At 34.0% G+C, this 144,179-nt stretch overlaps 9 protein-coding genes and 2 pseudogenes across 19 annotated transcripts; 4 read left to right on the forward strand and 7 right to left on the reverse strand.

The window, feature by feature from the left end:
* Positions 1-529: 529 nt before the first annotated feature.
* On the forward strand, positions 530-11,521 carry LOC128167230 (rhodopsin, G0-coupled-like). Its single transcript, XM_052832822.1, has 5 exons — positions 530-685; positions 6,340-6,502; positions 7,104-7,231; positions 9,640-9,977; positions 10,402-11,521. The coding sequence occupies exons 1-5, from the start codon at positions 592-594 to the stop codon at positions 10,807-10,809; spliced, it is 1,131 nt and encodes a 376-aa protein (XP_052688782.1). The 5' UTR covers positions 530-591; the 3' UTR covers positions 10,810-11,521.
* A 2,733-nt stretch (positions 11,522-14,254) lies between these two features.
* LOC128167053 (uncharacterized protein DDB_G0271670-like) lies at positions 14,255-48,504 on the reverse strand. Of its 8 annotated transcripts, none has more exons than XM_052832552.1 (4): positions 47,887-48,504; positions 19,971-20,042; positions 18,966-19,027; positions 14,255-16,372 (listed from the first exon to the last, which is right to left on the reverse strand). In XM_052832552.1, the coding sequence occupies exons 2-4, from the start codon at positions 20,009-20,011 to the stop codon at positions 14,940-14,942; spliced, it is 1,536 nt and encodes a 511-aa protein (XP_052688512.1). In that variant the 5' UTR covers positions 20,012-20,042; positions 47,887-48,504; the 3' UTR covers positions 14,255-14,939. The 8 variants fall into 8 exon arrangements, with proteins under 8 accessions (XP_052688512.1, XP_052688514.1, XP_052688511.1 ...); XM_052832554.1 differs by lacking the exon at positions 47,887-48,504 and adding an exon at positions 29,531-29,688; XM_052832551.1 differs by lacking the exon at positions 47,887-48,504 and adding an exon at positions 22,877-23,027.
* A 4,365-nt stretch (positions 48,505-52,869) lies between these two features.
* Positions 52,870-64,745, reverse strand: LOC128167469 (heat shock 70 kDa protein 12A-like). 2 transcript variants are annotated; one of them, XM_052833203.1, is made up of 5 exons: positions 64,579-64,745; positions 64,130-64,440; positions 63,751-64,017; positions 63,257-63,422; positions 52,870-54,719 (listed from the first exon to the last, which is right to left on the reverse strand). In XM_052833203.1, exons 1-5 carry the CDS (start codon positions 64,607-64,609, stop codon positions 53,647-53,649), a joined length of 1,848 nt encoding a protein of 615 aa, XP_052689163.1. In that variant the 5' UTR covers positions 64,610-64,745; the 3' UTR covers positions 52,870-53,646. The 2 variants fall into 2 exon arrangements, with proteins under 2 accessions (XP_052689163.1, XP_052689162.1); XM_052833202.1 differs by lacking the exon at positions 52,870-54,719 and adding an exon at positions 55,998-58,471.
* Positions 64,746-64,797: 52 nt separating this feature from the next.
* Positions 64,798-69,292, forward strand: LOC128167470 (heat shock 70 kDa protein 12A-like; annotated as a pseudogene).
* A 6,334-nt stretch (positions 69,293-75,626) lies between these two features.
* Positions 75,627-77,156, reverse strand: LOC128168212 (heat shock 70 kDa protein 12B-like; annotated as a pseudogene).
* An 820-nt stretch (positions 77,157-77,976) lies between these two features.
* On the reverse strand, positions 77,977-79,528 carry LOC128164751 (heat shock 70 kDa protein 12A-like). The gene has a single exon (XM_052828744.1). It carries the CDS (start codon positions 79,124-79,126, stop codon positions 78,332-78,334), a length of 795 nt encoding a protein of 264 aa, XP_052684704.1. The 5' UTR covers positions 79,127-79,528; the 3' UTR covers positions 77,977-78,331.
* A 19,241-nt stretch (positions 79,529-98,769) lies between these two features.
* Positions 98,770-101,175, reverse strand: LOC128166035 (heat shock 70 kDa protein 12B-like). The gene is made up of 5 exons (XM_052830947.1): positions 101,145-101,175; positions 100,729-101,039; positions 100,342-100,608; positions 99,052-99,217; positions 98,770-98,807 (listed from the first exon to the last, which is right to left on the reverse strand). Exons 1-5 carry the CDS (start codon positions 101,173-101,175, stop codon positions 98,770-98,772), a joined length of 813 nt encoding a protein of 270 aa, XP_052686907.1.
* Positions 101,176-108,275: 7,100 nt separating this feature from the next.
* On the reverse strand, positions 108,276-110,474 carry LOC128166036 (heat shock 70 kDa protein 12A-like). Its single transcript, XM_052830948.1, has 2 exons — positions 110,429-110,474; positions 108,276-109,634 (listed from the first exon to the last, which is right to left on the reverse strand). The coding sequence occupies exons 1-2, from the start codon at positions 110,472-110,474 to the stop codon at positions 108,562-108,564; spliced, it is 1,119 nt and encodes a 372-aa protein (XP_052686908.1). The 3' UTR covers positions 108,276-108,561.
* Positions 110,475-113,357: 2,883 nt separating this feature from the next.
* Positions 113,358-120,261, reverse strand: LOC128167932 (heat shock 70 kDa protein 12A-like). Its single transcript, XM_052833927.1, has 4 exons — positions 119,971-120,261; positions 119,591-119,857; positions 119,117-119,282; positions 113,358-114,891 (listed from the first exon to the last, which is right to left on the reverse strand). Exons 1-4 carry the CDS (start codon positions 119,989-119,991, stop codon positions 113,813-113,815), a joined length of 1,533 nt encoding a protein of 510 aa, XP_052689887.1. The 5' UTR covers positions 119,992-120,261; the 3' UTR covers positions 113,358-113,812.
* Positions 120,262-121,063: 802 nt separating this feature from the next.
* LOC128167737 (heat shock 70 kDa protein 12A-like) lies at positions 121,064-124,134 on the forward strand. Its single transcript, XM_052833622.1, has 4 exons — positions 121,064-121,384; positions 121,525-121,743; positions 121,837-121,984; positions 122,684-124,134. Exons 1-4 carry the CDS (start codon positions 121,064-121,066, stop codon positions 123,748-123,750), a joined length of 1,755 nt encoding a protein of 584 aa, XP_052689582.1. The 3' UTR covers positions 123,751-124,134.
* A 6,810-nt stretch (positions 124,135-130,944) lies between these two features.
* LOC128167706 (uncharacterized) lies at positions 130,945-134,065 on the forward strand. 3 transcript variants are annotated; one of them, XM_052833578.1, is made up of 3 exons: positions 130,945-131,206; positions 131,663-133,696; positions 133,921-134,065. In XM_052833578.1, the coding sequence occupies exons 2-3, from the start codon at positions 132,368-132,370 to the stop codon at positions 133,981-133,983; spliced, it is 1,392 nt and encodes a 463-aa protein (XP_052689538.1). In that variant the 5' UTR covers positions 130,945-131,206; positions 131,663-132,367; the 3' UTR covers positions 133,984-134,065. The 3 variants fall into 3 exon arrangements, with proteins under 3 accessions (XP_052689538.1, XP_052689539.1, XP_052689541.1); XM_052833579.1 differs by lacking the exon at positions 133,921-134,065 and adding an exon at positions 133,776-133,903; XM_052833581.1 differs by lacking the exon at positions 133,921-134,065 and adding an exon at positions 133,788-133,903.
* The last annotated feature ends 10,114 nt before the right edge of the window (positions 134,066-144,179 follow it).

Raw genomic sequence — 144,179 nt, forward strand, 5'->3', positions numbered from 1 at the left:
TCTTTCAAATTAATTTTCGACATATTTCAAGCATACTCTTTGCCCTGCTATACGTCATTTAACATTAAAGATCAGACGGGTAAAACTGAAAGATAAATAGATGATAGATCGATAGAGGGAAAGAAAGAAAGATAGAAAGAAAGATAGAAAGAAAGAAAGAAAAATAGATAGATAGATAGATAGATAGATAGATAGATAGATAGATAGATAGATAGATAGATAGATAGATAGATAGATAGATAGATAGATAGATATGAATCAATAGATAAACAAATTTCGTGAGCACTACAGGAACTGCTATTACTTTTATAAGTTCGTATAACAATGATTCCCTGTGTCTGCTGTGATTGTAATGTCTCTCCCATCAGCTTAGTTCTCTGATCGTTATAATTCAGCATTACTCGAATAAAGAGGAGATAATATTTATTTCTATGACAACGGTCATAATACGCTGCAGTCCGTGTTGCCTGGCTTATCCTTGACAGGACACATGGACAGTGACGTCATTCAGACCCTGTCAGTCACTGGGTGGTCTGAAACCCAGATTTACAGTGCCACAGCACGAGGTTGCGCGCTCACTCTGTGTGAACCATGGAGACGTTTGGTAACTCTACCGAGATGCTGGCCCAGGAGAAATTGAGCGCCGCCAGTTATATCTCTATCGGGGTCTACATGATTGTTCTGAGTGAGTAGATGTCATTTTTTACATGTTATAAAGTTGCATGCTTCACTTACCGCTGATTTGCCACCTATTCTGTATGACTTAGTGAGACAGGTTGTATAATTACTTAACAACGTTTGATGACAAGCGGACGGGTGTTAGTTTCTATCACGTTTTGAATTATCATTCCAAGATGATTTGTTCGATAGGTTAATTGAATAACTAAATTCCCATTAGTTGGCTTTTTTGTTTTATTATTTTTTATGTATGTTTATCAAATTTCATTTTCAAAGTGCATGATAATCTTGTGTTTCAATTAATTTATCTTTGACGATATTAAAGCATATGCATTCTCTTTATAATTTGTAACACCCTCTTTGAGTATATCGTATGCACTATTGAAGTCCCCCCCCCCCTCACTCTCTCTCTCTCTCTCTCTCTCTCTCTCTCTCTCTCTCTCTCTCTCTCTCTCTCTCTCTCTCTCTCTCTCTCTCCAACAATAACAATAATTTTAAACAGGCTAAGATCTAAGGCAAGACCCTCTCACTTATTTTCTTTCAATCATTTGTATAAATATAATTTGTGGATATTATATAAATCCTGCTTAACTACGTATATCCGAAATATGTCCATGGTATAGTTACTATGCAAATCAAAGCAATTTAATGAATCAAGTACTGATTGCTATGATCAAATCTCCACCCACATTACCTTCTCAATATTTTTTGGGGGGTTTTTTTTTGTTTTGTTTTTTTAGAATTTGTATTTGTATTTTCCCCCAGACTTCTTTCAGAAATCGTTTATTGTAAAATGCGGTTAAATAAAATGTATGTCATCAAATTGATTGCATGCTATACATTCTGTCTCTTGTGGCGTTATGCAAAGACTGTAAACAGATTGAATATTTTAGATTATATTAAACGACTTTTCTTTCAGTAAACTCTAAACATTCTTTATAATCATAAACATTTATGAAGATATGGGTCACATCACTCACCTTAGCAATAAAATCAGCTGTATAGTCATATACAGAACAATGTCGTATAATAAATCCTGTGTATAGAAAATTTCACTGCATATTATTATATTTATCATTGAGCACACTGGCGTCGGAAGCAAATTGAAAGTGGGGGGGGGGGGGGGGGGGGGGGGGCTAGACTAATCCTCAGAAATATTGAGAAACAAGTAATTCCCAAAATCATGGAAATCCTAATCCGTGGGGGGGGGGGGGGGGGGTTATACCTATATTTCCAAAACAAATTACTTACCAAAAATTTTTTTACCCCCAAAATCATGAAATTCCTAATCCGGGGGGGGGGGGGGGGGGGGGGGGGCTAGTATGCTTCTCAATCCAACTTCTCAATCTTTCAAGGTAAATTTAGGGACAATAATCTTTCCTGCGAGAAAAAGTGGGGAGGCTGAACCCTCTATCGTGCTATGTTTCTAATGGTTAAGTATAACTTTGCAAAAAAAGTGGGGGGGGGGGGGGCTAAGCCCCCCTAGCCCCCCCCCCTGTTCCGACGCCTTTGGAGCACCTTTGTAACAGAATAATTTTACAGTCATATCACATACAGAGCATTCAAACTGTGAACCCCTTGTGAGGCCAAAGAATGGTCCAGGGTCTAAACCATTTTAAAGAATCAACAATATGTCAAAATGCTTGCATATAATTTAAACCATATATTATAACATTTGACTTCTTGTGAATAATTTAAATGTTTTCCTTTGCAAAATTGAAATCCCCCCATGTGGCCCAACCCTACTCTTGAAGATTATGATTTTGACAAATTTTAATCTACACTATCTTAACTGACTAGCATTACAGCTTTTCAAGACAAATTGTGTTTTAGAAGATTATTTTAACAAAAAAAATCCTATATAATCCCATGTTAAAATTTGCCCCCCATTGTGGCCCCACCCTACTCCCGGGGATCTTGATTTGAACAAACTTGAATCTTCTCACCTGAGGAATGTTTACAGTTACAGCTCTCCAGCCAATTAGTTTCTGAGAAGATTTTTAAAGATTTTTCTCTATATTTTCCGGTGTGAAAATTCGACCCATTACTGTGGCCCACCCAACCCCCAGGGATCATGATTTGAACAAACTTGAATCTACCTTACCTGGGGATGCTTCCACACGAATAATAGCTATTCTGGCCCATCAGTTTTTGAGAAAAAGATTTTTAAAGATTTATTCTATATCTTCCAACATGTATGTAAAAGTCGAACCCCCCCTTCCACTTTGGCCCAACCCTACCCCCGGAGATCATGATTTAAGCAATCTTGAATCTACCTAACCTAATGATGCTTCCACACAAGTTACAGTATTCCTGACTGAAAAGTTTATGAGAGGAAGATTTTTAAAGATTGCCCCTATACATGTATATTATTATTTGAAATTTGACCACCCCCTGTGGCCCAACTCTACCCCCGGGGGTCATCATTTTACGACTTTAAATCTTCAATACATGAGGATGCTTCCACTTAAACTTTCAGCTTTCCTGGCCAAATGGTTCTTGATAAAAAAAGATTTTTGAAAATTTCTCCCAAAAAATTCAATAATTCCTAATTTTTTTTCCTTAAAAAAGGGCGTGGTCCTTAATTCTTTGAATCCACTTTTCACAAGGGTGGTTTGTGCAAAGTTTGGTTGAAATTGGCTCAGTCGCAATTGCGGACACACGGACGGACAGGCAGGCGGACGACAGACAAAATGTGATCAGAAAAGCTCATTTGAGCCCTTTTACCAAATCAGTTACAAGGAGAGCCATGTTTTGACAAATGTATTGTTTTTTGCGAAAAAAATTAGCGAGGAGGTTTTTTTTGGTTTTCTTATTATGTACGTGTTTTAAAAACAAGACTATGCATTTTGGACATATACAATGCGCATGAATTTCCATGAACGATTTTAAAAAGCGCTGGTATTTGGCTGCACATCGAAGAAACGCTCTCCGACGCTAAAACATTAAAAAGCATGAGAGAGAGAGAGAGAGAGAGAGAGAGAGAGAGAGAGAGAGAGAGAGAGAGAGAGAGAGAGATATTACCAGTCTCTATTACACAAATGCATTTAGCACACCAAAAGAGGCCGGCTTTCAGTATTTTGGTTGTTGTTGTTGTAATTTCCTCAATGGTTTGATGCAATGCGAATTATAGTGCACATGTACAATGTACTAGGCACAAGACAAAAGTACATGCTTTTCAAAATGAGAATCAGAGCTACAAGTAACAAATAAACCTAAGTATGATATACACCTATAGAGAGGAAACTGTAGCCATCAGACGTCTGTGAAGCAGCAATAATGATTTACAGCTTCGCGTACTCGTACGTGTTCAAGTGTACAGAGAGGAGCAACCTCGCTATGTCTCAGTTTATCAAAACGACAATCTTAATGTACATTTTTATTTGTAAAAGCGATAGAGTACACTGGTTATTTGAAACTATATTCTTTGAAATTCTCCAGGTACCATATGTCGTGGTTCTTCTATAATTACGAGAAAATTGCCTTTAAGCGTAGTCCACAGAAATGAGATATGAAGGTTGTGTTTGACATATTGACGGTTTATGCATGTGGTTAATTTGGATTTTCTTCCAGTATTTAAGAAGCCTATCCTTGGTTTTCAGACAAATTATCGTCCTTTTGGTGTCATAAATACTGAATAGAGAGTAGATCTGCCAAGGACGGTCATTTTTTATACTAAAATCGCGTTTTGTGTTTGTGCTTTTCTTTCATTACTATCAGAGTGCACTTAATTAACACACAGAAAACATAAAAATCTGGTGACATGGAATCGTAATCCGAGCAATGACATAAGCATTATTTAAACATCACACGGGAGATCAAAACTATTTCACAATAATAACAGGGCTTCCGAAGGCGTTCATTATAAAAATATATAGGTAAAAACCATCAGTGACCACCGAAACATGTGCTGGTCCCAGAAAGAGTGGCAAATGTTACAAAGCAATGGAAAGGGGGAAATCCTAAATATATTTCGATGTAATTTAGTTTTAAATTGGTTAATGCAATTAATTCCTGATCTAACAATTGGGTATTACCATTTGCATTAGAAAAAATAGATTAACATTATTTGATTTTTTTTCTCTAGACATTATTGTACAGATTGTGATATTACTAATATCTGCAAGCATCCTATCATACAACCAGTGTGGACTCAATCTATTTCACACTGTGTACCGCTTCCTCCTGAGATCAAATTTTTTTTCAAAGGTTTAGCGATACAGTACAAGAACTCACTTCATGTCCGTTGTTCAGGTGAGCTATCCTACCCATGGGCCTCTTGTTTTATTCTGAATTAGTTATCGGATTCAGTCGGTGTTACATGTATGTTCTTCAAGAGTTTCGTAATTAAGGAGGCTCGATGGTCGTGGCCATTTTGAGTCTGTATATTGATCTCCTTTAGAAGAAAAGTTCAATATAAAATATAGGAAAATGCCGAAATTTTACAGGTACTAAATAATAGTTTATTGCTTAACAAATGATATCTTAAAATTTTAGGGAGAAATGATAGTTTATTCATTGACCATCCAGCCTTCTTGAATGACCTACTGAACTGTAGATGACTGTATACAATGATTTTTATCATTACTGCACCATTAAAGTCTGCATGTACTCTGACTGTGTAACTGGATGGCTGGTTGGCAATGGAAGACAAAATTACACAACTATGATTAGTAAATTGAATCTGATTTATTTCTGTGTGCATGCAATCGCCTTTGTCAACACTATGCATAGAGACGTTCTATACTAAGAGCCTTTGTCAACACTATATTTATCACCTGTTTTTACTGTACTTATATTCTCCCTCACTACGTTCATCTCAATATAAAACAATACAGTGCTAAATGAATAAAACCAACAGGTATTACATAGGTACGCTGCTCGCTAGTGTTTATGTTATTTTACAAATATTAACAACCATCTGTCAGCCCAAACTCGACGCTTTCCATATCATCTGCCATTTTACCTTAAATCGCAACTAGCGAGCGAGCTCAGCGTGCCAAGCCACTGCATGGTCCTACTATTTATATAACCTGATCATGTGACCCGAAACCTATTCGAGTACGTATACAAAACCCATCCCGCTTATGATTTTAAATAGACGCGTTCTATACTAAGAGCCTATGTCAACACTATATTTGTCACCTGTGTTCACTCTTCATAGACGCTATCTATAATAAGAGTGCTGGATGGACGTGGCCAATTTTAGACTATCTTTGTAACCTTTGGAAGTTTTTATAAAGACACAAATAAATCGCCTATCCGAATTTCTTTTTAGACCTGCAGCTAGAATGGTACGAAAATTTTTAATTCAAATACATTATTTTGTATAAACTCTTATTTGATTTAGAACCATTTTACCAAGAGCTTGGACTTTGGGTAGATGTGTCAAACAGCAGTGTGACGTAGGCCTGTCTATTTCATTGTCAGCCACTCAGCCATTGCTCTTTGAAATCAACAAGATTTGTCTGGCTTTTGAGCTAAGACTACGCAATCGGTGCATATTTCGCTTGAAACCGCGTCATTTTCAACTTGTTTTGACGCAAGAAATAGATAGCTACGTCCAACCGAAAGTCCAAGGTCTTGTTAAAATGGTTCTATTTCTTTGGGTTATAGTTATACACGGGATACTTAACTTGTTTTGGTTTATTTTTTATATAGCTTTGACGGCGATACTGGGGAACTGTCTGGTTCTATTTGTGTACTGGAAGAGGAGTCTGTACAAGAGACCCGTTAATTGGTTCATTTTGAACATTTCGGTGGCGGATCTATGCGTCGCTCTGTTCGCCCACCCCCTGTCTGCTTCCGCTTCCTTTAATCGAAGGTGGGTCTATCACTCATTAACCAGTTAGGTCATCTTGAAGAGAGGAAGGGAAAGATACCTTACGGTAATTGATTGATGGGTATCGCTCTCAGCACGGATACCTGAATTGGTCACTCTGAAACATTTTCAAGAATGCATGTGCATACAGTGGTTTCTTCAATATTTGTTATACCAATTTTCGTAAATTTCGTTTTTGACGCAATTAAAAAGTAAAACGAAATTAACCTTAAACGTATCCTTGAACATGTGATTTTTCAGAAAATCCACGAAAAAAAGACGCCAACCAATATTACTGAAACCACATTATTCCGTGAACAGTTTGAATGTTACCATTGTTATGTCATGGAGAAGAACTTACAGTTTTTCAATATACTTATTCATCTCTGAAATATTATTTAAATTTAATAATTCAAACAATTAAAATTTATTATAAAATATATTTCAAAGAAATGAAAATTTAACTGTTCGAATTATTAAATTTAAATACATATTTCAGAGATGAATAAGTATATTGAAAAACTGTAAGTTTTTCTCCATGTCATGTAATCATTTTCAACTTTAGATTGAAAATTAATAAAAGACAGTTATATCATCATTTCAGCTGGAATCTAGATGGTGTCGGGTGCCAGATGTACGGGTTTTTCTGTTACATCTTTGCTTGTAACAACATTATGACGTATGCTGCCATTAGCTACTTCCGCTATCAAATCGTATGTGAGAACAATTATGGTAAGTGGTCGTCGTTGATTTAACCATAATATCCGAGATGATTTATCATATCAGCCATTTATCTTATTTCATAAAGCGATTTGAAACGATTCTTACGAAAGACAAGATATTTGAAATTACGTTTGCTGTGGAGTTTCATGAATATGGATTTTATTAAACGATATCTGCTATTCACAAATTGTCTAGATCTTGTTGAACGAAAATTATTATCTAGACAAAAAAGAATATTTTGTAATAAAGACTTTTGTATTAATAAAGACTGAGATCACGACCCCTTATAATATCATTGTGTTAAAACAAGAGAAATGCAATTATCTTATTTCTTAAATGTATACTAGAACACGCGATAAATGCACGAATTGTTTAGCTGTAAAATAAGGGTGTGGGAATTCAGATGACGCTGAGTGGTATTTAATAATCATTTCTACAAAGTATTGCAAAATAAATCATAGTAAAATATATATAAAAAAAAAACATTGGTGTTACTTGCTTGCAGTTTAGGAAATTTTATGTCAACTCATGATATTGATATTAAAGGGGCATGGTCACGATTTTCGTCAAATAATATTTTAATTTCTATTTTTATTATTTACAATGCTTTAGATATGCATTTCTTATGATCTAATAAAATTTGAGAGTCAGTCTTTAAGTTTTAAGCCCGATACAGAGCTCACAAATCTGTGACATGTAAACAAGGCTCGTGCCCTGTTTTTGTTTACATAGGTTCAATTTACCAATTAAAAACCTTTTTCGAGCTGATTTTTCTATCTTCTTATTCATTTTAAGCATACTAGTAGATAAACAGTTCCTGACGTTTAACACATTCATTTTAGGTTTAAATTTGAAATTTTTACTTCAACATTCAAAATGTAAACAAAAGCTTTGTTTTCATGTCAAAGAATTTTAAGCTCTGTAACTCACTTATAACTCAACAAATGACACTCAAATTTTGTTTGCCTATTAAGAATGCCTCACTGAAGCATTGTAATTATTCAAATTGGAAAATAATTTTTGACCAAAATCGTGACCATGCCCCTTTAATGGAGGAAGTGCGTAACCAACATCAATGCGCATGTCCGAGGGAAATAAGGCGATTGTTGTTGTTTGCATTTAAAAGAATCTTAATTAAATATATCGTCATAATGGTGTAAATGGTTAACAGTTTGTAATATCATGAGCGGATCCATAAAACTTTTCGGGTTGGGGGTGGGGGTTGGAAATCCAACGATTATTTGAGTTTGCCGAGTGAGAAGTCATATTTTTTGTAATTTTACATTGTAAATTTTTAAATATTTGAATTGTGCAGGGGGGTTAGACCTCTCTGACCCCTTCCCCTTAGATCCGTGCACGAATATGATCTTTTGTAATAGGTGTAATACGATTGTCCTCCATGGAAATCTTAGTCTCGCCTGTTTTGATAAGTATCACTCGAACTATTAAAAGGATAACTATTATTTTGCTTCAGTCTTCAAGCAGACAATTCGTTTTTTTTTTTGTTTATTGTTTTGTTCGTACTCGTATATATATAGGATCGATTTAAGCTAATAAAGTATATAGTTCACTCTCATGAAAAATGAATTAGAGACATATATTTGATTGAAACATTGTACATGTAGCAAGTACGAAGGTGTTTACCCTCCACCCATTTTTGTTTATTAGTCTAAAATTAGCTGTCGATGTCATGTGATACATTGATATTTAAAAAGAAACAAAAGTTTCTTGGCAGGAAAATAAATAATCAAAGTTTTATATCTTTTTAACGAGATCGTATTTAGCTTTGTAATTTACACCATGTGAGTCACCTTTATAGTAACTAACACATGTGTTCATGCACAGAATGGCGCGTTTAGCTTTGAGCGGAGGTAAAGATAAGTTAATTTGCGCGGATGTTCTTGTTCGAACGCGCACTGGTTTATTCTTGGTCAAATCAGTATGAAAACTGGTAAGATGCTATTTTCAGACCTGTCGATGATTAAATATGTTGTGCATGTAATTTTATGCTCTAAATTTAACATTTATCGGTTGAATTTAAAGTTTAGCGATTACAAAAATCAAAACGGGAATCTGAGGTTTCACTTCCGTCCGTCATATTGGAACAGCCATGATGAAATTCAGCGACTGATATAACCACGATTTCATTTTTGTAAGGCTATCTAATTAGTCCGATCTTAGTTAAGTTGAACTACGGCGATCGGATTGAATGTGATCGAACTCCTCAAACGAAATTAAGAATCTGACGATCTAGTATCACACCTTCATAGCTCATACTATGTAAGGCTAGAAGTAAAAAGAACTTTTAGACAAAAGTAGTTTTCGTATGGTAAAAAGGTGCCAAGAAGATACCTCATTGAAATATGGTTTTTCGAAAACGGTACCCGATCTAATCCAATCTTTTATTGAAATTTCAGTTGCTAGGATACAGCGAGGGCGAATCTTGTCCGTTTTGATCAGTATCTGGATGTTTAGTTTGTTTTGGACCGTCTCCCCTTTGGTCGGATGGAACGGCTATGAGTTGGAGCCCTACAGGCTGACCTGTAGTATCCGGTGGTATGGTCACGTGGACAGTGACAGGGCCTACATATGCCTGGTCCTGCTCTGTGTGTACGTGTTTCCGCTCTCTGTCATGATCTTTTCCTACATTCAGATCGCCAGACATGCCCGCCGCCTGTCCTGCACCTATCCTTCTAGCAATGAAGGTGGGAATAAAGCCAAATTTCTGTATAACTTGGAAAGAGGGGCAACAAAGGCAAGATAGCTCTTATATTCTGATATTAGAACCATTTTAACAAGACCTTGGACTTTCGGTTGGACGTACATGTAGCTATCTATTTCTTGCGTCAAAACAAGTTAAAAGTGACGCGTTTTCAAGCGAAATATACACCGATTGCGTAGTCTTAGCTAAAGAGCCAGACAAATCTCCTCGATTTCAAAGAGCCATGGCTGAGTGGCCAGCAATAAAATAGACAAGCCTACGTCACATTGCTGTTTGACACATCTACCCAAAGTCAAAGCTCTTGTTAAAATGGTTTTATACAAAATACTACCGCTTTAATCTTAACGGATGTCCCAAAAACGAATGCCTTGCTTTGAAGATGTTGCATGGTTGTTAAACTTTAATAAAACTTTTTTGTAAGGTCAATAAAAAATAAACCCTGTTTTTTCATTGGTAGATTTCGTTGCTGATGACACTGTCTTTTGTGTTCACATGGACTCCATACGCCTTCATGTCTACAGTGGCTGCGTCAGGGGTCACCATTAATTCCCCCGTTGTTCTGTTGCCGACACTTTTCGCCAAATCATCCTGTGCTTACAACCCATTCGTGTTTTTCTTCAGTCATAGCGCATTTAAATCCTACCACTTTGGATTTTCCTCTTGTATAAAGACCCCAGAAACACAAGAACATCCTGGAGTGTACGTCAGCAATGTCAGGTTCCGGAATCGGGTGGGACCTTCCGGTGCCACCCACGCCACCAGCAGGGCGGGTATACGTTCCTCCACGGAAGCCATACCAAACGGTGACCATTCCAAAGTAATCCAACTATCTGTTCATCCCGTACAGCAAAGCAATGTCCTATGATATCTGTTGTAATCAGCGTCAGGTGATGGACAACTGCTAAAGCGCCGTCTGTGACACAACGCCATACTGTATTGGATGTTTCTGTATCTTTTGGCGCCCCCTGCTGAGCTTCAAACGTTCAATGTGGCTAAAGGTCGTGAAGTTCCAAATCGAATGTAATTATCTTCATATCGACCCTGAAAGAACGGATTAAAACAGCCTAAAACTGAGAAGATATGTGAATCCCGAAAGTGAGGATAACACCGAAGCTCCAAAATCAGTGAACTGTGACATGTGCTATGTGCCATGTGACAATAACAAATTATTGTTGTAGCAATTTTAACCAAATTAGTATTGAATAAAATATTAACTTGCAGTGCAGAAACGGGTGCTTAAGTGGCGATTTTTGTCCACAGAAAAAAAGTTGTATTTATGTACAGAGGATTCATTTGTTATGGTTTATTAAACGAATCATTATGGGTCTAAATTTGGGTACAGCTATCTAAGGATCTTATAAAAATGATTCTGAAGTGGATTTTTTTTAAACCATTCTGATATATGACAATCCTTAAAGGAAGCCTCTATGATTATATTAGCACATCATTCAGATTCGGTCAGATGTAGTTCATTTCATATAAAGCCTTCAATTATCGCTCTATATTTACATTTTCCAGTGTCTTTGTCTGTAATTATACTACAAATCGATTTTGTAATTAATACTCCAAAACATTTCATCAATGCATAACTAATTTGAAATGTAATCGTACAACAGTTGAAAAATATATAAATTTAAATAATATAGATTCATTCTTTGAGTATATGAGCTGCTCAAATACGGTCGGGTGTGATCACATTTATTGGAGCATATATTTTTAAATCTATTGGATTTGATCACCCCCAGCCGTATTTATCACCTCATATACTCAAAGAATGATTTCTTAAATAGAGAAAAATAGCCGTTTTAATGACAACAACAGTCGTATGACATACACTGTATACATATACACTATTCCACTATTTTTCCCCAACAGATCTCATGAATCTTCAAAATCATCAGATTTTATACATGCTAGTAAGCATTTCTATATTCGTTTTGAAACAATGATTTTAGATCACGAAATATCCAACTAAATCTAAAATATTTTTTTTAATGAGAGCATATATTTTTAATTCTATTTTTTACATAAATATTTATAGATATTGTTTAATTGATAGTATTCATTAAAACGATTTAGCTAGAGTTACTTCCCGTTTGCGGCAAGACGAAGTGAAAAATTAAAGTAAAAATAAGAAAATGAGCAGGAAAATTGAAGTTGTTTTTTTTTTTTGCTTGTCACAAATTTTTTTGGATGAACCTGCCCCCCTTCCTCAGTTTCATAAACGATGCTACGTGCCTGCAACCAATTTCAAGTTGTATCCATGCAGGATTTTTTTCCAGGGGTGGTGGGGTGGTCCAGGGGATAATTGTATTTGCCCGGGTTGGGTTTGGGAGGGGATCCGAGGCCCATTCTTGGTAATTTTAACTTTATTATGGGGATTTAACTAGTTTGAATTCTCCAGTTGAATCCAGACTCACCCACCCCTCTACTTCCGCTCATGCTCAAAATGGGCATCTGATGTAGAATGCACTGTTTTTATGACGAATTTAACTTTATAAGAGTCTATTTTTTAATTGTAACTTTTATTTTTATACTGCAGGCACGTAGCAACACGGGGGGGGGGGGGCTGGTTGTCAAGATATTTCGATGAGTCTGCCACCCCCCTCCACTTTTAAAAACGATGCTTGCTACGTGCCTGTACTGTTACCTGTGTATATTTCAGTCATAAACGTTTGATATTTGACAATGGTTGCTCAAAAAGGAAATTTTACTCTCTTTTGTTTAAACGGCTCTCTATCTATCAATGAAAATTCTATGTCGCTGTTAACAATAAAGACCAGCAATTGATATAATATTTAGTGACTGTTGATTGGATGTAAAAGTGGGTTACGTTCTTAAAAGGCCCAAAAAGTTGCGACTGCCCAAACTACAGGGAATAAGCCCGTTTTGATATTAATTTCAAAGCAACCATTGTGGTTTTTCTGAGATTGACACTTTTTTATGAAGTTCAACCTATACGTTTTTTTCTTTCTTTCAAACTATTACTACTGTAGAACTATTACTACTGTAGAACTATTACTACTGTAGAAGGCTGGTGATGCCACAGAGGAAAAACACTACTGAAAGTCGAGGCACGTTATTGGCGATTACCGCTACATATAATAGTAAACGATGAACACAATACAAATGACTCATGTCTTGTTCCTTCGACTACAGGCAAGAGAAGGGATGACATACGTTAACTATGCATGTTGCAGCTTAACTGTTGCCTTTACATGCAATCTTGCCTCTCTATAGCCTTACTCGCATATTCTTTCTTTTCAGGTTATTTTACCTTACCTTACTTGCAATTGTACTGTTAAGACCAAACCCAATCCATAGCCGCAACTTACTTCCGATTCTCATGTACTATAAATATCATTTACTTTAAACATTAGGGGCCTCCATGTTGCATCATACCAATTCATAAAGGAGCAGGCACGTAAATTGTTTTTTTCAAAGTGGAGGGCCTTTTTTATTGTACAAATATACAACTGGGATAGGAGATATACACAAGATCAGAAACTTAGACCACCTTCTTTCTAAAACAAAGAGTCATTCGGGTAATACACGAGAGCGATGTTTTTTTATTTATTGAATTTTTAGCATTCTAGCCATCATGCGTGTTCCTAGCACCTCTGGGTAAATATGATACACTTATCTTACGTCTTGTCAGTCAAAAGATCAGAATACAATATCTCCACGGGCTGTTGGAAACAGTTCAATACGCTCCGCTGCTTGAGGCCAACAACGGACATTAAATCAATACATGTAGTAACTATTTTATTATCTAATTATATAAATACTTGAGAAGTCATTTAATCTTTGTTGAGGAATTGTTTGGTCACATAAACTTCTATGTATTCAAATTATTTACAAGAACAAGTTGCTGACCTTTAAAAAAGAATCTGTATACATATAACAGTAGCTTTCTTCGGAAAACTAGCTATATAGTGAGTTTTCTTCGGAAGAAAGCTGGCTATCTATGAGGTTTTCCCCGATGGTAGAATATCCCCCGCATATCTTTTGGAATCATTTCATCATACCACCATATTGAGAGAATTCAGAAACGTAGTGATGGGTAAAAAATGTACACGAAAACTGTTTACTTGGGTGAGCGATGTGGCCCTTGGGCCTTTTGTTTCCATATTCTGTTACCTAATAAACATCATAGCATATCAGTAATGGGAATAATTCGCTCCAAACAGAGCAGTCTCTTTTTTTGGAAAATAGAAAAAGTTTCTTGTGTAAAAATCAATCGATAAGGTCAGCTTGCTAACTGATAAGATAAATGTATATATTTATTGTTTTATGTATACAACAAATGATTTTGTATATATAAATCTATATTTTATTGTTTGAAACAAACATAAGCTCGAAACAAACTTGAGCAATTGTTACAAGACTCATTCCATGTAACCCATGAAATGCACGACATATTGGAATGTACAATATCAACCGGAATTCACGTTATAACAAGTAGGACAAACATCTAAAGTAACATAAAGGAGATTCATGAACGAGTATACGGCAAAATACATCAACTGAGTGTCACATAATCTCAAACAACTCTTCGAAAACGAACAGATATTTCAAAACTAATAAATAAGCTTTCATACACACATCAAGCACTCACATGAATCTCTCACGGCATTCATAACAATACGCAAAGATATGCGTGGTAATAGAGTTGTTCATAATGCTGTTATTTCCTTTCTCGATGCTTTGAGCTAACAGTTGCGTTTCTTACACATGGCTGCAATATATTTTAAATTATATTGACGTGGAATTCGTACATAAATAATGCTGGTTATCAAATGTTTGACAATGTAATTCATTCAGATAGACCCACACTACAGATACAGAGAGGAACACATACTTTTCCTCGGTAAATAATTGTATTCACCGAATTTAGAGATATATTATGCAATGAACAATAACCATATACATGTATATAAATATACAATACAGCGGAATTCGATAAAATCTGACTTTGAGCGAGTAATCAAGTATCTACAATCCTATCCAGTGTGGGTAGAAATAGTCCATGTAATCTGCACTGTAGGCGCTGCGCAGACCGGATCCCTCCCTCGCCGGCCATTTGTAATACGTCACAGTCCCGTTACTTAGCCAGCCTGCCCACCAACCGTAGGAACCCACCGACGTAATCACGTGATCACATGACGCCATCACAGCCATATCTACTTCTGGTGAGTTACCCGACACGAATTCAACTTTGTTGCTCTTCGGGATGTTTGCCTTAGACCACGCCAAGTCATTTGTACATACAACAAATAACGGACTAGAATAATTATTAAATAGTGCTACCGCTTTTTCAAAGTATTCCTTAGTTGCAACTTGATAACCAAATCCATGGTTGACCATATCCCCCCGCCGTACGTGAATACCTATTACAGTCACATTCTCACGTGTTGTGTTATACTTTTTTAAGAAGCCATTGATAGTACTATCAGCTTTTGTCTGAATATGGTCTCTAAACTTGAGTTGCCCTCGAATATCACTAGATACGTCGTGAAAATATTTCCACGACTGTAGAAAGTTCCCTACTCGGTACGTAGTGTCTGCTTTGAATTTCAAAACGTTTGGGTCAAATCCGCTTGCCCGGCCCTCTCCTCGGAACTTCGCTGCCGCACACTCGCGTCGGGTTTTGCTAACGATTAGATGGTTGTCTGTTTTCAATTTAAATATTTTATTTATATTATCACCTTCTCCTATCACAAACTTGACGTTTTTAGATGCTGCTATGCCGTATCCCGACGCAAACTGAAATAAATTGTTCCCCAATCTTCCCGTAAAAGTCGGACAGATGTAGGAGGCGGACGGCGACCTTGTTGTTGAAGGTGATGCAATCGACAAGTGTGTAGATGGTGGCGTGGTTGTTACAGCTGTTGTCGCTGATTTCTTTATGGTGGAAGGCAGTTTGGAAGCAAGGGTTGGGGAAGTTGAAGCCCTTTTGGATGTGGACAAAGAGGTCGTTGTCGACTTCAGCGGCGCAGCCGTTGTACCGGCCTTTGAAGAAGATTTCTGGTTAGGATTAGCAGAAGAGGATTTAGGAAGCGATGACACAGGAGGACGGGAAGAGGAAGAAGTCGTTGTCCTCGTGGATGAAGAAGATATTGTTGATTCTTTTTTAGATGAAGTTGATACTGCTTTCGATGATGATGATGATGAGGATGATGAGGATGATGCTGACAAAGATGTCGGTGATGATGCATTCTTTGCGGTAAAGTCTGGAGACACGGGTGGTGGATCTCTAAATGAATTCACTGGAAGGTATTCATCAGACGACGCTTGGTTGCTTTGTAGAATGACATTTATAATACGAATAGGTTTAAAGTGATTCGGTCCCATCCCTTGACTCACCGACAGCAGAGTGAAGAGCGCTGCTACCGTTGCGAAGAAGCTTGCCACAACGCATGCGAAATCTGAAAAGTCAAAGATAATCTGTGTACGGTTTTTTCTAGTTAGATAGGATATTTTTTTTTCGAAATAAAACACATTAATAATGTCCAATATATATCATTTTTTAACCTACTGCTAAATTGTAATATTTTTAAGTCTCGGAATAAATATCATATATACATGTATATATACAAACACATTTTAGTTATTTGCTTTCTTATAATCTATGCAATACCGATATCACAAAGCTGTATAAATACATACAACATATTGTCACATATATATAAACATTTTAACCAAACCTGACGTGTTTTGTTGTATTTACTTTTAGAAGGCAAATCCAGAAACCGTTTCGATCCACTGATCAGGTGAACACTATGTACAACACACTTAGTTAGTGTATGATACGTTCGTTAAGAGAGTATTAAGAATGTTTACCACCTCCCCATTTCAAAAAGAATAACAAATGAAAAAATATGAAATAGTGAAATAGAAATACATGTAAAGGAAATCCGACTGTTTAAAATGCAGTGATATTCCATTTATCTTACTTCAAACTGAAGTTTGTTTTAAACCCCATTACAAAGTTAGCTTTCTGTTATCCATTACCCATACACGATGATGAAAAACAAGCCTCAAGTAAAATAGTAATATTGTTTTAAATATTATCTGGAGAAAAACAAAAAAAAAAACCCCAAAAACATAAACAATCAAATGTGGCTGGTAAAAGCCTCTGGAATCTTTTAAAATCACAAACGACGAATCACTTGTCTGGTGATAGTAACTTAACAATCGCAACTTCTCGGGCCTTTCCGACAGGCTCCGAAAACACATCGAATGAATTACCTGGGCGTCCATGAGAACCCCATTTTCATAAAACTTGATATAAATACAACACATTTTTTAAGATCTGTTGAGATGTAAGCTAGACTTCATTAAAGTAAATGATATACCCTAAAATATAACACAGAAGCGACTTATAAGGCTGTATAGCCGATACTTATTTTAATGGAAGGCGACTCCATTTTGTATGAAATTCTAACATCCGGTAATGTTAATACATTCGAAGTGTTTTTCCGAGCCTGCAGGAATGGCCCGAGAAGTTGCAATTGAGTAATTTAACTGGTAAGTGGAAATGTACATGTTAAAATTCATTAATTGCAGGATGAACAAAATATCTTTAAATAAATAAATTTCATGTTTGTTACAAAGTGGTAACTAATGTGGCCATCTTTAATTTGATGCTTAGCATAAAATATTTAGGCTACGAATGTATCTACATAGTGTCTAGGATAGCTTGCCGTTCAACAGCGTAGCTGCTACGTAGCCCTACGTAGCAGCTACGAACATGAACGCAACCCCGCAGGTTACCTCTTATAGAAATTGGTAACATAAGGCATACCCCAAGTGACAACTCGCTCTCTCTGTGTAATAGGGTTTAAAGGGATGTCGGCTTCCACCGCAAACGGATCCATAAATATTGTTCGATTAAAAGGCGTACTTTTAAAGACTAACAGTGGATTGGGATTAAGAAAATATCTATTTAAAAAATTCTTCAAGCAATTTGTTGTGTAATTCTGGCTTTCTGGTGTAAGTCGATTCTCAACAGGCACTAGACCGTTGTGTGTAAGTATATTGACGCTGATCAATCTAAAGCTCTGCGAGAAAATTCGGGTGTACAGACCGTTATAGTGTACTGTTTTTAACAAAGAACCATACTGATTACAGGTTTAACGTATATACACTTTATAAATAGTGCCTGTTTGGGAGGGTAAAAGTTGAAATTGACACCCCGAGAAAACCATTGTCAACCGACGCGAAGCGGGGTTGACAATGGTTTTCGAGGGGTGTCAATTTCAACTGTTTATAGTTGTTATACTGAATGTCTTAATTTTAAAGAAAACATCACTGCTTTTAGATAGGAATAACATGAATTCTGAATTCTAAGGCGAACCATACGCGCACGATTTTCGCGCATGTAACAATGCGTAATGTTACCCGTTGCTTAGTGCGTTGCTAACGCTGAGGGTAATAGAACAGATTATGAACTGCGTCTAAACCAATCAGATTTCAGTATTTAACATGAAAGTATAACAAAGGGAATTGTACAATATATACGACGTCATATAAAAATGTAAACTGCAGTTTAGTGATGTTACATTAATAATACATTTTATGCTGGTTATGATATGATGAATAACAACAATATGATAATTTGATAGCATATATTTTTAATTTTAATTTTTAATATTATCAAAATATTCATCAAGATTTCTTAACTCTGACAGTTTTTGTTGACAACAATTGAACAACAATAAAGGCAGAAGAGGTTTTTTTCAGTGATATTTTTTAAATACAGCTTTCTTATTTATTCGTAAAATTGACGGAAAAAAAGTCATTCATTTGCAATCGTTTCTAAAAGAGTTATGAAATCTTCCATGTTCAATTTCCAGCTACAATGGGAAGATACGATATTTACTTATAGACTGTACATACATGTATATACATTTGGTAATTATAGTTTTGTCAAACATAGTTGTAGTTCAAAGTTATTATATGTTAAATACTTTAAATGCATGGCAACCAAAAATTATGAAATACCTGTGTTTCACATACATTTAACATTTGTTGGCATTTTTTTGGTTGACCTATCGAAGAGTTCCTCACATACAACAAGCCTGCAATTAACGGCGGATACACTCTTCAGTATAGTCTCTACAGTAGACTTGCGCTAGATAAATTTGGACTATCTAACTTATTTCCCAACACATTTTGTGCAAGTATTTGAGTGTGACCAGTTTCAAAGTATCACAAGACACAAAGTATCACAAGACATACGTATGTTTTGCTATATTCTGTTTACTTTATACATTTTAATTTGCCTTTGAAATTCTTCAAATGAAATTTCATAATTTTAATTTTTTTTCACTTCGAAATACACTGTCTTTAATGCTAAACTATTGCATTTTAAATGCCCTGAAACTTTTCTCAACAAAGATTCAGAGTTCACAATTCTTAAGTTTGTAATTCGTAATTTATAAACAAAGTTCGTGCCATGCTTTTGATTTGTTAACGTATTTAAATTGTATCCTGAATAGTTGGTTAAAGAGTATGTAGGATCGCTTCAAATGCAAGGACAATGCTCCCAAGGGCTGGACTCGTATCCACAAATAAGAACTCTAAATATTTCTTATCATAGTTTTTTAAATATCATTTTGTCCAAAAACACTGAGTTAATTTTAAATTTTTGAAGGGGGGGGGGGTACCATTTAATTGCCATTGATATTGTTTTTTATGTTTGGTTCTAAATAAGGGCGTTTTGTTCAAAAGTATCTGACAACTCCATCTTCGCTAGCCAAGGTCGACGATCCCTGGTGTTTCTTTATTCGGTTAGAGCTACTAAATCTTCCAAGGGTGAATAGAGAAACACCGTGGGTCGTCATCCTTGGCTAGCGAAGATGCTGACAACTCATAAGCTAGATTGTTCGACATTAAAAGATAAAAGATTGTAGTTACTTTTATTGTTTACTTCGAAACAAAGCACGTAACAAAATTGATAAAATGCATACGTATTTAACCTGAGATCTATATAAACATAAATATAAGTGTAAGTTTACTTACATCGTTTTTTGTTCATTGACACGGTTCTTTCTTAGATTCATGTCCCCTCGTCGAAGTTAATGTTGCCACATCCTTAGAAGAAAAAAATGAATAGAAAAATTAAAATATGAGTGTAAGAACATATTTAAAAAAAGTCAAATAAATTCATGTTTAAAAATTCAAAAAACAGTATTACATATATATATAAGGAGGGAAACATACACGGACAGTATGCCTGCCGTTCAATCCATGTACAATGTATTTCAGTCAAGTGCGCTGAAGATGGGGGTTGCTACTCTACCTCATACACAGTGTCGTAAGAATTATATCCTACTATCATCATAATCATGACATGTCCGTTAAAGATGTGCGGTTAATTGGTCGCGAACTGGTAAAACCGGGGGGGGGGGGGGGGTGGGGTCTGTATCGCTGTCTGTAAGACATTCTGTCCCAACCTCGTTTTCCATACTTTTGTTCATTATGGTTTGGTGAATTAATTTAAAATTGACTGTGTTGCTTTTTAACGAGAAACAACTGCTCAAGTTTGAGTTTTATTAAAAGATTGATAACAGACGATGTTGTTATTACTAATCGGATCTTTCACCAAATTTTCTCGAGAAATATTCAGCACATATAACAATTAACATGCAATGTTTTTGGGATGGCGATTGGGGGGGTGTATTGCTTACTAGTATGTAGCTCTTTCAGAATGCTTGTTCCAACAATTTTACATGATCATCAATTGTGCAACGATATATTAGTATACTAGGTACACCTAGCAGTCGGATGAACAATCCTTGCTCAAGGAGAGGGCTCAAATAGACAGATTTCCTGTTGCTCAATCCTTATTATGTAATATTTTTACATAACAAAATATTGTTTAAAAAAATAACCTTGGACAAAAGTCACAAAGCTGTTATTCCTGTGTACTAGTATGCTTTGCACCAAAAGAATGAAATGGTCGTTCCATTTTAAAGCTGATAATGCACTGTCAACCAGCATTAATCCAAATGACTAAATTACTGATGGCGTGTCGGTCATATATTGAGTCACTGCAGAACTGTAGCTATGGGGTCCACAGGTGCTTGAGGACAGGACCCCCCCCCCCCCCCCCCCGATCATTTGGAACGTGATCTACATGTAAGTTTGTGGGCGTCTAAAAACTAGGTCTGTCGACCCGAACCCTCCCGTGCATGTATGGAGGTACATCTTGTCACTCTACAAAAGGACCATGCAGCAGTGATACAAGTTATCAAAAATATATTCGTTTAAATCGATGTGATGGATGATCATTTAGTTTAAGCTGTTATGTCCACCAAAATGTACAGCATTGCATGTTCGGTTCTCTTTGACCGTGATAGAAGTGATCTAGTACTAGACTAATGCCTGTAATAATTATGAGTGACTAACGAAATTGCACAATATGTGTTAAATATGTATCAGTAACTTATTATTTATGCTATGTCGTGTAATCTTTCCCCGTTGTTTTTCTGTTTTTGTCAATTTACCAGTCTATGAAATCAACAGCTTTAATAGCGGTATAGCTTTAAATGATCTGAAATTATTGATACTACACATGTAGCATTGTATCATGCAGAGTGATATTGCTTTGTGGTCGACAGCTGATGAACTTTAATACTACTATATGCTTGATAAACTATACTAACAAATACTTGTCGCTGTAGACAATGAAGAGTTGATAAATACTAATAAATTGAAATGATTTCATTTAAGAAGTAACAGAATGAAGCAAGCTGATTCTATCAAAGGAAAACCATGTTTTACTCGAGTTGGGTACCCCTATAAAAGACTACGGGTCTCGCGTGGGGGGGGGGGGGTGCTCAAGAAACTTGAAGTAATTGACAATTTTCTTCGCGAAATCCACTAAGACACGTGCACGTACGTGGGTATGTCTATTTGTCTAGATTTGCCCCTTTCGCTATTCAGGGGGGTGTCGTATTATAAGTATCTATCGCTGGTGTACAAGCACCTGGTGTTATAGATTTTTCTTATTAAAAAAATTATACCCTCTACCTAATAATACATTAATGTATCAATAATGTATTATTAGGCAAGAGTAATCAATTTTTCATTATGAGAAAAATATATGACGTCAGGTGCCTGTGCGCTAGAGGATAAGCAAGATCCGATACACTATCCGTCATATTGTGAAAAATACATGCACATAGTCATTGCACTTTTAATCACTTTCAAACGTTTGTAACGTCAAAATAAGACTCATATTAACTTTCATATATTTTGCCTCCGTCTCTGTTGGGCTGTTCTGAATACGGTAGCTTTCCATACACTTTACAAACAAAATATAATAAGCATGTGGATTACATAGATATTATTCATGTGAATATCTAGAACTGAATAAAATTATTTTAACCTGAATTTGATATCATGACATTTCTTTAGCCAGTCCCTCTTTATACAAGGATTTTGAAATTGAGACTTAAAAGTGGAAGAAGGGAAATTAGCATCCGCATTCTAACACCTTGTTCGGCCCCCATCCGGACATAAACAGCGTGGACTTGACTGGGGGATATACAGGCTTATCCTTCTGTCTAAATACTTCCCTTTTTGAATCAAACTACCGCTTTTAAACGTTATGTTTGTGCAGGCAACCGTAACGCAGGGTTCAAGTCACGGACTTTACTGACAGCCATGTTGGTTCAGCACCAGGGAGTGAGAGAGAGAGACTCAGAGAGAGAGCAAGCAATTCTCCGGAGTACATTCGTATGCAGTACTTAACAATGGAGCCCTCTCTGTCATTTCTCGCTGCTGAATTTCGTATTCAGACTAACACCTAACACCATTTAAATATTATCCCCGTAGTCTAAACAAATGCAGCCGAACTTACTCAATGTAATATTCTCTCTGTTTTAAACAATGGCTAAATAAGCATGCTTTATGGTACTTACTTCATGGCGACACAAGCCGGACCCAGTAGAGAGAGTTTGACCACAAGCCGAGGGCAACAACACTGATCAACTACGATAAAAAAAAATGTAGTAACCGGCCTGACATGGTATGTCTTCACGTATGAATGATCATTCTGTTTCACCGAAGTTTAAATGGACGGTCGAGTTTGTGGGACATTGCGCAATTTGAATTGGGGTATAAATGTGTGTGCATGCGTAAGAGAGAGAGAGAGAGAGAGAGAGAGAGAGAGAGAGAGAGAGAGAGAGAAAGAGAGAGAAATGTCTGTAAACTTATTGTAAATAGTCGACATAATTGAAGATTGGTGTTAGAATGCTTGATGTGATAGTTTTGTTGTAAATTTACAAGTTATTTGTAGAAAAATGCCTTAACATGATGGCCTTTCGATACTTACTATATTTCAAATATTTGACGTCATGTTCAAGGGGCGACAACTTTAAAAAAAAGGGGAATAATCTAGCTTAAAAAAAAAACAAAACCCAAAAAACAAAAAACTGCCATGTTAAAAGATGAAGCTAATAACACCGTGCCGGATAGTTATGCCCGTCGCCAAGGTGGCATTTTTGTACCCGCTTAAGATGCTGTTTCGTAAAAATCCATAAATATACCAAATAATAGGACATTGCCTATAAAGAGCAAATATCCCATGGGGAAATAACTAAATTCTCTCTCATTCTCTCTCTCTCTCTCTCTCTCTCTCTCTCTCTCTCTCTCTCTCTCTCTCTCTCTCTCTCTCTCTCTCTCTCTCTCTCTCTCTCAGACTTTCAGTAAGGCGTAGCTATCTATTTCTTGTGTAAACAGGTTTAAAATGACGCAGTTTCAAGCAAAATATGCGCCGATTGCGTAGTCTTAGCTCAAAAACCACACAGACAAATCTTGTTGATTTATAAGAGAGATATGGCTGAGTGGCCAGCCATGCGCGGATCTAGAGGGGGGGGGGGGGTCGGGGGGGGGGGTCCCGACCCCCCCTGGAAAATGAAAATTTATTAAATTTACATAGTAAAATTATCGCGAAAATATGCCTCGGACCCCCCCCCCCCCCCCTGGCAAACACAATTATCCTTCCGACCCCCCCTGGAAAAATTTTCTGGATCCGCGCATGCCAGCAATGAAATAAACAGGCCTACGTCACGGTGCTGTTTGACAGAACTACCTTAAGGTCAGACGACATGTTCCTCAATTTTAGATTACTTTTTCCAGGAATTTGTTAAGGGTTTACTACTACTTTGACAAGCTCTCTTGAAAAAAATTAGGGTACCTTACCAGGCATTTCTGCAAAATACTAGAGTATGCAATTTCCTATATAATCTTCTTGAAAATACACTTGAATTGCTAATATAAAAATAAATACATCTAAAACACAGTGAAATTCACTAAATTAGAACTATATCTCCGCCGGGGCGGGGCTTTGAACTCACGACCTCTAGAACCTATACACATCTGGCAGTGAGCGACCACGGTTCTAACCACTCGACCATCTAGACATATGATCAAATCCAAGTAAATTTTGATCATTTTTTAACCAATTATAAAATTAATTTTTTTTATTGGAACTCTTTATTATGAGGAGATACAAAAAAGATTCTCGTGGAACGTGTCATCTGACCTTAAGTCCAAGTTTTTGTTAAAAATTTTCTAATTAGAGAGAGAGAGAGAGAGAGATCTTGTCAGAATGGTTCTACATATAAATCTTACAGGAAATATATTTCCTATAAAAACAGTATTTCCTACAGGAATTAAATTCAGACAAGCAGTTTTCAAACAGGGAATAAAGTGTTCCTATCTGTTCTTTCAAATTTCTATAAGAGTTTTGTTAAAGTCATATCGGTATTTAAAAGATCAATAAGAAGCTATTTTACTCCTTTAGGAAACTCCAATCAAATCAAATCCAATAAACCCCGAAGGGCTTTATGATAGATTTGATCACGCCCCGACCGAAATTATCACCTCATAATATTCAAAGAATGATTCCTTATTACTTATATTTATAATTTTAAACCATCGTACGATTAAATATTTAAATATAAATAAGCAAACCCCTCTGGCGCCTCAATTTGACTTTTTGAGTTATATAGTACAAAATCGATACGTAGTGTTATCACAGGCAAAGACACTGGAAAATGTAAGTATAATTGAATATCTTTCTCTGTTCGAATTCTTTAGAGAACATATTCTTCTAATCTGGGTAGTTTATCTAAAGATATGGGGAGGGAAGCAGCTTGACAGGTTTGATTTGGATCAAGACTGAACATACACTGTTATTGTTGTCATCTTCAAGATATCATTTAATATTTTCTGTAATTTAATATTTTTATAACTGGAAATTTGGTGAGTTCACATAAAAAACTGATAAAAAAATTGATCGTCGTTTCATATGTGAGGCATATGCCTCATTTGCCTCCATTGCGCTACGGCCGTGCACGCACTTCTATATCAACTTCTTTATCATAATTAATACACCAGCATATAATTAAATGTAAACACAGTACATACAAACCCCATGGGACTGTCTTGAAATATAAGCGATATTAGGGTGAGGGAAAAAAAACGCAACAGAGGGCGAGGATTCCCGTCGCCTAATTCTAACTTATGTTTCAAGAAAGCAGCCATGAATTTCATTCAAAGATCAATTTATCATTTTTATAAATAAACAAATTACCGTGGTTTATTTGGATGCAAAACAAAGCAACAAAAAATATTAGATATAGAATAAATTACATTTTTTTCTGTTTTATTTAAAACCATTATTTATGTTTTTACAATCCAGCATATATATATATATATATGAAACCAGGCTTTTTTTTATTGAGGAAAGCTTAGTTATTTCTAAGTTGCATCTCTGATATAATGATATGCATACTACTATACTACTTTCTTATGAATTTTCCATCGTCAGCGTCGTTTCCCCAATTCCCAGTTAATTGCAAATGGCTTCCTAGTTCACGTTCTCGCGAGAACCAGGAACAATTTTTTTGTATTTTATAACTGACGTTGGTAAATAAAATGCTGTTCAGGAATTGCAGTGTATTCGAAGCGGATTTAAACGACACACTTGGCTCATGTTACATGTACTATGCCGGAGCAAACGTCCTTCTATAATCGATATTGAAGGGATTCCGTGAATTTTTCACGAGAGATTCGGTCCCATCTGATTTTACAAAAAGCAGTTAATTGAAGGTAATCTGAGTGCTGTATATATATATATATATATATATATATATATATATATATATATATATATATATATATATATATATATATATGTGTGTGGATTATTTGTATATAATTTATAATTGAAAAAGACGGTTTTGTATATCACACGTACTCAAAAATGAGAGAGAGAGAGAGAGAGAGAGAGAGAGAGAGAGAGAGAGAGAGAGAGAGAGAGAGAGATGGAGATGAACATTTATATGGGGTACCTAAAAGTGGAGAGGTATTAGTTTATAAAATGGGGCGAGGCGCTATTATATATTAAACAACTCTTACAAATAAACTAGGTTATTTCACGACATAAATACACGAGGGAAGGGGGTATATACATGTAATACAGTCAATAAACAAAATTAAAATGGAAAATGACCAATTATAAACTAGAACTGTCCTAATGGGACTAATACCCCCGCTAGGCTAATTTCAAATGGGACAAATAATTGAATTGAATAATTAAGGTTTGGAACACATACAAAAAAAAATTTCTAGAATTGTAAAAAAAAAAGTTAGTTAACAAAGAAAAATTAAAATCAAAATTGTCAGAATTTCACTGTAAATACATATCTATAAGAGTAATACATTTACAAATGTATGTATTTGATGATATATTTTTTTAATTTAATTGATTTAAAGAAAAACCAACAAAATGACAATAACCCCTCCCTTTGCAGTGAATAGAAATACATGTACTGGTAGCCAAGCAATGCTCTTCTGTTGATAAAACTTTCAATATCTTTCTAAGTAGAGTCTTGACAGATGCAATTAGTTGTTTCAAATTTTCCTCACTTTCTCCTATGGCACAATGGAACTCCATATCAGAAAATTGATCCCATAGGACTATGATTTTCTTTGATGATCTTGTTAAATTTAATAAAATCCCAAAACATTACCATAATTACCATACTATGTAAAAATATGTAAAAAAGAAAATTTAATATTACAAACAATTTTAAAATTGCCAAAACACTACAATCATATCAGTAATTTTGAATTTCATTTAAATTAATGCCCAATAGGGTCACTTCATCAATTTACTTGACAAATGAATTTAAACAACCTCTAAAAATAGTTTAACTTCTTCATTAATAATTATATTATTTATTTCCTTATAATGATAGACCTTTTGGTTTACATGAAACAGTTTTAAAATAGCCCCAAAACCATCACCCATTTTACAGATTATCAATTTCCCCTAAACACATGCTCCATCTGAACCATGGCTCAGATAATGGCTCCCTTGGGACAAACGAATTCAGCCACACTTGTCTTTGATGTTCTTATTAGCTCCTAAGAATTTATCATTGACAAACAAAAACTTTGCATTGTCAGTTGATAGAATACTTATAAAAAATATTTTTTTTTTATTAATTAAGACATAAAGACAAAAAACTCCATCTGGATGTATTTATATAAATATATTTTAGAGTGTTTTCTATTAATTAATTAATAAAATCTGTAAGGATTACCTCCCTTACTTTTCAACATTAGTGTACAATATATAGAATAAGGAAAATGAAAACTGTCATAAAATCATTAAATCTTGTCTGATCTAAAAAAAAATTGCAGGTGCACATCTTCAGATGGTGTTCAACATATGTACAAATTTTCAAACTGTTCCATGCAGTAATAAAAAATTCTATAGGGGGGACAAAGTTGCGTCTACAGACAGACGGACAGACGGACGGACAGACAGACGGACAGGGTGAAACCAATATACCCCCCTAAACTTCGTTTGCAGGGGTATAATTAATGAAGTTTCTCCATACTCAAATGAATTCTCGTGTTATTGATTTATCCGGGCATGGAAAATTTAGAAATGTAACAATGGAATAAAACTGAAATAAGAAATAATTGAATTGGTTCATAAGTAATTGATTATCAAGTTTTTTAATACTAAATTTATGGCGTGAGATTTTCTTTCATTTGCTGCGCTCGCCCCGACGGTCGCACCGTAAAACATTTAAAATGTAGTTTTATATATGCGTACAATAGGCTTAGGAACCCCCTCTACTCCCCGCAACTTCCCTGTAACAAATATCCACTCCTCCCCAGAAAAAAAACCTGACAGATGGAATCGAGAGAAAAAAATCATATAACACAGATTATCTACCTTTAGGAGCAAGAACAGTGAAAACACGTTTTAACGTATGTTGTGCCCACAATCGAAATTGTAAACACTGTATTTGAATAGCATCCAATGAATAGATTGAAACCTCCGAGGATTTACAGGGAGTTCGTCAGTTATGTTCAATCTCTCAGCATGGACTAATAAGCGTCAATGACTATCGTATATCAACACCATATACCTTAGATGACATCCCTCGGCAAACCCTCATTCGACGGCAGTAACATATTGTGTGAGGATGATCCGCGGGAATTTTTAAGGCGAGATAATAACATAACAAACAATCAAATTTCAAACATGCCATCTGTTGTTTATACACTCTCTAAATATCCAATTGCCTCGTAGTGTTCAGCTAAATCGTTCAGTATGATCCTGCTGTTTCAAGATATTTCACGATAATTATTTTCACTAAAATTCATACAAATAAAAAAAAAAAAAGGAAACAAAGAAAAAAGGAAAGAAAAAGGGAAAGAAAAGATAACTTACTATCAAATTTATTACATGTACATTAAACTAACATTTAAAAAAAAAATTATACGTAAGCTATTCAATTAACTTAAACAACTCAAAATCATTGTGAGTAAATGGTATTAAATGAATTTAAATGAATCCACTTTGTCGAAACATTTTTGTTATATCACTATTTGTCAAATCCAGCTCTGGCTCTGGCGACCTCATGATAAATATGATACGGGGAAATTAGTAATGCATTTAGAAACTTTTAGAACTGGGGTAGGATGTGGCATCGATACTAATATAATAAAAAAAAACCCACGGATTTGTTTTTTTTTCCTTCTTTTTTTTGTTTTTTTGCTTTATGAAAAAGGGAGTTTATGTATCGGAGTCACCCCTGAATCATCATCATTTACTGTCAAATTGTCATAATGGCCATAATAGATCGATATAGGTACATGTATACTGTGACATTTTGCTACACCTTGACCTGGACGGACATATAAAACACAATGGTTTAAACAGTGCACCTTTCTGGTAACTTCCTCACCATAGACAATTTATGAGATCTCGTGATTTTGTACTGAGAACGAAGTCTTTGTCTTGGCGTAAGGCTACAACACGCGTCCACAGTCATTACAGTTCACCACAGAACGCATCTACACCACTGAATACTCAAAAATAAAAAATAGGCTTACTTAAACTGCATCTTTTACAACTTCTTGTACAATGAGAGACAATCAACCAAGTGAGCTTTCCCTGGAATCCAAAATGTTTACCAAACTACAGACCGAACACAGAAAAAATTGTTGGATTGGCGAAAAAAATCTCTCCTAATCTTTCTTACCTCTGAAATGCTTTAGTCCTTCCACTCCGTTCTGTTTCACGACCAATGATTAAATTCTTGACTATATAAAATCATTTTAACAAGAGTGTGGGCTTTAGGTGGGATGTTACCATCTTTTTAGCTCATCAAAGCAAGTTGTCAAATATTGAGTACATTCACTTTTAATTCGCTAAAAAAGCTCATCAATATTCATAAACATGTACTGTCGAAATCTCGGAATGTTTTTTTTTTCAATGAGTAAAACTGACGATGTTTCAACTTAAATTAAGTCGGACAAGTTTCGTGACATTCAGTGACTGGACAGTTAAACCTGAGTTGACCTGCCTCCATCAAATCTAAGTCCAAATTCTTGTTAAAACAGCTCTAAGAAACGATGAAACTCAAGATAGGAAAGGGCTGTCTATCCGTGTCTTTGTCCCTGTGACTCCCTGGTCGTCCCTGTAACACGTGTTCCATTGATATCCATCACTTAATCACGAGCACGCTGTTTTCAGGTCCGTAAGTAATAAACAAAAAGAACCGCGTGTTTGATCAGACGTTTTGCAAGATTTGGTCGATTATACTCATAAACAAGGAACGATTGTTCTCGCGTTTTTCTATCAGGATCATCATAATCACACCAAGAATTTATTATATGCAAGCTCATTTATCGACAACGATAAAAAGGATGCTGTATATTTTATCTATTGCTCGATCTACAACTATTTGTACAATCAGCTGCTTGCATTGTATGTATGACTTATGAAATCTTACAGTATTTCTATAATATTTTTGATCTTTTTAATGTTCAATTATGAAATTCACGCTTATTTTTTGTAAATATTCTTTACAATCTCAGTGTATGACCATTTTCTTAGATGCTGTACAAATAATAAAGACTTGGGAGGTATTATATGTATGATATTATGTAAGCATCGTAGTCTAAACTTTATATTGGATAAACTACATGTATTTATGTGCGAGATATAAATGTATATGATAGTTATAATTGTAAAGTTAATACCTATAATCAAATAGAATCTAGTATGAATAAAAGAGAATTTTCTACTTTTTAACCTAAAATGGTGTTAGACAAAACAAGATCTACCAATTTGTAATATATTTATACCTTAGTGATTTGCATTACAGAAAATTGCGAACTGTTAAATAAAAATAACGATAAGAGATTTCTTATAATTATGACTTTTCTTTTGCTTTGGAAAACGACTAATAGTTGAATTTTGACCACACATTTCATCGAATGTCACCACTGCATAAACATCGATATTGAAAATTTATTTTATAATGGAACATTTTCTATAGTTTTAGCTTGTTGGTAAATAAACATTAATATACACTCTATCACATTACAGTCTGGGTGCAGGTAAGGCAGATTAAGTGTTAAAAAGTATTGAAAGTCTGATAATCTGTTAAGTTACTAATAATCTCTCTATCTCTTTCTCTCTCTCAGGTTTGAAAAATAAGTTGCAAGGTATATAATTTGTGATAAAATTGATATGACACAAAGCGTTTTGATGCATAATATATAAATAGTGCCTGTATGGGAGGGTAACAATTGAAATTCTTGACACCCGAGAAAACCAGAAAACTGTTATCCTCCCAAACAGGCACAATTTTTTTTATTATAATGAATGTCTTAATTTTTGAGAAATTATTACTGCTTTTATTTAAACAATAAAATGCTATTTTTGGTGATTCATTCGGGATATGAAGGTAGCGACATTTCAGAAAAAATACATAACCCGCGTTAGCGGGTTATGTTTTTTTTTTTCTGTGCAGTGATCGCTACCTTCATAACCCGAACGAATCATCAAAGAAAGCATTTTATTGTTTATATCAACATCTTTCTTTTAGCTAATTGATAAATTGATTATGAAAAGTAAGTAAAATTTACTAAATTACTGTTAATGTATGTAAGTACGTTAGCTAAAAGAAACAGCCAAATCGTCTCCTGTGAGACTTTGAGTCTGACATCGTCATGATTATTTCGTGCAGTCCGTGATTTTTCCTAGGTCGCTATAGGTTTGGACCAATCAATAAACAGGGCGTGTTAATATCTGTCCTGTCATTTTCTTGTCAGTCAGCCGCTGTAGATTTCGACCAATCGATGAACGGGGCGTGTAGATTTCAGTCTGGCTGTTTCTATATAGAGCTATGAATTAACTATAAGTTTCCGTAAGAAATAGAAGGAATAATACTTGTTGGATGTAAATATATAGAAATGAAATGAATTCCACGGCGAACCGTACGCGCATAATTTACGCGCATGTAACAATTCGTTGTGTTACCCGATGCCAAGTGTGTTGCTAACGCTGGGGGTAATAAAACGGATTATCAACTGCGTATAAACCAATCAGATTTCAGTATTTTACATGAAAGTATAATAAATATATTTTAAACTGCCTAGTAATTAACTCAAATTGCTGTCTGAGCGCCTTTAAGGCACCATTTTAATTTGTTTTACTACTTCCGAGTTCACATTTCAAAACCTCACATAATAACATGCATTTCTTTACACAAAAAATTAAAGAATGATTTGGTTCAAAAGGAAAAGTAGAGACAAATTATGATATTCTTTAATTGGAGCTAGTAATAAATGAAAGAAAATCAAAACACATTTTAACAGTCAAATAATCTCTACATAATTAGAGCATGAGGTTAAATGAGACTTTCACACGAATAGCATTCGGATGTGAGACATTTATACTTTACAGATCTATCATCATGTGAAATGTATATTTTACATGTTGCGAACATTTTCTATAGTTTTAGCTTGTCGTAAATAAACATTAGTTTACATTCTATCACATTACAATCAAGCAAAATTTTACAAGAAGTGAGAAAAGTAAATAATGTTAATTTACCAACAAGCTAAAACTATAGAAAATGTACGCAACATGTAAAATATACATTTCATATGTTGATATAATCAATTAATCCCTCAGATATTATAATCATTAATGATTCAGATAATAAAACCATGTCATCAGCATAAATCATTAAAACAGTGATATTTCTTGGAGTACAAGTATAATATCTTCATAATTTGACGTAATGTATGAATTCTCAAAATCATTCAAATAGAAAAAAAAGGTAGAGGAGGCAATGCCTCACCCTGAAAGACTCCTTGCTCTACATTGAAAAATTCACTTAAATTATATTTAAATTTTACACAACTCTTGATATTCTTATACAAAGAAAGTATACCCTGAAACATTTTTTCCAGGGGCCCGATTCACAAAGATTTCCTAAGATGTTTCCTAAGACAGAACTTAAGATATGCCTAAGTTATAACTTAGGAAGTGCCTAAGATTTGTCATAGCTGTTTCACAAAACTTTCTTAGCGTAACGCAGTTGACCAAATCTTATCTTAAGATACATTGTAAGCCACTTTTTAATCATTTCGTTAATTCCTAACTTATATCGATCATGTAAATTTTTTTTTCAATATGACACGGATGTGAACTTTTTAAGTAAACGTAAAAACTCATTTCCTTATTCAACTACACACAAATTAGAAAAAAAAAATTAAAACGTGAAAATAGAGTGTAAATAGTGTAGTGCCTATGTGCATGTACTGAAATTATGTATAATATTTTACCTTCACATGCATACACGAGTAGATAAAAATAACGTAATATACTCGTATATTCTTTGAAAACGGTACTTTTTGAATTTGAGAGATCGCAGTATACGGTATATTCCAAAATGGAGTACAATACTCACATGCAGTGACAAGTAAGATTTAGAATGGAAAGATGTGAAACTTTTAAACTAAGTTTAATGTAATGCGTGTTTTCTTGTAATGGTTGATATAAGATTTTTTTTTTTACAAAAGGAAACATCGCACATAAATGCATCTTGGCTGATAGAGGAAGCGAGGATAAAAGGCAACAATTTCATAATGAAACAGCAATCCTATGGATGATTTGACATCGACATACCTAAACCACTTGCCGGTCACTCCTACCCCTCCCAACAAAAACTGAAATAAAGAATCGCTCACCCCATGGGAAAGGAAACACCTCAAATTTCTTTCGTAAAAGAAAAGCTTATTTGGTGGAGGGATAGGACAAATCATTCTGTAATTCTGTAATTCAGTTTTACTTAGTATTTATTACTGTTTTCAATCAAAATGCTTAAGATATCAGTTATTCTCGGGAATGACTAATTTCATTATCATCAGTGCACTAGCTATAACAATACCCGCTACCCATCTGCGCGTGCGACCAGATAATCTAAAAAAAAATGATAAAATTTAAAGTCCATCCGAAAGATGTTAATTGAAGAAATATATGTATATTTTGATAGTTCTTAAGTTTTCAGTTTAAGAAGTAAAGTAAACAAGTCCTAATGATTTGTGTATTCTTGTATTTTTGTTCAACTTTAATGTGCATGTAATTAATTTCAATACAAAATAAACAGTCGCCATATTGAGTTTGTTCCTAAGACATCGATTTACCTGTCTTAAAGTTAAGGTCAGACGACACGTTCCTCAATTTTAGATAACTTTTTCCAGGAATTTGTTAATGGTTTACTACTACTTTGACAAGCTTTCTTGCAAAAAATCAGGGTACCTTACCAGGCATTTCTGCAAAATACTAGATTATGCAATTTCCTATATAATCTTCTTGAAAATACACTTGAATTGTTGATATAAAAATAAATACATCTACAGCACTGCGAAATTCACTATGTTAGAAAAATATCTCCACCGGGGCGGGGCTTTGAACTCAAGACCTCTAGAACCAATATGCTTCTGGCATTGAGCGGCCACGGTTCTAACCACTCGACCATCTAGACATATAACCAATTACAAGTAAATTTTGATCATCTTTTAATTATTTATAAAATTAATATTTTTTTATTGAAACTCTTTATTACGAGGAGATACAAAAAAGATTCTCGAGGAACGTGTCGTGAATAGTGAAACGGATAAGTATTGAACTTAGGAAACAGCAGGCATGTTCACGAAACTTTCCTAAGATATGACCTAAGTGTGTTCCTAAGATATGACTTAGGAAAAAGGTTAGGAACATTCTAAGATCAACTTAGGACACGTCTTAAGATGTAGCTCGACGGTATCTTAGGAACATCTTAAGTTAGGATATCCTAACCTTCTACAACCATTCTTATTTTTCACATTTATTCATTCAGATCGAATTTGAGAGACTTGTGTAGGGATGCATCATTAAACATTTTGCCAGAAAATTGTACGTCTCGGTAGTTAACTTAATAGGCCTAAAACCAGTAATTTTTATGTATACATTTTTAAAATTTTCATTTACCTAAATATATATCAGTGACCAATAACAGTTCAGTTTGTTTTTGTTTGTTTTTTTAAATGAAACGTCCCCCCTTCCAAAAAAAAAAAATACAATGTTGAAATAAAAAATAACACACGCCCCAAAAAATTCAAATAACTGTTCTTTTCTTTTTTTTTTAAAGAAAATATGTATCAGGACAGAATTGGCTTACAAGCAGATAATTATGTAAACAACACGTGTGTATTGTCATTAAATAATTAACATTGGAGAATCTTGTCATTCAAGTATATGTAATATACATAAACTCGCGATTTTTATAGAATTTGAAACGTTACATAAGGAAACACATGTACCATTACAAACACAGCCAATTTCCCTTTAATCTGCAATATACACGAACATGTTGAATAAGAAATAAGTTGTAATATATTTCGAAAATATATAAATACAGTTCATTCAACATTACAATTTTTTTTAAAGATTGTTTTTTTTTTCCAGAATAAAGTGATAAAAATTAGGAATGATCACGCATGGCTTATATAACCCGATGTAAATTTACTTTTAAGCAAAGGACATTTAAATAATTTTTATAAAAAATTATTAGAATCAAAACAATGAATGTAACGCATTAAGTGTACAGTGCAGATAAAAAAATAAGTGAATAATTTTCATTCGTCAAACAGAGATAGTATTTGCAAAAAATGTCAGCTCCCAGGCAGGCATGTGGTAACGGGGAAGTGGTGAGAGTTCGGGGTCCCCCTCCACGTCATTTTGTTAAAATGAACACACATGATAGAATAAATGACTATGCCCCCCCCCCCCCTCCCGGATTAGGAATTTGATGTTTGTCGAAAATGCTGGAACTGTGGAAAATATTGCTTTATTATACCGGCCTTAAGAAAAGGCTTCACAACATCCCAATATCCCCCAAAACTTGATTTTATAGCTTTAGGATGGTCTTAGGACAAGGTAGGTGTTGTCCTAAAGTTAGGACAAAGTTACGGCGGTTCCTAAATTTAGGAGAGCTTCGAGAAACAGACTTAAGACTAAGACATATCCTAAGATGTACTTAGGACACACCATAGTCCTAAGACAGCTTCGTGAACATGCCTGCAGTTCTTTTCTAACTTGGTCCTAAGTATGCTTTGTGAAACGGGCCCCATGTGATTTTCTACATTTTAAACCATTAATGACATCTACAACCTCTTTTACAGAAATAGGAACATCCAGTTCATCAAATACAGCCTTCATATCACACTCTGTATTTGAAAAATTGATGCATTCATTTCAATGTGACGTAAGCCTGTCTATTTCATTGTCAGCAACTCAGCCATTGCTCTTTGAAATCAACAAGGTGTGTCTGGCTTTTGAGCTAAGACTACGCAATCTGTGCATATTGCTCTTGAAACTGAATCATCTTAAACTTGTTTTGACGCAAGAAATAGATAGCTACGTCCAACCGAAAGTCCAAGTCTTGTTAAAATGGTTCTAAATAGAGCCACGATCAAACCATTCATTGAACTCGAGTAGTTTAAAATCAGTAAAATATTTATACTATTCAAAATCGACTACAGCATAATCTATGATAATAATTCCCAGGTGATTGTAAAAAGTCAATCTTTTCCATTGTACTCAGTCGACTATTCCAATCCCCAATAAGACTAATAGAACCCAAGTCGCTATAAGTTAAAATATTATACTCCAGCTCTTCAAAAATATTTTTATCATATAAATTGTAATAAGTTTTGTTTTCATGTGGTATGTACAGACAACACATAAAAATATCACAATATCAATACAACTTAAATGGGCAAAATTCAAACTTTTTCTCAACAACTGGTTGTAGAGAGGACACCAATGAACCCCCTTCAGATTTTTTTTTCCAGATTTTTAATCTTCAAAATAAGTCTGTAGCTGCCCAGTTCGACAGCTGTTCTGAGTGATTAAAAAAGCATTGTTCTGTTCTTGTATGAATCCTTTTTAAACAAAATGACATGTAGGACTTAATATTTATTGCTTTTATATCTTTTGGCAACATTTTTGGCTAGTTTCGGGCAAAAACCAGCCAGTTCAAGAACTGTTTAAAATTACATTCTTATCCTCAAATGTACAAGATGGCCGCACATCCTCTTTAACGAATGACAAAATAATACCACTTCTTTAACAAAACACTTGAAATTAAAAAGATAGAAATGAAATGCACTACCCCAGCAGGCATGTTCACGAAACTTTCCTAAGATATGACCTAAGTGTGTTCCTAAGATATGACTTAGGAAAAAAGTTAGGAATATCCTAAGATCAACTTAGGACACGTTTTAAGATGTTGCTCGACGGTTACTTAGGAACATCTTAAGTTAGGATATCCTAACCTTCTACAACCATTCTTATTTTTTTTCACAATTATTCATTCAGATCGAATTTGAGAGACTTGTGTAGGGATGAATTATTGAACATTTTGCCAGAGAAAATTGTACGTCTCGGTAGTTAACACAAAAGGCCTAAAACCAGTAATTTTAATGTATGCATTTTAATAATTTTACATTTACCTAAATATATATCAGTTAACAATACCAATTTGGTTTGTTTTTCTTTAAATGACCCCCCCCACCCCCCAAAAAAATAAAATAACATAAAATAAAAAGTATTATAAGCCCCAAAAATTTCAAATAATTATCAGGACAGAATTGACTTACAAGCAGATAATTATGTAAACAACACGTGTGTATTGTCATTTCATGATTAAAATTTGAGAATCTTGTCATTCAAGTAGATGTAATACATAAACACACGATTTTCATAGAATTTGAAACGTTACATGAGGAAACACATGTACACGTACAAACACAACCAATTTCCCTTTAATCTGCAATATATAGAATACACGAACATGTTAAATAAGAAATAAGTTGTAATATATCTCGAAAATATATAAATACAGTTCATTATAGCATTGAATCATGATTTTTTGAAGTATACACTCTCATAACTGCAGCGGTGTGTGCATACAAATTGAGTAACGCGCGTTAGCGCGTTATGAAAATTTGTATGCACACACCGCTGCAGTTATGAGAGTGTATACTTCAAAAAATCATGATTTAATGCTTATATTTACATTTTTTTTAACTTCTTGCCTTGTCTGCAAATGTGATTCATACCTTAAAATTCCTATCTTATCCTAAGGGTAAGTTAATATTAATGGAAGAGCCACAGTAACAGCCACAAGCGTGAACTTTGATTTTCGCTTGTGACGTTGCAGTTTACAGCGTTCAACGTTTGTGACGTCATAATAAAACTCGTCAATTTGACCTTTGACTACTTGTTGCATTTAGAGGCATTTAAACATCACGGAATTTAATGGAAAAACACAGTAGAATGTAAATATTCAACATTACAAATTGTTTAAAGATTTTTTTTTCAGAATAAAGTGATAAAAATTAGGAATGATCACGCATGGTATATGTAACCCGATGTAAATTTACTTTTTATAGCAAAGGACATTTAAATAATTGTTATCAAAAATTATTATAATCAAAACAATGAATGTAACTCATTTAGTGTACAATGTAGATAAAAAAAAAATAAGTGAATAACTTTCATTCGTCAAACAGAGATAGTATTTAACGAAAAAAAAATCTTAATTTGTCAGCTCCAAGGCAGGCATGTAGCAACGGGGAAGTGGTGAGAGTTCGGGTCCCCCTCCACATCATTTTGTTAAAATGAACATACATGATAGAATAATTGACTATGCCCCCCCCCCCTCCCGGATTAGGAATTTGATGTTTGTCGAAAATGCTGGAACTGTGGAAAATATTGCCTTATTCTACCAGTCTTAAGAAAAGGCTTCACAACATCCCAATATCCCTAAAAACGTGATTTTATTGCTGTAGGATGGTCTTAGGACAAGGTAGGTGATGTCTTAAAGTTAGGACAAAGTTATGGCGGTTCCTAAATTTAGGAGAGCTGCGAGAAACAGACTTAAGACTAAGACGTATCCTAAGATGTACTTAGGACGAACCATAGTCCTAAGATAGCTTCGTGAACATGCCTGCTGGCCTTTAATGTTAGCGGACCTCTTCTTACACGGGCCGGTGTCGTATAATTTAAGGTCCGGTCCGTAAAATGGTCCGGCCGGACCTTTAATGTTAACATTTAAGGTCCGCCTTACCCCTATAAGAAATGGTCCTACTCGTAGTCACTTATTGGGATTTATCTCAGAGTTATTATTCTTTTTGCTCATGTGCATTTACATGTATCCAAAATATGTCTTTGTTTATATAAACCATTCGGCCATTAGCGTGTGGTACATCACAGTAAAGCCGTATCTATGGTGTTCCGATGGGGCCACTTCGACCTTCGCACTTTCGCCTTTAGGTCGAGGTGCGAGAGTGCGAAGTTGCAACGGCAAAAGTGCGAAGATGCGACGGCGAAGGAGCGAAAGTGCGAAGATGCGACGGCGAAGGGCGAAGATGCGAAGGCGAAAGTGCGAAGGTGCGAAGGCGAAGGAGCGATACTACTATCGCACTCTCGCCATCGCATCTTAGCACTTTCGCCTTCGCCTTTTTATAACTGTGGAGCTCTCTATCGTTTAAAGACAATTTTAGCTGTATAAAAGAACATCTGAGGCAGACGATGAACTTTTTAGAATTTATTTTCAACAGCCTGCGCAGATCCATAACTTTTTCTATAGGGGTGGGGTGGATAAATAATTATATTTGTCGGGGTGGGGGAGGGTTCCGAGACATATTTTGGAGATTTTATTATATAACTAGTATAATTAATAAAATTAAATTTTCCGGGGGGATGAGATCTGGACCCTCTCTCCCCCTTAACTGCATGTGTGAAGTTATTAGTAATGAATTTTCCGGGGGGGGGGGACCCCCTCTCCACCACTAGATCCATTCATCAGCAAGGAGTGTCGCATAATGAAATTAGAATGTTATTGTGTTTGATCTACGGTAAACAGACAGCTGGTAAGTGACAGGAGTATGGAAGTGCATATGTATACATTGTGGCGGACATTACATTTCATATGGAGTATATACATGTAATGATTAGGCATATATATATATATATAAAGCCAGCACTGGTAAACATATATGTCACATATATACACATTAAAATATTTATAAACATTCATAGTAAGCACAATGGCCTGGCGCATGCGTACCAATGATATCATAGATTAATCGGAAAACCTTGGCGAGTAAGGTGCATCAAATTCTATGTAATCGACCGAGACTTTCTGAATGCTATCAAAAAAGGCGAAGGCGAGAGTGCGAAGGCGAAGGCGAGAGTGCGAAGTTGCGAAGGCGAGGGAGCGATAGTAGTATCGCTCCTTCGACTTCGCACCTTCGCACTTTCGCCTTCGCATCTTCGCGCTTCGCCGTCGCATCTTCGCACTTTCGCTCCTTCGCCGTCGCACTCTCGCACTTTCGCCTTCGCAACTTCGCACTCTCGCATCTTCGACCTAAAGGCGAAAGTGCGAAGGTCGAAGTGGCCCCATCGGAACACCATACGTATCACTAAATTATGTTGTGGAATATTAAATATTGATAGCGGATTAGATTTTGACAAATTGTTTACGAATCTAGGTAAAAAAATAAAAACATGAGTGTTTTTATATTAATTTGGACAAACTGTTTATTCCCTTTGTCTTTAAATCTCTTTCGGTGTATATGGATTAGCGGAGGGTTTCACGACACGTACACACGGGTAAATGAAGCCCTGCAGGCATTCACACCTTACCTAATCAGAATACACCTATAAGGGCGTGAAAAGACAAAATTAATTAGATGATACATGTACAATGTACTTATAATTAAAATGCATCTTTTGACTGACTGAAGGTAAGGTGTTTAATAAAGGATTAAAAGTCTGATAATTTGTTAAGATATAATCTCTCTCTCTCTCTCTCTCTCTCTCTCTCTCTCTCTCTCTCTCTCTCTCTCTCTTAAGGTTTCAAAAAAAGATAGTAGGTATATAATTTGTGAGAAAATTGCTATGATACAAACATTTGGATGCAGAAATATATTTGTAAACTGCCTAGCAATTATCTTCAGATTGCATTTTAATTTGTTTTACTATTTCACATTTCAAAACCTCACAAAACTAGATGCATTTCTTTACATAAAGAATTAAAGAATGATTTAGTTTAAAGGGAAAAGTGGAGAAAAATTATGACATTCTTTAATCGGAGCTAGTGATAAATGAAAAAAAAAATTATCAGTCAAATAATCTCTACATCATTCGAGCTTGACGTTAAATAAGACTTTCGGTGTATACGGATCAGCGGAGAATTTCACGACACCTATACACGGGTAACTGAAGCCCTGTAGGCATTCACACTTTACCTAATCAGAATACACCCCTTAAAGCTCCACTGTAGTGTTCTGCGCAACAAATATTGTCTGTTTCCCTCGTGCTCTGTTTAGTTTTCAATAGATCAGGAACGTATGATAATAAATTAACAATTCGTAGAGTCCATCATTATTTTAAGGTAATTAATAAAAGTACGCACATGTGCATTACCTCATTCATAATTTACTTAGTAGTGTATACGTAACTGTGGTAACTATAAGGGCGTGAAAAGACAAAATTAATTAGATGATACATGTACAATGTACTTATAATTAAAATGCATCTTTTGACTGACTGAAGGTAAGGTGTTTAATAAAGGATTAAAAGTCTGATAATTTGTTAAGATATAATCTCTCTCTCTCTCTTTCTCTCTCTTAATGTTTCAAAAAAAGACAGAGGGTATATAATTTGCGATAAAATTGCTATGATACAAAGCGTTTGGATGAAGAAAGATACGTGTAAACTGCCCAGCAATTATCTTCAGATTGCGGTCTGAGCGCCTTTAATGCACCATTTTAATTTGTTTTACTACTTCACATTTCAAAACCTCACAAAATTAGATGCATTTCGAAAAATTATGACATTCTTTAATCGGAGCTAGTGATAAATGAATTTTTTTTTTATCCGTCAACTTATCTCTACATCATTCGAGCTTGACGTTAAATGAGACTTTTACATGAATAGCATTCGGAGACATTTACACTTTGCAGATCACCAAATACACAACACTGTAGGATTGATAAGAGGGTTGCTCCAAAAGTAGTGTCACAGTTGCAATAAAATCATTAAAACTCGCTGTTATGACAAAATTTCGAACTGTATTATATTTACATATATTCATTTAGATCTGAAAATTTTAGTGCAAAACGATATTTGTTTTCGAAGACAACATATATAGAGCGTTAGGTAAGGACAGTCGCCGCACGCCTGCGACGTTGTTTATGTATTTTTGACGTTTTGTTCTAAAATTCATACTTCTGTGCTTTACAAAGAAATGGTTGGGATGCTACATGTATATCCACACTTTGTTGTAATTGTTTCTATTAAATATCAATACAATGTATTTTATCTGTAACATCCGGTCGTCACCGGTACCAAACAAAATTCTATGTTCTATTATTGTAATTTTCAATAGAATTTTTTTAGATTGTTTTTAAAATATTACACAGTATTGAAATGGCAAATACTTGAAAAGCGCATTTTTTCTGTTGAGATATTTCAGATCTTATTGAGATGTTAATTTTCTGAGTTTGTCCGCGCAAGATCTCATTAAAGTCAAGTGACTGAACAATCAATCATTGCTATAAAATAGACCTTAACATGTTAATGTGCAGAATAGATACAGTGTATCAGTTATTAGTCCATCTCTTCAGAAAAACGGCTTTTAAAAGTTTTTGCTTTTTTAATGAAAAATTCTATCTATTTGACATCCTTTCGAATGAAATATACATTATCCTCATTTGAGAAATTTCAGATATCTATTTGACATGTTTCTTTTCTGATTTTGTACGCGCGATATCTCAAAAACAGTAAGTGATTGAGCAACCAATCTTTGCTTTATGATAGACCTTTTTATGAATATGTGCAGAATACATATCAATAACTTGTCTGTCAGTTCTGGTCGTAACCAGAAGCAAGCAAAATTGTACTTTTTACTTTCATAATTTTCGATAGAATTTTCAAGACTTTTTTTTTTAATTTCAGTGCATTATTGTAATGGTAAATACACGATTATTGCTTTTTTTCTACTGAGGTATCTCAGATATTTTCAGAATCTTTTCTGATTTTATCTGTGCAAGACTCAATAACAGAAAGTGGTTGAGTAACCAAGATTTGCTTTATGATAGACCTAAACATGTAGATGTTCAGCAAAGGTATCAATGATTTATCCGGCATGTCTAGTCGTCACCGGAACCAAACAAAACTGTATTTTTTAAAACATCTCTAATTAATGATAGTATATTCCAGATTTTTCCAAAAATTCAACCCAGGATTAAAATCTCATGGTAAATCATTGTGATGATTATTGCGTTTCTTATGTTGAGATATCTCGGATATATCATTTAGATGTCTCTTTTTTTGGGGTTATTTTCATGTTTTATTTGACATGTCAGAATATCAACAGAGGAACACGTTTTCTTTTTTTATTATAGTTTTCCGCTTTGCAATTGCAAATGCAACGAAGTGTTTAATGACAACTTTTGTAGTTTAGAGTTTAGGGTTTTAAAATTCGTCTATGGAAGACCTATTCGTCGCTTGCAACGAGATCGCATCTAGTTATATTTACTTTTCAGTTAAAGAAGTGGGGCCCATTGCATGTACATGCATTGTATCCCCAAAAATACAGTAAAATTAGTGTTATTTAATTTAAAAAAACAAGTAGTAAAACATATTTGTAATTGTCATCCGACGGTTTTTTTAAATTGTGACAAACCCCTGGAATTAATTTTCAAACGATTGTCCGTCTCCTTGAAATAATCTTAAAATAAGGTAAATTTGTGTGACGGTTTTGATTTTCATCTAATGACCTTCTTATCTTTTTATCATGGAGGGGCTGGCAAAAAATGCATGTTATGATATTTGTGAAAAAAAAAATTACTGATACACGTATATGTGAAGGTAGAAGATTCGGCAAATAGATAATTAAGGGGTCCTCTAGGGGGCACAGGTATAGAATATAATTATGTTCACCTGATTTTATTTTATCTCATTGTTGAAAGTTAAAAGGAATGAACGATTTCCTAAACTAAGATGTTACTCTCCTTGTTAAAAGCATTATATATGTTAAATTAACTTATTGACTTATCAATCAAATAGTATATGCTACATCAAAAAAAAAAATGGAAACCTACTCCAAAATTTCCTAAATGTTTGTATTAGAAGCAAACAAGTTTTTAAGCGCTAAGCGCATGCTTAAGCGCTAAGCGCATGCGCTTATAAGGGATGCACCAAATCTCATGATCTTTTTATAAGCGCCACCTAGTGATTATGCTGACCAACGCTCGAATTCTAAAAATAACAAGATCATGGTATCTTTAAGTTTCTATTTAGATCCCAGGTTTTGCAAAATAACGTAGAGTTGTTGGTTTATTTAATCAAGATCAGAACAAATGGCAAACTGTCACAATATCAGTGAAGTCTGAGGGTGCATTGGCGATTACACAACTAAACATGCCATGAGACATTTTATGCTGCTATTATTAGTTGCATGTTGGGTAACCGCTGTGCGATGTTAACAAAGGATGGCCAGTGGTGCGGATCTCGGAGTGTCAAAGCATGTGATCAGAGATATTCTCTTGCCTTGTTGCTATATCAAAAGTTTACATAGAAAAAATTTGAGACCCTCAAAGGCCGACAAATTTATCAACGTGATATTTTTAAAAATATTTGTTGTGTAACTTTGATCTTTTGATTCATGTCGTGATTTTCTCGTACAATTTGTCGATTTTAAATTCAGTGACATTTAGTAATATTTTACGGTCCCAATTGGTGAAAAGGTACGGTTAGTTTGTTTTCACTCACTGAGCAAGTGTATTCAAAACTTGCCGTAAACTGTATATATCAACAAGGTTAGCATTTAAAAAAGGAAATAAAGTCAGCCAGCGGAATTTTAATTTTAATTTTTTTAATTTTAGATCAAAAGTGAATTTTACAACCTATAAAAATACAAGATATATAATTCCAAAACGATAATATTATGCGGGTGTACATTGAGTTTTCACGCTTTACTTTAATAACTTTAGGGTAGGAAACAGGCGTGCAGCGGTACAATGTATCACTGCACACCAACTTAAGTTATTTATAAATAGACTTTTTAAATTGCAAAAATCGCTCTCTGAATTTTAAACCACATATCCTCTCAAAGTCGAGAAATGTATATATACGGACTCCGGAACCCAGGGACAATCAGTTTCATAACTTCGAATTTCTTAAACGAAGAATGTCTATATATAATTCCTTCTCAGAATTCCAATGTACACAAGCGCAATCGAATTTTCATCCCAACTTAATTAGTCAGTGCGTGGGCTGACTAATCACTTAAATTACAAACTCCTTTCTTCAAAGTGATTGAAATGGTATGGTCAGGATCTCATACATATGATGCATTTTCATGAAACTGTTTTTTCTTTTACTTTCTGTATAATTATGATTTTAAAATATTAACAATTAACAATGATTTGAAAAAAGTAGCACTGAGGCTGGCTTAGCGCTTTCCAGTACTCTGAGTACTTTGATTATAAGAAATATTAGATAAAAATATGAAATTACTTAATTGAAAAACTTAAAATATTTTCAAAATTAGGGATATCGTTTTTATTTTGCTCATATTAATGAAATGTAATCTATCCTTAATCATCATGATAAAATCATCAAAACAAAAACAAAGATAAAATATAAAACAAACGACAAACAAAACAAATGTTTTGCCTTTTTATCAAATCCTAATGTAAGAGATAGAAATGCATTGAATTCCCTTGAGAAGATATTTCTTTTAACAAAAATAATTTATAAGATCTATCTATGTTTTTTTTTTTATCTACACTTGTATATCTTAACTTCTCTCTCAATTTTCTTTGACAATATTAAAATGAAAAATAATGTTAGGGAATATCTGAGTGATTCGAGACAGTTAATGCAATTTACATGTACAAATATTTTAAACAAAAATTGACTAGCTAGTATTTTTTTCTGTCATATGTCAAATTCCGTATGTTATTCTTTTTAAAGGGGCATGGTCACGATTTCGGTCAAAAATTATTTTTCCGATTTTAATGCATACAATACTTCATTAAGGCAATTTTGATAGGCAGCCAAAATTCGAGTGCCATTTGTTAAGTTATCAGCGATTTACTGAGCTTAAAATTCTTTGCTATATGACATATTTTTTGTTTACATTCTTAATGTCGAAGACCTAAATTGAATGTGTTAAATATTAGGAACTTTTTTTGTTAAGATGAATAAAAAAAAGATAGAATTAGCCATACTTATCCCGTAAAGTTGCTTTTTAGTGCTCAAATTAATCAAATATTACACATGAATATTTAGTTATGGAGAGAGACACATCATCATGATGGAAACACTAGTAGAGAGAGAGAGAGAGAGAGAGAGAGAGAGAGAGAGAGAGAGAGAGAGAGAGAGAGAGCATGAGCATAAGCATATCATGTAATGGTTCGGGCTGGGTGGTTGGGTCGATTATGGGTACTAATATGTTAATATGTTAATCAAAGTAACAGAAATTATAAAAATATATGTATACATGGATAATTAAAAAGAAAAATTGATTGGTATCCTTCACTTTGGGACTTAAAATTGAATTAAAATTAAAACTCTCGAAATTAAAAAGATAGAAATGAAATGTATACCCCGGACCTTTTATGTTAGGCGGACCTCTTCTTATACGGGCGGGACCCTTTTATAGCAAAGGCGGACCTTAAATGTTAAAATTAAAGGTCCGACCGGACCCTTTTACGGGGCGGACCTTTAATTATACGACAGAGCAAAGGTGGACCTTAAATGTTAAAATTAAAGGTCCGGCCGGACCCTTTTACGGGGCGAACCTTTAATTATATGACACCGGCAGCTACAGACCTACAGCATACATGGATCCAGAAACATTTTCTGGAATTGGGAAGGATATGGGAGGGATATATATGTTTGCCGGGAAGGAGAAGGGGGGGGGGGCTACATGTATTTTTGGTAATTTTTACTTTAAAAGAAATAGAAATTCCCCCTGCTTCCTCTAGATCCGTGCATGTGCCGCTAATGCACATGTTAGCTCTACCAGGATATAGACGTGACCTACATACTAGCGCCATGTCCTGTACACGTGTATATCGCAGCACCACAATCAGGATACAGACATTCTGTACATTAGGCCAATATTTCCTTACTCTTCCTTACTTGTTTTGTTACTGTCATTTTATAAGCAAAGAACTATATAAATGGCATTTTGTCACTGTAATTCATGAATGCAGACTTTGTCTATTTATACATGTACATGTATATCATACACACAGCGCATACTCCTAAGTATCATGCCTTATAGTTTTTACCATGATCATTTAGAAGGATCTCCCTCCCCCTATGAGTTTATTTTTAACATAATATTTTCCTGCACAATCAGTAGGTCTTCCGTGAAAAAGGAAGACCTTAACAATAGTCAGAGACACAAAACCTATCTCCATGATGTTCACTTGATTATGAACAATCTGAATGTCTCAACGTTAATAGTCTTCCTGGAATTAATTGTGTTTTTTTGGACAGAGAGTGCGCTGCTACTCATAACAAGGAAGAGGAATAAGAGGAATATTTCATCATATCTGAATATGTGACAATGTTTGCATTGAAACAGCACAATAAAGTTATATAGGCTCCATAAATCATCGCCGATCAAGTGAAGGTTATATGAGCAGTGGCTTATAAACACTTCGTAACAACAGCACTATATTATAATTTATGTGTGGTGGTATAAATACATCCGTCCGGTACGTGTCAAACTATAACAACAGTACACATGTGTGGTACACTACACAATGTCTATCGATATCTAATGTCGAAGTGCGCCTAATTAATGTCGAAATACTAGTAATATCATATCAACAGAACCAAGTCTGGCTTCGTTAACCATTCGAGGTAGAAAATCAAACAATCCTTTCTTTATTGCAATTTCGTGATTTATCTTCTTTAAAACGAGGCGACTTAATTTAGAAAGTATAATTATCTACTGCCTACCTGCTAAAATCTCGGAATCCCCTTGCGTTGTGATGTAAGAGCGTGGTGATACGGAACAGGCTTGACTCGGGAGGTCGCTCGTGTGAGGTTGGAAAGAGTTCACGTGAGAATACCCGGTTGTCGGGTCGATCGCTGAGAATGACCATCAACGATATATGTTCTACCAACTGATTGATCCCGTGTAGTTATCGATTTCTCCGTAACAACGCTCAGCACCATTGGCACACCAGACCGAGGAGCAGCGAGGCTGGGTATACAGCGTATATAATCATGTAGGTGTATTCAGAGAGACAGGTAAACACAGGTGTGACCATGTCAGAGACAGGTATCGAGACAGGAGGTATTGTTTATAACAATAGAATCATGACCTGAGCGATGGATTCTTTGAGTCTGGCAAAACTAGTGCACCATGTGTGTTGTAAATAGATCAGTACTTATCCATTAACGCATTGACCTCTTTGATTTTCATTAGGATCATGCGATAAAAGTAACAATGCCGATGGAAAATCTATGTATAGGATTAAAGTTTACAGCACACCAACTACATGTGCACGGATAACGGGGAAGTATAATTATGACGGCTCTCAAAAGGATGTACAAACCGGAAACTGATACAATGTGCGGAGAGAGCTTATCGAACTCTGATTCGCGCATCACTGGTGTCCTCTGATTAGAACGATAGTAGGCCAATACAAACTACTAGTAATAATACAAGAATTGTTCCAAATAAAATCGAGTCATATTTGCCACCCCCCCCCCAATAATAAATTAAAAAGCATTGCATATTATTTATATATATCTCTAGGATATTTTTTTTACTTTCTTTATGTTTATGTTGTACAAAAAATAATTTTTTCTTATTTATTTTTTTGTACGTTCTTTATATTTTTCATGTTTTTTAATCTGAAACGTCTTCTTAATTCAAGTTTCATTATTAAATGGACTTGACAATAAGACGAGATACAAACACCCGAATTTTATTTAACAGACGCGCATTATTGCTGCATATATATCCTGCCCTAGCACATGAAGTGGGGAATGACGGTTAATAAAAGTCCATAAAAGGTTAGATTTGGTCGTTTATACCATGTAACTGTACTAAATTATTACTCCGATACGAACATGTATACATGTACTACGTTATAAACGGATTCTTTCGTGTGAAGGTAATCATGTATACACGACCGTCAACAAACTTAACATGGAAATCAAAAGTTCAGCTAAGACAAAAAAATAAATAAAAAAATAACAATAACGGTTTGTATCTTTACAAAAGGCCAGTCTTACAAAGAAAAAACAACCAAATGAAAAAAAAAGGCTAGCTACATTTGTCTATTTTTGCTGTGTCTACCTTTTTAATGCATATTTCAATCGAGGCCAGTATTAGGAGTAGTATACCTTTAACTTCAATTTTACTGATTATTTCCTTATTTTCAATTTCAATTTTTTACATGGTCCCATAAATTCAAATTTTTGTATGTAAATTTAAGAAAAATGTTTGCTGCGCAAAAAAGTGTGTGTGTGTGTGTGTGTGTGTGGTAAGGGGGGGGGGGTGGGCAGCCCCCCCCCCCGATGCTACGTGCCTGCTGTAACATTTGAATATATCAAGCTCATTTAAAAATATGTATATTTTATTAAGAAAACTGACTTTATCTAAAGAGACCAGACTTTATGATGCTGTTTGCATGAGTGTGGTTTAACAAAAACTGACTGTACAGGTCTCGCCAAAGCCTCGAATTACTAGGTAATTATAGAGATAAAAAAAACCCAACATGCAATCTCACCAATATCGTATAACTAAATAGATGTTATGAATAATATCGAGCAAAGTAGGTTTGATACAAATGCAAGTGACGTCAGGGCCACAACGCTCACCTGAAGAACAATAGCCATAACTGATCAAATTAGCAATTTAGTATCAAATATCATTTATAATTTACAACGGAAGATATTGCTTTTATAGCAGAATATCTTCCAATTTTTATCCACATTTCTTTTAATTTCAGGTCCCTTTCGTTGATTCTGAAGTTGTGAACAGATTTTTCTATATTCCTAACCCTACCCCTTCCCTAATATGCGGCGTAATCCTTCTCCTGGAAATCATGATCAAAACAAACTTTAATCTGCATAATTTCTATTAAGGTGATCGTTTTGTTTTGTTTTGTTTGTTTGTTTTTTTTTTTTGGGGGGGGGGGGATGGGTGGTGGGTGCTGTAATGGAGGAGCTGAAGTACTACGGTATGTCAACCCGAGTATACCCACAAGGATAGAGGTCTGCAGCTACGTTTCTATCACTGATGAACGTCGTTTGTATCCTGAGATATTTTTAATTAAAATACTTTCATGTTGAATACTGAAATCTGATTGGTTTAGATGCAGTTTATAATCCGTTCAATGTCAATTTCAACCGTTACCCTCCAAAACAGGCTCTATGTTTATAATATCATTTTAAATACATTGCCCTATAAAGCGGTTTATGCATTTTGTTACATTCATTCCCGCATGAAGCACAAAAGAAAGCATTTTGTTGTTTAAATACATACCGTTGCGGTTCTAGAACTGAAATCTATAATTTTAAAGCGTTTATTTAGTAACCCTGCTAAAAGTATAACACATGAGGGCAAGCCATCTACGGAACCATTTACATCTCCCAACAGGAGGGACCACAAACAGAAGTTTAGAATTGTTAAGGAGCACTCGTTTTATTGCCAAATTTTAATATGTGTGTATGTTTTTAGAATCAATCCTTCTGTTAAAAAATCACGATTGTCCGTAATTTTTAAACCAATTTAAACGAGGATCTGTATCGAAATCCTTTTAAAAATAAAATAGATATTTTTACAATCAGATAATTGTGATACTCTCTGTATAAAGAACATTACGTCCCTAGCTTTGATGATCCTAAAATGTCTGCTTCCGTTCATTACATACTAGTATAAACTATACTAATACCCATCACGTGAATGACAGCTGAGTAAACAAGTCACTTATGTATATCGATTCTTTATCAAACAATGCAGATCTCTTAACAATGTGGCGTAAGTTGCAAACAGACACTATAGATTGGTGACGGTAATACCAGCAGGAAAAGTCAACAACACTTTTATTTATATGAAGTATTATTTTCCTTCAATAAGTCTAGGAAGAACCTCTACGTCCATAAATCAATGCTCAGATCCCTGTATGTGTATGGATTCATTTATTGTTATTACTTGATGCTTAAAATGATGAAATTTTTGTACGTACATAGCAATTCACGTGTACTTTAAGAATGGCTCTTTCCCATACGTGTTCAACATTATAAACATATTGCATAATTCCTACCAATCCATATTATAATGAATGAAATCTCCACAAGCATTGCGATTGAAGGGCAACACGTCCGGTACAGGGGGCACATAATGACATCGCGTTTGTTTCCGAGGGACACGGGAGGGTAACATGCTCGTTTAAGCGGACACTGAAAGACTTCACCTTTATAACTGATCTATTTCCTTGTTCACAAGATCTGATACTTCAGTGTCTATAAAATTTTTATGAACATTTTTTTGAAATGCAATCGTGTATCATACAAGGCATGGTCATTCTTTAAAATCTGAATTTTCATCAAAACTTTTCCCCACCCCGAATTACTGGTACTTAAATCCCCTTCGACGAGTTTGCGTGGAAGTATAAATCAAAAGTTTCTATTCTACGCCTTTGTTTTTAGAAGACATTTACATTCAGCAATGCATAAACGTTTATTGAATTTAAAAGTTTATAGGATAAATATTACTAATTCTAGACTGACTTATCTCTCTTTTGGCTTGGATTCCGGCACACATAATTACTAATTTTCTTTATATTGCATACAGTGATACATATTAATGTAATAAGTATTTAAAATATACATGTCAGATAAAAAATTGACACTTGTTGCTATGGTAACAAGGTTAAAAATAAGGAAAAAAAGAAAACCATAGTGATTCCGTAGAGCGAAAATACCTGTTTTGAATGCAATTTAGACTCATTCTTTGTTGATAAATGTGGGAAAAATCACACTTTTGTATTGAATTTATTCCAGCATTATTGAGCATCGTAAAAATTTTTATAGTTCAAAACGTCATAGCTACGACCATTCATTTTTGCTAAAATGCAGCTTCAACTGATATTTAATGAAACTTGAGGACATGTTTGGTAATTCTGATCAATTTATTTTGAAGTATCATGTAACATGTATTATTCAAAAGTACCTAAAATATTTAGATTTTTGTGATTAAAGTTCGTTTTACCATAGCAACAGATTTAATTTTATTATCTTTGTTGCCTATATAAACCAATACTATAGTAGGCGTTTACAGTGAAAACTGAATTGTGTTAAATGAAAAAAATGTTATTTTGAAAGTCTTGTTTAGTTACTGGGTAACACTTTCAAACTATTTTTTTGCTCATGAATAATTTTCTGTAATTTGAAAATGCGTAATATTTTAACCTGATTCTTTTCTTCTGTGTAACTGAAACTGCTGTATTTACTTGCTATTTGTCTCCAAAGGAGCTTAAAAGGCCATTTTTTCAATCTTTTGCATCTGTTGCCATACTTATCACGCTTATCTTTGGATAGGGACACGTTTAAACTTCCTTTCTTGCAGCATTTTAACATTTAACATATACCATCAGATGATCGCATTCAATCCAACCTTCCGAAAATCTGTGACCGCACGGTAAAGCTATGCATTGACCAATGAGATCTGACCAGTAATAAGCAGTCAAATAGATAATATTAGATGTTTATTGTCACAAAAGGATTTTTTAAAATCTTTTCTTCAGATACTTGTATTTTTAAAATTATATAGTAAAATTGTGCATATATTTACTGATTAAGACAGTCGCCATGCATTCTCCGAACAGTCAAACATTGGTGTCTTAAACGAAATAACACATATAATTATCTAATTGATATGTACAATTATACTTGTAAAACAGCTCTTCTATGATAATGACAATCACCATGACAATTTCTTTATTCTCTGAACTGCATAAATGACAGCGTTGAGAAGAATCAACTGAACAATAATACATGTACATAAAATTCATACATTTCACGCACTGGAGAGTGATAATACCAAAGTGAAAAAAAAGGAAAAAAGTATGATTGGCAATTACCCCGGTGAGCTAACTCTCCCAATATAACTTTAATAAATTTACACAGATTAATCAACAATTTTTTATTATTAGTATTAAGGAGTTGTTGAAATTTGTAAACTTTGGTTGTGTTAAGAAGTATGAAGGTATGTATAAAACTCTCTTATCTTTAATTGTTATATCTGTCCAGTGAAATAAATAATGAAATTCATCTCTTATCTCAATGCAGTTACATATGGTACATATACGGTTTCCACTAGGTATGTCATACCATCTACCTCGTTCTATTGGCAATTTAGCATTACTTGTTCTAAAAGTAAAACTACGAAACAAGTGTATCCTAGAGAAGCAGTTTTACAAATGTGATTTTAATTACATTGCTATCAAAGGTAAGCGAGTTCCTGGTCAATGTAACTGACGTTAGAACTTCTTTTCTCTCAGGTTAGCCTAATAATTTATTCATGAAAATACATTATTTCATTGATCTAAAAATGTATTTATTAAGATTTTTTTTCTTCTGAAATTAAATTATACAAGAAGTACATGTAATCCGAAATCTTCTGGTAAGCGTCTAAAATTGAGTTGTACTTCTTCAGAAGTAAGACAAAGTTATCTGAAAACTTCTGGTAAAACCCCAGTATTACAGGAAGTCAAACGTTGCAGTGACTTGCTCACCGGTATGCATCGTGGGTGTTACTTTTACTTCTGTTCCTGTGAGCTCCATTTTAATCGTGACATGAACTCTCTCAGGCCATTGGCTATTTTTACATTTTATTTCAATATTTCCAAGCAATAGACACCCCTCTTCATCAACATACATCGGCGACTCCTTTTTAGAAATGTAGACAGATATATCAATAGGAGAATTGCGCATCTTCTGCTTATCCTTATCGACAAAGGAAATTCTGGATCTCATTTCCACAGATTCACCAAGCGAAACCTCTTGCCCGATCGTAAAAAACTTTCGGAAACATCCGGAACATAGCAATTCACCTTCGATAGTCGTCTGTCTTGATTGGTCATGTAAAAATTCATCGAACGGTTCACATATATCTTCGCCATATGTATATCGACATATTCGGGAACAGATGATGTCAGGATCGTGTCCATAGAGGACTGCCCCCTTGGCAACGGCCAAACCTGCTTCCAATGGAATGATAAACTTTTTATCTGGGAAAGCCTTTTTAACGGCAGAATTTACAATCATACTTTCGGCAAATCCGCCAACCATCACAACCCCATCTAAATCAAGGCAAATGTCTGCATCGAAAATATCTTTGATGTGAGAAATTATATCATTCACCGAGCTCTCAAAAAATGATGTGAACAGGGAATGATCGATATTTAGCTTGTCTCCAATTAATGACAATGCAGTCATGTGTTTTGATGTTTTGATAGCATTTTGGAAATTTTCGCCGCTTTTTTCTGAAAAAATTTCCATAAAAGCTGGAGGAATCTTCAGGACAACCCTGTTTTTCGAATCAATGTTGAAAGTTCTCTTCTTCAACTCAAATCCTCGTAAAAATTCCAGGTACTCCGACCTGCCCTCGTTTTTAATTTGTCTCATATTTTCTGATCCGATCAATTCATTTAAGAATTTCATAAAACTTTCATCTACTTTAGTTCCTCCCCAGTTCCCGCCGCAAACCTTGTAAATAGTTTTTATTTCGGCATCTGATGTCGTTTCTTGTACAGCAATATCAACTGTTCCACCTGGGTGTACAAAAACATGGTAATTCATTAAAAGATATGTTTTAAAAAGTTTAAGAGTACCACTTAAAATATAGAATTGAATTTGAATCAAAATCTAAATTTTAGTTCAATAAAAGGTCGTTTCATAAATCGGATATTATTTGTTTACTGATGCTATGAAGCTGAAGAATATATATGAATAAAAGGCTCTTGCATGGGTTTTCCTTTTTAAAAAAAAAATATCAATACTGATAACGAGAAGGCCAAACCCCGAGTTCTTAAATGAGATACATATATACTCAGATATACAGTGAATACATGTTTCACGAAACACTATACATGTATTTATATTGATAAAATATTAAAACTGAAAACTATCTAGTAGGTGAAGAAAACAGATTTTAATCGGCTGGAGTAAATCATTTACCAATATACAGATGAACTGAAATGAAATAAAATTGTTAATTTCTAATATGAGCCAAATTGCAGAAGAATTTGTGATTCAGTTAACTTAAGTATGAAGGAGTTTTGATTGGTCCATAAAAATAAGCCATCACATTAACCTTACTATTATCAAGTAATGGAAAAATTGAATAGTAGCTATATCCATATGCAACACTTCTTCTTCTACATATAAAAAATACATAAAGTCTAAAAAAATACACCCCAATCTTGAATTTAGAGGGCTGGATGGACGAATAATTAAACAAAAATCAATGTGTAGTTATGCCACATTAGAACAAATTTTTACCTTATTGTTTCGAGCTTAAACTACAAATGGTTTGTCATTTTAGGAAGCGGCACATATTTTGTGAAATTCAGAACACGCAACCCTGTCTTCTAAATGAGGCTGGTCTTTGGAACAATTTATAACAACATGAACGAGTTTGAAATTCATTTACTAATAATCAATATGGGGAAGAGTTTCACTTCATGTTAGAATGAGAATCGAAAATATTATTGAACTAAATACTCTCAAGTTCTGTAATTAATTGTTTAATATTACAATAAGAAAAAAAACACAACAAAATGAAATTATGAGATAGTCTGTTCTCCACAAATAATGGTTTAGCCTTGATCATCCGGGCTGTTTGCATGTATGTAAATATGTTTATATATCTTGTACAGTACTTTTTGTACCATTGATATATGTTGAGATAATAAACGAATAAAATTGAATTTTAAAAATTCAAACTTTGATACTAATATTCGAAAAAATCATAAAAATTTTAAAGATATTAAAATTTTCTATAAATGTGACATTGTGAATTTTAGCAGTAAAGTGTAATGAACTTCTTAGTTTAATAAGTGTTAATTATACTGACAAACATGTATCAGATCTATTGTGTTGGTGAGAATAATAACAACGAAACGTTATTCCAAATTTTATTACATGTATTTATTTCAAGTGAAAAGACTTAACATTACTTATGAAATAATATGTCATTAAAAACACACAACTGCAAAGTTTTTGGAAGTAAATAAATCAAAGCAAACACTTCATTATAAAAGGACATATTTGTCATCAAACTTAATGATTTTTTGAAAACAATTGTTCCTTCCAGTAATTAAAACAGGGAAAATAAAAATGCCAATACAACGGTACATGTTTACAACACTCGATGTCTCGAACTTCAATTTCTAAACCAATTTACTTTTTTGAAAAAACATGGCCTCATTTGTTTCTAGACTTTGATATTTCGATCCCCGATCTTTCTTTCAAGATAATTCTTGATTTCTCTGGGAAACATTAATGCATGGGCGCAAGCGCGTCTGAGATTTTTAAAGATTTTTATAGGTGACGCAACCCCTGGCTTCTTTAAAAGGGTATACATATTTGAGAAGCTAAACCTGGTTTTTATTTGCAAATACAATTACACAAAATTGACATTAAAAAAGAAACTGAATCAATTAAAAAGTATATACGATATCTATCTACTCAAAACCCAACTCTGTATTCATGAATAGTTGTAGGATGCAAATTCAAATTATTTTTTCCCAGTTAAATCTATCCGATGTTATAGTATAAGTTTGCATAGACACAATTTCTTTCCCAGTTTGAATATTTCAACAAAGGATTAGGAAAATATATTGACTGATGTTTTGGTGGTATCGAACCCACAACCTAAAAAAACCTAATCATGAACGTAAGATTACATGTACCTTATATCTGAAGCTTAAACTAATGAACCATTTCCGTCAGTGAGTTTTTTTTAATGCTCTATGCGCATTTGGCTATGAAATTACGAACTTGGATCATTTTTCTTAAATGGTCATTTGTTGGGATACAAAATGATATTTTTAATGAATAGTTAATAATACCTCCATGTTTGTGTCGATCGAAATCGGTTTATTTTCCATTAGATCTCATGTAGACTATGACAAAAATATGGAGCACAAACCCACTTTAACAGAAAACGCATTTAAAATCTAAAACGGCACTATTTGGAGACTTTGATACGTATACCCCAGTTTAAATTTATCCTTATATAGGCATTGTACACGCCTTATCCATCCACCTTCCTTCTGCATTTAATCAAACTTAATCGCTCGAACTCTTGATCTCTTGAAATTTTATCAAAGTGCCTTGTCTTGATATCTGAGTTATCGAAACTTTAAAATAACTACCAATGTAAGTTATACTTTTCTGTAAATTCTAATGATATTTTAAGTACATTGTTTGAATTTGAAGAATCATAAAAAGTCAAACTTTGCGGTTGCCTTCTCTTTAGTACTTAAAGTTGCTGTAACTTGAATTTCTGTTCCGGCGATTTCCATTTGTATTTCACATGAGAAAGTTTCAGGCCAAAGTTTTGATTTGTTATTACATTTTACAATTATTTCACCCAACACCCTGCATCCGACATCATCAATATACTTAGGGGTTTTCCGATTTGAGACATAAACTTTAATGGTCAAAGGTTGTTGCCGCTGATAAGCTCTGCCTTCGTCGCGGAAATCATAATCAGAAGTAAAGGATCGTTTTTCTCCAAGAAAAACTTTTTCACCCTTTTCAAAAAACTTCTGAAAAATGTTTTTGCAAAACCGCTTTTTGTTTATCAAGGTTAAATTACTAAATTGGTGTTTATCCTCAATAAATGGGATGCATATGTCATCCCCATATGTATAGCGACATACACGCGAGCAAATGATTTCTGGGTCGTGACCAAAAAGAACGGCGCCTTTAGCAACAGCGAGACCGGCTTCTGTAGGTACGACAAATCGTTTTCCAGGGAAAGCGTCTTTAAGGCTATCAATGACAAGACGACTGTCTGCATAACCACCAACAACTACTATTCCCAGCAAGTCTTGACAGACTGGGTCTTCCAATATACCTCGTAGATGAGATGTTATGTCTTGTAACGAACTTCTAAAAAAAGATCTAAACAAACTCGCATCAAAGTTTATTCTATCTTGCAAGTAGTTTGTAGACTTGGCGTAGGGAGAGTTTGATATTATATCAGTAATGGTGCATCCTGTGTGTTCTTTTAAGATCTCAAACAAAGAAACTGGTATCCTGAATGGAATTTTATTTTGAGAGTTATAATCAATTTGCTTTTTCTTGATTTCTAGGATTCGCATCAACTCCAAGTACTCAGACCTACACTCATCTTTAAACTCAGTGAACACATCTGCTCCAACAAGTTTGATAAGAAATTGAATAAATTCCTCATCAACTTTAGCGCCACCCCACGGTCCCCCGCAAACGTCATGAATTGACTTCATTTTCCCTACACCAGTAGTTTCCTGTACGCTGAAGTCGACGGTTCCTCCTGAAACAATACTCTTCAGTAAACATTTATTCCTTTCCAACTGAAAACGTTTTGGAAATAAATAAGCTAAAACGTTAAATGAAACACAATTTTATATAGTATCTTTGGCAGTGCTCCACTTAAATCTTTCTTCTAGAAATACCAGTCTGTAAGATAAATTACAAACTACACAGGAATGTAAATGTTGTCATTGTGATCAATGAGAAACAATTGGTACATGTAGTTAATTATATGCATGTACTTTTTCTATCGATGCCTTTAATTCAAAAAGTAAATGTGCAAATGTGCCAGGAAAGAGTTCGAATTTGATATACAAAATGCACATTTCTGCATATAAAGAAAAGGTGAAAATAAATGCTTTTAATTTTAAAAAAAGTAAGATAAAAAAAAGTATGCACACAGATGGAATCGACCCAGGGCATAACAAACATCACGTGTAACATAGCTAGCGGTTTAATTCACTGGACTATTCAAAAGTTCCACTCTTCGGTGTAAATATAGACCACTATGATAGAAATCAGTTTCCGAAATTTTCGTATGCTTTTTGCAAAATTTGACCCCATGGCCAAAACGCCCCTAAACAAATTCCATCCAAAATTAATTCTTCAAACAAGCCCATAAAGAATATGAGATTTTTTAGGGGCAGACAAGTTTTAAAGAATATCTTGGCCAAAATTCATGCAGAAATATACCATTTTACTGAGAAAATGCTGCTTTCTCTAAATTTGAAGACTAATATCAAAATTTCAAGAGAAAATTTTATAGGTTCAAATTGTAAATTCGAAACATTTAGAAATATCTACGATAGAAAATAACCGAAAAACACATTTATATTTAAAGTAATTGTTTTTCGGGAAATCCATTTTCACTATGAGTCAATTCAATGGTTGTGTGCTATAGATCCTTAAAGGACATATCGGATATTTCTAAACTATACGACATTTTACATTTTTTGGCTTCCATGTGTATCTAATAATTACTCCTAACAGTTTGTTAACGGTATAAAAGCGGTAATTAGCCATAATATCAATTTGAATTATAGCCCCGATCGTTTAAAGACTCGTCAATTAGATAGCGTGTCACGTGGTTCAGTGACGTCACATGCGACCTTCTTCGAACAGCTGATTGTAAACAAATTGTAGGATTAGCATTATCTTCTTTAGATTTTGACATTCATTCACCATGTAAGTTGTTTTTTGACATGCTGACTAAATTAAAAGAATTTTATTATTCAGTCGTACATGTTTGAGCCACTAGTACGGATAAAAAACGATGATATTGCCGAAAAAGCGACGATGAAGTCGGCAATGACGATCAAATTGATCGACGTGTAAACATTGTAAACACAACTTAGTAAGAATTGTAGCTCAAATAAATCTGTTAAAGGTGTTTATTTATTAAAATCTACAACAGTCTTGATTTTTGGCGTGCCTAACGACTCAGAATGTTCATTATTGTAAAAACTGTGGTGCACAAGAAGTTTGTTTCTTCGGCAGTAACTGATCACAACTTTCTAAGGTTGTTTACTCTATTTTACACTGGCAAATTTATGATTTCTGCAGAGGTGAACTACATGTATGAATTAAGAAATCATGTATACAAAACCGATGCCTACACGAACGTATAGTTTAACAATAAGAAAAAGAAAACAGCTAATGAAGCGAGGCGGTTTGCAAAATGGCGTCCCCTCTCGTTATTTTTCTTCGATGAACTTGCGTTTTGTACACAGGCCCCTGTGCATAAACTTCTATTTTTTTCTTTTTGAGAAATGAATACGATTTATTTATGAAACTATAATAACAAAAATGTACCATATGATTAATAATCTATGAATTGAATGTTAATTTATAAATCCTCTCGTCGACAGATAGACCCCTATTTGTCACAAGATTTCCGCTTACTTTCGTAAGGGAAACTTAAAAAAACAACAGTCCAAATCCCCATTTTCGGTGGCTAAATCACCGACAGGAGGCACAGAACACCATCATGTCCCGTTATCGACAATTTATTAGGTGATAATTAGTTAAATTGTCGTTTAAATCTAATCCAATTACAAAGATGGCTAACAGCACCTTCTCGCTCGAGGTCGGTATGACGTCACACATCATGGCGGGTAGATCAAGAGAGAAACTATGCATATCGCGACATTTGAATTTCATCGCTTTCAAACTCACGAATTAGGCAGAATATTTTATGAAAACGTTAATAAACTTGATTTTTAATGAGTATAGAATGATTTTATTTAAAAAACTCCGAAAATTGAAAAACATGCGATATGTCCTTTAATACCACTATGTTAACCATATCACCCCTAAGACGAATTGCCCGTAAGACAGATTCACTTTCTTTGAAAGCCAACAAAATGTCTATAATTTGAAATTATATTTCTTTAAATATGACTCAGGCTTGGGGCGAATTACATAGTAAAATAATGCATTACATTACCATTACTTCATGAATTTGGGCATTAAATTACCATTACCATTACTTAATTTTCTTCAAGAAATGCATTACATTACCATTACATGAGTAACGTAATGCATTACCATTACCATTACTTTTTGAAAAGTTAATAAGTTTTAAAAAAGTAATTTAAAAGCTAAATAAAGAGTTTTTGTAATAAAATGTTTCATAAAGAAAACACGTTTTAACAAATTTACAGCTTCATGTTCACTTATAATCAGGTTCAAATTTAATGACCTATACAAGATTGCTGTAGCACTTTATGATCATCAAAATTTCACAGGTTTCATCTTTTAACTGCATCCTGTCGGGTGTGAAAATTTAAGATATTTAAGTGTTCAGGCAATAATAGAAAAAAATACATGAATCTTGTATTTTCTATCAGTCTAAACTATTGTACTTAATACATTAATACATGTATACAACAGAGAGAAAGAGAGAGAGAGAGAGAGAGAGAGAGAGAGAGAGAGAGAGAGAGAGAGAGAGAGAGAGAGAGAGAGAGAGTAAAATTATTTTCAAATGGGTTATAATACTGGAAGTAATTTTTTAAGCTTCGCAATGGTTATACAGTGCATTATTTTTAATGCATTCATTTTTGCTTTTAAGGGTGTATGTCTGTTCTCTATTCTAATGGAACACAGCCAAGAGAAGGGTGGTGATTGGGGGTGTTTAGCACCTCTGTAAACAATAGATAGTTTTGATACTTAGATTATCCTGGGGGCATTGTGTGTTGTTGACACATTCTTCACAGTAAAGAAGTCATTGAATGAACAACTAATTGGAGTACATTTTTCAAATGATTTGAAATTCTTAATAACAACACTCTTAAAATGTTATGAAATTGTGTTGATATAGCCAGTTATATTGACAATTTAAGAATAGATTTTTTTAACATGCTTAAACACACATCTAAGATATTTTTATCTCAAGAATTATTTTTCTTCATTTTTTTCAATTTTTAATTAAATACAATTTCAGTTATTCAAATCATCACAATTTTACAAAGGAACATGCATAGAAAAGCACAGTAATGCAAAGTAATGCCATGTAATGCCAGCATTACACTAGATTTTTGGAAGTAATGCATTACATTACCATTACTTGTAATGCTAAAATTGTGGCATTACACATTACTAGCATTACTATGAAAATATGTAATGCATTGCAATGCATTACCATTATATTTAGCATTACCCCAAGCCTGATAGGACTTGAATGAAGGATGCAATGAGCTAGGGTAGGTTGAAACTGGCTTAATGGTTCTGGGAAAAAGTAGAAATTCAATTACAAATAAGTCTAATTTCATAGATCATAAATTGAATTGTTTTGTTATGCTCAACAAGTTGATGCAATCCATGCTTGTATCTTACAGATCCGTAAGAAATTGTAAATCTAAAATAAATCATTTTCTTAGCTGATGCTACGTTCCCATTATAACGATTCGCAGTGCGATTGAAATGTCGGCCTCAATCGCAAAGTTATTGTTAGTAATCGCATCAAAGTTGCTAGATCTTGAAATATGTCGTGGTAATCGTGCTAATTGTAAAACATTTTTTGACTGTCAAAATTGTTTCTACAATCAACACGATTAACAAACTGTCCAATTTTCGTTATTAATCGTTATAATCGTATAAGGTAACACTGCGTCTTTGCTAAGCGCAGCACGTTGCATCTTATCGTGCCCCTAACTAATCGTATTGATCCTGGATCATTACTCAAGGAAGAAATAACACTCTGCGCTGCGTTGAGTTGCAATGTGTCAATATGGTCAGACGGGCAAAATACATGTATTGTCGGATCGAATCGTAGCATTTTCCAACTTGATTATAAAAAGAATCGCCATCATTACCATACACCATTGAAACAGAGCATATCGATTCGTGGTGAAGGCACACGAACGTCTATGTACAATTTTGATATTTGTTAAATGTAGTAGGTTTGTATAATAGAATATTCTTGACTATTCTAAATTGGTATGTTATTCTTTATAGGACATTCTTGATGTCCGGGTAATGCATGTAACCTCTTTTATATATAATTTCTAGAATTTCCTTTTTTTCTAAGTATAAATAACCTGTAAACAGTGCTCAAAAAAGATACCCTCATTAGACTTTTGTACGACGACATTGAGTTGTGAACATATACCTACTTACTGTGCCATTGTGATATGCGAGATCTAATCAGCTGATTGTTTTGATTTTTTCAAATAACCAAAAATTTCACATTTAAATTCAAACTTAGATGTTATGGGTAATATATCGACAATCTTACCTTCATAATGCATGATTTATTTTTCGTTTTTAAAACTTGTCAATGACTCACCCCCTAGGTCGATGACCATAAATTTCTTCCCTCGTTCAAACGTTTTAAGCACTAGCTCCTGATGTTCTCCCCCACTCTCAAATCTATCAATCGGAAGTAGGCGGCAGTACAGGGCGGCAGCTTCCGGTTCATATGCTAGCATTAGCTGATCGTCGTGAATTCCGGCCTACCAAGCGTAACATAGTAAGAATCACAATTCTATTAACAATTTCTGATTTTAGCTATTCAATCATTTTTTTTAAAACAATACACCTTTTCAAACCAATGCTACATGATTTTTTTTTCCAAAATTAGTGCTATTCAAAGGTTAATTTAATCAATTAAGTCAACAAATAAAGCTGATGTAATAACTTTTCCTTCATAAATTATCAAGAATTTACATCCAATAAATGACAAACGATGCACTTATTGAGTAGCTGAAAGAAACATTTAAAGGTAAGCTAAATCAAAATCTGTATGTGTGAAATAACACAAGGACTTAATTAGATATGTACCTCTTTTGCCGCTTCTCTTGTAAACTGTTTTGCAGAGTCTGTCCAAATAGCGGGAACTGTCAATACCCAGAAAATACCGTCAGCTGTCACTCCTTCTAGAATGTTCTTGTCGTTTAACTGGCGCAGTAAATGTTCTTTAAGATATCGAATGGCATGTGCTATGATAGCCATATACGGCATCTTTTTACCATCTATGTCTTCTATCTCCATACTTCTCTCAAGTTTAGTAAATAAACGATCACTCCCTGTTTGATCTTTAGATATATCCTAATAATAAACAGAGGAAAGTATCCATTTTAAAAGAATTAAATTGAATAATAGTACCTGACTCAAAACTTATAAAATCTTTTAAGGAGATACAAAAGAGAAAACAAAATACCAGTGCATTCATGAGTTTCATCTTGAAGCGACTGAAGTAGTACCACTCTTGGTGTTCTTCTGCTTCAGACAGCTCTGCGTATTTATCTTCAGCGTCGTAACCAAAGCTGTGAAATGTCTGGTCAGGTTTTAACAAAACAGTTGTCGGTGCTTTGTATGATATTCCACCAGACTGTACAGATGACCAGTGGTTGGTGTGGATCTTCAAAGGATTTGTTTGGAAATCATCGCGAAACGAAAAGGCGTACCCAGAGTAGGTCGACCCAAAATCAATGGCGGCAACGACAATTTTTTCCCTCTTTTGCTCGCCACCTTTGTCATTTGAGTTAAACAGAATGAGTTATTAATAAGCTTTTTATTTTATTTAACTTTATTTTTTATTCATTTACATTTTTGAGAAATTGATTTCAAAAGTATTTTCTTTTTAGTAAATCATTGTTTTTAACTTACCTTTTTTGGGATTCTGTTTTTCGTGGGTCATTATCTGTTTTCTTACACTGTTTTTAGTAGTTTAGATTATCAAAATAACAGAAAAATCGTCTGTGCTACACCGTTTGTCAGAAAACATACTTGTTAGATTAAGGCGCAGTTATTAGTTTAAATAACAACGTATCAAATTAGAAGATCTCTGGAAAATTATCAAGTAAACAGATACATTGCACAAATTGCGTTTGAGTTTAATCTATCATCCGTGGCTTATTGGCAATTCTTAAAACATGTTTATACCTATCGTCATCTTTAAAACTTCCTTATATACCATAATACGTCTTATTTATAGTGCATGAAATGGCTGGCGGTACTAGCTCCTTGGACGGGAAGCTTCTTGTCGCTGCTATAGACTTCGGGACAGCATACAGTGGTTATGCGTTTTCCTTTCGGAATGATTACCGACTTGATCCCTTAAAGATTGAAGTAAACCACTGGACCGGAACTGGATCCCAAACGATGTCACCAAAGGCTCCTTCATCTGTTCTCTTAAATCCTGACAAAACCTTCAAATCGTTTGGATATACGGCAGAAGAAGAATATTCAAATCTTGTCGAAACTGGGCAGCACCAAGATTGGTACTTCTTTACGAAGATTAAAATGAGACTGCTCTATCATGAGGTGACGTACGTTCAAAACTAGACAGAGAAAGAGATAAAACTCAACTAGTAATTTGTATTCTTTGAAAAAAAATATTTATATGTGTTTAATTGTGTCTTTTTCTTTAAAACAGAAAATTTCTAGAACAGACATTATAGAAGATGAATGCTGTAAACCGATGCTAGGGCTAACCATTATCAGCATGATCATCCGATATCTTAAGGATGATTTATTCAAAAGATTGGAGCAGAGAGGAATGCCTTTAAGAGATCAAGACATCCTATGGGTGCTTACAGTTCCCGCCATTTGGTCAGATGCCGCTAAACAGTTTACAAAGGAAGCTGCAGAAAAGGTATTTGTAATTGTAGAATTTGAATATATTTTCGCAATTCTAATGATTAAATTAAAAAAAATCCCTTTTTATTGCCAGGCGGGAATAAAATCAGATGACGTCATGCTTGTATATGAACCCGAAGCTGCAGCACTGTATTGCCGATTTCAAAATATGAAAAATATTTCTAATGCGAAAGACGACAGCAATCTAGCGAAGAAAACGAAGATGTTGGTGTTTGATATGGGAGTAAACTAATACATTGTCTGGTGTTTAATGTAATGGTAAAGGCAATCATATCATTTGTTAAATGGAATTTTTCCTGTTTTTTTTTAAAATTAAGCAATGATCTTTCTTATCCTTAATGAAGCCACCATGTTTTTACGTTTCTCGACAGGTACAAGATATGGAAAATATTACAGTACGGTTAATATTCAATATACAAATATACATGTATTTGCGATTACAAATATACCGCAAAAAATTGCAAAAATAAGTAGACTATTTCAAGTAGATATCTCTAAGAAAAAAAGGTATCTTGTTGTGTTTATATAAAAAAATTTTTTAAAAAAGAATGTATAAATGTTAGCTTTCTGTGAAAAAATATTCCTTGTTATTCATATTTATTGATCATGATTATGATATATAAATTGGGTATTTCCGTCTGTCTAATGCCTGTATGTATATCATTCTGTCGTTGCGTAACACTTCGTTTGTGTATGATATTTTAAGATGCTAATGGACACCTTACGATATTCATATGAATAAAAGTATATTAAATTCAAAATACTTTTTATGACCATTGTCACGTGTCTCATACCACCTTAAGATAACACCCGGAAACGAAAGTATTACACACAGACAGAATGAAAGACCGACAGGCATTTGCTTTTGAATTGAAAAGAAAAAATAACAAATTTAATTCACTTCTTTTAAAATTTCTATAAGGGGGCACAACAGATATAAGCGTCATTGCGATCAAAAGTGAGAAAGAAATTCACATCGTAGAAAGAGCTTGTGGAGGCGCATTTGGCGGAGTCTACATCAACGAAAAATTTATACAGTGGCTGGAGGACGTGTTTGGAAAAGAAATTTTAAATAAATTTAAAACAGAACATCGATCTGACTACATGTTGCTGATTGAAAATTTTGAAAACAAAAAACGTTCAATAGACCCTAGCACTGACAAGCAGATATGCTTTCATATTCCTTCATCTCTAAAATCAATGGCAGAAAACCTTTGGGAGTATTCTATCCAAGACCGGTTTAAAAAAAATGGAAATAAATGCCGTGCAGATTAAAAGTCGCGGGAAATTATTCTTCCCATCTTCATTTTTGTTACAAAACTTTTTTATCCCGATTGCTAAAAATGTTTTTGAGGAACTGCAACATATTCTCTCAAAACATGGAGATATCACCAGTGTGTTGGCTGTAGGAGGTTTGGCTCAGTCTCCTGCCGTTGTCTCTGAGATCCGCAAATACGTCAAACACATACCTGTGTACGTTCCGTTCGATTCGTCTTTAGCAGTGGTCTGCGGTGCAGTGTTGTATGGACATGAGAATAATATCATTAAGGCAAGAGTTTGTCCTTATTCTTATGGTATTCAAACGATGAGACCGTTTATTGAAGGAGATGATGAAAATAAAAAAGTTGTTCAAGAAGGAGAAACGTGGTGTAAACACAGTTTTAGAGCCCTTTACAAAGCTGGTGATCTCGTTAAACTAGGAGACGTGTCTTCATACGACTTGGTGGAGTCGTTTCAAGATGAAAACAGAAAGCATAAGCGATTCCGTCCAATACGTTGCGTTATGTTTATATCGAAGAAAAACGATGTTAGGTATGTCACCGACAAAGGGTGCATTGAACACGGAACAATCGAAATTGAAGCCCCAGAAAATGGATTTCCGGTTCAATATGAATGTACTGTTGCACTTGAGTTTGCTGGAACAGAAATTATCGCTCGTTTAAAAGACAAGAAAGGGATTAAAACTATTAGACTGGAATTCATGAATTAACGAGGAAGTCATTCTCTCAATGCTTTGTTGTATTCTCAAATGAGAATTTTGCGTTGGACTATTATGTTATTTCTAATAAAAGAATTAAGGAAGGAGTCTTCTGGTTATCAAACATACTTCTTATGATAAGAAATTCATGAAATTTTGACACAGTCAAACAGATCATATTACCAAATGACTCTATCAGTTTAATCAAATTTGGCCTTTTTGTTATCGCATAAAGGTCAGGTCAAAGTCACTACCTCAACGTAAAGGATGATAAAAATAAGTTTAGCATTTTGTAGTTCTGTAGACATTTGTTTAAGATTTGAAGATTCTATTCTTCAATGAAATGATAAAATATCAGAATGTCTATTAGCTTATACTAAATTGGAATAAATATTTAAACTAAAATTGATATTGCTTAGCCCGCATTTCTTCTAATTTTCTCCAATTGTGAAGAAATTTTGATTATTTTTTTATGCTTCCAATAATAAATATTTCTGATTTTAATGAAGTATGAAGACTTTATATAAAGATATAAATTGACAGAAAAGCTAATATATTGACCATTTAATAAGAGAGAAAAACTGATTTTAGTGATTTTTTTCACAAAAATCAATGTATAGAATGTAATTTGATAGGCAAATCATATTTTAAAAACATATTCTGAAACCCAAGAATCATATCATTAGTTCACATTAGTAAAAAAATCCAACATTTAATGTTATCGTTTTAAAATCATAGAACTATCTCAATAATCTGCAGCTATACTGAATTGCGAAACTTGTGATATTTTCCTACGCCAGTATTACGCCAAAAATACAGTCCTTGTCAGATTCTAAAGATTGATTACTTTTTCTATGCCAAGTTGTACGATAGTAAAAAAGAAAGAAAAATATAATATTTTAATTTCCTTTCATCTTGATTGTGCGCAATTAATTAAATTTACGTTTGACAAGTCAAAAACCAGAAACGACTCCTTCCTTAAGAAACACTATTCATACAAATCTGCAAAATTGGAAAAAATAGCAGAAACTTGTCTATAGTCTGTCCCAAGTTATTGCTTCCATCAATTTTTGATGATTTTCAATAAAAATACACATGCCTGTGAAAGAAATACAATTGAAATCGATGAAAGGGAATATATCGAAAACATCTTTATTGAATAATTATCCCTTTTCACTCATAAAATTTCACAGGATCGAAAAAAATTTTCGTAAGTAGATTTATAATGGGAAATGTTAACATCTTTTCTCCATTCAAAAGTACTCGGGATGCCTCGCGCAATTTTTTTAACGTTATCATCCGGGCTTATTAATGGCTGATGCAATGCAAAATCTCCGTAGACTTTCAATTTTGGGATATGTATTGAAACCTGAATGGGTAGAGGGGGCGTTTCAAAACAGATAACCTGGACATTTTTCATATTAGTGGATGAACGTAGTTTGAGTACAGAGGTATTTACTATTATTGAATTATCAAGTAAAAAGTGGTGGAATCAAGAACTCGGGACAAATATAATTAATTTCATTGATTTTTGATTAACACCAAAACATGACTCAATCTGGTTTTCATATTGAAAAGGAATATGAATCATTTATGAGAATTCATATTTCTACATTTATTCGTTGTTTGTTGACCGTTGATTTTTAATTATTTAGATTTTTTTTAAAAATCCGATAATGATATTGACCAAATCTAGTGTGTAACGAGATAAAGAAAATAAACTGAAAAGTGAATTTGAGATGACTCCAATGTCCAAGTTACATTGATTTGAATTTAAATTCTGTGAACATTGATACAAATTTTATAGATATTTGATTTTAATACCTGACATTAGCACTATGTTAAAATTCACATAAAGAACAATTCACATATAGAACAATTTTAACTTAGAACTTTTGTTCTAATTTCTTTACATTTTAACGATTTGGATCGTGATAAGAATAATCGTCTGTTGAATTCAGACATCTGAAATGCATATCAGGGTTATATCAAGAATACGTTAAAGGTTGATTCATACAGTCTATATAACTAGAGTAATAAAAAATAAAAAGCGTATTGCTAACAAGGCTGAGTTTATCTTGATTCATCAACAAGAAAAAGACTCCAGAGTTAAGACAATATTAAAGGTATAAAGTTTAAAACATTGTGGTTTATTTTTAAAAAACTGACAATGAGGGTCTGTTTATGACCGATAAAATCTATTTTCTTGTTAATGTTTGCCATCTACATTTGTTTGATACTACAGAAATGATTTAAATATCTGCGTAAATTGACACAATCTTATGAAACCAGCTTGCATGAAATCCAAGCCCGCAAAATAGAACAATGTTTAGTCATTTAAATGTCATGTTTGATCGAACACTATTGCCAAAAAAAAAAACAGAGTCGCATAAGGTTCTAATACAAGAAGTAGCATGGACAAAATTTGTTAGTTAAAACAATGGTCAATTTCTACGACGAATAATTTTTGTTTTGTGCTTTATATTCTTTAAATCTAAGGATATGAACGCAACAATATTAGAGATTTTCCGATCATGCTCCTTTATGATAAGAATTTGGAATAAAGAAATAAGACATAAACACATAGATCTATTGGTTATCACAAGATATCCAAGGACTGTTTAATTTATAATGTGTAGTGTAGCACAGCGCAAACACGTTTGATAAGAATTTGTAAATAATAATACTTTATGCCCATGCATTGATCTTAATAATGACCAATAAAGCCTACTCCACCGATTAACTCAAATCTTTTGTTCCATCTATGAACTGCATCTTGTAAATTGTTCACCCTAAAAACAACTAAATAGTCATTGACGAAACAATGTCATTTATCAATAATGAATAAAAAACTTGCACAAATAAACAGTATCACAAACAAGGAGATCTCTGACAAAGTCAATACTCAAACTTATTAAATGACTTATTGAACAGGTACTGTGGGATCTCCCTTATTAGTTAAAAACACCTGAAAAATATTGAGATCACCAGGTAAAATATAAACAAAAAATAGTAAACAACAATGGCATGGTGATCTCCCTTAATATAAAAATGTAAAAATTAAGGTGGCATATACTGTACACAGTTCTGCATATATACTGACAACCATGATGCACACAATGTAAAACATTAGCATGAATTTCTGATATTTGCACAGTCTATCATGACTTTTTAAAGTATAAAAATATTTCGACGGTTAGATGGGGATGGTGGTTGATTAAATTTTACAAAACAACCAATAGTTTATGTTACAAAAACACGTCTTTATCACACTTAAATGAAAACAAAAGTGATATTTATATGATCAAAATATTTGATTTCATTGGCTAATTACAAGGAACAAGCACAGACATTTATAAATAGGTACAAGATCGACGACTTAGCCAAAAATTATCATAAAAATTTGAACTATAATTAGAATTTCAAAAAAAGATGAAATAGAATTAGCGATACAATGCTATAAAACATATTATTCGCCAATAATATTTCATTCGGATAGCTCTATTTAACACATTTCATACTGTAAAAACACGAGTCTTCAGGTCCACATAGTTCTGAACTTGACGTCATTTCAATTGTCTTTAACCATTGTTGTAAAAATGATTAGAGACGGGTTAAAAATATCAAAGAAAATAGACCTTGTTTGAAAGTTTGCTCAAAACCAGGTCATTCAATGATGAATTAGCGGAAGTTATTGGCTCTGGAGACAGTTCGAGAGTGGAGAAAGACATTTTTGACTGGTACAAAGTTATTCAAAAATACAGCAAATTGTGGCCGACCTGTGACTGTAACAAGCTGGGCAAATGTCTCAAACGTCAGGGAAAAAATTAATAGTGATGACATATACATATTCGAATCGTGATATTGCAAAAGCTGTTGGCATATCCCTATCGCGGATGCATTGCATTTTAAAGCTTCTTTGAAAATATGTCTGTCACATGGATTATACATTAAATTGCAGATGACAAACTAGTACGAATACAAACGGCTAAGCAATTCCTAGAAATGTATCACAAATTGAATTAAAAACATGTGTGCAGTGTTTTGAACCAGTAAGGAAGTTTGAATTAAAATATGGCTTAGTTAACACTGTAGAATGCTTTAAGTTGCCAAAAGGACCATATTTTAGTACAAAGGAGGTTTTTCAATATATAGTTCAAATTCCGTACTGAAGGGCAAATGTGTTACAAGTCGGTATTACCGAGATGTTATAGTAAAGAAGCTCAAGAAATAGTATCGTAAACGAGCCCCTGTGTCAGGATTTTGGGATGTTCGTATGCTTTAATAAAATGCTCTATCACATACATCTGAGCAAAGCTTGTGAGACTTTTTTCTAACCCCATGTGACTTTTTCCTTTTTCCAAAAAGGAAAAAGTTTTTATCTGGTAGTCGCTACAAGTCCTGAAAAGACATCGCTCGGTTCCATAGACGTCTTTCTAAATCAGCATGAAACACATTTTAGAAATAGATTAAAATAACAAAATTATAGATTTTAATCCACAGAGAAGATTTTGAAGGAATTTAATGTTCATATTACTATTTGAGTAAAATGAGATATCTGATAATGCACATGGCATATCGGACAGCCCCTGAAATCGTTATCACAATACGTTTTAATAAAAAGAATGGAAAATTAAAATAACTTTATGATTTAAAAAAGTTAACAATATACGTAAAGATTTGTATATCAATTCAAAGCTTTTTAGTATAGAAAAATATTTGCCGGAAGAAATTTTCAAAAATATTATTTACTTAGCAGTACATTGATAAATATTGCATTAGGTCTTTACGAGCAAGTACATTTATTTAAATAGAAAAGTGAATACTAAGAATATCAATAAATGCTTGGTGAAAAGATGAATTTAATCCTTAGGAGTACAAAAACCATCAAAAATAAATTCTATACCGTATATATGTTTATTCAAATTGATTTTTATAGATTAAAATCAAAGGGGGGCAACTCTTAGAGAACAGGAAAAGGTCATTTATTAGGACACATTCCAATCCTACATACTGATACCTAAACATGAAAATTATGTCCAAGTATACTGAGTTTTAAGCCCATACATAAATGTTATGCATCCATAATCTTTGAATCTGCTGCTATTATGGATCGAATACCTTAAAGCATTGTATGCCAAAGACTTGTTTCAGCAATAAATTGTCCATATTATCTATATTCATGCTTTGGAACTCTTTATCCATCATCATTATGATACACCCAGTTTGCCTGTTAATTATCGGCTGTTTAATGAAAAGATTTTTAAAGTGGAATGTCTCTCTGATAAGAGAGATAACTTTTGTAAAAAATATTCCCACTTTCTTTCTGATCACTCACAATTACCAAGGTATGTAACAACAAGGGGGGCGGTATTCAGCCCCACTTTTTGCTGAAAAAAGGCGACATTTATTCAAATATTAAAAGATGAAATTTGAACGGAAATTTCAGCCCCAACTTTAACCGGAATGAGGAGTGGAGCAAAAAGAAAGAAAAGTTCTACAAAAAAGTACAAGAAACTAATCATATTGATCAAATTTTTTTTGAGTTAATATCTATACCCCTCCTCCCGTTCTCCTATCACCCAATGGATTTTTTTTAAATACATGTATAACTAAATAATATATGTTCTACAACAGTACATGAATAAAACGTATTTGATATTTTAGGCCAGAGAATCTATAGATGGAATTTTTTAAATTTCTTTCTTAATAGCTCGATCACAGAGGTAAATCTATAATGATTGGAAAAAACATACGAAGACAATTGCAAACTATAGTCTTAATCATCATCATTTGAAACTGATAACATTTCAAATGTTTAAAGTTAAAACAGGTTTTTCTATTCTTAAAGATCAGATATGGGAAAACAATATTTAAAAAAAGAACAATATCACATTTTATTCAAGATAATATACCCCTGTATTGAAATTATGCCAATTACTGGAAGATCATTCATTTGATCTCCCTTTTGTGTTATAACAAAATGCTCTGGTTTACTTTTTTAGCATTCCAAAACACATGGATCTATTTACTTCTATATTATCCAAATTAAAAAACAGAAAACCTCTTCTAAAAATTAGAAACTATAGTTATTTATCATATACATTCAATAGTTCATGATAAAGAAAGATAACTCTTGCTGATTGAAGTAGTTTTTGTTTAAATCCTATACAACCAAGTGTTATTCTGAACTAAAAAGCAGCGCTTCACTTTGTTTTGTAAGATGATTTGATATTGTATAAAGCTATATTTGTATTTGTATTTTCATATGCAACTAATATTTTTAATTTTATGCTGCGATGGTAAAACTTAGATTTTTTAAAATCACTATATCTAATTTTCTTCATAACATGATTAAACACATTATCAATTTTTGAAAAACCTAGCAGCGCTTCATCACTTTGACTATGTTTCATTGGAATTTTTGGTATTGACTTTGATGAAAATCAAAACGAAATTAAAAAAAAATATGTGGTTAATGGCAGAGGGATATTACACTCTAAGATGTAAATGCACTTTCACTGAAAGATTATTAGAACCCTAACGCACGGTTACAAAACATGTTCGGAGATGAATATTCAGTGATATATATTGTGAATTCACTAATTGACCGTAAAAGCCATCTGCTTCTCCCTCCATTTCCAGAAAAAGATATTAAGCAAGTATTATAAAAAAAAAAAATAGCGTCGCAGAACGGACGTAAGAAAGATAACTCGAAAAAAAACTCGGTACATGCTTTAGCAAACTGAATAAGATTCCTGAAACTATACCTATGTATTTAGTCAACGGGGAATAGACTTGTAGAGACTCCGTACATAATTTTTAGCTACGTCTTGTCAAAAAGCTAGTGTTTGATGGTACCGATCATGTTTCGAAATTATGCGATGAATGTGCTGGTAAAGTTTTCTTTTACTGTACCACCAAATATTTTCAATAAGTTTCGTGTGCATTGCAATCTTTTTTATTTTGTTCGCTTTGTGTATATCTTTCTATAGTTTGTGTATGTTGTGTAAAAAACCGTAACTTAAGGAAGATCATTGTTTGATAAGTAGGGTTTTCGTCTTTATAGAATTTATCAGTCGTATTTTGTCTATAGATCTGGGTATTACATGTATAATTTATTTTGTAGACGCTAAAGTAAATACTTTTATTATGATATAATAGATCTATTTTTATAATAAACTCTTACAAAATTGTAAGACATCCCTTTGTGGGAAACTTCTGATACGTTTTGCTTTATCACCGTTTTTTTAATAAAGGAGAATATGTATCTTATTTTACTTTATCCGATCAAAGGTAGGAAAAGCGGGCAAACAGCACCATTAAGCCATCTAAGAACCACGTTCAAGGCAAACAATATACTTGGAACGATCCTCTTTGACATGAAAAACAATTAAGATCCGATAATAGCTATAAAAGTTTCAGCTTGTTTTTTACCAACCATGTGAAAAATGTCATAATCAATATCTTTAGTTTTGAAAAAACAAAATATATTAGTACTAGGTAAAATTGAAGAGTGAAAAATCGATGTAAACAAATAGCATGAACGTGACAATATTTTGGAAGACGCTTTCTATATATTTCCATAACAGAAGGATTCGTTGGTCACTTAAATCATTGCCTTATGTCATTATCCGTGAGGTATTTGGTAATATACAACACAAAAAATGACATTATAGGTAATTATTCTTATCCATATTTCTTAATTGTAGGTATTCCATAACGTCACAAAAATGCCCGGACGGCGCAATGAGCTGATCGAGTCCTTGATTCAGACAATCTGATAAAAACAATTTTTATCTATAATGATAGAATTAATGCATATTTCCAAATACACCTATTATAACGGTTATATTAAAGTTATAAATGATTCACATAAAACATTAATATAATAATCAAATTAACCAAATGGATTGTCGATGCTTTGACAATTATTTTATTCATTTGTAATAAATAATTTAGATTTATGAAGGTAAATAACCAATCTTCACTTAAATTCTGACACATAAAGTTAACACGTAATAAAAATATGATAAGTCGATTACACCTAATAAAGATCCTTTATTGTAAATTTTTATATGATTACAGAATACCAGCTACTTTATACAATCCGTAACATAGCATTGCTTACGTAACAATTGATTTACACACAATGTTTTCATAATAACTGGTAATTATAGTTCCATTCATTAGTTTGCACGAGAATGATGTACACGTGATCTGAACCATAGAGGTTAAAATTCAGTCACCAGTTACACCAGGACAATTCAATGATGTCATAAAGTTTTAAAACAATATTATTCTTATTTAATGATAATCTATTACATAACTTTAGAAAGTTCGAGATCATAGGAACTCAAAAGATGCATCCACGCTTTCACCAGTATGAGTAGAAGCCGTGACTTTTATTTCTGTTCCGGCAATCTCCATTCTTGTTTTGACAAAAACTCTTTCCGGCCATTTTCTTTCGTCGTTTTTACATTCTATTATTATTTTTCCGAGTAGTTCACATCCACATTCATCAACATACATAGGTGCTTCCTTTTTTGAAATGAAGACATTTACATTGATAGGTTCATCGCGCAAATGCTTCCTATATTCATCGACACACGAATAGGTTGTTGTTTTTTTTCTACGAATTCACCAAGCGATACTTGTTGACCAATAGTATAAGACTTAGAAAAAATTCCACTGCAGAAAAGTTTTTCTTCTATAATGTTTAACCTATATTTTGGATGTATAGAAATATCAAAGGGAATGCCAGTACAGTGTCCGTATGTATATCGACATCTTCGAGAAAAAATTATGTTAGGATCGTGTCCATAGAGAACTGCTCCCTTGGCAACAGCCAAACCAGCTTCCATTGGAATGATAAACTTTTTGCCTGGGAAAGCCTTTTTCATGGCAGAATTTACAAACATACTATCGGCAAATCCACCAACCATCACAATCCCAACTAAATCACGACAAATGTCTACATCCAAAATCTCTTTAATATGAGAAAGAAAATCATTCACCGAGCTCTCAAAAAATGACGTAAACAGGGAATGGTCGATATATATTTTGTCTCCACTAAATGACAATGCACTATTGTGTTGTGATGTTTTGATTGTATTTTCGAAATTTTCGCCGCTTTTTTCAAACAAAATTTCCACAAAAGCTGGAGGAATCTTCAGGACAACTCTTTTAGTCGAGTCATTGTTGAATATTCTCTTCTTTAGTTCAAATCCTCTAAGAAATTCTAGATACTCCGACCTACCTTCGTTTTTTAAATGTTTCATATTCCCCGATCCGAACAACTGATCTAGGAAGTGAAGAAAACTTTCATCTACTTTAGTTCCTCCCCAGTTACCACCGCAAACCTTGTAAATAGTTTTCATTTTGCCGTCTTTGGTCGTTTCTTGAACAGCAACATCTACAGTTCCACCTGTAAAACGAGGCAAAAAGTAATTGTGCATATTATTTAAACGTATAACACATTATTAAAATGAATTTCAAGTTTAAATTTATTACTGGATTCAAATCTTACGGTTATTCTTCATGCATTATTGAAAGAAAACGAACGAATAATGTTCTAATTTGAAACTAACGATCTGAATAATCATGCTAGTTAAAAATTTTATAAACGAGTTGCTCTTTAACAGTCCAAATAACAGTTTTGATTTTGATTTAGCATGAAATAAAATAAAAATATTTTGTATTTAAATTCATCTGGACACTTATATTTTGGATGTTTCAATATGATTAATAAAACATCGAAACCGATTTATGTCTCAAAAACGTTAATACGCTTTATATAGTATAATATTTTATGTATGGTGATAATGTGTTTACCAGAAATAACTTGACAATGCTTAAAACGTCTATTAAACGGATCAAATAATTCATCTTGAGGATGCAATGCACCGTTCGCTGGCAATAGCTGCTGAAAGCAAGCTTCGGTTTCTTGTAAATTTTCAGGCTATAAGGTCATATTTGTTTTCATTATAGTACACTATTGTGGTATATTGTTTGTTTTAAAAATTTGCACGCAACCGTGAAAATAATGTTAAAGAAATTTTCTTAGCATCTTTAAATGTTAATTAGATGGAAGTAACGGCTAAAAAATGTTATTAAGAAATCGCATAAGAGAACAAAATCATATAAAGTTTAAAGAAAATAACAACAATTATAGTAATCCACACATCTTTTATTTTCAACATGCAAACAAAAGTCTACCCTATATTTGAAAAAAATCATTTGTGAAAAATAATCCATTGATTAATTATAATGCTACCAAATGAAATAAACTTTATCTTATTCTATAGTATTTATTCAAACACATTAGTTCTAAGTAATAAAAGTCAAAACATTGTAGTCAAAAATTACATGTTTTGAATAAAAAGTACAAGTATCAATTTGGAGTATGATGTTAAAGGATCTTTAAAATTACAAGTAAATTTTCAATTACCAGCCATTTTAGTCAAAACTTATAAAAAAAGTTAAACTTGCTTCTGCTTTCTCTCCAGTGCTTATGCTTGCAGTAACTTGAATTTCAGTTCCTGCTATTTCCATTTCTATTGTACATGTAAACATTTCTGGCCACTTTTCATTTTCACAAAAAACAACTATTTCACCTAAAACACGACACCCAACATCATCAATATACACAGTATTTGCTTGATTTGAGACATAAACTTTAATTGTCAAAAGTTGTTCCCGCATATAAACTCTGCCTTTGTCGCGGAAGTCGAAATCAGCAGTAAAGGATCGTTTTTCTCCAAGAAAGACATTTTCTCCTTTTTAAAAAAACTTTCGAAAAATATTTTTGCAATACCACACTTTGTTTATTTGTGTCATATTGCCATATGGGTGTTTGTTTTTATCAAATGGTAAACAAATATCATCTCCATATGTATAGCGACACACACGTGAGCAAATAACATATGGATCATGACCAAAAAGAACGGCACCTTTGGCTACAGCAAGACCAGATTCCATAGGTTCGATAATTCGTCTTCCGGGAAAAGCGTCTTTAAGGCTCTCAATGACCAGCTGACTGTCTGCATAACCACCGACAACCACTATTCCCAGCAAATCTTGACAGGCTGGTTCTTCCAGTATATCTCGTAGGTGAGATATTATGTTATGTAACGAACTTCTAAAAAAAGATCTGAGCAAACTTGCATCAAATCTTAACTTATCGCGCAAATATGTAACTGAATTGGAATAGGGAGACATTGAGATTATTTCTGAAATATTGCATCCAGTATGTTCTTCTAAAATTTCAAACAAAGCAATTGGTACTCCTATGGGGATCATGGTCTGTGAGTTGTAATCAACTTGCTTTTTCTTGATTTCTAGGATTCGCATTAGCTCCAGGTATTCAGACCTACTCTTATCCTTAAACTCAGTAAACACATCTGCTCCAACAAGTTTGATAAGAAATTGAATAAATTGCTGGTCAACTATGGTGCCACCCCACGGACCCCCGCAAACCTCGTAAATAGACTTCATTTTTCCTGTATCAGTGGTTTCTTGAATGCTAAAGTCGACTGTTCCTCCTGAAACAATATTCTGTACTAAACCTTTATTCATATGCCATGAGTATAATAAGGTACTGCACTTAAATCAGGATAATGATGTCCTTAAAACGATGACTATTTCGAACCCGTCTAAGATGCATTTTCAAACAATAATATTTGTTAAATGGGCTTGGTCACAATTGAGGTCAAATGTACTTTTCCGTTTGAAATGATTACACAAATAATTGCTTCAATTCGGTATTTCTAATAGTCAACATAAATTTGAGTGCCAGTCGTCGAATTATTATGGAGTTACAGAGCTCACTATTCTTTGTTATATATACAAAGCTCAGGTCATGTAATTGTTTAAATTTCAAATGTTGAAAAAAATTCGAGATGTACATCTAACATGGATGTCACAAACACTAGGAACTGTTTATTTATGATCAAAACAAATTAAGAGATTAAAAACAGCTTAAAAAGAATATGTATTGGTATATTGAACCAACGTAAACAAGAACCAGGCACGGTCAATTTTTCATATCAAAGAATTGTGAGCTATGTAACCTGCCTTTAACTCTACGAATGGCACAAATTTGGTTGATCATCAGAAATGCATTACAAAAGCTTTGTTAAGAATAAAAATAGAAGGACAAAAATTTACCAAAACTGTGACCATGAGATTCAATGAGTTAATTACCTCATCTTATTTTCAGTAGTTGTGAAATCAATTAAACGAATTGAAATCAAATAAAGATATATTGGATGTAAAAACCTATTACATTTCTTAATAAAACATTGTATTAGCAGTAACTTTTAATAGGAATTAAATGAAATCTTTAGGATATGAATATCGGCATGATGTTTTTTTTTAAAGAAACTATTGAAGATGTCCTATTCATTCAGAAGAAATATACAAATTATCTATTTCACTCATCGAATTTTTATATCTAAAGTAAATATCGAATAATAAGGTACATCAAATAAACCTGCAAAGAAACGCATAAGAAAATATTGTATGATTGTATTATTTGTATTGATTGAATTTTTGGAAACTACACATTTACGGTAGACAAAGACAAACATATTTCGTTTGCAGTTGCATAAATATCAGGCTATTTGTGTTCAAAGATAAATACAAGCAAATTTTACATGATTTTATAATCGTGTTAAGAATTACATCAGTATACATGTATGTATGTAGGTAGGTAGGTAGGTAGGTAGGTAGGTAGGTAGGTAGGTAGGTAGGTAGGTAGGTAGGTATAAGAACTTGAAGGTCTCAACATCTGATTACAGAAGTCAGAACAGAAAAACGAAATATACATGTACTGATACTTTTAACATTTGACAATTTACAAAAACCGTCCCAAAGTAATTGATGACTTAACCAAGAGATATAATTATGCATTACATGACACTAGAATGTATAGGTTTGCTATTATGCAATACGGAATACACACCAAGAATTTAATAGCGGTTTTTTTTTACAAAGCAATGACATCACTCTAAAAACGTTGACGTCGGAAACATGTTGTTTGTTATGTAATCGATATCAGAGGAGCTTAATTAAGGTCACCAGAAACTCCCCTAATCATAATGTAACGTCACCGGAATTTATGGTGCCGGTCAGTTTTGGGTTCCGAATTTACTTACTGCTAATTACATTCTATAAGCTGTTTCTGAGAGACATTGTTTCCCGCGCGTCTGGGACGTACATGCTGTTTGAGCAGAAATATTCATTGAGGATGAAATTTCGTTATTTTCGTTGGCAATATAACTCAACGAAATTTAATCCATGACGAATTTTTTACCCAAGTATTAATGAATACAAAGAGATTACGATATGACGATATTAAATGCCAACGAAATCTTATTTTGTTTAAAAACAAAGAAAGTTTGACCCAACAAAAATATAAAATTTTACAGTATCCTCTCTACAGCGTCTGGGACGCTTCATCATTCATATTTTTTGTGGTGCAAAGGCGCAAAGATGTATGTCTTTTTTCCTATACCTATATATTTTGTAATTAGGGTCTTTCGTCTCCCGCGGAAGACCCTGCTATTATTCTATATTTTCTTTTTCAATTTTTAAGGTCTTCCGTTTCCAGCGGAAGACCTTATTGTTAAGGTCTTCCGTTTCCAACGGAAGACCTTATAGTTTTCGTACGATTTCTTATTATTAAGGTCTTCCGTTTCCAACGGAAGACCTTATTGTTTTCGTACTGTTTATTATTATTTTTTTTTTCCAAATTTTGTGCACGCGATTTTTCGAAAACTACTCAACCGATCTGAACAATTTTTTCACAGATGATGGGAAATTATCTGAATTTTATATGTTTTTGAATTTTTTGTCGTCGTCACTTCCGGTCCGGATTTACGGTCGATTTTGTAATTTTTGACGACCAATTTTGTGCAGAGTTGATCTCAGAAACTATAAGAGATATGACTTTGAAATTTTCAGGATAGGTAGAGCATGGTTTGAAGTTGTGCACTATTTAGTTGTTTTGCACCAGTGGCGCTATTCCTTGGAGCTCGCTTAGGCACAACAATGGGGTACAGATTTCGAATCAAAATTTCCATATGTTTTGATCAGTATCTTTTTATCAGTTGATATTTTGACAAGACACATAGAACAAAAGTAGTAGAGAATCAAAAGTTCTATCCCATAAAATCAAGAAAAAGGGGCTGGCCCCTTTAATAAGGGACCAAGAGACTCGTAAACTCTATTACGAATAACTTGAAAACGATAAATATTTTGTTATGCATTATAAAAATCAAAGTTGTTGATCTCTACATTATCGGTTTGAAAGAGTCATCGTCAGGCCCATGTCTGACGTAATTAGGGTTTTTATTCTTTATCTTCAAATTTATTTTTTTTGGGGGGGGGGGGGGTAATTTTGAAATTGTATCGATATCTCATGGCATCAATTATCTAAAAAAAAAAAATCGGACGGAAGACCTACTCGTTACTCGTAACGAGGTCGTATCTAGTGATACCAAATCCTGCACAATCTTCTACAAAAATCGTTATGTGCATGGCGTTTAAGAGTGGTAGACAATAAGTTGAATAACGTTGTCTGAGGTGGGATTGGAACGCACCATTGGGTTCGCGCGTACGAATTTCATTGACCATGCAGAGAGTGCAATCAAAACCACTTAATTCATGGACGTGAGAGTGTGTTAATGCCACGGTAAGGACATAAATAGAAAGGTCGGGTCTAAATAATGTTAGTAATTGATTGAACAGTGGGGAACATGTCAGTTTCAAAAGCTGCGATCGGAAAGCAAACCGAAAGTAGAAATCGCGGGTTCAGTTTACACCAACGCAAGGATGTCGATAAACAATTAGTTATGCATTCTGCACATGGATTTCTGCTTTAAAAGTTTTTTTTCACGTCGTTTACAAGGATAATCTACTGTTTGAATTAAATGGGATTGATATAATTATGCTGGATAAATGAAGAAATGACGAAACACGTAACATGTAAATTTATTCAGTATAAAATCGATGACTGTAATTTTCACAGTTTCAACATTCAGAAATAATGCATATCTTTTCTGATTTAACAAAATACAAAAAATATACATGCATCTGAATAGTTATACGTTTGCTTACACCCCGTGCACTGTGTACATTTTGATTCCCCGTACAATCAATACATGTACGTGCTGTTTGATTTCAGGATTTTAATTATAAATTGTTCATTCTGCTTAAGATTTGGCCGACAATAAGAATGAGGTCCTATGTACATTTACATGAGTTTTTATTTAAAATTGAGTGAAAGGATCGGGAGTTTCAAATTTTTCCCCTACAGATCAAGCCATACACGGCAGCTGAAGATTCAATAGTCATTTTTAGTCGCCTTAAACTCCTAAAAGGTGTCAAAAAGTAACCCCCGGACCACATTTTTTAAATTGTATTCTCTCCTCTGTACAATAAACCGAAAAGATTTTAAAAATCAGATGAATAGTATAAAAGTAACAAGTTTTTAAAAAAAAAAAAATTAATTTTTTTTTTTTTTTGGGGGGGGGGGGGTTTGCCCCCTCTAAAACCCTTAATTTTTGGCAGTTTTATTCCCAAGACCCTTTCTAGGTCCGCGCATAACGTTAATCATTATATAGATGAAATATGGAAAGCTTCACTTTTAAACTGTGCGAGAAAACGAAGAACGCGTGATTTCAATATTTTACCTTATTAAGGTCTTCCGTTTCCAACGGAAGACCTTATTGTTTTCGTACTGTTTATTATTATTTTTTTTTTCCAAATTTTGTGCACGCGATTTCTCGAAAACTACTCAACCGATCTGAACAATTTTTTCACAGATGATGGGAAATTATCTGAATTTTATATGTTTTTGAATTTTTTGTCGTCGTCACTTCCGGTCCGGATTTACGGTCGATTTTGTAATTTTTGACGACCAATTTTGTGCAGAGTTGATCTCAGAAACTATAAGAGATATGACTTTGAAATTTTCAGGATAGGTAGAGCATGGTTTGAAGTTGTGCACTATTTAGTTGTTTTGCACCAGTGGCGCTATTCCTTGGAGCTCGCTTAGGCACAACAATGGGGTACAGATTTCGAATCAAAATTTCCATATGTTTTGATCAGTATCTTTTTATCAGTTGATATTTTGACAAGACATATAGAACAAAAGTAGTAGAGAATCAAAAGTCCTATCCCATAAAATCAAGAAAAAGGGGCTGGCCCCTTTAATTAGAGACCAAGATACTCGTAAACTCTATTACGAATAATTTGAAAACGATAAATATTTTGTTATGCATTATAAAAATCAAAGTTGTTGATCTCTACATTATCGGTTTGAAAGAGTCATCGTCAGGCCCATGTCTGACGTAATTAGGGTTTTTATTCTTTATCTTCAAATTTATTTTTTTTTTTTGGGGGGGGGGGGGGTAATTTTGAAATTGTATCGATATCTCATGGTATCATTTTATCTAAAAAAAAAAAATCGGACGGAAGACCTACTCGTTACTCGTAACGAGGTCGTATCTAGTTATTATTATTATTTTTTTCCACAAATTTTGTGCACGAGATTTCTCCTAAACTATTCGACCGATTTCGACCATTTTTTCAGAGAAGATGAGTCTTGATGTAAACTTCATACGTTTTTGAGATTTTTCCTGTCGGCACTTCCGGTACCGATTTATCGGCCATTTTGTACATTTTTACGACCTATTTTGTGCAGAGCTGATCTCAGAAACTATCAGAGATATGACTATGAAATTTTCAGGATAGGTAGTCTATAGTTTGAAGTTGTGCACTATTATTTTGTTTTACGCCAGTGGCGCCATTTTTTGGAGCTCGCCTAGGCACGAAAATTGGGTACGAATTTTCATTCAAATTCTTCATACGTTTTCATCTGTATCTTTTTATCAGTTGATATTTTGTTAAGACATATATAACAAAAATAGTAGATAATTAAACGTTCTTTCCAACAAAATCAAGAAAAAGGGGCTGGCCCCTTCAATTAGGGGCCAAGACACTCGTAAACTCTATTGCAAATAACTTAAAAACGATCAAAATTTTGTAATGCAATATAGAAGCAAAGTTGTTGATTGTAGCAATATTTATCAGGTAAAATCATTTTCACACCCATTTATGACGTAATTAGGGATTTTAAGGGGCCAAAGTACTTAAACTTTGATGCAATATATCTAGAGAAGGAGACATATTTTGTTAGGCAATGTAGAAAAGAAAATGTTTGCATTGATGATTCTAATCAATTCCACTAATCAAAACTCCAAAGTCTGTCCCCATTAAGGATCTATAGGGCTGGCCCCTAAAATATTCAATCATTTGTATTTAAAAAATGAACAACAATTTTAGATGGGTGTAAGAACAAAAAATGTTAGTATTCGTGAGAACTTTTGATTGAACTCAAGAAACAGGGGCTGGCCCCTTAAATGAGGAGCCAAGACACTCGTAAACTATATTACAGATAACTTGAAAACAAGCAAGATTTCAAATATCTTTGGTACTTAGCCTTTTTTACAAAATTGATACCAGCGAGATTTTAGTCACTGTAAGTGATTGAGACACAAACTTTTATAAATGATAGACAATCGATTGAAGATTTTTAACGGGTTTTCTTTTGTCAACCGTCACTTCCGGTACTCACCAGAAGAGTTCAAACAATTCATTTTTTTCACAAGTTTAACTGATTATCTTTGGTGTTTCATCTGCTATGATTAACAGTAGTGTACACTAAACATATGTATAAAAAACCCTAGCTTTTATTTTCATAAACCTCTTTTGTTCGTCCGTTTTCGGTCTCGAGACAAAAAACCTAGATTCACAAAGATCGCAGATTTGGCAGAGAATATCGATAATTCATCGTATCATATGAAAACAAAATCGGACGGAAGACCTACTCGTTACTCGTAACGAGATCTAGTTTTCGTACTGTTTCTTCTTATTTTTTTTTTCCAAATTTTGTGCAAGCGATTTCTTGAAACCCTTTTGACCGATATCAGCCATTTTTTCACAGATTATTGGGTGTGATCTAAACTTCATACATTTTTTTTCATTTTTCGTGTCGTCACTTCCGGTACCGATTTATCGGCTATTTTGTAATTTTTTACGACCTATTTTGTGCAGAGCTGATCTCAAAAATTATCAGAGATATGACTATGAAATTTTCAGGATAGATAGTCAATAGTTTGAAGTTGTGCACTATTATGTTGTTTTACGTTAGTGGCACCTTTTCTTGGAGCTCGCGTAGGCACGAAAATTGGGTACGAATTTTCATTCAAAATTTTCATACGTTTTGATCTGTATCTTCTTATCAGTTGATATTTTATTAAGACATATTTAATAAAAATAGTAGATTATCAAAAGATCTTTCCAAGAAAATCAAGAAAAAGGGGCTGGCCCCTTTTTATAGGGGGCCAAGCGACTGGTAAACTCTATTACAGATAACTTAAAAATGATAAGGATTTTGTAATGCATTATAGAAGCAAAGTTGTTGATCGCAACAATATCTATTAGAAAAAATCATTGCCACGCCTATTTATTACGTAATTAGGGATTTTTAGGGGCCAAAGTACTTAAACTTGGACGCAACATATCTAGAGAAGTAGACATATTTTGTTAAACATCATAGAAGAAAAAATGTTTGCATTAATGGTTAAAATTGATTCCACTAATCAAAACACCAATATCTGTCTCCATAAGGGATCTACAGGGCTGGCCCCTAAAATATTCAATCATTTGTAAAACAAAAATGAACAACAATTTTAGATAGGCGTAAGAAAAAAAAATGTTAGAATTCTAAAGACCTTTTCAAAGAAATCACGAAAAAGGGGCTGGCTAATTTTACAAGGGGCCAAGACACTCGTAAACTCTATTACAAATAACTTACAAACAATAAAGAATTTGTAATGCATTCTAGAAGCAAAGTTGTTGATTGTAACAATATTTATCAAAAAAAAATCATTGACAACCCCATTTATTACGTAATAAGAGATTTTTAGGGGCCAAAGTACTTTAATTTTGACGCAATATATCTAGAGAAGTAGACATATTTTGCTAGACATCATAGAAGAGAAAATATTTGCAATAATAGTTTAAATCGTGTCCACTTATCAAAACACCAATGTCTGTCACCATAAGGGATCTACAGGGCAGGCCCCTAAAATATTCAATCATTTGTATCTCAAAAATGAACAACAGTTTTAGATAGGTGTAAGAACAAAAAATGTTAGAATTCCAAAGAACTTTACAAAGAAATCATGAAAAAGGGGCTGGCCCCTTTAATTAGGGGCCAAGACACCCGTAAACTCTATTACAAATAACTTAAAAACGATAAAGATATTGTAATGCATTATATAAGCAAAGTTGTTGATCGTAACAATATTTATCAGAAAAAAATCATTGCCACGCCCATTTATTACGTAATTAGGGATTTTTAGGGGCCAAAGTACTTAAACTTTGACGCAATATATCTAGAAAAGGAGACATATTTTGTTAAGCATTGTAGCAGAGAAAATGTTTGCATTGATGATTTTAATAGATTCCATTACTCAAAGCACTAATGTCTGTCCCCATTAAGGATCTAGAGGGCTGGCCCCTAAATCCTATCATTTGTAATTATAAAATGAACAACAATTCTAGATAAGTGTAAGAACAAAAAATGTTATAATTCGTGAGACCTTTTGATTGAACTTAAGAAAAAGGGGCTGGCCCCTTAAATGAGGGGCCAAGACTCTCGTAAACTCTATTACAGATTACTTAAAAACAATACAGATTTTGTAATACATTATCGAAGCAAAGTTGTTGATCACTACAATATCTTTCAGAAAAAATCATTGCCACGCCCATTTATTACGTAATTAGGGATTTTTAGGGGCCAAAGTACTCAAAATTTGACGCAATATATCTAAAGAAGGAGACATATTTTGTTAAGCATTGTAGAAGAGAAAATATCTGTATTGATGATTTCATTAATATCTAAATGCTATCGTTTTAGAATTGAACGGAAGACCCACTCATTACTCGTAACGAGATCGTATCTAGTTATTAGGGTCTTCCGTTTTCCAACGGAAGACCCTTTTGTTTTTCTACGGTTTCTTTTTTTTCTTATTCTTATTATTATTATTCTTTTTATTTTTTTTTCCAACTCAAATATTTCAAAAACGCTTGCATCGATTGTTTTGAAATTTACAGGTTTAATGTATATCTAAAAGATCTCTATGATATGAAAAAAGTATTTGATGACGTCATCAAATTCGTCAGATATTGACGTTTTTAACGTTTTAAAAAGTGATTTTGTCCGGAGCTTTTCTCATTTTCGATTTAAGATAAAGCTATGAGATTTACAGAGTAGGTAGAACTACCGTTTTACTTATGACATAAGGCTGGAAACTCAATTCGAACACTTCCGGTCGAAACCGGAAGCAAAACCAATTTTTTTGAATTTTCATGTTTTTCGATTTTGAAAATTAAACGTGCGTATCTTACAGTAATTGTCATGCTGAATACGAAACTGAAATCCGTTTAAAAATCGGAGGATGCGTTACAGAGATATCGGGGTTTAAAAATTGATTTTTCCGGAAATTTTGATTCCACGTTCTTGGTTTAAAAAATAGCATAAAGTTATTAGTTAAATTAACTCGTACCAAAAATAATTGTTAAGTCGTACTTGAACACATTCGGATTTTTTTTGTTAAGTCGTTCTTGAAATCGAAATAATTTTTGTTAATTCGTACTTAAAATCATTCGGGTTTTGTTAAGTCGTACCAGGAATAATTCGATTTTTTTCATCTTTTTATTTTAGTTACTCTTGATATTGGTTAAAGAGCTCTGCTTCCTACAGGAACTTCCAGCTTTACTTCCGACATTAACGGAAGACCCACTCGTTGCTTTGCAACGAGCTTTGCTCTAGTTTTTATTCTTTTTTCGTCTTACAAATTTTGTGCAGGCGATTTCTCGAAGATGGCTCATTCGATTTTCTTCAAATTTTAAGGGTTGATGTGTCGGCATCTGAAGTTTGTACCGCCGTTTCAAATTTTTGATAATCACTTCCGGTCGGAAGTTATCGTCCGTTTACGATTTTTAAAAGTCAATTTTGTCGGCTCGAGATCTAAAAAATGAATAAAGATATAGGGCTGAAATTTTTTTTTCCCTAATTTTCTTTGCGTTGATTAACTATTTAGTCCTAAAAGTGAAGGATTTTATCTCATTTATTCAAAAATCGGACGGAAGACCCACTCGTTGCTCGCAACGGTCTAGTATTATTTTCTGATTATTAATTTAAAACTTCATTCGAGATATTTGGCAAGTGTGTATGAAAGTGCAGTGTTCACTGATAAATTTCTCTAAGTATATTAGGTATAGTAAGAATGTTTATACGTTGTTAAATTTCAGATGTTACCGTAAATTCCCTGCTATACTGGCTGAATAAAGAATGTAAAAAGCTTGGCGTTTTACTTCGACATAGAAAATGAGCCTGTGGCAGAACAACTAAATTTTGGTAATGTATTTCTTAAGTGTACACATGCATGTATGCAAACAAAATGATCACCGTTTACATATTGAAGATTATTATATTCTTAAAAAGCACCGATAACAGTTTTAGAAATGTTAATATCATGCTTTTAACTACTTATTATAATGTAATGTGTCTTAAAAAAAATACTACCCAACTTTAACGAGGCCGCGTCGTTCGAGTACGCACATTTTCGCGCAGCGTTTCATTTGCATTGTGACACCATTATTTTGCCTGGTTGACGCGTTATGGTTTCAACTGCAAAAATTGTTGAAAAACTAGCTTGTTTGAGACGTCAAATTGATATCATATTGTAGATAAGCATAAATGCCTTGAAGTATAAGCTATATTTTGGCTTGGGTTGGAAACGTGAAGAAGTCTCAGTTCGCCTTGCATTCTCCAACGTGTTTTTAAACCCACCTTAATATAGCTTAATATCATGTTTTTCAAGACAGTAAAACCGTATTTTATATTTATGGGCCTTAATATTTAATTTTATATATAAAGACTTTGATCATTACTTCGATATGTATGAGTGTTTTAATAATACTGTTAAAATGTCTGCCTTTGTCAAATAGAAAATAGCTAATATCTGACAAATCTGGGTAATTAAGCTCACAAATATATTTAATATTTCTGGAACAAACTAGGAGGTAAAAGGTATTTTTCATAATTTGATGCCTTATTACAATTACTTTAATATGTGGAAAAGAAAAAAAATCCCTAAGACAAAAAATAAAATAAAATGGAAGATTGGTACATTCAAAGCAAAATCCTTTAGGGTCCTATTTAAAAAATTAACAAACTTTTAGATGACCACCTAGACATGTCTGAATTTTGTTTTTATCTTAGAATAATAATTATATCAGTAGAAATTCGTGTAAAAAATCATTTAAAATTTAGGGCAGAACAAATGAGACCCGATATCATTAATTATTGAAGTAAAAGTATCCTTTTGTTTAATCTTTAAGAAAGTATAATTAACCGCAAACATGTTGCCTTTATCTTTTGCAATGATTGCTCTTCTGCTATCTCATATTATTTGTATTTCTAAGGCTGCTTGGTCTGATATTTTGGATATTCCAGTATCAATTTTTTTTATTTACCAAGTATCTTTAAAAAAGATACACTTTCACCTATTACACCCGCAGAATCTTTCAAAGATAGAAATATTCAAAGTAAAGGAAGAAATATTCAAGGTAAATAAAAATAATTTCGTATTGGAACAAAAATAATGCGTCATGGGAATGTTTAAAAAAAACCGTTTGTTAAAGTCGTAATTCAATCATACCCGGCTCGACGCCGGGCGCGAATCTTAATATGGGGCAAATTAACACTGCACCCTTAAATATAACGTAAATACAGTGATTCGCCATGGTAATATTGCTGAATTGTCCGGAAAACTATTACAATGTTCACTTATAAGATTTACCTTTTTCTGTAAATTACAATGCTGGATTTATTCTCGTTCCAACGATATCTAAATGAATTTTTTATTTTCCTGCGTGGAAAGTAATGCTTTTTCATGATTATTGATGAAAGAAGAGCAAAACCGGCCTCATTGCGCATTGTAAAAACCGTTAATTATACAACGTCGTTTAATGTTATGAATATTATTAAGCGTTGCAATTGCAACGCCTAATGTTGTAAATCATTACATCGACAGTTGACATCGCCATCAGCTAAAGATATATCGCCACTTAAAGATAGAAAAGTATCATTAGACGTCTTAAAGGTCATATGAAACGATTTTTAACACTATGATTTTCTTTCATGAATATAAAGCTTGGTATAAACAAATTTTAAAATACATGATGTAAGATTTTTTTGCCTTTGCATTACTGAGAAATAACCGTGAAAACTGAGCACCTGAAAAAATTCTTGCCCGTTTATCGTTCTTGATTTTGTGGATTTATGACGTCACAAAGACCCACCGATGTAAACAATGCATTAAAACTAGTGTAATTTTACAGTAGTTTATCGATTAAATTTTAGTAATTTTTGCATATATGAAGGTGTCTTTCTTTTCAAATGAGATCATTTGATTTCGTAGGAGCCTACATATGACTTAGTTTTAATTGGTCGTTAATGAATAAATCTAATATCAGCTTCTCACAAAAGTAAAATCATGATGAAGATCCCTTACTGGAGTGGAAATTTAACGAAAGAAATGCTCCTTCATTTACAGCTGATTAATGAATTATCTTTATCCGTTTGAAATAGAAACATCCTTTTCTTCTTCAGTACGTATAATGATTGAGCTCAATTTAAAGGGAATTAAAGCATTTAAATTGATTTGATTTATTTTGTAACATAAAAAAGGATATAAGGCAGGCCAATGAAAATGTTTGAGGCATTGTGTACATAGTTTGTATTTAAGAGCTGCTATAAAATGCCGCAAAATTATTCTTAAATTTTATTTCGAAATAATATAAATTTCTGACTTATTGATATATACATGTAGCAATATCTTTAGAAAATACTTTGTGTACACCTGTATTAACGTTTTATTAAATTAGATCGCGGAAATATGGCATTTAAGGATTTAGAAATGTATCGGTAAAATAAATCGGTTGTTTGATAAAAATAGTTGTGAACGAATGTGAAGATAATCAACAGATTTTATTAAGAACAAGCATCAATAATGATAAAAAAACCCGAAAGAAAACATTGCGGAAGAAAGTGAGATAAAAGGGATCTGTGAGTTAACACCGCACATACACGTTTTAAAATCAAAACACTGCACATTCAAGTACACGTTTCAAAAACAAAACATTTGAAGAAATTTCTCTTAGACGAAAAATAATTAAATGGTAACATATTTGTGAATTTGAAAGTGAAACAAACAATATAATCGTGAAGCGAATGGGGCACAATGAGGCCTACAAGTTGTTTAGAAAAAAAAATCTTAATGAATTGCATGAACGTGCAAATGGGAAAAAACGATCAGACTTATTTTTGAATTTGTCAATTTCATTAAAAAGATAAAATAAAACATATCAATATGCTTATATTAAATTATATTATACTTGCATGTGGATCTATGAAGAAAATCATTTATTCTCCTTGCAGTCTCGAAACTGAATATCATTATGTACACGCTATTACATGTAAATAAAAACGCACACGATTTCATTTCTTGAGAGAAAAAATACTGACGTGGTTGATTATTGTATAATTATACAAGTTTTTATATAAAATAGTATTTTTTTTCCTTTTAAAATGCTGCAAAATGACATGGATATTTGTATTCACAACATAGCTTCATAAGGCGATTGGGTCTTACTGACGTCATAAGCAAGGGAGGTAAGCCGCGTAAGTCAATGTTCCTTTTCCCGATTAAGTAATTTTGATCGACTGTGGCGCTTACATTTTGCATAAAATATCCAAAAAACAATGTCAGTCTTATTAAATAGGCACTTATGAACTCATTCCCGTATATAACTTAATATGGTCAGGATATCGTTTCATATGACCTTTAAATATGTAAGACTCCAGAGTCCGATGGTCACGCCAGAGTAAATAAAAAATAGTACATCAACAATCATTCGTTGATTATAACGATCAACCAGTCTTCGATCATTACATGTAAAAAACACATTAGTGAATAGCGGTAAATTGAAGTTTACAATGTTATTTTCATATTTTATTTAGTCTGGTGTAAGTTCATACTACAAGGACCTGTACGAACGAATATTTCAAAGTCCACCAGAAATGCACAACAAAAGACTATTCGGATCCTTTTGGGAAATGAAAGAGGTAGGATTAATATTCGTATACCTTTTCGTTGGAATTCGATAATAACAAGGATAAAAACGTTGTTTCAGTGCATTAACTCTGTTTAATTTTTTATTCAAACTAGATTTTGACCCGTGCGTGCACGGGTTGACATTGCATATGATATCGGACATTTACGAAATAGATACATTGACACACCGTATTGTTGACATTTACATAACCAAGCTTTAAGACTACAATAATGCTATTAATTTCACTACACTCTGCTTAGTTAAAATAATCTAACAGGCATTCACCACAGTGAAGATGCCCTCCATATACCCGTAATGTAGCAACAAAAAATATCAGCAGAATCGCTCCAAACGATTTTGGAGAAAATTAATAAGGCTGCATTGAAAATAAGTCAAATTTTCATCTAAAAATTTAATTCATTTTAACGAAGAACCCAACGTTTTTTACTCGCTTACACACCATGTTGACATTCGGAACTCTCGGGATATTTCATATTAAATGCACTGGGTTAGAGTTTTCTCCCATATTCCTTTGATGAACAGAATATGACAAATTTTCAATGAACATTTACACGTACTTACGAAAGCCGAGAAGGATCATTCGAGATTCGAGATTCGAAATACGAGATTCGAAATACGAGATTCGAGATTCGAAATTCGAGATTCAATATCTAAATTAACCAATCAAATCAAGGATCTGAAAATATGTATCCTAGCGACATCAAACTGTTCTAAATAAAAATCATACCGTACATGCTCTTATATACAAATAAATGCTATGTTCACTTCTCCCTACCTAACTAAATAATTATTTGTATTTACTTTTACACAGAATATCTAAGTAGACTAGTAATAATGCAGTGTGCTTCGCGGATCTAAGTGATTTTGTTTGCCCTGGTGCATTTCCACCTGATGCGTTTGAACCCTAAGGTATTTCACCACCAGTAATAGTTTAAAACCCGGGTTTATTCACCCCTTTTGTGTAAAAATGCGGTTATAGTAGAGAACTTCATAAGCGTAGCTAATTTTTTCTGTAGGGGGTCCTAGGCCAATTTTAAAAAATTTTACTATGTAAATTTAATAAGCTCCAATTTTCCCGAGGAGGGGGTCCAGATCCCCTGATCCCCTCCTTTCTAGATCCCCGCATGAAGATTAGTAAATGTATCTAAATAATCTAAATATAAATAATCTGTCCTGTTTCACTAATAAATATAAGCATTACTTATCGTTTTTATGTATGCATACAGTGATACACTAGTACTATGATTATAAACAAATCATTGAGATATTATCACATCATACGGAATTATTAATAAATACAATTTTTTTTTCCTTTTCCTCAGTAAACAACTTATTATGAGTCTTACTTTTGGAATTGTTTTCAATATAGAAGGATACCTACTCTCTACAATTAAAGGTAGGGATGATAGGGTGCCAATTTGTTCACATTGCCGATTTCTTGTGCAGAGAACAGTAAAACCTTTTATTTGATTGTCCATGAATATTTCAAAATTAATTGTTGTACATATATTTTGTTATAATTCATTCATTGATATATCATCAAGAAAGAATAAAAGCATATGTTTCACAGCCAAGTTAATTTTCTCTGTAGTTTCCTACCCCCCTACCCCCCACCGCACCAAAATTGACAATAATTACATATAAGTCATACAAATGTTTACTTTTTTGTAAGTTAATCTCTAATGATGTAAATAAGCACTGCAAACAAAGATGTGTGTATTTAATATACTACTACATTACACTTAGCCAGATAAAATGTAATCAGGATGAAGCTACAAGGGGTGAGTGGTGCAAATTTACCAATTTGTCGCTATACACACAGAACACCAAATAAAGAAACTGTGAGTGGTGTGTGGAATGCATAAAAGATGGCGGCAAATTATCTCAAACAATCAGTGCAAAAACCCACAAATAGGCTGTTATTTGTTACATATCCTGCAAAAACATTGATAAAAAATGGTATCGTCCCATAACATAGCCGATTAAGTTAATGTGTACATATGGTCAACGTACATGTACATGTATTTCTAATATACAAGAAGGCGGACGTATCAGGCGGGAATCCAGAAAATTAAATTTCAAAAATGATCGGTTGAATTACATTAAATGCTTTGAAAATTGTTTTAAACTATCGCACTGGTCAAAATGCGTGATAGAAGCTATGTACAGTGTAATTGGAAACTTTCATTTTATATCAATATGTAGTATTACCTATTATAACAAATGAGAGTATAGCACAACTGCCACAAGCAATACATGTCCTTTACCGGCTCCACCTCCCTCCCCATAAAAAAATGAAACAATTGTCGTTTTATTTGCTAAAATGTGTGTGGTTCAAGATTTTTCTAAAGGACATACCTGATTAGAATTGAAAAAGAGTCGTACGTTTAAAACTAATTTTGTCAAAATTTTTAGATTCATTTGGTTATATTTTGGTCCATTTTGGTAAATATATGCACCAGCGCAGCTCTAATATATATATAATCAGGCCATAAATTCAAAATATTTTCAAAAATTAATAGCTTTAAATCCAGTGGATGAAAGAAAAGGAAAGCAAGTCGAACTCGATGAGTGCTAATACCTGTGTTGAATGAATGGTACCGTAGGATATGCGCAAAAAAGTCCCGTCTACTCTTTCCTACCCTATAATTATTGGAATATTAAATCCGATTATAAGAGTCAAATTAAAAATCAAGTACGGATATGTACCTGTTTATCTAAAGTAAAACTACTCATAATGTATCTACAGTGCATCGTTATGGAGCTACACAGAAAGTTTTATATTAATTTGCCGAGCCAAATAAAAAAAACCTGGAAAACGAAGAGAAAACAAAGAGGGGACAGAATAACTGACAAATTAATTAGGACTATATAGCCCCCCCCCCCCCCCTCTTGAAATGTATATACTGAAAACAGATTATTGGCGTACAACATCCGCACACAATTTAAAGAAAATTTCATGTTTTTTTATCATTTTCGCTAGCTTATGTAAGACATCACAAATACCCCAAACCCCCTCACGGAAAAGGAAATGCTAGGTGATGAGAGAGAGAGAGAGAGAGAGAGAGAGAGTCGATGTAAATCACAGGTGCGCTAACACCGTTAAAATTAAAGCTTGCTAGTTGGTCTGCCCTACCCTAGCTACCTCCTCTCTTTTCTCGTTTTAGAGGCTTAATTATTGTCTATATATGCTTGTAACAAATCAAATCAATTTCAAATTCAAAATCAAACTGAATTTGACACTACAAAACTCTCTCTGTGTCTGTCTGTCTGTCTGTCTGTCTGTCTGTCTGTCTGTCTGTCTCTCTCTCTCTCTCTCTCTCTCTCTCTCTCTCTCTTTTGAGAAGTGGACAGGCATAGCCTACATGGATGTAGGCATAGCCTACATCCATGGATGTAGGCTATGCCTGTCCACTTCTCAAAAGAGAATCTCTCTCTCTCTCTCTCTCTCTCTCTCTCTCTCTCTCATATCGACAATGGCATTGCCATACCCTACAATACACTATTCGTATCTGGATTTTTGTCTTTGAGGTTGTAAATCAGTATATCTTCTATGGTTTAAAACGTTATCATAACCTATATTTTGACATGTCGATTATTTCATTGAGTTTCGTTTCATAGCTAAAACATTTAGATTAAACAGATCTTTCTTCGCGAGCTGATTTTTACACAGTTGGGGCGAATACACTTCGGGTTAAAATTGTTCGGGGGGAAATACATACAGGGCAAACAAAACCACTTAGATTCGCAAAGCCAACAGTGTTATTTCTAATTTAATTGTTTATACTGTGTGGGGTTAATTCATCAATGTTAATTTAACCATTTTATAACCACTATATAAGAGCTATTAAGACATTTATTTGTAGGAAAGAGCATGTACGAATGATCTTTATTTAGAACAGTTTGATGTTGCTAGGATACAGGTTTCAGATCCATGATTTGATTGGTTAATTTAGATATTGAATCTCGAATTTCGAATCTCGAATCTCGTATTTCGAATCTCGTATTTCGAATCTCGAATCTCGAATGATCCTTCTCGGCTTTCGTACGTACTTGTAATATCGTTTCTGAATTTATCCATGCAAATGTGATATTGTGGAAACATAAACTAAAAAGCCTCTCGTGATATAGCGTGAATGTAATGCGCATGTGCAAGATTGTAAAATCCAAAGACATCAGATAATTTCCGGATTTTTTAAAGGAGTTTTCGTTGATTATTAATTTGCGAAGCTTGATTAAGAAAAAATAAAAACCAATTGGTAATCTTTAAGTACCAATGCTGTTTAAAATATATAAAACAAAAGACGGTTCTCTTCCAAATTTTCAGTATTAAAGCTCAAAAATTCGAGTCTATCATTTTAATATAGTTGTTTAGATTTCTTACAGCTACGGCTCCGTTAGCGACACTGAAAAAAATCGACCCGAACGTGGGCAACTTTTAAACCAAATTCTGCCCTTTCCGCCAGAACAAATGTGTTTCTGTCTGTTTACTGGAGAAAGGGACAGGTAATAAAAATTGACACAGTTGATTCCTAGGGGAAGGTCTTTACGATGGAAGATTGTGAAAACGGAAAAGTGCACATTCTCTCGAAATATCTGTTGCGGCCCAATATGCTTAGAAACAGGGGAAGGGAAGTGAACTATATAAATAATGACTTTAACTTCGGTGTTTTTGTTTTTAATTTCTAATTCGGTTTCATTTCGAACTTACGTAAGTCGTTTCGTTTAAACATTAATTGTATAAAACCGGATCATACACAGTGTCGCCCCTTTTTGTGAACCAACGTACTTTGGCGTGACACACCATCGGACTTTGGCGAATGACGTCAACCATCGGACTTTGGCGCAGGCCATCGAACTTTGGCGTGACCGTCTGACTTTGGAGTGCCAACACACTTTAGAGTCCTACAATTATAGAGCTGCCTTAACACTTAGAGCTGAACACCCTCACATAAAGGTTCTGTCCGCCATATTTCTCTTTCAGCTAAGCTTTCCCTTCAACCCCTTTATAAGCCACATACCTTTAAAAAAGTTGTGTTGACGTACATCCTGTCTCGACGTGTTACTACTTAGTATGTCGCGATGTAATTATCACGTTTAACTTACTTTTCTCAAGCCTCGAGAGTACTAACATCAAATAAATAGGTTAACTCATTATTTTGAAACAAAATATGCACATAAAATAAGAATCAAATGCAAAAAAATCCAAAAACAACGAAATCAACACTACACGTTGGTCACAAGTTTCAGATGTAAAATTGGGTGTAACGAAATTGAAAGGCTTTTATATCAGGTACCTGTGACAGAGTCTTTATACGAGCAGTGTTCAGCTTTAATGAAATAAGCAAATGTATACACCCTCAACCACTAATGTTACAAATGTTAAGAAAATTAAAGGACACGAAAAGGAAATGAAAAGGTGGTTTTTTTTCTAAAAGTCGTACAATTTTGTATCATTGAAGAATGAGACTGCAACGCTTAGTGATAAGACATTTTAATAATTTTCAACATCAGGCGTTGCAATTGAAACACTTAATGATACTTTTATCATTATGCGGCGTTGGATCATTAACGGTTGTTATAGCGCATGTCCGCGGGAAATCAGATGGCCGTTGTTTGCTAAATAAAATCTTCGTCACGATTCTACTTATGCTCAACAGTTGTTGATTTGAAATTTAATCGTGTATTAAGAGTATAATACGGTTTTTTTTTAAATTTTACGATTCGCTTACATCAGCATGTTTTAAAATAGGATAAAACTCACCCGAATTAAGATAGCCCTTAAAGGAAAATATATACATGTATGCACCTGGTTAATCACACGCTGGTGTTTATGTACATAGGAACAATTTATCCTTTTCTGAAAAAATTATATTTTTTCCTTTTTGAAACACTGTACTAATTAAGAAGGTGTTGAACCTCCACCAATTTCGTATAACAGTCTAATTAGCCGTCGATTTCACGTCATAGTCTGATGTTCCTAAGAAGGAATTACTTTGACTTTCCTGGCAGAAAAATTATTATTTAAAATATGATATCTTTGGCACGTATTCGAAATCAACATTGTAAATTACGATATAAAGGTAACTGTTTTAAGTTAATAAAATTTTGCGGTTTCAACGGCATTCAAAATTGAATTAAATTACAGCAGGAATAATTACCTCTAAAGCCATTAAGCAAAATTGTCTTTATAATCAATTTAAGCTGCAAAATAAACGCCATACCCCCAATATCAATAACCATGAATTTCCTCCCTCGTTCAAACGTTTTCAGCACTAGCTCCTGATGTTCACCCCCACTCTCAAATCTATCAATCGGAAGTAGGCGGCAGTATAGGGCGGCAGCTTCCGGCTCATACGCTAGCATCAGCTGATCGTCTTGAATTCCGGCCTAAATAACGCAATATTTCAAACGCAAAAAATCCGAATTCGATTTAATACAAGAGGCCCATTAGCCACATAGCTCAACCGAACAACAGTTCCTTGTATCATTTTATATCATTTTAAAAAATATTGTACAAATATATTTCTATAATGAACTTTAAAGACCTCTTAGGGTCCCAGTATTAGTCATGAAGTCGCAATTTTAACAAATGCTTGCATTGTGATTTCACAAATTGTAGCATTGTAGTTCTTGGGAAGATTCTTTAATATTTTCCTTTTACATTTCTATCTTAAACTTTAAACCCCTCACGGGGCCTCAGTATTGGTCGGGGGATCATGATTTTAACAATTTGGAATCTACTTTATGGCAGAATGCTTGCATAGTAATCTCACAAATTGGAGCCATGTAGTTCTTGGGAAGAATATTTTGAAACATTTTCCCTATAGATGTTTCTGTTTTAAACTTTGAAATCCTCTTTGGGCTCCAGTATTGGTCCGGCGGTCACGATTTTAACAATTTAGAAAACTCACTTTATATACAAGCTTTGATTTAAATATTGGCGTTTCTAGTGCATAGGTTCTTAAGAAGAAAATTTATTAAGACATGCCCCCTATTGTCACTGTTTTGCAATTATCTCCCTTTTAGAAAGGAATTTGCCTTTTATTTTTACGATTTAGAATTCCCTTTCCGTATGGATACTTTGTACCAAATTTGGTTTACTTTGGCTCAGTGGTTCTTGGGAAGAAGTCAAAAAAGGGTAAAAGTTTACAGACAGACGGACGGACTGACAGACGGGCCGACGACAGACATCAGGTGATCAGAAGAGCTCACTTGAACCTTCGGCTCAGGTTAGCTCATAAAAAAATATTACAAGCAGGCTTTATGTAACTAAAATTGAAGTAAACCAACGACGACTAAATAGAAAATAAGAACACCTTACATTTCAAGTAAATTTTTAACTTGTTGCTGTATCAACAACAAGAAAACGGACAAATTGAAAAATCACTGATATTAGGGTAAACATCTTATCAACTTGTTCGAGCTTGTATTTTAACTCATTGTATATTATATATACAATACAATATGTTTAAACAATTGAATTATATCACTAAGTAAACATGCATATGTACTTCTCTCGCTGCTTCTCTTGTAAACTGTTTAGCAGAGTCTGTCCATATGGCGGGAACTGTCAATACCCAGAATATGCCGTCAGCGGTTACTGCTTCTAGAATGTTCTTGTCGTTCAACTGGCGCAATAAATGTTCTTTGAGATATCGAATGGCGTGCGCTATGATTGTCATAAATGGCATCTTTTTACCATCCATGTCTTCTATTTCCATACTTCTCTCAAGTTTAGTAAATAAACGATCACTCCCTGTTTGATCTTTAGATATATCCTAATAGCAAAGAACAAACACATGAAGTAGACAATGCAAAATAGAAAGAAAAAATTAAAAGACAAGAATTTAAAATCAAGCCTTATTAATGTGTAAAATCATTCAAAGTAATCTCAATACCAGTGCATTCATGAGTTTCATCTTGAAGCGACTGAAGTAGTACCACTCATTGTGTTCTTCGGATTCGGTCAGCTCTGCATATTTATCCTCTGCGTCGTAACCAAAGCTGTGAAACGTCTGGTCAGGATTCAGCAAAACAGTTGTCGGTGCTTTGTATGATACTCCACTAGACTGGACAGATGACCAGTGGTTTGTGTGAATCTTCAAAGGATTAGTTTGGAAATCATCGCGAAACGAAAAGGCGTACCCAGAGTAGGTCGACCCAAAGTCAATGGCGGCAACGACAATTTTCTCCCTCTTCTGCTCGCCACCTTTATCATAATTATAAAAAAACCGATATGAATAATATATTTCAAAATAATTTTCCTGTTTTTTTTTCTGAAAAGTGACCTTTAGAATGAAAATCAAAATAATACCTTTTTTTGGATGTTCTTTTACTTGAGCCATCATCTCTCTGAAAAAAATGTAACGTTTTCAGCAAAATCGTAGATTTTCTGTAAATTTCTATAATTTAACCACCTGATAAATAGTTTGCAATTCAATATAGAAAAATCTGAAGGCTGGGTTTTGAAAAGAATGACACTTGTTAAAACGCCAAAATCTTTGCAATGACAGAATGCCTGCAAGAAGTGGTGGAAATTTTATTGATTTTAACGTTTATAAAATCCTAGCTTATAAGATAATAGGGATTTTAAACACGTTTAAACACATTTTAGCTCAAAGGCGCCTACTTAACCGAAGCTAGTCTTTAAGCATTTAGATATTTTTTGAAGATATACTTTTTTTTCTAAATTTACCGAAAAGACACTAAATGTAAAAATGTTCATTTAGCTTTAAGTTACACAAAAGTACATGAGAACTAAGGATTTATGCCAAAATACCTGATAAGGTATTTGTAGGGGTAATTGTTACGTCATGAAAAGTGCATTTTGACTGAACAGAAAACACAGCTTAGTTCCGTAATGTTTAAAATATGGAAAAAATTATCCATAGTCCTTGCCTACAAAAAAAACTAGCATTACAACTTTTAAAATTGTGTGATTTCACATCAAACATACTTATTCACTCAACACACATTTTATTCTATTGAAAAAAAACCCCATTAGAATGTGTGCAATTTTGGGCCCCCTTAATCATCTTCATTCATAGCACAATCTGTTCATAGATAAACCAAAGCTGTCAGATCAAAATAATCTTCCCGAAGGTTGACTTTACACTGACTGCAGTTCCGTTCATTAGTTTACCCCGTTGGTTACTCCATTCTGGAAAGGTTTATCCATTAGAACTAAAATCTTTAAATTATTCCATTTTTTTTATCCACGTTTTGGTTTTAATTAGAGGTTTCCGATCCAAGGTGACTGCCCGCGATGCATGATGAACTCGTGATACACTTTTCGTTATGACAATAATCAGTAAACCTGCATCCTGAAATTTCTATCCCATTATCTCACCGACGGTCATTCTATCCATCAAAATTAAAATCGCGCATTTAAGAAACGAATTTGCTCATTTTATTTATTCAACATTTGTCAAATCCTAAGTTTTATGTATACTCTAAATTAGCTACCAGTAGATAAATTCCTTTTTCACGTAATCAATTAATACTATTTTATTGCAATTATATATTTTGATGCAAACTACCTCTGACTTGATTTCGCCATAGCGTTGCAACCACTTTACTCTCACTTTTGTTATTTCGGGCTTGTTCATCGAAAATGAAAGTAGGTGTCGATTAATTTTACAATAAGTGCTCATAAATTTAAATTCTGTTAAAGCTTACAAACATCATTTCACACGTTTTGAAATATCAAGGGTGTGAACAATGACTCTGGTTGATGCATTATGTGGTTTATCTTGATACATTACCACCAATAGACAAATGTAAAGAAGCGGTTTTTAACATGAAAAATAACAAGTCTCCAGGTTTAGATGAAATACGTACTTTTATAAAGTTTTTCATAAAAATTACACATTTCGTTCAAGATTTCAGAGTTGAAAGAAAACGTCCCATTATCATTATTTATTTCATATATTGTATTGTTTATCTGATTTTTCTTTTCCATACTAAGAAATTTTTTTTCTTTCTTTCACCTTGTTCTATCCACTGAGCTTTCAACCTAATTTGTGCACCTTTTGCTTTTTGATTGTACATATCATCTAATTCTTTTTCAAGAGTTATTTATTCATTCATGTTAATAAGGGCACTTGGAAGATTTTAAATTTCTTCAATTTTATCTTCGGTAAGCTTAATCCTTAGTTTTATATTATTGTTTTTATTGTTTAGCGTAATTTATTGAAAGTCTCGGATTTTTACTCTAAAAAATTCCCATCTTGAGATTGAATCTAAGGATTTATCTAAATCCTTAAATATATTAATGATTCCTTTTTTGTATTCACCGTGTTCAAGGTGAGAAATGTTTAATTTCCAATATCCCGAACCTCGTTCTAACTTGTTAAAATCAACACAAGCTTTTATATATCTATGATCGCTCATTCTCGTGTTTTTGTTATGTGTACCTGGAATGCGTCTGATAATCATATTTTTCGTCAAATCTAAAATTTCGTTACTAACAAATATGTAATCTATTCTGCTCTTAGGGCAGTAATCTGCTTCGCACCACGTAAAACAATTTTTATCAGGATATTTATGTTTCCAAATATCAACAGGATCTAATTTATGTAAGATTTCAGATAAGCGTTTCTATGATTTATCATTTTTCTATTCAAAACTACAATTAAAATCACCACACATAAACACTTTACTCCCCAGAATTGTATGCGTAGAAGTAAAAAACCTAAGTCTATTAAAAAATCCTATTCTCGCATTTTCCGTGTTCGGTGCATACACATTAATAAACGTAATTAAAGTATCGTCTATTCATAAATTTACTAAGAGTTTTCTTGCATCTTCAAATCTATGCACGTTGAGGATATCTACATTAAGTTCTTCACGAAAAAGAATAGAGATTCCTCTACTATGGAGAGACAGAATGCATGTGAACAGTTACTATTCCATCTGGAATCATAATTTTCTTTATATTTCTCTACAAAATGAGTTTCCTGCAACAATACTACATGTACATCAAATCTATTCTTCTCTAACCCTATATAAAACTTATTTCTTTTTTCATATGAGTTCAACCCTCTGACATTTACAGATATAATATTTAAGTTATGCATAGGTAAGTTCAATTAATCAAAGTACATTTGTTTATGTAATAATGACATAATTATGTGATAACATACCTATTATAAAGTCTAGGTAGTTTCAATATTCTGAAGTCACTTAAGGAAGACCGCAACAGTTTATTTCTCTTCCTCAGAGCTCTCGGAATCAGGGTTGCATCCCGATACGACGCTTTCGGATGCAGTTCTGAGTTCCTTCAACATCTGCACAATGTTACGCTGTCGTGATTGTTCATGGTTATTTTGTTTCTGCTTGCGGTTTGCGCTGTCGCTTAGTTTTCGTTTTCTAACTTTATTTGAGAGATTTTTCAAAAGAACTCCAATGGCATTTGATTCAGGCCAGTGTTCTGGTATCGTACTTTGAGTCTCTTTACAGTACAAACCTGACCCCCATTTGTTGTTAAATGTCGCCTCAACAAAGGTTGTGGATTGTTTGGCGGTCCGCAGTTTTTACTGGAAGACTGGTACTTGGACGCACTTATTTTCAAGGATTTCTTCCATAACCGCAATTTTGATCAACTCCCATTGTTCATTCGTTTTTTTTTTTCATGTCGAAGGGCTGAGAGCGCGTCAGTTGCGTCCTTAATCATGTTGGCGAATTCAAGATCCCCACATCGCACTGTTTTTGTGTACTGAAAAGCGTGTTCAGCAGACTTGTGTTTAATACCACAGAAATCCAGTTCACATGGAAAAAATGGACAACACGTCCTCTTCTCCACAGAAATGGTTAACAGTTTCTGTGGTTCATAGTGAGGACGTGTTTTCTCACCAGGGGTTTGTCCTGGTTGTTTACAGACTTTGCAAGTCTCAGATGTGCATCTTGATCTGGTGTGGTTAGTTTTCCAGCAGTTGGTGCAGATCATGTTTTCTGTTTTTTTAGGTTGACCATAATGAATAATTTTGCATTGAACACCTGCACAATGGTTAATTCTAGGTAAATATTTACTGTCGGCCAAGGGTTCAACAAACATAAAGCGAGTGCCATTAAGAATGCTGGTCATTCTTTTTGTCTCAGGATGTCGTATTTGTTCGTAAAGATCTTGCATATAATTGCTCACTACTTTAACTCCTAGTTTTTCAAGCATTTCAAGGACTGCTGTGTCGGCTACTGACAACGTAAGACCGCATACATGAATTTTCAGTGTTTTCTGGTCAGCGGTTTTGGCACCGGAAGTGTATGGATTGGTATCATAAAACTGATAAGAGATATTACTGATTTCTATTCCCTGCACCAGTAGTTTATTTGTTTTCTGTGTTTTTCAAATAAACACGTCAAAGATTTCTGCCCAGTTGTACACACAGCAGATCTTCATCAATGATCCGATTGATTGGTTCGATCAAATCATAATCAGTAAACTGTTTCCTTCCAATTGACCGCAAGTCATTGTTCTTGAGGTATAACGGTTTACATGTCCTGTCAACCGTGAGTGAGTTTAAACCCTCAACATCGCTTTCCGTCCTGATTTGATTAGTACCGTTATTAAAGTCAGCACTGGTAGCACAGGTAAGCGGGTGAGAATTAATCACCAGGTAAACAGATAAACTCTATATAATACACTATTTACAAAATACTATTTACAAAACCAAGTTTACAGAATTCTTACACTCACTGTTTTGGAAACACATAAGAAATCCAATAAAAAACACTTCTTTCATCTGAAAATGTCCTGAATTGGAAAAAATTGTCAAAAGAACACAGAGTGAAACATAGCGCGACTATCTTGCTCCGTGTCACGTGACCATCACTTTGTTTCAATAAGCAGATTATGTGAGGACAACCTCAATTTTGAAATTCATTTTTTGTACAGCTTTTTCTTGATTTTTCTAGATAATATTGTAAGCAAAAATTATCAACTAAATGCCTGTAAATAAAACATTTTGTTTCTATTTGCATCTTGCCATGCAACGTTTGAATAAAATTGTCTTTAAGTCTTTTCTGAATGATTGGTAGACAAATACGACTATTTAAATTACTTTGAACATTCCACATGTAACCAAGTCTCAAATTATATAATTGGTCCTTAAGAACTTTTTGTCAAGCTTTGATAATTTTGCTTTTCGTTTTCACGAATACAATATGACCCGTCAGAAGCAGCTCTTTATATACAATTTTCTGTCTGCAATAATACAAACCAGAACTTAAACATTCGATATATACAAATGAGATATAAGGTTTGACGCCCAGTCTCGAAATATAACATACTTGTATTTGTAGTTTTACGAACACCAAGCGCAAAGCCTAAAAAACTCAAGATGGAAATATTTACTGTTACTTTCTATATATACGTTAATTAATATCTCTTGTTCAATTTCTGAAAAACAATCAGGGGAGGAGTATCTTCTCCCTTTGCACCCACCTAACCCACATACCGCATCTTCACTTATATTTAACAATGTTTTGCTAAATTTAAACAACAAAAAAATAAATTTACAAGCGGTTTCCAATATTTTATATACATTATGTATGGGTATTTTACAATAATATCTCTTATAGCTAAAATTAAACCACCAGGTCATCTGTTGTAAAGTTTGTGTCTATTTTTGATGTTTCATGTAAGTGACGAAACCGGGTATTTGAATATTGTCCGAAGTTTTTGTTTCAGAGAGTCCAATGGTGTCATACTTTGCAATAAAATCACGCAATTCGGGGTAATTTAGCTTTTGTTTGACACTGCATACGTTAAGCGAGAGAAATTTCAGAGACGTGAAGCTGTTTGTTTGCGAGAATTGTTATTTCTTGACGCTGTACGTAGATAAAAATTTGAGGTGAGGAGTGGATTAAAAGGAGCGTTTTATTCTGACATTATGAAGTTTATGAACATTATTATGCAAGGTATAAAGATTTTAAAATCATGAAACGACAAGCAAACAATATTTAAACTAGATATTCACAACATTCATATACTGAAACCAAAAACGCTTCTATTTTTCTGTCTGAAATCCAAAGTTTAAGGATAATTTATACATGTATGATGTAATCTCATTTTAATCAAATTGTGTTTATTCAGAAACATTGTAAAAGTTATTTTGCTTAACTTATAGATATTTTAGCGTTAAGTTATTATGAAGCAATTAAGAAATTGTTTGCACTTGTATTTAAAGCCCCTTTCACAATTAGCGCACGAGCAGAAGCGACTAAATATTCGTGCAACCCAAAAAATTAGATATGAATCGTTAATTGTTGCCGAAATAATAGCATATGAAAAAAGTATTCGTACGAATTTCGCACGATCTAAGCGAGTGTTGTGCGATGTAAACGCATTCACTCTTGCGATATATTTTGCGTCTGTATGCGACTCTTGTACAATGAAAGCAACTGTTGAAAGATAATACGATAGGAACGCGCGAGAGACTAGGTGATCGGACGATTGGACGTGCGCCAATGTGATTGGACGTGCGATTATGCGTTTCGTGGTACGAATGATCGTGCGAGTCAAAGGATGTATTTACACCGCCAATATTCAGTAGACATAGTTGAAAGCGAGAAAAGATGCCGCCCAAGAACATACAGATATGCAGCAGCATTTTATTATTATACCTCAATATGATTAATATTCTATTATACCTGATTAGTCTAGAAAGCCACGGGACAGGACGATGTCATAGGAATCAAAAAGCCGATATGAGCATACGATGTAGACAAATATGATTAAATCAAAAATATTTAATCATTATGATTCTCTTTTTATCTCAGAACCAACTTAACTATCTATGATTTATGAAAGAGAAATGAGACAGTTACATGGGAAATCAAACAATCACGACTTTAATGTTGCGATTATTGAAAAGTCAAACATTATTAGAAATCAACGTATTTTGTGTAATCAAATGTTACTTGGTATAATAAAACGTTTATTGCATTAATGTTTAGGGAATATGAAGATTTATTCACCAGAAAAAAACTAATTTCTCTCGGGCGAAGCCCTCGGGAAATATGATTTTACTTGAGGGAATAGATTTTCATACATATATTTCCCTCACCATCATACAATTAATGTATATTATACATTTTGTTCTGAAACAGAGATACTTATTCAAGGTATATATACTAGTAGCAAACCATGGCATATTGAGGCTGATAAGTCGTGCAATGATAGTAAAACGTTGCAAGATTACATAAGACACGTTGAGCAACAGTCTGACGGTCGCAAAACAGACGCACAGACACCAGCGTATCACTCTTGCGAGTACACAAAACGTTGTAAAACGTTCGTACTAATATTTGTGCGTTACACTGCGATAATTTGTATCGCGTTCGGTCGCGTCTGAATAGTGTGCATGTCCACTATTCAGAGGAGACTTGATGCGACCAGTAAAAAGTATGCAACGAATGCGAGAGCCCGTGCAACGTAAGAGAGGGCTCGTGCAACTCGTGCGAAGATAAAAAAAAATCGATTGCAAAGTGGTGTAAAGTGGTCGTGCGCCAATTGTGAAAGGGGGTTTAAATACAATACTTTAAAAGACTAGCTATCCGGCTAGTTTTCGAACGAGTTTCAAATACTGACCTTCTATCTCTCTTTATTTTTTACTTTTTTCATGTTAAAAGAAATGATAATATAGAAATGGATAAAAATAAAACATATAGATATTGTTATTCTCAAAGTTTATCCCAGAAGCAATGTTGAAAGTGTTGGTAAGCTTTCATTATTACAGGAAGTCAAACATTGCAGTGACTTGCTCACCAGTATGCATAGTGGCTGTCACCTTTATTTCTGTTCCTGCAATTTCCATTTTTGTTTTGACGAAAACTTTCTCAGGCCACATACCATGTTCACTTTCTATTTTAACTTTTCCTAGCAAAATACAACCTTCTTCATCAACACTCAAAGGCGATTTTTCTCCAGAAATATAGACTGATAAATAGAGAGGTTCATAGCGCCCAATCATTCTTCCTTTATCGGCAAACGTAAAGTTTGATTCCATTTCTACATATTCACCAATCGAGACTTGTTGACCAATAGTAAAAAATTTTTTAAAGGTCCCAGGACAATAACGTTTTCCTTTTATTAATACTGACTTTTTTCCTGCATGTAAAGTAGAGTCGAAAGGAGTACAAATACTTTTTCCGTACGTATAACGACATGTTCGGGAACAGATGATGCCAGGATCGTGTCCATAGAGAACTGCTCCCTTGGCAACGGCCAATCCTGCTTCCATTGGAATGATAAACTTTTTGTCTGGGAAAGCCTTTTTAACAGCAGAATTTACAAACATACTTTCGGCAAATCCACCAACTATCACAACCCCATCTAAATCACGGCAAATGTCTGCATTGAAAATAATTTTAATGTGAGAAATTATATCATTCAGCGAACTCTCAAAAAAAGATGTAAAGAGGGAATGGTCGAAACTGAGCTTTTCTCCAATATATGACAAAGCACCCTTGTATTTTGATGAATTGACTATTTTTTCGAAATTTTCTCCGCTTTTTTCTAACAAAACTTCCACAAAAGATAGAGGAATCACCAGTACAACTCTGTTTTTCGAATCAATGTTGAACTTTCTCTTCTTCAACTCAAATCCGCGTAAAAATTCCAGGTAGTCCGACCTACTTTCGTTTTTAATATGTTTCATATTTTCCGATCCGATTAATTGATCTAGGAATTTGATAAAACTTTCATTTACTTTTGTTCCTCCCCAGCTCCCGCCGCAAACCTGGTAAATAGTTTTTATTTCGGCATCTAATGTTGTTTCTTGTAAAGCAATATCAACTGTTCCACCTGTACAAAAACAAGGTAATTTATTTTTATTTATCTGTCGAAAAATGTTAAGAGTAATACTTAAAATTTAGAATTGAACTCGAATCAAAATCCAAAGGATGACTGCACTTAGCGCCGGGTTGTCGGTCGCTTCTGTTGCGTTTATTTCTTAACCTAAAATCACTTCTGTTACATTTCTGTTTAATTTCCAACATCAATTAAAATTTGATACTGTGATACAATAAGCTTATTCTATGCTTTTATCGTTACAACTTTCGAAGAGAGGTGAATTTTCGCTTAACTGCCCTTGATCAAACATAAGATTGATATTAATATGCATGAAAGGTGGAGCTCAGAATGGTACTAAATTAGACTAGCATGCATAACAATGCCATGTATAAAAATTATGTGATCACTCTTTCACCATAACACTTTCTATTCTATATTGTACAAGTATACTATTTACTATCGTTTGAACAATTAGACCATGCCCATGAAAGTATAGAAGACGTTAAATCAATGTTTGACAACTTAACGTGTTCGAAAACATTGTCCTAGTTAGCACATAATTTGCTACCTTACACGTCACGTGATAGAATTTTGTATTCACAAATGTACCTGAAGTGAGAAATCACGTGGTGAATTATAATATTCACCATGCATCAGCCCTTGGTTACAACAGGGAAAGCGAAAGTAAGAAGAAGCATTTTTTTCCATTAAAACCATGAGCGCATGTTTGTCTATTAATCTCCCATTGACATTACTTTGATAATGCACATATACAACTACTGTTAAACGAAGAACAATAGACAAACATGCGCTGACTATGTATGAAGTCAGTATAAAAGTAGGCGTCCTCATTATCGTATGGAAATTGAAGAAATCGGAATGACCCCCGCCTATGAAAACAAATTCGTACTTGATAGCAACAAACTTTTTTGAACGCAATTTCGCTAAGTTGCAGTTTAGATTTTGACCATTTCTGCAATTGAAAGAAAAAATCTTTTAAAATTGTATTTTCTCGCAAATATCGCATGTCCTTAAGTGCAGTCTTCCTGTTGTTCATTTTGAATGATGTTTTACTGCAGCTATGAAGCTGATTTATACATGAATTTAAAAAAAAACTCTTGAATTTGGGTTTTCTATCTATAATGAATTATTCTGATAACGAATAGACAGAACCCCTAGTTCTTTATTCAAATACATAAAGCATTATTTACTTAAATATACAGTGTGTGTTTAAATATGTTTTAAAAAGCTGTAAAATTCACTATGTATTAAATAACAACCGATAATAAGTTGCTAAAACGGGGGGGGGGAACACATTTTAATCGTTTGAAATAAATAATTATCCAATATTTATTTATAACATACAAATATTGACCGGGTTAAAGGTAACATTGATTAGATTAGCCCACGAGGGACGAAATATTGCCCGATGGAAAGCGTACATACTGCTCGAAAACACAGTCAGCATTTGTATTGTTATATAAAGAAACAAACCAAAAATCAAGAAACGATTTGAAAAGTTTGGAAATTCTCTTCTCAAAATAGAGTTCACGAATTTCAATTTTGCGTAAAATTCATTTCCATAATATCTTCGGCATCAAAAGGTCACTGGTGATACTGTAAACGTACTACATTTGGCTGTGTATTCTATTTAGCGCTTTTGGCAGAATGCGACTTCCGTTAAATCAAATGCATCGCTAAATGCCACGCATATATGTATAAGAATAGTCATTCTAGATACGCTTATTCAAATCCACGCCAACTTGTTCAAAAACTTATTTCCGCAAAATATCGTACACACCAAATATAATACGTTTACAGTATTCCCTTGTCTGCGTTACTAAGCTAAAAATGATTTTACTTATGGAATTAAGAATCATTATTTGCGCATTATGAGGGGATAATTTCGATCGGGGCGTGATCAAATCCAATTAAGCCTAAAGGGCTTTATTGTAGATTTTACCTCGCTCCAACCGAAAATATCACCTCATAATATTCAAGAATGATTTTTTATTACTTATATTCATATTATTTTCAATTTGTACACTTTAGAGCAACATTATTTTAAAGCCACTATTTTTTATATAGCACATGCTATGTATTACTACGCGGCGCAGCCATTACCGTTTTTCGGTTATACAATAAGACACGCCTATTTTTTGTCACTCATATTGTATGAAGGTATTGGGTTTTAAGGGTTCAAAATTGATTCGTAATATTATCACAGACAACGACAGTTGAAAATGTAAATATTTAACAATAATTCGCAAATCCTTTTACTCGTTATGATGGCAAACCTTCGCATTGCGCGTTTATTGTTTATTTGCCTTGACTGATTAAATATTATGACGTCACCTTGTTATTGAGTCGCGAATATATATTTACGTCACCGTTTTCGAATTAACAAATCAGAGGCGATTAAATGAAATAGAGAGAATATTCTCTAGATATTCTTCAAATTTTCAAAAATTATGATCAGTCATTTTTTTCGATTTGGATTATTAAACATTAACATGTATCTAACCTATATAGCTTTTATCCCAAAACGTGACACGATACATAAAATCACTAAACCCACTTAATCACAAAATCAAAGTACATGTATGTACATTAAGTAAGATTTACATTATTTAGTTTTTTGCTAGAACTCGCAAATATGCGTTTTGTTAATATCTTACTCTCATATATACACACCTAAAAGGCCTTTAATATAAATGGTAAAAAATTGGTTGTTCAAAAAATCTCTCTGTCTGTCTGTCTCTCTGTGTGTCTGTCTGTCTCTCTCTCTCTCTCTCTCTCTCTCTCTCTCTCTCTCTCTCTCTCTCTCTCTCTCTCTCATCATATGTATGCACATGCATTTGATCCGTGTAAATTAGAAAGCTAAGAAAGCTCATTCAAGATTTAAAAATCGAGATACAAGATTCGAAATATGAGAATTCAAGAATAAATAACTAAAGAACATGTTGCTAAAAATAACAATATATGCAATATAAAGATGACCCGATCCATTGAAATGAAATGAAATGAAGTAAAATGAGCGGGATTGCAAAGTTATTCGATATTCATTCAACTAAAGTATTAAGTCTTGGTGGTCAAAATATCATCAATCACATATACTATACATTGAATTAGTAAAGAAGACTTCTTTAATCCATGCTTTCAAAATCTAATTTTTAATATATTCTTATGCAAAGATCTTCATCACAGAAGGAAAATTTAATCTAAAACTGACAACAATCATGCAGCCCACTTGAATTAAGAGAAGTTGATGTTCGAATAGTTTTTTTAAAATCAATATTAAGTTATTTCTCTTAAGAACTAATGTTCACTCTATTTTTTCAGGTTAAATTACAAATGATATGTGATTTTAGGAATTAGCACAATTGTATTACTTATGAAATAAAGTAATATTCTTGTGAAATCCAGAACAAGCAACTCCCGTCTTCTAAAAGAGGTTGGTCATGGTACAGCTAAGTTTGTAATTAATGTAATATTTATTAGATTTGGAACCATTCTCACGACCGGTTGGAATGAGAATACTGAATAAAATCAACAACACTAGGCATCTTTACAGTGTCGGATCTAATGACTAACGGCACGAACAATTGATATTATCAAATTCTCGGGACAATCAGTCCCTTCTTCAGGAAAAAAGAAAAAAGGTACGTGGGTAACAACAACGAAAATAAATTCTAGCACTACAACTAACACTACTAAAGAAACTATTATGCAGCAACAACTACATTTTAAACAGTTTTAGATCACAGTCATAACACCAAAAATTATATAATTACACTTTTATTAACAAACTCAATGATTCTACGAAAAGAACTGATGTTGAATTCAACATTTTATTGCTCGTCTACTTTTAATTCCTTCCTGTCATCATTACACTAAAGTCGCAATGTGTAGGTTTCACTCTCTTATAAAATTCGATTTCTCAAGGTAACATCATAGGACTCCAACTGTTGATTTCTTGTAGTTTAAGTGCGTTGAAATTCAACGAATCGAAACTTTAAGATACCTACCAATCTAAGTTATTCTTTTCTATGAATTTGAATGAAATTAAGACTGTAAGCATAAAATGTATACTGAAGATAAGTTTACAGTTAATTAATTACTGAACTTTTTTATGAACTGTTTTAAACCTTACAACCAAAACAAAAGTGCATTCGTTTTAATTTGGAGAGTTACAAAAATTCAAACTTTGCGGTTGCTCTCTCTTTAGTACTTAAAGTTGCTGTAACTTGAATTTCAGTTCCTGCTATTTCCATTTGTATTTCACATGAAAAAGTTTCAGGCCAAAGTTTTGATTTGTTATCACATTGAACAATAACTTCACCCAAAACTCTGCACCCGACGTCATCAATATACTCAGGGTTTTTTCGATTTGACACATAAACTTTTATTGAGAAAGGTTTTTCCCGCTGATAAGCTCTGCCTTCGTCGCGGAAATCAATATCAGAAGAAAAAGATCGTTTTTCTCCAAGAAAGACTTTTTCACCCTTTTGGAAAAATTTCTGAAAAATATTTCTGCAAAACCGTTCTTTGTTTATCAATGTCAAATAGCTAAATTTGTGTTTGTTTTCAATAAATGGGAGGCATATGTCATCCCCATATGTATAGCGACACACACGTGAGCAAATGATTTCTGGGTCATGACCAAAAAGAACGGCGCCTTTAGCAACAGCGAGACCAGCTTCTGTAGGTACGACAAATCGTTTTCCAGGAAAAGCGTCTTTAAGGCTGTCAATGACGAGACGACTGTCTGCATAGCCACCGACAACCACTATTCCCAGCAAATCATGACAAACTGGGTCTTCCAATATATCTCGTAGATGAGATATAATATCTTGTAACGAACTTTTAAAAAAAGATCTAAACAAACTCGCATCAAAGTTCATTTTATCTTGCGAGTAGGTTGTAGACTCGTGATAGGGAGAGTCTGATATTATTTCAGTAATGTTGCATCCAGTGACTTCTTTTAAGATTTCAAACAAAGAAAGTGGTATCCTGATTAAAACCTTATTTTGAGAGTTATAATCAATTTGCTTTTTCTTGATCTCTAAGATTCGCATCAGCTCCAAGTACTCAGACCTACAATCATCCTTAAATTTGGTAAACACGTCCGCTCCAACAAGTTTGATAAGAAATTGAATAAATTCCTGATCAAATCTCGCACCACCCCACGGTCCCCCGCAAACGTCATGAATGGACTTCATTTTTCCTACATCAGTGGTTTCCTGTACGCTGAAGTCGACAGTTCCTCCTGAAACAATACTCCCCAGTAAACATTTATTCATTTCCAACTGAAAACGTTTTGGAAACAAATAAGCTAGAACGTTAAATGGAACACAGAGTGTATATAGTATTTATTGCACCAGTCCGCTGAAAGGCCCAGCCACGCCGTGATTTAATCTTACAATATGTACCGTTACAATTTATTTTTACAAAAATGATCGTATACGGGGACGTCGATATACACATTATGATATAAAATGATATTTATACAAAAATTACGATTGCATAAACTAAAACAATATTATTATATAAACATACAAATGTATATAGATAAGTTACTGGATGTGGGATATATATTTTGTGAATAAAAAAGGAATTCTTAGAATTACGCAGAGATATCCCATCGCAGCATGTCCATAATAGAATATATAAATTATATATATATATATATATATATATATATATATATATATATATATATATATATATATATATATATATATATATATATAATTTATATATTCTATTATGGACATGCTGCGATGGGATATCTCTGCGTAATTCTAAGAATTCCTTTTTTATAATACTTATTTTCTACATAAAAAATTGCAGTCAGAGTTGATGACAAATAATTTTTCCACTTTAGTGTAGAATGCTTTAACGCACGGGAAAATTTATTTTCTTTAAAATTTTACCTATTAAGAAGTTGGATAATAAAGATTTTGTATCAAATTTGGAAATCATTTGATATTCTCATTTTAAAAATCCCTATTTCACAAGTGTCAATAAATCATCATTTGTATTTACATTTTTAGTTTGTTTAGCATAAAAAAGACTGCTTTCTTGATTTCAGTGATAACAAAAAATTGTGAAATTTCTAAATCGACTTAAAACAAGTCTTATACTAAACACTTTTGGACATTATACAAACAGATGTTCAATGTTTCAACATTTATCTCACTAAACATACACATCTATAGTATTTGCACGAAATAACTTGTAGATATCGGTTAAAAGTGCTTTTTAAAAACGGGCTTTCAAGTCAGAAAAGTGTTAAGGTTTCAATAAAATAGCATTTCCAGTATTCGTAAACTTTTCTCAAAATTCAAATTAATGCTGACAGTTAAAAAAAAATATTAAGCGCCAGGTTATTTACGATCAAAATCACTGAATGCTTTATTTGGACGTATACTGGTCGGAAGAGTTACGACGCTTCCACATGAGAATTTAAGATTTTTATGGACCCCTCAACACATGGACTTTATTTTGTACTTTACTCTCAGCAGCGAAGTTAAATTGGATGTTATGGAGAATATCTTTGTTAAAAACATCGCCTTGAAAACGACTTGCCCATAAAACAAATTCAAATTCTTTGACTACCATTGGGATCTAGAATATAAGACACCACATTTTAAAAAAGTTATAATTTTATCCCCTTTAAAGAGAGCTTGGCTCTTTATTTAAAACCATTGCATTCCAGTTACTAAAAGATACACTGAGCTAAGCTCAGTTGAAATTGGCCAGTGGCTCTTATAAAAGTCAACGATCTAAAAATGTTTATTGACAGATGGATAAACGGACGACAGAAAAAAATGATCGGAGAAGATTACTTGAGTTTGTGTTAGAAAGTTAGACTTTTCACGGAAAAGTAGCTATATAGTGAAAGTTCTTCTGGGGAAAGTATCTTTAAAGACCCAATTATCCAGGGGCCGGTCCATCTATATATGTCTTTTTTAACTTCAAAGTAAGACTCCCCTATCAGAAGACAAGAGACAGTGCAGCTGAAAACACATGTGTGAATAACTTCAGATTTACCCATTGTATCGTTAGGAAAAAATAAATAACGTTGATTGTAACAGTTGAAATCCATAAAAATCCCTTTCACATACCTTATTTATGTAATTATGAGTTTCCGGAAATTTAAAGGTAGTACAAACCGGAAAAATCGTATATCGTTTATTTGTACCACGTGGATTTTGATTGACAGTAATTCACACGTGCTGAAACTTTTCTAAACGAAACACATCATCACTTTCTCGATAATTTATTATTGGTGTACCAATTTCGGTTCATTTTAAAACTAACAGACATAAATATGTCAAATGACCCCTCAAGGGGCCTCACCTACAAAAATAAATTTAGGTTGATGTCAACTCCTATGATAAACACGCAAAATTCATGCTTACAAAATAATAATTGTGCTTATTTTAATAACTTTGAACAATATACCCTGGGAGAAATAGAAAAAAAAACATATTTCTATCAGCAAACATGTCCAGGAGAATCATCGTGAGTCCTGCATGTGTTTTGTTTACAATAAATACGCGTGCGTAATAATATAGAAGGCTGAACCCTGTAACAATTTGCAATATAAATATGGATGTGTTATTCGTAATTATTAAATTTACTAAAATAATTTTATTTATTTCGTGGAGAAATTTGTAATTTTCTGAAAGTTTATACATTTATGAATAGTACAGAAATACCGAACCCGATCGGAAAAATTTTCAAGTCGGTTTTTTATAAGATGCTCCGCACTGTCTCTTTTAGCGTAATTTTCGAAAAAGTTTTGTTGGTTATAAATTAAATTTATTGTTTTTTTTTCTGTACATTGACGTTTTATTATGTGAAAAAATACTGTTATTCAAATTAATATAATTTTTACTAGCTTTTCCAGTATCAAAGTTTCAAGCATTTAAGAATAAAACGTATAACCGATAAATAAATTTGGAATTATTTATTAGTGGAAAATGATGTGCGCATTTTAATTTATTCATTAAAAGATTTATGTAATATCTTTAAAAAAAATTTGAATTGTTTTGTTGAGCTCAACAAGGTGGTGAAATCATGCTTGCATTCTAGAGATCTGCAAGAAAATGTGACTCTAAAACACATTATTCATCTAGTTAATGCTACGTTCCCACTATCAACATTTCTAGCGCAGAAATTACATCAAATCTTACCAGATCTTGAAGTATGTCGTAGAAATCGTGTTAATTGTGGAACATTTTTTGACCGTCATTTTTTTACGATCAACACGACTAATTTTTAATCGTTATTATTCGTTATCACCGTATTAGATTGCACTGCACCGCTGCTATGAGAGCAAGTTGCATTTAAATGATTAAATCGTGCCCTTTCTAATCGTCTGGATCATTCTTGGGCAAGGCAAACACCACGCTAACTTTACAATTATAGAGATTTTCCACGATCAGTTACGATTTGTCAACAGTATCGCTCGTAACAGATCACTTGACAATGGTTTAAAAACCTAATATTATCCGTTTTTCTGGTACTCGTGTGCGTTCGTGCGTTTATGAATATCAAGCTTTTTTGTCTTTATTATGAATATGTCGTTTACCTACCCTTTGTTTGTACATGTCGGACATGACCTAATATCTAAAGGCAGACATATTTTAAAGGATATCAGCAATGGACGTCTTGCATTTGGGACTACATGTAATTTGATGTTATGCTATAAAGCCAACTAATGTGTGACTGTCAGGGGTAAACTATCACTGTAATTCACTTACATAGAACGCTCTTAAAAGCTGGATGTTTAACAAATTAACCATAAAATCTACCTAGAATTTCAAAATACGATTTTTTTTAGTTATAAGCTATTATAAAGTAAAAAAAATCCTTATAATTTACCTTACATTCTTATTTTGGATATTTTCCTTTATTTTCACATAGAGCTCCCCTTTTAAACGAGATCAACGCAGTCTTAAAAGGGCCATGACCATCGATCCATATACATCGTTGATTTAAATAAACCGATCATAAATGGGGAAGGTTTACTATGGTTGATTAGGAAAAGAGACTTGTTATATTGCTAGTATTCCAAAAAGAGGGGTGTTAATGTTTCACATCGTTTCTAATAGCCTCAATACTTTAAAAGATTAATGAAATGAAAACCAACATACGTTTCAACTGGTTGTATTTAGTAGACATTGTTACACATTCACTGTGCAAGCTGTATTTAAATGTCATTTTAGATAAACGTTTAGGAGGGTGTTGAAATTTGTTTCATTTTATTCACCTCTTTTGGAATAGTTCCGTATAAAGATATGTAGAAAACTGTAATAAACGACAATTTTTTCTTTTCTTAATAACAGTTTACATGTACAACCAAAAATATCACATATGAATATTACCTTATATGTAATGGCCAATTTGCCGACAATCTAGCTTCCTTAATTTATCTTGATATAATTTTATTTTCGTTTTTTAAACTCACATCAATGACTCACCCCCAAGGTCAATGACCATAAATTTTTTCCCTCGTTCAAACGTTTTAAGCACTAGCTCCTGGTGTTGTCCTCCACTCTCAAAACTATCAATCGGAAGTAGGCGGCAATACAGGGCGGCAGCTTCCGGCTCATACGCTAGCATCAGCTGATCGTCGTGAATTCCGGCCTACAAAGCGAAACACGAATTTACTAACAATTCATGTTTTCACCTTTATAATCATTACCTTTTAAATAATACCCCTTAACAAAGCAACGATTTGAAATTTTTAAGAAATATTGAAATGTAACCAATAAAAAGAAATTAGAATTAAAGCTTATATGATCATTATTCTGCCCAAATTATCCAGCTTTTACTTCAAACGATGTATAAAGGTAGTAGCTACAAGAAACACATTTGAAGATAAGCTCGATCATAATCTGAATGTGTGAAATGATTTTTACAAAATAGCAATAAAGACTTTCTCAGTTATGTACCTCTCTTGCCGCTTCTCTTGTAAACTGTTTAGCAGAGTCTGTCCAGATGGCGGGAACTGTCAATACCCAGAAAATACCGTCAGCTGTCACTAATTCTAGAACGTTTTTGTCATTTAATTGGCGCAGTAGATGTTCTTTGAGATATCGAATGGCGTGCGCTATGATGGTCATAAACGGCATCTTTTTACTGTCAATGTCTTCTATTTCCATGTTTCTCTCCAGTTTAGTAAACAAATGATCACTCCCTGTTTGGTCTTTAGATATATCCTGATAATAATAATAACATAGAAAAGTAAACAATTGATAAGAGAAGAAAATCAAAAACATTAGCCTCAAGACTTATCAATATTTTTAAAAATCTTTCAGAGTAATCTCAATACCAGTGCATTCATGAGTTTCATCTTGAAGCGACTAAAGTAGTACCACTCTTGGTGTTCTTCTACTTCAGACAGCTCTGCGTATTTATCTTCCGCGTCATAACCAAAGCTGTGAAACGTCTGGTCAGGTTTTAACAAAACAGTTGTTGGTGCTTTGAATGATACTCCACCAGACTGTGCAGATGACCAGTGGTTGGTGTGAATCTTCAAAGGATTTGTTTGGAAGTCATCGCGAAACGAAAAGGCGTACCCAGAGTAGGTCGACCCAAAATCAATGGCTGCAACGACTATTTTCTCCCTCTTCTGCTCACCACCTTTGTCGTATGATTTTTACAACATTGTGTAAGTATTTTAATTTTTAAAAAAAATTTGGTTTATTTAAGAAATAAACAGCAAGTTACAAAGTTCGTCAGGATATGAATTCAATTTGGTTGGTCACCTGATCAAATCCTCTGAAGCCCGCTTTGGTTCTTAGAAGATTTGATCACGTAACAGCCAAGTTCATATCCCGGTGAACTTTTTAGCATTGCTGTTTGATACTAATATTTACATTTGAAAAAAGTTAATTGTTCAGAATTATAAGAATTACACTGATTTTATGTTATGTTAAAATAAAACTGTCAAAAGATACGCACGTTATATAATTAGTGTGACGTAATGAAAAAAGAATTCAGTTAGTTGATTTAAAGAAACATTTCTGCAAATGTTAATATTTATTCTTTTACATTTTAAAAAAAATAATTTCAAAAGTACTTTCTTATGGGTTCATCATAGTAATCAACTTACCTTTTTTAGGATTCTGTTTTACTTGAGCCATTTTCTTACACTGTTTTAGTTGTAAAGATTGCCATAATAAAAAATCGTTTGTAATCCCTCGTGTGACAGAGAGCATAATCGTTAGATTGAAGCACTGTTTATCGGTTTGATTAACAACATATCAAATAACAAGATCTCTGGAAAATTGTCAAGCAAATAGTTACATACGCTTGAGTTAAATCTTTTATCTGTGCTTTATTGGCAGTTCATAAAACATGTTTAAACCTATAATATTCTTTTAAACTTTATTAATGCGCCCTCCTTGTAAATTATTGATAAAATGGCTGGCGGTACTAGCTCTTTGGACGGCAAGCTTCTTGTCGCTGCCATAGACTTTGGGACAGCATACAGTGGTTATGCCTTTTCTTTTCGGAATGATTACCGTCTGGATCCCTTAAAGATTGAAGTAAACCACTGGACCGGAAATGCGTCCCAAACGATGTCACCAAAGGCTCCTTCATCTGTTCTCTTGAATCCTGACAAAACCTTCAAATCTTTTGGATATACGGCAGAAGAAGAATATTCAAGTCTTGTCGAGAATGGGCAGCACCGAGATTGGTACTTCTTTACGAAGATTAAAATGAGACTGCTCTATCATGAGGTAAAGTGTCTCCAATATATGAGCATAACTTTATGACACTGATGATATCACGAAGTCATATAATACATAGTACACTTTCTTTTTTAGAAATTGAAATTTGAATTTTTTTTTTCAATTGTGTCTTTATTTCTTTAAAACAGAAAATTTCTCGAACAGCTACTATTGAAGATGAATGTGGTAAACCAGTGCTAGGGCTAACCATTCTTAGTATGATCATTCGCTACCTTAAAGGAGATTTGTTTAAAAGATTGGAGCAGAGAGGAATGCCTTTAAGAGATCAAGACATTCTTTGGGTGCTTACGGTTCCTGCCATTTGGTCAGATGCTGCTAAACAGTTCACCAAGGAAGCTGCAGAAGAGGTAAAAGTATATGTTTTTGTTATTGTAGAATTGGAATATATTTGTAAATCCAATGAGAAAATAATTAACAAAAATCACCACTTTTTATGTCAGGCGGGAATAAAACCTAATGATGTCATGCTGGTGTATGAACCAGAGGCTGCAGCATTGTATTGTCGATTTCAAACAAACCAAAATATTGCCAATGTGAAAGATGAAAGCAATCTTTTGAAGAAAAAGATGTTGGTGTTTGATATGGGAGGTAAGAGTTAGCATTTAACTGTGATTAATATTATGGTTCGAATGGGGGATATATTGAGCACTGTTGCGACGTATGTTTCAATCTCTACTGAAATGCAACCAATATCAAAATAAACTATTTCTAAAATGCCTGGGAAGGTTGCGAACTATTTTATCATAAGAAAACTTCGCAAGCACATTTGAAATCACATTTCTTATTAGAAGTAAGGAATTTATTTCACTATAAATATCACATAAATTTTGTAACCACTATTGCACTATTGAAATAAATATTGACCCTCCCGCTGACAGTGAGTAGACGATATACATTAAGGTCCGTATGTCAGCCTGACTGTTGACGTGTGGATTTCCTTATGACAAAAATGTATATTTGTTTTTAGTTTGGATGGAAACCTCCCTTTTATTTCACAGCAGAGAAATGAATTTCTATTAGGATGGATTCTGTCTATGTGTAACACCTCTTTTCTAGAGACATTTTATATAGTTCTTTTAAAAAATTCTAAAACAACGAACGGAATGCGATTATAATGTCAATTTATTTACTTCAGTATTGCCAGGTATTCGATACTACCTGCAGATATCATTCGAGAACGAAGTTTTTACACACAGACAGAAAAAATAACAAATCAATACATTTGCATTTGAAATGAAATGAAAATTATAACCAATTTGTATTCACTACTTTTAAAATTTTCATTAGGGGGCACAACAGATATAAGCGCCATTGAGATCAAAAGTGAGAAAGAAATTCACATCGTAGAAAGAGCTTGTGGGGGCGCATTTGGCGGAGTCTACATTAACGAAAAGTTTATTCAGTGGCTGGAGGACGTGTTTGGAAAAGACACTATAACGAAATTTAAAACAGAACATCGATCTGACTATATGTTGCTGATTGAAAATTTCGAAAACAAAAAACGTTTAATAGACCCAAGCAATGACAAAAAGATATGCCTTCCGATCCCCTTGTCTCTAAAATCAATCGCAGAAAAACTTTGGGGGTATTCTATCCAAGACCGGTTTAAAAAGATGGAAATAAATGACGTGCAGCTTAAAGGTCGCGGGAAGGTATTCTTTCCCTCTTCGTTTTTGTTAGAAAACTTTTTCATCCCGATTGGAAAAGATGTTTTTGAGGAGCTGCAACATATCCTCTCCAAACATGCAGATATTGACTGCGTGGTGGCCGTTGGAGGGTTAGCTCAGTCTCCTGCCGTTGTCTCTGAGATTCGGAAATACACAAGAGACATACCTGTGTACGTTCCGTTCGATTCATCCTTAGCAGTAGTCAGTGGTGCAGTGCTATATGGACATGAGAATAATATCATTAAAGCTAGAGTCTGTCCTTATTCTTATGGCATTCAAACGATGAGACCGTTTATTAAAGGAGATGATGAAAAGAAAAAGGTTGTTCAAGAAGGAAAAACGTGGTGCAAACAATGTTTTAGAGCCCTTTACAACGCTGGAGATCTTGTGAAACTAGGGGACGTGTCTTCATATGACTTGGAGGAGTCATTTGAAGATGAAAACAGAAAGCATAAGCGGTTTCTCCCAATACGCTGCGTTATGTTTATATCGAAGAAAAAAGATGTTAAGTATATCACCGACAAGGGATGCATTGAACATGGAACAATCGAAATTGAAGCTCCAGAAAATGGATTTCCAGTTCATTATGAATGTACTGTTGAACTTGAATTTGCTGGAACAGAAATTATCGCTCGTTTAAAAGACGAAAAAGGTACTAAAACTATCAGACTAGAATTCATGAATTAAGGAGTAAATCATTCTCTCAATGTGCTGTTGTATTCTTATATGAGAACTTAGCGATGGACTGATATGTTATTTCTAATAAAAGAATTAAGAAACATTATTTGAAGAAATCTGCAAAATTAAAAAAAAATTAGCATAAAGCTTTCTAATAAATTTCATAAATTTAACAAATTTGTACAACACCTAAACCTAACTCAATCTAGTTTTTACATGAAGAAGTATATGAATCATTTATTACAATTTAGATTTCTACATTTATTCGTTGTTTGTTGACCGTTGATTTTTAATTATTTAGACTTTTTTTTAAATCCGTAAATAATATTGACCAAATCTAGTGTGCAACGAGATGAAGAAAATAAACTGAGAAATTGTGAATTTAGAGATGACTCAAATGTCCTATGGCTTTGATTTGAAGTTAAAAACTGTGAACATTGATACAAATTTTATAGATATTTGATTTTAATACTAGACATAAGCAGATTTATAAATTAACTTTAAACTTTTGTTTTAAATTCTTTATATTTTAACAATTTAGATCGTGATAAGAATAATGGTCTGTTGAATTCAGACATCTGAAATACATATCAGGATTGTATCAAGATTACTTAAAAGATTTATTCATACAGTCTATATAATTAAAGTAGTGAAAAATGAATAGCGTATTGCTAACGAGGTTGAGTTTATCTTTATTCAACAACAAGAAAAGACCCAAAGTTGAGTCATAATTTAAGGTATACAGATTAAAACATTGTGGTTTATTTTCAAAAATTGACAATGAGGGCCTGTGTATGACCGATAAAATCTAATTTCTTGTTAGTGTTTGCCAACTACATTTGTTTGACACTACAGAAAATATTTAAATGATATCTGCGTAAATTGACAAAACTTATTAAACCAGCTGGCATGAAATCCAAGCCTGCGAAATAGAACAATGTTAAGTCATTTTTATGTCCTGTTTGATCGAACACTATTGCCTAAATAAAACAAAGTCGCATGAGGTTCTATTACAAGAAGTAACATGGAATAGATTTGTAAGTTAAAACAATAGGCGATTTTTACGACGAATAATTTTAGTTTTATATACTAGTATTCGGAAAGCCTTGTGCTTTATATTAAATCTAAGAATAGGAACGCAACAATATTAGAGATTTTTCAGATCATATCTATTGGTTATCACAAGATATCCGACGGCTGTTTAATATATAATGTGTTGTGTAGCACAGCACCAAATTGCGTTATACGAATTTGAAAATAATAATATTTTATGCCCATACATTAATCTTAACAATTGCCAATAAAGCATATTCCATTAATAAACTCAAATATTTTGTTCAACGGTACAAAAAATAAGTCAACAATTATTTGCAAATTTGCGTTAAACTGTAAAAATTTTGTGGGGGTGGTGATAATTGTATTTTGAATATAATCAGTCCGAAAGAGAGTAGAATATCTGTAAATATTTGGTCATAGAATAAGTAATGTCAAACGACGTTCAGGGTTATCTTTACTGTAAACTAAGAGATACACGGTTAGAAAATGAAAACATTGAAGAACTAACTTATGATTCTCGAAAAATGTGTGCAAATAAGATGTTAAGTGGTTCAGTGCCATTTTAAATTGTAAGAAGAAAGGCACAAGAGACTAAGCGTGATAGAAAGAAGGGGTATATCTATAAACTGTGCGTGTTTAATCTTGACGTCTTGTTTTGAACGTTACCGTGCGCCGTAGTGACAAAACATGTTGTTTTTAAAAAGGGGTAACAAAAATACCGTTTCATGAAATGGACTAAAACTTATCATGTCAATAACAGAAGTGTTGATGCACAGATTAATCTGTTTAGTATGACTTACATTAAAAATATATGATAGACAGCCACATTATCTTCGCATTTTATTATTGACCCTCGTACTCTGTCCTGGTTTTTATTAGCTCACCTGAACCGAAGGTTCAAGTGAGCTTTTCTGATCACCCGTTGTCCGTCGTGCGTCCGTCCGTCCGTCCGTCCGTCCGTCTGTAAACTTTTCACATTTTTGACTTCTTCTCAAAAACCTCTGGGCCAAATTTAACTAAACTTGGTACAAAGCATCCTTATGAAAAGGGGATTCTAAATTGGTAAAATAAAGGGTACAACCCTTTTTAAAGGGGAGATAAGTACGAAACAGTGAAAATAGGGTGCACGTCTTTAAAAATTTTCTTCTCAAGAACCACTGCACCAGAAATGCCAACATTTACACAAAAGCTTGTATATATAGTGAAGATTCTAAATTGTTAAAATCGTGACCCCCGGACCAAAACTGGGGCCCCAGGCGGGGTTCAAAATTTAACATGGAAATACGTAGGAAAAATGAAAAATCATCATCTCAAGAACCACTGCACCAGAAATGCCAACATTTACACAAAAGCTTTTATATATAGTGAAAATTCTAAATTGTAAAAAAAAATTGTGACCCCCGGACCAAAACGGGGCCCCAGGTGGGGTTCAAAGTTTAACCAAGAAATCCAAAGGATAAATGTTTAAAAGTCTCCTTCTCAAAAACCACTGCACCAGAAATGCCAACATTTACACAAAAGCTTGTATATATAGTGAAGATTCTAAATTGTAAAAATCGTGACCCCCAGACCAAGACTGGGGCCCCAGGCGGGGTTCAAAGTTTAACATAGAAATATTTAGGAAAATTGTTTTGAAATGTTCATATCAAGAACCACTGCACCAGAAATGCTAATATTTATACAAAAGTGAAAAAATCATGACCCCCGTACTAAATCTGGGGCTCCAGGCGGGGTTCAAAGATTAACATAGAAATAAATGTTCTAAAATCATCATCTCAAGAACCACTGCACCAGAAATGCCAATATTTATACATAAGCTTGTATGTATAGTGAAGATTCTAAATTGTTAAGATTGTGACCCCCGGGCAAAAACTGAGCCCCAGGCGGGGTTCAAAGTTTAACATATATAAGAAAAATGTTTAAAATCTTCTTCTCAAGAACTTTAATGCAACAGTTTGGGATATTACTATGCATACATCCTTTGCAATTGTAGATTCTAAAGTGTTAAAATCATGACCTCCGGACTAATACTGGGGCATCAAGAGGGGTTCAAAGTTTAACATAAAAATATATAGGAAACATGTTTTTAAAAAATCTTCTTGAGAACTACAATGTCATACTTTGTGAGATTACTTTATTTGGATCCTGAAAAACTTGGATAGTGAAAACTTTAAATTATAGAAGCGATCTAATACTGGGACCCCAGGAGAAGGGGTTCAATGTTTCACATAGAAAGATAGGGGGGAACATGTTTAAAAATCTTATGGAGGAGAACTACAATGCTTCAATTTGTGAGATTACTATGCAAGCATTCTCAAATTGTAAAGTTTCTAAATTGTGAAGCTGTGACCCCCAGACTAATATTGGGGCCCAAGAAGGGGTTCAAAATTAACATAGAAATATATAGGGAACATGTTTAAAAATCTTCTTCTCAAGAACTACAGTGCAACAGTTTGTGAGATTACTATGCAAGCATCATTAGCTATTGTAGATTCTAAATTGGTAAACTCGTGACCCCCGGACAAATCCTGGGGCCCCAAGACCCCCAGACCAATACTGAGGCCCCAAGTGGGGTTCAAAGTTTGACATAGAAATATATAGGAAAATGTTTAAAAATTTTCTTCTTGAGAACTACAATGCTACAGTTTGTGAGATTACAATGCAAGGATCCTCAAATAGTGTAGTTGTTAAAGCCAACCATAAACCCCGAACCAATACTGGGGCCCCAAAAAGGGCTTCAAAGTTTAAAATAGAAATAACATATGCTATGAAATAAAATGTTACAAGGAACTGTTGTTCAGGTGAGCAATGTGGCCAATGGGCCTCTTGTTTCGATAATAATAAATACCTTTGTGCTTAAACTACGTTCATCCACTAGCATAAAAAAAATCCAGATTGTCTGTTTTGAAACGCCTCCTGTACCGCTTCAGTTCAGTCCAGTTCTCAATACACATCCCAAAATAGAAAGTCTACGGAGATTTTGCATTGTATCAGCCATTAATAAGATTAATCTTGTCAGCTGCATGGCAAACTTGACATGCATATATATATGCGCTAGTGTCCATTACGAACAGCCACCTAAAAAATTATCTTACTAGAGAGAGCATAATTAATATTTTCCGCGGTACGAAGATTTGCTGAAAATAATTGTCTTGTTGATTCGAGTAGAAAATTGTATCCAGTGTAATTCATAGTTACGAGTCACGTGGTGACGAGTGTATGATTGAGAAATAAAGTACGAGTTTTCGTGAATGTTGCAGAATAACCTCCGAGGTCGAGAAAAGTTGTTTTAAAATATAAAAGCAAAAAGTTTTGAAATATAAAAGCCGGTCTCGAAATTTCGAGACCGAGGAGGTTATCCTGCAACATTCACGATAACAAGAACTTTTTTTCTATTCTACTAACAGCCCAGTATTTCTACCGATCGTTTCCCCATTAGTGAGACGTTATAGGTCATTTTGACGGCTGTTCCGTGTAACCCCAATGGTTTTGGTCGAGAAAAGTTGTTTTAAAATATAAAAGCAAAAAGTTTTGAAATATAAAAGCCGGTCTCGAAATTTCGAGACCGAGGAGGTTATCCTGCAACATTCACGATAACAAGAACTTTTTTTCTATTCTTAACAGCCCAGTATTTCTACCGATCGTTTCCCCATTAGTGAGACGTTCTAGGTCATTTTGACGGCTGTTCCGTGTAACCCCAATGGTTTTGTTAATAATGTTTACATAATGTTTACATGTGTATCGATCAAAGGAATCACATGCATACGACAGAATTTTTGTTTGGATGTTTAATACCCTTTAATTATTAATAAAATATCTTTGAATCATGTTCCTAATATTTTAAGGGCAATTTAATATGATTATTACTACTACGCGTTATATATTTTATGTAAAAACACGCAGTGAAAATGTGCTAGGGAGGTGCTAGGAACAGCCGCATTGATCTCTTAAAAATAATTATTTGATGCAATACATATCGTTTTGACTGGAACTAACACGTGAAATTAATACTATAATGTAGAAGTTTACAATTTTCATTATTTTGTTGTTAAGTCCCTGCACTACCCTGGAGACGGCGCGCATTTGCGACTTTGACATGGTATGAGACACAGGTTTCCAGAGATTTTTCTATTTAATAGTTTTTTATTTCTGTTTTTTTCTGGTCGGTCACATCGTCGCTGAAAGCATCAAATATTTGTTTTAAAAAGGGTGAGGCAGTGATTTTTTTTTTATTACATTTTATGTTTTATATTACATTTTATTGTATTTTATTTAAAAATAAACTAACGGCTCCCCCGTATGCATTCTGGGCTAGTCGGCAAATATATATTTGCTTGTCATTAATTTTGTAAGAATAGATAGGAAACTAAATTGATCGTGTGAAAAGGATAGAAAAAAAGCCACACCATAGTTCATGCAGTAGATAAAATGTCATCGAAGTTTAAAGATACGGGAAATTGTGCAACTGATGACGTCATTAAATCTGCTCACTTTCCTTTTTACAACATGGAAACGAAAGGTTTCATTTTGTTGTCACCGACTTAGCATAGTCTCATTTTTCAGCAAACGTTTACCGGGGTGGGATCGTTCGATTCTCCAATACACATTTAGCCTCGTTTGAAAAATGATACAATTGTTCAAAAAGGGATTACATCAGTTGACCGTCTGAGGATAACCTTATTAAGATATAAAATTGAGCAGCGCTTTTCTATAGATTCTTTAACTAATTGTATTCAGAAGGTTCACACAGACAATTTTTTCTCTATAAATCAGAGTTTTGAATTTGACATAATGTAAATGACAAAACAATAATATATGATAAATATACCCTTGATTTGTACCTCAGTACGTTTAATCATATATGTAAGTAACTTTATTCGCATACCTTTGCATAAGAACCCGATAAAGATTAGTTCTAGTTAGTATTTTTTAAAAATTGCTAGACGGTAGATGGTAGTAATGAATTTGAATGCCTCCTTTACATCTGTTTTGTATTTGCAGGCACGTAGCATCGTTTTTGAAAGTGGGGGGGCCAGACTCATCCAAAAAATCTTGACAAGCAAAAAAAAAAGAAAAAAAAAAAAAAGGGAAATTTAAACTTTTCCAAAATCTTCAAAATCCTAATCCGTGGGGGGGGGGGGGGGGGGGGATATAGTATATAACTTCAATTTTACTCCTCATTTCCTTATTTTCATATCAATTTTTTAAATCCTCCAAAAAAAGTGGGGGGGCCAACTCCATGATAGTTCAATTTTTTATATGTAAATTTTAAAAAAAATTGTTGCTGCGATAAAAAGTGGGGGGGCCAGGCCCCCCCTGGCCCCCCTTGATGCTACGTGCCTGATTTGTATATTGCCATTATTGCAATCTACTGTGGAATTATGTATAAATCTGTGGAAGCCAATATTCATGGATTGTGTGTATTTGCATATTCATGAGAATGCAATTTCCTGAATGCGTCGTTTTAAGTTTCAGTACCAAAGATAACTCTTTTTAAATTTCTTTTCGTTATGATTTAAATTCGTTGGGGATGGCTACCAACAAATACTATATAAAAAATTTAACTACCACGAATTCTAATAATTCCACATTGTGAGGATGTGTTATTATTCATCCTGATGAACTTACATAAATCAACAGAACAAGTATAAAAATTTTAACAAAATAATTTATAACAAAATTAAATAAAAATTAAACAGAAAATTAAACAAGAAAAAAACAAACAAACAGAAATATACACATGAAATAATTGAATGAAGAAAAAGTATATTTGGTCAGCCCGGTTCCGGCGCACTTGGTATTGAAGAACCCTCAGGTGAACACGTGGTTACAGTCAGGTATAGGTATATCGGTAACCACCAGTCCTAAGTTGAAGTAGAAAGTTCACATGCTGCATGGGTCTATAGAGGCTGCATTAGACGAAAGTTTTCTTTGGTAATGTAAATGACCCACGGCTTGGTCCACGCTGATTAGAGGTTTCTTTCAATAAACTCAATATGCAGAATATAAGTTTCAAATGACACAAATTATATAAATATCAAACTTTCACAATGTTAAGTTAAAGCATGTATCTGCATTGGCGATAATAAATTGGTTAAACTGCGAGGAACACCATCAGGTATAAATTCATAAGTACTTTTTGTCACAATCAATAGATTTATTCATTCTTACTATTTTCCTATAGGGTACCTCTGATTTTTATTCTATGTTCATATCCTTTTTGGTGCCTCAATTTTATCAATTCAGGTATTGGTCAATATTGGACTATACTCGGACTGTTCTATTTGTTTACTATGATGCTATAAATACCCATGTTTTGGTCAGTGAGCCGGGGTCCATTAGCACGCACTGCAGTAGTAACACGATGTATAGCTAAGTGTATTTTTTACGGTAACCATCTCCATTAGGGGTAAGTTCGTTTTTCCTTATACTTTAGTCTTGTTTATAATATTTAAGACTTTAGGTAACTGTTCTTATACGTGTTCGATAGTATTTTCGTGTTAACGTTTTACATACTTGTTTATTTACCGTAGAGTTATGGTGCGTTTGTGTGACAAGCGTGGTTTGCTAGTTTATTTGTGAGTTTCTATTTCGTAGTCTTATACGGCGTTTTTGGTCATACATTGACTGTTTTGTAATGTTAAGGGGTCTTATACACTTAACTATATTACATGTTAAGAGGTCTTATACGCTTAACTGTGACTGTGTTTGATACGTTGAGGGGTCTAATACACTTAACGGTTTTGTAGAGCGAGTATTGTTCGGTGTGATTGTATGGCGTGCAGTTGCGGTAATTAGGTAAATAAGTATATTGTGAAAGTGAAACGTTTAATTGAAAATATTGTTATTTATATATTATTAAAAGGTTCCAGCAAGGCTCCAGCAATGTCCCAGTGATGATTCGGCCATAGTCACCAGTGTTCCGGTATTGAACATCTTACCACCCGTGTAACCTCCTTCGAGTATTCACTTACTACGCTGGAAGCCGGTGGACGGAAGCCGTCATCTTAGGACGTGGTACCGAAGGAGGACACATTGGAGGAACACTGGAGGGACACTGCTGTCCAATATACCACCATAGGACACATTGGAGGAACACTGGAGGGACACTGCTGTCCAATATACCACCATAGGACAATGACGAATCAGATATTAGAAACATTTTTTTTTTGTTAATATTTTGTGTGTGTGTGAATGTGTATATTTGTAAATTTATTGATTTTATATATAGATAAAGATTGTAAATACCTATTGTTGTTCTCATTGCTTGACTGGTTAGACACACGACGGCTGTCGTGACAAATTGGTGTCAGAAGTGGGATAATCATGTCTAATCAGTCAGCAAATAATTGTCATTTTGTTATTGTCAATTAGTTTTTGAAGTATCTAATGTGATTTTATTTTCATTTAAGGTAGCTAGAAATTGTATGGAACCCCGGTGGAGAACGGTTACTGTTGCCTTGTGTATGGTTATATTTTTCCTTTGAGTGTTTAGAGGATAAGTACATTTTTGTTTGAAATATTTATTAGCATTTGATTGTGTAGTTGATATATTTTTGAGTATATTAAGATGGACCAACCAACGTTACAAGAATTAACGGAACACGGACAGAAAATGGAACTCAAGGGATCAGATCTCCAGAAGTTCATACGAGATCAGCAAGCACACTATCGGGAGTTACGAGCCGCAGAGAGAGAACGAGAAAAGGAAGCGAGGGAGTACGAGTTGAAGAAGCAGACTCTAGAGATGGATAGAATTAAGATGCAGGAAGAACAAGGTAAAGCGGAGCTTGAGAGTAAGTACCGTGCTACTATTTTTCATTTAGAGCAACAGTTGAAAGAGACAAAGGTTGATATTGCAAGTTCTTCATCTGCTAAAATTCCTAAGATGCCATTTTTTGACGAAGTTAAAGATGACATAGATTCTTACCTTCGGCGGTTCGAGCGGTATGCAGAGGCACAGAAGTGGAAACCAGATACATGGGCAGTCAATCTCAGCGCACTGTTACGTGGTCGTGCACTCGATGTCTATGCTTTGCTGCCTCAGGAACAAGCTCTCAACTATAATGCTCTGAAAACATCGCTGTTGAAACGATTTGAGAGAACAGAGGACGGATTTCGTCAACGATTTCGTATGTGTCGACCTGAATCAGGTGAGACTTTCTCTCAATTTTCTGTTCGTCTTGGAAGTTATTTAAATAGATGGATAGAACTTGGTAGAGTGCCTAATACCTTCGACGGATTGTATGATCTTGTGCTTCGGGATCAATTCCTTTCAATGTGCAACAGAGATTTATTATTGTTTTTGAAAGAACGTATACCCAAAGACATTGATGAAATGTGTAGGCTAGCTGATCAATATAAAGAGGCCCGTCATGTTAATATTTTGTCGTTAGTACATTCTGGCAGGAAAGATTCTACTACTGAACCAAGGAACGGATCACCAAATATACAGAGAGACCAGAAGGAACAGAAAAGTACGAAAGATGCAGCAACAACAGAAAAACAGGTACGCTGTTACAAATGTTCCAAGATAGGACATGCTTCATTCCAGTGTCCACAGCAACGTTCACGACCGAGAGAAGATTTGCGGAGCGGACATCCCTACCAAACACCAGGTAAATGTTCAGCATTTACTTCCGTAACTACAACAACGTCTGTCTCGAGTCCAAAGACTGATGATTTAGTTAGTACATCTTCTTGCAATGTGACAGCTGCTTTAGAGAACATGCCTTCTTGTGATGGTAGACTAAATGAACATTCAGTTAGTGTGTTAAGAGACACGGGTTGTAACGGTGTAGTGGTTCGTAAAGACTTGATTTGTGATTCGCAGTTGACTGGCAAGTGTCGAGAGTGTGTTCTTGCAGATGGATCCAAGATAAAAGTACCAGTTGCGTGCGTGAGTATTGATACACCTTACTTTATAGGAGAAGTTGAAGCATGGTGTTTAAAGAACCCTTTGTACGATGTAATCATAGGAAATATTCCAGACGCAAGAGATCCAAAAGATCCAGATATGAGGTGGAGTCCAAGTACCGCCAATGCAGTGTTAACTAGACAACAAGCTCGCCATGTAGGTAAAAAGACTAAACCAATTTGTGTTCCAGATATTATTGATTCTAGCGTGAGTCCAGCCGACATATTACGAGAACAAGAAGAAGATGCTACTCTGGAAAAGATCCGTAGTTTAGTGGGAAAGGATACAGATGCGGACGCCAAAGTTCATTTTATAAGAAAGAAAGGTATGATTTATCGAACTTTTCAATCGTCTAATGTTGAAAATGGCAAAAAGCTCACACAGTTAATTGTTCCTAAGAAATTCAGGACGAAAGTCTTGGCCCTCGCACACGAAGCTCCGATGTCAGGACACCTAGGCATTAGCAGAACGATTGACAGAGTATTAGCAGAATTCTACTGGCCGGGAGTGCAGTCGGATGTGAGGCGATTTTGTCAGTCATGCGACATTTGTCAGAGGACAACTCCAAAAGGTAGGACTACAAAAGTACCTTTGGGTAAGATGCCATTAATTGATGAACCTTTTAAACGTGTTGCTGTAGATCTGGTCGGCCCTATTCAACCAGCAACGGACCGAGGGAACCGGTACATCTTAACCCTGGTAGACTTTGCTTCACGATACCCAGAGGCAGTGGCGCTAAAAGGTATAGAAGCTGAAAGAGTTGCAGAGGCTCTTGTTGAAATCTTTTGTAGACTTGGAGTACCTGTCGAGATGTTAACTGATATGGGCAGTCAGTTTACTTCGGAGCTGATGGCTGAGACAAGTCGTCTACTTTCATTTCGACAACTGACGACAACACCGTACCACCCCATGTGCAACGGTTTGGTCGAGCGTTTTAACGGCACGCTGAAGCAGATGCTGAGACGACTCTGTGCTGAGCGCCCTAAGGACTGGGACAGATATTTGTCTGCAGCGCTGTTTGCCTATCGTGACACCACCCAAGAAAGTCTCGGATTTTCACCTTTTGAATTGGTTTATGGTCACACCGTCAGAGGTCCAATGCGGATTCTTCGTGAGCTATGGACAAAAGAGGTAACAGATCCTGATATTAAAACAACTTATCAATATGTTGTAGATTTAAAAGATCGTCTTCAGTCAACCTGTGAGTTAGCTAAAGAGAATCTGGAGAGATCGTCACAGAGATATCGCACCTACTACAACAAACGGGCGAGACAGCGAGACATGAAAGAAGGCGAGAAAGTTCTTGTGTTGCTTCCTACCGCTAGCAACAAGTTACTGATGCAGTGGAGAGGACCTTACATAATAGTCCAGAAGGTAGGGAGTGTAGATTACAAGATTGATGTAGACGGAAAGCTTAAGACATTCCATGCTAACATGCTGAAGCGATATGTTGATAGACAGGATGATGACAATATTAGCAGAGACATTGTAGGAGTAGCGGTTATCGATGTAGAGAACGACAGCTCAACAGATGACAGTGATTTAAATGACTCTCCGTCACATTTGAATCTGGAAGGTCCAGAGAATGTCAACATCAGTGATGAACTTGGTGAGAGAGAAACTCGTGACATTAAAACTTTGCTTTGTAAATATTCTGATGTTCTTACAGATGCTCCAGGACTGACTACATTAGCGAAACATGAAATCAGATTGACCAGTGAAAAGCCTGTACGCACAAAGCCATATCCATTACCCTTTACTTCACGTGAAACTGTATGCGAAGAGGTCAGGAGAATGCTAGAAACAGGGATCATCGAACCATCGACAAGTCCTTATACATCGCCGATTGTTATAGTCAAGAAGAAGGACGGCTCCAATAGATTCTGCATAGATTTTAGAGCAATTAACAGAATAACAGTGTTTGATGCAGAGACGATTCCGTGTGCAGACGATATATTCGTGCAGTTGGCAGGCTGTAAGTACGTGTCAAAATTTGATCTCTGTAAAGGTTATTGGCAATTACCTCTTGAAGAAACGTCAAAGTGCATAACAGCTTTCCAGACACCACTTGGACTGTTTCAGTTCAAGGTTATGCCGTTTGGTCTGGTCAACGCGTCAGCCAGTTTCAGCCGTTTGATGAGAAAACTATTAGAAGGTATGCAGTTCATTGACAACTTTATAGATGATGTTATAATATATACCAAGTCATTTCAGCAACATCTGCAGATTGTGGAGGAGTTTTTAGAAAGACTGCGCGCTGCAAACTTAACTGCGAAGCCAAGTAAGTGCTTTATTGGATTTCAAAGTTTAGAGTGTTTGGGACATATAGCAGGAGAGGAGAAACTTCTTCCAGTACCAGAGAAAGTCGCAGCTATTCAGGAGTTTTCACCACCTACCTCTAAGAAACAGGTTAGGTCATTTTTGGGACTAGTTGGTTTCTATAGAAGATTTATACCTAACTTTTCAGCTATTGCAGCCCCGCTGACAGATTTGACACGGAAAGGACAGCCTAACAAGTGTATCTGGGGACAGCAGCAGGAAAATGCATTTACATCGCTGAAGTACGCACTCATGGTAACACCTGTGTTAAAATTACCCGATATTAGTAAACCATTTATATTGCAGACAGATGCGTCAGATGCAGGTGTTGGTGCAGTGTTGTTGCAAGAGGAAGATGGAGTGAAGAAACCGGTTTTCTACGCTAGTCAGAAGCTGAAGTCGCACCAGTTATCCTACTCTACGATCGAGAAGGAATGTTATGCTATAGTCTGGGCGGTCCAGAAGTTCCAAAGGTATTTATATGGAAAAGAGTTCCTACTGGAGACCGACCACCAACCTCTGGTTTATCTAAGCCACGCCAAGGTATCTAATGCTCGTTTAATGAGGTGGGCGTTGTTATTGCAACCATACAGATTCCGGATCGTCGCAATTAAAGGTTCTGAGAACGTCGGTGCAGACTGTCTAAGTAGACTGTAAATATGTTGCAGTACATTTTGTGTATATTTTATTGACATTTTTTTTTTTTATTGATTGTGTTTTTTTCAAAAGTTTATAAAACTTTCTTGGATAGGGAGATATTGTCACAATCAATAGATTTATTCATTCTTACTATTTTCCTATAGGGTACCTCTGATTTTTATTCTATGTTCATATCCTTTTTGGTGCCTCAATTTTATCAATTCAGGTATTGGTCAATATTGGACTATACTCGGACTGTTCTATTTGTTTACTATGATGCTATAAATACCCATGTTTTGGTCAGTGAGCCGGGGTCCATTAGCACGCACTGCAGTAGTAACACGATGTATAGCTAAGTGTATTTTTTACGGTAACCATCTCCATTAGGGGTAAGTTCGTTTTTCCTTATACTTTAGTCTTGTTTATAATATTTAAGACTTTAGGTAACTGTTCTTATACGTGTTCGATAGTATTTTCGTGTTAACGTTTTACATACTTGTTTATTTACCGTAGAGTTATGGTGCGTTTGTGTGACAAGCGTGGTTTGCTAGTTTATTTGTGAGTTTCTATTTCGTAGTCTTATACGGCGTTTTTGGTCATACATTGACTGTTTTGTAATGTTAAGGGGTCTTATACACTTAACTATATTACATGTTAAGAGGTCTTATACGCTTAACTGTGACTGTGTTTGATACGTTGAGGGGTCTAATACACTTAACGGTTTTGTAGAGCGAGTATTGTTCGGTGTGATTGTATGGCGTGCAGTTGCGGTAATTAGGTAAATAAGTATATTGTGAAAGTGAAACGTTTAATTGAAAATATTGTTATTTATATATTATTAAAAGGTTCCAGCAAGGCTCCAGCAATGTCCCAGTGATGATTCGGCCATAGTCACCAGTGTTCCGGTATTGAACATCTTACCACCCGTGTAACCTCCTTCGAGTATTCACTTACTACGCTGGAAGCCGGTGGACGGAAGCCGTCATCTTAGGACGTGGTACCGAAGGAGGACACATTGGAGGAACACTGGAGGGACACTGCTGTCCAATATACCACCATAGGACACATTGGAGGAACACTGGAGGGACACTGCTGTCCAATATACCACCATAGGACAATGACGAATCAGATATTAGAAACATTTTTTTTTTGTTAATATTTTGTGTGTGTGTGAATGTGTATATTTGTAAATTTATTGATTTTATATATAGATAAAGATTGTAAATACCTATTGTTGTTCTCATTGCTTGACTGGTTAGACACACGACGGCTGTCGTGACACTTTTAGAGATGCGTCGAAAGGGCCGCCGTACACTCACTCACTGTAGAACAGCGGTCTCTATAAAATATCCCATGAAAATGGAAACGGCTATTCATAAATACAGGAGCCGGAAATTTGTCAGCACCCCGAGAACCCTCCTTCCCTGACAGGCATTGACAATCTGTAGGGACAGGAAATATAACAGCAAAACAAGGCAAAAGAGACCCTGATAAAAATAAACAAGAGGCCCATGGGCCACATTGCTCACCTGAGCAACAATAGACATTATAAAATAAGCGGAGTAATATACCAAAAAAATATGGACAATGTAGTCTAACAGATCCTGTATTTTAAAAAATCTATTTTTTCCCGGGATATTCTGTTTGTCATTGATCCCTTTTTGTCAAAGTATAGTCATTTCACATATTGAGCATTTCAGCTCTCAAGAAAATCTAAATCAAATGGGATATAAACCTACATCAAACTTGTGAAGCCCAAGAATTGTCCAGAGGCCAAAGTCTAAACAATTTTTAAAAATCATAAATATGTCAAAATGCTTGATAACATTTGAGTTTTTGTGAATTAAAAAGGCTTTCCTTTGTAAAATTAGACCCCCCCCCCCCATGTGGCCCATCCTACTCCTGAAAAATATGATTTTGACAAATTTGAATCTACACTATCAAAGGTTGCTTTCACTAATGTTGCACCTTTTCTAAGAAAATTGGTTTTTAAGAAAAAGATTTTTCTTAATATATATTCCTCTGTAAAGATTTAACCGGTCCCCATTGTGCCCCTACCCTACTCCCGGGGATCATAATTTGAGCAAACTTGAATCTACCCTACCAGATGATACTTCACACAAGTTACAGTTTTTCTGGCCAGTCGTGTTCTGGGTAGAAGAATAAAAATAAAATTTCTCTAAATTCCTATGTACCCCCCCCCCCAATTGTGGCCCCATCTTAACCACAGGGACCATAATTTAAGCAAACTTGAATCTGCACTATTTGAGAATGCTTCCATGCAAGTTTCAGCTTTTCTGACCTAATGGTTTTTATGTGGAACATTTTTAAAGAATAACACTTTATACTCCTATGTAAAACTCCCCACCCATTGTGGCCCCATCTTACCCATGGGGACCATGATTTGAACAAACTTGAATCTACACTATCTGAGGATGCTTCTTCACAAGTTTCAGCTTTTCTGACCAAATCGTTTTTGAGAGAAGATTTTTGAAAAATATCACCAAATTTTCAATAAATCCTAATTATTTCCCATTATAATAGGGCGTGTCCCTTTATTTTAACAAACCTGAATCCCCTTTACTTAATGATGCTTTGTCCCAAGTTTGGTTGACATTTGCCAAGTGGTTCAGGAGAAGAAGTCAGAATTGTAAAAAGGTTTACAGACAGACAGACGGACGCCGGACAAAAAGTGATCAGAAAAGCTCACTTTAGCTTTCAGCTCAGGTGAACTAAAAATGATATCATAAAGACAACCTTTTCCCGCCATTTTTGCATTTTTAGCATAAAACGGCTTGTTTTCAAACATTTTTTCTTTCAGAAAACATAGAGCGCAAGCTTGAACAAACAAAATATTCTAATCAGAGATGTAACTAGCTGAGACTAATAACTGACAAAAAAATTCCTTGTTCAAGCATGTGCTCTATTTTTTCCATGTGTTAAAAGATAAGAAAAATGTCAATTTTTAATTGATTTTGATTGGATTATGGAAATAGCGTCACTTCTGACATCATATTCTGCAAGTGAGTGCAAGGAAATCAAATAAATGGGTGAAAAATATATTTTTTATCAACTCTTTTAAAAGATAACATAACATTTTATTGTTCACGAAACACTTTAAAAAATGGCAATATATGAGGGCCAAATTCAACTCATGTCATATATAATTCTTTTGCTCTTTTTCTGCAAGTGACCTTGACCTTGTCCGAATGACTTTAGGTCAAGTTCATTACACACCCCAGGTCATAAGCAATCGTTGTGTGGAGTAAGAACTTCCAATGTATCTCCATAATAAAAATTAATATGGACAAGACACGAAATTTTGCACTTTTTCTGCCAGTGACCTTGACCTTGCCAGAATGACCTTGGGTCAAGGTCTTGTCACACTCTTAGGTCATAAGCAATTTTTGGGTAAAGTAAAAACTTCCAGTGTCTCTCCATAAGAAAGATATGGACATGACACGGATTTTGCACTTTTTCTGTCTGTGACCTTGACTTTGCCCAAATGACCTTGGGTCAAGGTCTTGTCACACTCTTGGGTCATAAGCAATTTTTGGGTAAATTAAAAACTCCCAGTGTCTCTCCATAAGAAAGATATATACAGGACACGGATTTTTCACTTTTTCTCTCTGTGACATTGACTTTGCCCAAATGACCTTTAGTCAAGGTCATGCCACACCCTCAGGTCAAAAACAATCTCTGTGTGATGTAAGAACTTCCAATGTCTCTCTATAAGAAAGATATGGACAGGACACAAAGTTTGCACAGAGAGATGGACAGACGGACGGATGGACAAGGTGATTCCTATATACCCCCTCCCAAACTTTGTTTGCGGGGGGTATAGTCTTAGCTCCAGGGGCCAAACATTGTAAACTTCTGGAAAAAAAAGTCTTGCAGACCTTTAATGGTCAATATTTTTATAATATTCAGCTTCAGTTATCAGGAACACAATATGCATGTAGTTTATTTTTAGAAGCACTAGACTTTGACCCGTGCGTGCACGGGTTGACATTGCAAACCGGACAATTACGAAATAGGTACATAGACACACCTTATTATTGACATTTACATAACAAATCTATATTTTAAGCCTGCAACAATGCGATTAATTTCACCACACTTTCCTTTGTTTGAATAATCTGTGTGTCGGGAAAGCTCCTCACCACAGTTAGAATGCCTCCCTTATACCCGTAATGTAGTAGAAAATTGCCGAATCGCCCCGGAACGATTTTGGAGAAAGTTCATGAAGCTGCCTTGAAAATAACAGTCAAATTCATCACAACAAACCTTTTTGAGACTGCAAATACCTTTCAACTAAAAATGTTAATCTAAAAAATGGAAGAATTCAACACCTTTTCACAAACGTTCACGTATTTTCTTTGTAAAACTGGGGTCCGTAAAACATTATTCATTTTTACGACATAACATATTCTATCTCCACTCTCCTAACAAATATAATGTAATGTTTTTTTTGCATGTAATCAAATATTTTTTGTCATCTCGAAGACAAAAGTAAGCACTAAGTTGAAATGTATAATTGTTATCTTATACTTTCTCTCATAAGAAATCATTAATATATATATGAACAGAATATATAGCAAAAGTCCAATGAAAATTTACCCCTATTTGTGTAATCATTTCTGAGTTTATCCATGCAGATGTGATATTGTGGAAACATAAACAGAAGAGCCCGTTAGCGTGAATGTATTGCGCAAGCGCAAGATTGTAAAATCCAAAATATCCAGGTGATTTCCGGGATTTTTAGAGGAATTTTCTTTGATTAATAATTAGCGAAGCTTAACTGAGAAAAAATAAAAACAAATTGGTAATCTTCAAGTACCAATGATGTTTAAAATATATAAAACAAAAGACAGTATTCTTCCGATTTCTCGGTATTAAAGACCAAAACTTCGAGTCTATTATTTCAATATAGTAGTATAGATATAATGCACATCAAATTGAAGCAGCTTGATTTCCCAAAATAGAATTGGAATTAATCTGATATAAACAAGGGACAATTTATCTTGTGGTTTTTAAGTTTAAATTAAAAATGTAAAATTGGTAATGGACAACAGATGGCAGTAGGTTACTAAGTGACCTAAGTCAATGCAATTTCACTATATGGCCATATTAGTCCCGCCCCCCCCCCCCCCTCCGAGATTACAAGAAGGATACACAAAGGATATTGTGCCATATGGCCACTCGGTAGAAAAACAAAAAAAAAGAATACCATAAAATAAACTGTATCCAAATTTTACACTTATTTTCCTACACTTAATCTTTGACATTGTACCCTTATGAAATACCATTTTTACCAAAAATAAGATCCTATGCAAGATATAAAACTAACACAGGATGAATGACCATCTTTAAGTCCTCCTTAAAGATAGCTTAAAGGTGTTTAAAGGTAGCTTAAAGACGATCTTTAAGCCACCTTTAAGCTACCTTTAAGCTATATGTATCGCTTAAAGGTGGCTTAAAGAAAGCGTAAAGATGGCTTAAAGGCAGCTTAAAGACTATCTTTAAGCCACCTTTAAGGACAACTTATAGGTCCTTAATGTCCAAACTTCTTTAAGCCACCTTTAAGCCACCTTTAAGCTACCTTTAAGCCACCTTTAAGCCATTAAAAAAATTTAATTCAATATTGTGCTTAATTTCCAACAAAATGTATTAACTTTATGAAAGAAAAGGTATTAAAACGTTTTTTGTTCTAGAAAGAAAAATGAAAAAAAAACACAAAAAAAACCCGGCCGCGGTGAGAATTGAACCCGGGACCCTTAGTTTACTAGCATCACCACACATCCTCTGCGCCACCGCAACTTACATATTTATGAGCGTTTTTATATCCTATATATCAGTGGATATTGCATCACTGTATTGAATGTGTTTACTTGAAAAGATTTTGACAAACCATTCAGTTTGTAACAATCAATTATATCTAATTTATAAATTACATGCATGCATGTATTTAGAATGTAATACGGAACTTGGTCTTCAGTGAACAAAAATATATTATACCTAAATGGAAAATACGGAACTTGGTCTTCAGTGAACAAAAATATATTATACCTAAATGGAAACCGTTAGGTTCACTATAGTAGGCTTTCTTAGTTAATAAATTTAAACCGAGTAGATATACGTAATTCATCTAATTTATAGCTATAAAAATGTAAGAAAGAAAATGAAATCATTTCTTTTATTAAATGCATTGATACTATTAGGGTATTTGTTCAATTTCCCGCAATTTCCCGGTTTTCATTATCGCGGCGCCGTTCCAATATGTTTAAATATTTACATGTAATTGTATGTACATGATTTTTAAACTATCAATTCTATAACAAACAAAATTACCAATTACCGGTGACGTATTTACTGCATGTGGCAATTGCAAATGACTTGTACATACAATTGTATGATGTGCCAGGCCGGGTATATTTGACATATTTACCCTTATACATATATTTAAATAATCAACCCCTATTTATGATCACCGGTACATTAATTAATTAGCCTCAAGATTTTACTCTTACATACATGTATCGTTAATTTGTAGACGTAATATCTTTGAAACCCAGAGCTAGGAAATAATACTTTGAAAATGAATTACAAATGTAAATTAACTTTTATTCACTAGACTTATCGTATACTCGTACATACTAAGATTCAACGCCTTTAGAAACCCTGACGTGCACCTGGGCACACGACACACCTGTTGTGTATATCTTGTATATTCTGTGTTAGTTCCAGGGGTTTTCTTAAGTTGGACAAACAATAGACTTTAATTAGATATACACAAACATGCACCTGGGCACACGACACAACTGTTGTGTATATCTTGTATATTCTGTGTTAGTTCCAGGGGTTTTCTTAAGTAAAACAAACAATAGACTCTAATTAGATATACACAAACGAACAAAACTATGTCTAGACAAACAAAGCAGTAATATCCTGCCCGATATAACAAAGGCAGTTGAGAGTCTTTTCATCTTTAACATGTATCTAGCAGATCTAGAGTTAGAAATAATGAAAATTGAAAAAAAAAATACAAACCTTAAACCGATTAACAAATTAAATCATGCATTTTTGGTTCATTATCTTTATTTTGTTTAATAACCAGATGAACTGAGAGAGAGAGAGTAAGAGAGAGAGAGAGAGAGAGAGAGAGAGAGAGAGAGAGAGAGAGAGAGATTTTTTTCACCGATTAATTTATTATAGGAAACAAACATACTTTAATTAGTTTTATGCACATATTAAGATACAGAGACTGCGCTCATCCCTACAATAATTTTGAAACCCCCCAAAAATTATAAAGAATTTTATAACGGCAATCTGTGTCCATCGGAGCGGTGCTGATGATAGCGATCTGTGTTTAATGGAGCGACGATTAAAACCGCCTGGAACACCCCACCCCCCCATTCCTTGATAATTATATTATCACTCGGATGACCCCCTCCCATCTCTATAAAAGAGCTTTTGCATTAAATATATGTTTTTATTGTTCAGCTTG

Source organism: Crassostrea angulata, chromosome 10 (assembly GCF_025612915.1).
Source record: "Crassostrea angulata isolate pt1a10 chromosome 10, ASM2561291v2, whole genome shotgun sequence".
Classification (NCBI taxonomy): domain Eukaryota; kingdom Metazoa; phylum Mollusca; class Bivalvia; order Ostreida; family Ostreidae; genus Magallana; species Magallana angulata.

Bases quoted from the DNA above. Each gene is read 5' to 3' on its own strand.
- LOC128167932 (XM_052833927.1), bottom strand. From the start codon at position 119,991: ATGAAACTCATGAATGCACTG. The intron at 119,858-119,970 runs GTATTGAGATTA...TATTATTATCAG, and splicing joins TGAAACTCATGAATGCACTG to GATATATCTAAAGACCAAAC. The intron at 114,892-119,116 runs GTGAGTCATTGA...GTATTGTTTCAG, and splicing joins TATGGTCATTGACCTTGGGG to GAGGAACTGTCGACTTCAGC.
- LOC128167737 (XM_052833622.1), top strand. From the start codon at position 121,064: ATGGCTGGCGGTACTAGCTCTTTGGACGGCAAGCTTCTTGTCGCTGCC. The intron at 121,744-121,836 runs GTAAAAGTATAT...TTTTTATGTCAG, and splicing joins CCAAGGAAGCTGCAGAAGAG to GCGGGAATAAAACCTAATGA. The intron at 121,985-122,683 runs GTAAGAGTTAGC...AATTTTCATTAG, and splicing joins GTTGGTGTTTGATATGGGAG to GGGGCACAACAGATATAAGC.
- LOC128167469 (XM_052833202.1), bottom strand. From the start codon at position 64,609: ATGACCCACGAAAAACAGAATCCCAAAAAAG. The intron at 64,018-64,129 runs GTATTTTGTTTT...GTTTATTATTAG, and splicing joins TGAAACTCATGAATGCACTG to GATATATCTAAAGATCAAAC. The intron at 58,472-63,256 runs GTGAGTCATTGA...GTATTGTTTCAG, and splicing joins TATGGTCATCGACCTAGGGG to GAGGAACCGTCGACTTCAGC.
- LOC128167706 (XM_052833578.1), top strand. From the start codon at position 132,368: ATGGACCAACCAACGTTACAAGAATTAACGGAACACGGACAGAAAATG. The intron at 133,697-133,920 runs GTGAGTATTGAT...TATTGATTCTAG, and splicing joins TAAAAGTACCAGTTGCGTGC to CGTGAGTCCAGCCGACATAT.
- LOC128167230 (XM_052832822.1), top strand. From the start codon at position 592: ATGGAGACGTTTGGTAACTCTACCGAGATGCTGGCCCAGGAGAAATTG. The intron at 686-6,339 runs GTGAGTAGATGT...TTTTTTATATAG, and splicing joins GGTCTACATGATTGTTCTGA to CTTTGACGGCGATACTGGGG. The intron at 9,978-10,401 runs GCAAGATAGCTC...TTTCATTGGTAG, and splicing joins TGGAAAGAGGGGCAACAAAG to ATTTCGTTGCTGATGACACT.
- LOC128166035 (XM_052830947.1), bottom strand. From the start codon at position 101,175: ATGGCTCAAGTAAAAGAACATCCAAAAAAAG. The intron at 100,609-100,728 runs GTATTGAGATTA...CTTTGCTATTAG, and splicing joins TGAAACTCATGAATGCACTG to GATATATCTAAAGATCAAAC. The intron at 98,808-99,051 runs GTATGGCGTTTA...ATTCCTTCTTAG, and splicing joins CATGGTTATTGATATTGGGG to GAACATCAGACTATGACGTG.
- LOC128167053 (XM_052832552.1), bottom strand. From the start codon at position 20,011: ATGAATCTAAGAAAGAACCGTGTCAATGAACAAAAAACGAT. The intron at 19,028-19,970 runs GTAAGTAAACTT...CGTTAATTGCAG, and splicing joins GTCAATGAACAAAAAACGAT to GCTTGTTGTATGTGAGGAAC. The intron at 16,373-18,965 runs GTATGTGAAACA...TTGACTTTTCAG, and splicing joins AATGCCAACAAATGTTAAAT to ATTTCGCATGCGTTGTGGCA.
- LOC128166036 (XM_052830948.1), bottom strand. From the start codon at position 110,474: ATGAGGACGCCTACTTTTATACTGACTTCATACATAGTCAGCGCAT. The intron at 109,635-110,428 runs GTTTGTCTATTG...GTTTTTGTACAG, and splicing joins TTCATACATAGTCAGCGCAT to GTGGAACAGTTGATATTGCT.
- LOC128164751 (XM_052828744.1), bottom strand. From the start codon at position 79,126: ATGAATAAAGGTTTAGTACAGAATATTGTTTCAGGAGGAACAGTCGAC.